Source organism: Cibotium barometz, chromosome 10 (assembly GCF_041138505.1).
Source record: "Cibotium barometz isolate CiBa-2024 chromosome 10, ASM4113850v1, whole genome shotgun sequence".
NCBI classification, from domain to species: domain Eukaryota; kingdom Viridiplantae; phylum Streptophyta; class Polypodiopsida; order Cyatheales; family Cibotiaceae; genus Cibotium; species Cibotium barometz.
This window is the reverse complement of record NC_141055.1, coordinates 43707480-43849380: the sequence shown is the minus strand read 5'-3', so window position 1 is coordinate 43849380 and position 141901 is coordinate 43707480. Positions and strand designations below refer to the sequence as shown.

The window sequence follows — 141901 nt, the reverse complement described above, 5'->3', positions numbered from 1 at the left end:
TGGTGATTTTTTTCGTCGCCTGCAAGCGAATCCCCCATCCCCCCCCCTCCACCCCTGGTATGCGCAAAAAATTGAGAGAGGGAGAGAGTGAGAAGACTCCCTCTCTCTTCTCCCCTCTTTCCTCTCCTTCTTCTCCCTTCCATTCTCTCTATTCACCATCTTCTCTTCTCTGTTAATATTAATCAAAGAGAAGGATTCACTTTTAATTAATCTTTTTTAATCATAATTATGATTAATATTAATAAAAATATGTTTTTTAAAGAGAGGTTTATACATGCGAGAGGAAAATTCGGAATTGAGAGACAAAGAGCATCCCACGCACACGGGAGAGCATTCCATGCATCAACATGCTGCCCCCTACTGCATTTTAGCAGAAAATCGACAAAAATTTGATCGCATACCCACGGAAAAACCCTCGAAAATGTATAAAAAAATACATTTTAACCATAAAAATGCTCTTAAAAATTCAAGAAAAAAGTAGAAAAAAATTCCTAAAAATTTTAGAAAATTAGGGAATCCATTCTACCAAAAATATCCACAGTAAAATATATGGTATTTTTATAAAATTTACATTAATGCTTATTTTAAACTCACAACAAATAGGAAAAAAATAGCATTAAACTCACGGAATTCCCCTGCAATGTCGATTCATCCATTGAATAGTAGTAGCACGCGTTCCAATCGCCATATAGATGATCCATGTTTAAATCATCAACACAAATCAACAAAATAACATTTTTATTAGTAAATATTAAATTTTACTTCAAAAAAATACCAAAAATTACAATAAGAAAGAAAAAATAACAACAAATAATTAGAGATTGCTCTAATACTACTGTTAAAACCCTTAGATCTCTCTACATAATTGTTATGCATAAACATGCATAAATCAAGTATAAACTCATCAACCTGACCACCCCCGAGCCCAAGGGATGCACACATGAAATATAATGAAATACATCATACCTTTACCTTGATGTCCCATACCATCAAGAGGTATAACTCCAATCCAATAGCATGTAGCTATAGTGTGAAATGGTAGGTGAGTAGTTATGATCCTCTACACAAGAGAGCATAACATAACCTAGCCTCAAGCTAACATCAAAAGACCATAGCCTAAGCCTCAAGATAACATAGCCTTGGCCTCCAAGCCCCCAATTATCTTGAGTGTGCCCATACCCCTATTATATAGGAGGGCCCTCAAGTGACTCTTGACTCTCCATTTCCCATGTGTAACCCTTGGATACCTGACCCTAACCTTAACCCTTAAGGTTAGTCCTAACCCATGCTCCACTAGAGCTTGTTCCCATGCTCCAATGCTCACAAGCCTAATGTGGGTTAGCCTCCTAATATATGCATACATAATGTGCATACAACATAGCACACATAATGTACATAGTGTCAATTTGTAAAAGTGATGGTGAAGAGGTTACCTCCCTGGAAAAAGGGTCCTTCTTTGTGCTTTTCAGGTGGAGAGTGACCTCCTTGAAAAAGGGTCCTTCATAGTGTCAATTTGTAAAAGTGATGGTGAAGAGGTTGTCTCGTGATGATAGATGACATTAAGAGATCATGGTCTTCCATTTGGAGGGAGGTAGATGTGGAATTTGAAAACAAATGATTAGCTCACTAAGACCTTAAATTCATGTTAAGAAAAATGTTTTTTGTTTGGGAAGGTAATCACACAGGACCACATCTTGGATGAGCGTGATAAAGGATATCTTCCCTTCAAATAAGAGGAGACATATCAAGGTGGTATATGCACCATTATAGACCTAAAGAAAATAAGTGAGATAGCTATGTTGGCTAGCTTAAAACAAATGAATTAGTAAGTAGACAAATTGTAAATGTCTTTGAATTTTTAATCTTGGTCATTCAAAGGAATGAATCTTGTTTTGCATCTTGTAACATGAATGAGCACGCTATTATCAAACCTAGTCTTAGGGACACACTAATAAATGTCCATAATATTTATGAGTGTGATCCCAAGGTCTTCATTACTTCTTTGTCTCTTAGTGAAGTTAATTCCTTTGAGACTTGGAGGGTTCAAAAGAACAAGGGAAAGAAGCCATGTTTCCATTGGCATGTGGTTATCTTGCTCGCCTTGAGAATTTGAGGTATCAGAATTTGTTATTTTTTAATTACGTAAAAGTATTTCTCTTCTCTTTATTATTTTGTCGATATAAGAATGTATTCTCTAGGTTGAGTATAATGCAGAGCTCAAAAAAGCAATGGAGAATATATCTACCAAAGTTCTAGATGATCAAAGAGTTGAAGCAAAAGCAAAGTAACGGCCAAAAAGAGAATTACCGATCGGGTGCGAAAGGTGAGATTTTTTACCATGTAAAGTTGAGTACAAGTTTCATACTTTCATGGAGGGACTTATGTACAATATTCGCGTGGGGAAATGAGAATTCCGATGGTCACCTCCATGGACACACCATTGGAGACACCAAGGGCGTACACCATCCAACATTATATGAAGGACATTAAACTTGAAGTTAGAAAGCACATATTCTTGGCTCTAAGATCAAAGGAAGCAAAACTTGAGGGCAAGGGTGGCAAGAAAGGCAAGGGATCTCAACACAAGGGCTTATCTGAGTTGGAAATGGCTACACATAGGCTTATCCAAAGGTGTGTATTTTACAAACTTCTAATTTTCTTTGGATTCCATGTGGTGTGTACATCTTGTGTGGTGCATAAAGGGCTTACCATTGCTTAAACATGTGTACACACATGTACCTTGCTCATTTGGTGAAAGAGATTAAAATCTTGGAGATTCCTAACATATGTAAAAGTTGGGTGAAGATTGGCCATGCAGCATACATGTGCCCTCTAACAATGCATAGTCTCTCACAATGGGAATTGGTTCACGCACAATTATGGGTTTTTTCTACTATTTATACCCCTCGTTTGATCCACACTCTACACCCCATCATCATTATTGATTTCACCATGTTACCATCTCAGATCTTGATCTTAGGAGCAATGCTCATGCATTATTTTCGTGGCTCTACAACCACGAGCTACCATTTCATGTCACGTATCATATTTCTTTTGCAGCATTCACACATACTTTTGGCACTTCGAGGTTTAGGCCTTCAGATCCTCATTCATTGACTTCATGTTATGATGAGGCAGCCTATTCATGCCATGGGTGGTTTCTCAAGCTTGAGTGATTGATGCCTAGTCACTCGAGACATTTGTTTGATGAGGTCGATCTTTGTGCCAAATGGTCCAGATGGTCTGCACATGGGGATTTCATTGTGTCATTGCTTGTTATTGCTCACATGGTATGATTCTTTCTTTGGCATCTTACATGATTGTCCTACACTCTTGAGCCATTATTACGATTACACTCTTTATACCAAGGAAGATTACTTCCTTAAACTAATGGCACCACTTGGCCTCAACCTCCCCATCCTTGAAGATTTACTTCACTCTGCCATGCTAGCCATGAAGACCCTTGTTCATCAAGTAATGAAGTTCACCTACCACTAGCTTTGTCACATGCCCAACAACCATTCCAACCCTAAGGGTAGTCTCCAACTATACCGCATAGTCTACACTTACCTCAAGCAAGCCCTCCCCACCACTGGAGATGCCACCATTCATACCATCCATGTGGTTTACCCATAGGACATCTCCATCGACCTATGCCTTTTTCCAAAGCCACAAGCCTGTAAGAGGATGAGTTAAAGTAAAGATTCCTTAGAAGGAAAATAGGGTGGCCCACTAGCCTTCGAGAGAAGAAGCTTTGCAAGGCAATGAGGCATACTCTCCTGACAGTTTGGGCAACAAATCAAATACCTAGTAGCCAAACCTAACCCTAGCCCATGAGCAATCTGAATCCACCCCACTCTCACCACTCTAAGAAGGAATTGGCCCAACTCTACATCCCACCCATAACCCTCTCATCAATCCATCCACATCATCTGCCAACGAAAGCACCTACTTTGTCCAAAGTTCAATGCCTAAGCCTATAGCTTATCCCCACTTAACCACCTCATCAACCACATCCATGAGCCCCCCATCATTGAAGCATTCCATAAGGGACCAAATCTCAATGAGGCACCACTGCCAACATTCAGAAAGACGCTAGTGAAGATGATGTGAAGGACCATAGGTGTCCCTGCCTATCTATGAACATTAACTCACCTACGTGCTCAATGTGTAAGAACTTGACATTGCAACGCAACTTCCATAACCACCTTGATACACCCTTTGACATGGTGGAAATCCATTTGGTGAATATCAACACATGGATCACTTGTTTTCCTAGTGGAAGATAGACCACCACGCGTTTAGTGAATATCAACACATGGATCAATTGTTTCCCTAGACCACAACACACTTGTTTGCCTAGTGGAAGATATACCACCACTTTAAACATAGACCACCACACACTTGTTTGCCTAGTGAATATCAACACATGGATCAATTGTTTCCCTAGACCACCACACACTTGTTTGCCTAGTGGAAGATATACCACCACTTTAAACATAACAACACTAGAGGCTAGCACTTTGTTGATCCCAAAGGATTACTTAGCCATAGGTCACCCAACTCGAGTGGCATATGCCCTATCTCCTTTGTGACCCACAGAGAAGTTTGCATCGACCCCCCCAAGTACATTCCAATCAAACAAAGGTGGTCCTAGTGTAAGTTCTTATGCATGGAAGGAAATTCCCATGCATTAATGGCACCACACCACTCACCCATGGAGATGCAACTTTGAATGAAGAACGTTGATGACCTTTTATGCATGGAAGGCAAAGCGCCCATCTATAACTTCCCATCACAGAGATGTAGCTTTGAATGAAGAATGTTGATGACCTCTATCACACCAAGGTCCTTGGCCCCACTATAGTAGCCACATGCCATTTCTCTTCTAGCTCATCATCCTCATCCTTCAGGAAGTTTCCAAGTACCAATGGACAAGCTAAGATAGCATGGTCTTCGACCTTAATGAAGGTCCCAACTTTTGCCAATAACTAAATCTTTACGGCATGATTAAATACTTACACGGCCATAGTGCGGTCATTTTTGAAGACATGCTAGATACTGAGTTTTGGAAACCCTTTTATATCTTGCACCAATCTAATCATTAGATTTCTTGCAAGCCCTTTATCACGGCCTTCTATGGGACTGGTAGTATCTTTGGAACCAATGTAAGTTGGTAAGATTTGTCAGGGCCTCGTCTTGTCTACTACTTTTCAATACTTTATGGGCCCCGTCTTGTCTAGTACTTTTCAATACTTTATGGGCCCAAAGTTGGTGAAAATCTCATGTTGAGTAAATGTCAAAGAAAGCAATAAATATAATTTTTCTTTTCTGTGGCCGTTTCCTGTCAGGTATCCTATTTGTGTCTTGCTCATCGTTCACATTCAAATTTTCCTACAAGAAGAATTTCTTATTATGGATTGCTTTGGGCTCTCTCGGGAACTCTTACACCCTTTCCTTTTTTGTATATCCATATTGCCTTGTGGCTTCTTACCTATAGCAATTTCCTCTCTTTTCCTAGCTAGATTGGTCTTGTCTACGTTGTCCTCAACTTGATCCTCTACACTTAGGTTTTCTTGTATTGTTCTAATCACTCCTTATGAATCCTTTACAAGCTTACTGACTTGTTCATGAACCCTTTGTTGTCCCACCCATTATTCTAGATTTAGCTTATTTTCTAGATTAGATCTCTTATATCTACCACTTCCTTTGTAGGACCTCATGACTATGCTAGCACTAGTGGGGCTTCTCCTATAATCTCTCGATCCACTTTCTATCCACTTGCATCATAATTAGATCATGTCCTCCTTTAGAACTACATCTCTTTACTCTCTTGTGTCTTGCAACTCTTGTTGTCCATCTTTTCTAAACCGGCGGACAATCTATCTATCTCTGTGGTGTGTCTTGCAACTCTTGTTGTCCATCTTTTCCAGACCGGACAATCTATCTGTCTCTGTGAGACAGGTGTGTTGTAGTTATAGCAAGTCAATCCTACTCCTCTTTGACGAAATCTTCCCCCTCTTCTCCTCTTCCATATGGATGATTATTTTAAGGTATGGTGGTGGCTACTTGATTGAGAACCTAGTGGGTTATTTTGATACCTCCTCTCTACTATTTTAGGATTCTTGTCCCTAGTGTTTTAGAGTAGCATTTATATCAGTGGTATGATTGATTTTTGAAGATGGTGTAGGGAGCTAGCGCTCCTCCTTAATGCAACCCTAGTTCTTACACATTATGCTCTAGTCATCCAAACTAAGTCAAGAACCATTCTTTCCTATGTGTCCTCTGGTAATGTCCTCTCGTAATATTGGCTAGGGTGGCCTTCAAGTCTTCTTGAACACACATGGCCTACTTCTTGCCTTTCTTCTTCTAGGGGTTTTTCTCTTTGTTGGCATCCTACTTAGGGCACAAAAATCTAGGAATTAGTCCTATGATGGGGTTAGTTTATTGGGTAGCAATTGGGTCTATGATAGGGTTAGTGTATTGGATAGTAACTTTATTTTAATTCCTAAGGATAATAAATTTCCTTGGAATTTGTACCTAGTAAAGTATGACATGCAAATCTTCCAAGGACATAGTAGGTGTGTTTGTATGAGTCTTTATGGCACTAATAATTGGTTGGTACAATGTTACCTACCTCTAAACTCATGTGTCCATAGTTTACGACTCACATGTCCAAGCTCATGGCTCACATCTCCAAGCTCACATGTCCATGCTCATGCGTTTTTGCATGGGACAATAGGCTCAGTTCCGTAAATGCGAGAGCTGGTTTAGATTGTTTTTTTAGATTTTGTGGACTTTACATGGTGTGATTAATGGTCCTAGTGGCAATGATTGTTATGCAAGTAATTAAGTGTTTTTTTTTGTTTTTTAATTTAAAAATTGCATGCTTCTAAGCTATTATTTCAAGAATTCATGGAAAATTTATGGAAAATTATGAAATGCATGAACACAATTAACTATTCCACTCTAATCCACCCTAATGGAGCTTAATGCTCTTATTTTCGGAGTGGATTCCACTCCTACTCACTATTGTTAAGCTATTCCTTGGCTCATAGCAATGAAATCTAAGCCTCGAGCATTAAATTATGTATATCACCAATGAACCAAGATTGGCCCTAAACTAGAAAGCTTTAATGCAAACAAACTTTAAACCAAAATCAAGATCAACAAATGAACACATCCCCAATGACTCCAGAATCATATGTTTTTGGAAGTGTGACCTCCTAATCAACATCGGGTAATATTGGGTAATCCCAATAGGTTAGAATGAACATATAAACATAGCTAACTCCTAGGCTAGTCCCCGACATGCTCAAATCAAGACCTTACCTTAATATTGGGTAATCCCAATAGCTCGGAATGAAATCTAAGCCTCGAGCATTAATTATGTATATCACCAATGAACTAAGATTGGCCCTAAACTAGAAAGCTTTAATGCAAACAAAATTTAAACCAAAATCAAGATCAACAAATGAACACATCCCCAATGACTCCATAATCATATGTTTTTGGAAGTGTGACCTCCTAATCAACATCGGGTAATATTGGGTAATCCCAATAGCTTGGAATGAACATATACACATAGCTAAGTCCTAGGCTCTCATCCCCGACATGCTCAAGTCAAGATCTTACCCTAATATTGGGTAATCCCAATAGCTTGGAATGAACATATAAACATAGCTAAGTCCTAGGCTAGTCCCCGACACACTCAAGTCAATATCTTACCTTAAAGTTGCTAAAGCATGTGTTAGGTCTTGCCTTAAAGCCACAAACTACAACTTCCCAGTGTGGTCGCGTTAGCTCATCTGTAACGTCATCACTCTATTGTCACATTAGAATGCTATTATATGCAAAGGGGTGAAGGGAAAGCTCTCTATGCCTAGATGAAGGCAAAAAGAGGTGGTCATTTATGATGGTTTTGTCTCACAAAAGGCGAGGAAGGGGAAGCTAATGCAAGAATACAACCTACAATCAAACCTATGTAGCATGTATCCATTAAGCATGCAAGATTCAATGACATATAATCAAGCAAGAAGAGGGAAGAGGAGAGCTTACAACTAAAATATTTCTAGGGAATGATTGTCGTATTGCTTATTATAAAAAATGACATATACAAATGGCTAGTTTTCACACTAGGTTAGCCAAACTAAAAAGTGGTTCAACCTCTATTACTAGTCTTAAGCAACTATGTACATGGATTCTATAGACTTTCTCTATTTACATTAAGCACATGGTAGGGTTGCTTTATATGTTCCAACATCGTCTTATTAAAGATGAGTGCCCATTCAAGCAGGTAAGATAAATGCTTGTCCTCTTACAAAAAATGAGTGCTTGCTCGAGCGAGTAAGATGGCAAAGTGCCTTATGATAGGTTGGGTGGGTGTTAATCCCATTTTGGATTTACAAATATGCTCCTCCATTTGAGGACATTAATAAGTGTTATGTAAAGGCACTATAAAAGTTTTACATTATGAGATACTGGCTACCCAAGGCCGTAGTTAGTAACATTTTTGGTGCCGCTGTCGAGGAAACACCATTGTTTCTTCTGTCCTTTTTGAGCTTCAGTTCCCACTATGTAAGATTCATGATTGCTTTGCATTTGGGAAGTGCATTGTGAAGAGAATGTATAGATTAGGTTTGAGTGGAACAAAAGAGTTGTGAGAAATCGTGTGTTTTGGAGAGTGTGTGAGTACTTGGTTTAGCCTAGAGGAAAGCTGCACTGGTTTTTTCTTTTAATTTTGATGTTTTCATCACAAAACTTGCTACCGTGAGTGAGCAGGTGTGATACTTTTTCTATTTTTTTTATAAAAAATACAAAAACAAGGAGCCAATGGCTAATAATTGTGCTTATAACTTGCATTACATTCCTATCCCTTAGCACAACCATTCTGGAACATTTGGATAGGTAAATCAAACTCCAAACTTCATTCTGTCTCGACGCGGAGGCTAAACACGTGAAAGTGCATAAAACGGTTCACAACATGAACTGCCTTTCGCAATCAGCGTCGCAAATTTCGGGATTAGCTTGCTAGAAATGGGGTACCTTATCTTGACATCTCCGACACAACGAATCAATCTGAATGAATCTTATCCATGAATTAGAAGTGAGATAATTCATGATGTGAAACATTCCCTGTTTCACGAACCATCTACGGTTTCACGACGTGAATGGTTCCCTATTTCATGGTGTGGACCCTTGCTTACTACTTCACACCATGAACTGTCCTCTGTGGTTTCACAGCGTGAACTGTTAGTTTACGGATCTAGTTCACGAACTAAGGGCTGTTAGACTAAAGTTAGGGGAGTTACCTTAATCGTACAATTGGAGTCTATTGGACTCAGATCAAGGCAACTTAGACCTGAAAATCTGAAGTGTCTACTTAACATGTGAAAGTGTAGTAAACAGTTCACAATGTGAAAGATTTACGCTTTCTGCCACTTCACGACGTGAGTTGCATGTGCTGTTTCACGGGGTGAGCCACAGACTGCAGTTTCACGACCCAAAACTTAATTCGATAAAAACCTATGAAAATCTAATGGGGGTAGTGATTTAGCTTGTCAAATCACATTCTCATGCACTTGATGTCCGGTAAACTTAATGGAGACGATCTCTTGACAATAGTGCATCCAATCACCCAAGAGCTTCCTATCAAAAGAGTGTTGGTTCAGGCCACTCGGCAATTAAGTGTTTCAGCTCAGAGGAATCTGACCACCGTTGATACTAGTAGTAAAGAATATATGGAGGAAGGGCTATGATTTTCTGGGCTTGGAGAGGAAGAAAAACCATCTTCCCCTACAAGATCCAGTGGAATCTTTCATATAGCTAGGGGATGTTTTGGTCTCCAACAGAGCACAGAAGACGACGCACAATCTGCGGGCATGGGCCCGTCAACCAGTGCTGAACACGATCCAAGACCAGAATTACCAGCCCAACCTTTGGGTTCGAGGTTGAATAACACTCTGAGGATCAATGGAACAACCCCCAGGGTTAGGAGGGATAAGGAAAGCGCGGCCAGGATAGGTCAAGTCTTCTTCCCTATACCGTAGGAAATAGAAATAGACTTAAAGAGGGTTGAGGTGGAGCGACAACTGCGATTATTAAGCTTAAGAAAAAAAGAGCTCAATACTCGATGAACAAGGGTGGAACAGAAGTGAATGGAGAATGTAAAGCCATTTCAATCCAAGGAACCAGAAACGTCTAGAAATGCCACAAATAGCATGTGGATGGGCGTGACTGAAGGAGCAATACCAACTCTAGAACCCATCAATGAAGACTTAAGGGTGGAGGAAGACCTTGATATGCAAAATGAGGATGACAATTTACTTAGGGAATTTGGAAGGTGAGGATCGCCTCTATACAAGGGAAGACATACAAGAAATGATTAATGATCCCACATTGCTGTAGGGCATGGAGCTCTTAATCCAATAAAGGTGGGCTGAGGCCGCTTATAATGAACCAGGCCATGAGGAGTTGGCCAGACCTAGCCAAAGACTTGAATTACATAGAAGAACCAATGTAGGAAGAGGAAGATGTCTAGGTAGGGGGGGAGTGGCTCCTCAAAGACCAATTGTGGATCCAAATGCATCTTAACGCGGTCACAAGGGTGGATCTATTGAATATGGGCGTGAAAATGGGCTGAGGAATAGTTGGGGAGCTAGGCACCGCTCTAGAATCTAGACCATCCCAAATTAAGCCACATATCATTTCCAAGCTTGTACAAAAGTTCTCGGGGGATGGGGACTCGATCCAACATATTGAGATCTTTGAGTCAACCTACGAAACCTGGGCTAGTGAGTGATGTGGCCATGATCCATGCTTTCTCGTTGACCCTAGAAGGAAAGGCTCATCGATGGTATCGAACCCTAAAGCTAGAGGAGGATAAAGTCAACTTCACTAGGCTTAAGAATGTGTTCATACCAAGCTTTGCTCGAAGTGGTGACAGATGGAGTCCTATTGTTTAGCTCCATAATATTAAAAGCAAAAAGAAAATGAGTCCATGTGAGATTATGTATCTCCACTCAAGCACTTGAATTCAAGATGCAAGTTACGAGAGAGACTAACCAATGATGATCAGTTATTGCCTTGCTTTTGGAGAGGAGTTCGAGATTATAAAATGCATGATTATCTAGTATTAGCCGGACCGGCTACCTTAGATGCATGCTATAAGCTTGTAATAGAATATAAAGACAATATGCTTGAATTTAAACAACCTAAAGATGCCAAGGTAGCTTCAATAGCATCAACATTGTGAGTCTTGAGTCACCAAGACACACGAGCCCGGAGCAAGCAAGTTGGAAATATGACCGTGGATGAGCTCAGTAATGCCATACTGGATAAATTAAAAGTCAAGGATGGGAGAGAAGTATCAAGGCATGCTTATCTCTACCCCCGGCGGAGAGATCTGTTTTGGTTCTCCCTTTCACACCACTACTGAATGCCCTCAATTAAGAGTTAAGCAGTTACTATATTGTGCTCATTGTGTAAGACTAGGGAACCATGACACTTCCATGTGCAAGTATCCGAGGCTCCAACCTGTAGCATAAATGCTAGAACCCAAAGTGCCTCTAGTCTTACCAGCACCACTAGTGCAAACCACTGCGGCTGCAGGGTAGCCAAACCCATTCTACTTACCAAGAGGGATGTTCCGGATACAGGATACATTGTCTTTTCCGCCACCTGTTCTACTGCCATAACCTCCACAGGCTAAAATCAACCAGGTATTGATTGAGGAACCCTTGGACGAGGGGGAAGTCATGCGTGAGGTAGAAATCAATAATGATTACTATGAGGAGGCCATGAAGATTGCACCAGAGTTTATGTCTTATAGAATAACATGCCAGTGCCAATGTTCCAAACCATGGTACAATGGAAAGGTAAATACATAAACTCAACTATGAGAAGGGAGCCACTACAGTGTTTTGTTGTGGTGGACCTCATCGAATAGCAAACTATCCTAATAAGAATGTGGTTCATGCGAGCCAAGCTCAACCAATGGGCAGCCTAGCCTAATGACATGCCAACAGTTACTTGTGTTAAGTGTGGGGTTGATCATTTGATCAAAGACTTTCCATATCATGCTAGTGGTTTTGCTTCCACTTCTAACCATGTCACTATCAGGACCTTAAGTGTGCAACCTGGGAATATCACACCACTAAATATCTTGACACGAGCACAAGCAAAACAAGTGGACAAAGGGAAAAACCCTGCCAGTGTTACAACCTCTAAAACTGGGAGAAGGAGAAGAGAAGTGGGCAAGGGTGACACCATGGTCACAATCCAGGATGGATCCGAAGAAGATACCATTGACATCGGATCCACCCTATATTAAAGGAAGAGAGCGACTAAGCACCAAACCAGATGGGCATAACTAAGAAACACAAAGAGAGAGACCAGCAACCCCTAAGGGGATTGGTGAATATCCAAATGCTGAAGAAGAGATAAGGAAGCTTGAAGAAGCTAAGGCCTTAGTTGAGGAGTGACAACAAATTCACTAAGCCAAATTAAGGGCTAACAGGGCTAGGGATACAATGTATCCAAGAAATGAGCTGATAAAGGAAAGGAAATTAGATGTGCCTACTCCAATTCTAGAGAAGAGTCCGAGGGAAGGACTCACAATCAATTCATGACAAGAATGTTTGAGGAAGCAGAGCAAGACTTGTCCTCTCATTCATTCCCTCTAGGAGTGAGTATGCAACGAACACATGGAAGGAGCCTTCACTTGGTAGGGAACCAAGAGACATAGGCAGTCTTGCAGCCATACTGTCCACCACCGTTAAAATGGCACTACGAACATTATTACGCAATACTCCAGCATTACCTAGAGCATGCTAAGGTGAGAACTCCCATATTCGTCAAAATTCGTGTCAATCAATTGGGCCGATATTATGAGAGTGATGACACAAATGCTACAATTCCAATCCATCATAACCAGTACCAAGCACTGGTTATCCTGTGGATGGAGGAGCTGGGGTGAGCATCATTACAAAATGCTATTAGGAGAACTGGGGTAAACCTGATTTGGAAAGAGCAGATCTAATTGTTTAAAATGGTAGACAGAACATCTTCAAGACCTATGGGGCTGTTGAAAAATGTAAGACTTAAGCTCTTTTCATTCCGCTACCATCATACATTTGTTGTAATGGAGTTTTTGTAGCGCCAACCGGATTCATATGACATCATCTTGGGCAGACCTTTCATGATGAGGGAGGCCAAATTGGTGCATGATTGGGCATTAGATCATGTGTGTGTTCGAAAGGATTTAGAGATTTTAAATATTGATCTACAAACGTGGAAGGCACACCCAATGGAAGGGCAATTGTTTGGAAATGATTCAGTCACCACCACCGAATGAACTGCGTCCCTACAAGTCTCCCAACCAATGGTAGAGAATTCAGAAAGAGCTAGCCAAATAAAAAATCAAACAAGCTCAAGAAGAAGCCAAGGGAAGCCAAGGCTAAACAGAGGCTCTAGGGGAAAACGTTGCATGTGAACATGGCTTCACTCACCATTCTTGATGATGAGGATGACCTGCACATTGAGCCGGCACATCTCAGGGTAAAAGTCTGTATACGAAAGAAAGTCACAGCAAGAGCATTGCATTAATTGATACAGGATCAAGTCATACCATAATCTCTTATGAAGCATGGGTAGCTCTAGACAAACCTCACCTCGAAGCTATAAATGCACAAGTTCAAAGTGTGCATTTATCAACTACAAAAGTTGTGGGATTTTTAAACGTTAATATTTTTATCAGAAATAATCCCTCGGTGGGAAAGGTGTTTGTTATGCCTATAGGATCCATGGAAGAAGAGATGATTCTTGGAAGATCATGGATCTGTGCCAGTAATTGTCATATCCAATGGGAAGATAGAACAACACAACTCAATGATGGCAAGGATACCATCAATGTGTCATTATTATGGAGTCCCCTAAACAAATGAAAATAGGCAATGACAAGTGACATGGAACCATTGACGCCACAGAAGGCAACGGTCATACCAGAGAAAGCGTCCACATCACAACCTCATCTCCAGACAAGAAAACCACAAAAATAATAGCAAAAGTGTCTAGTACATCAATAGTGGGTTCCCAAAGTCCAACTTCAAGCACAAGGATACTCTGATACAAACAAGGTCTCGAATCAAGAAAGCTATAACCAACGATAAAAAACACTATTCCAAGAAGACCCGCAAAATACTGGAAGTATTCAAAAGCAATGGGTTTGAAAGGATTTACAAGCTGCATAAGGCTATATCAAGGCAATACAGCAGTATGGGTACCCAAGTTCAACCTAAGACCCAATACAACATGAGCCTTCAGGAGAACCAGAAAGGACCATAACCACAAACAGGACCAATTCCCAATTAAATCAAGCGATAAGAAGGCACAAAAATTGGTCTAGAGAAAGAATCTTGTTCATCCAGTGGAACAGAAAGGTGCGATATTGCCAATGTCATCCACCAAGGATTAAAAATTGAACAAAGTTGTGGAGAAGGGGAAGGAAGAAGTGCACTCACATGCATAAGAAACAAAATAGGTTCCGCAAGATTTGGTGGATGCACTCTTCAATTGGATGGAGGGAAAAATTAGAAGCTCCCACTTTGAATTAAAGCGCTTGAAACAACAAATTCCCACAAGTTCCAAAGCACCACATTGGTTTTTGTTGCAATAAACAGTGAAGAATTGCAAGAGGTATCCATTCCCTAGCGAATGGGTACGAGGTCAAAGAATATGATCTTCATGCCGAAAATCCTTCTCTTAATTTATATCATGTGGCTTTGAGCGCGTGAGCATATAGGCAACCCTAAGGTATCAAAACTTGCATGTATAAGGGGGTAGACAGTTTCATACCATGAACTGGTCTGGAGTACTTCACGCCGTGAAATGCGCAAAAACAGTTCATGTCATGAACCACCTTACCCTTTCACGCCATGAAACATTTCAAAATAGTTCATGTCGTGAACTGCCCACCACTTCACGCCGTGAAACGGTCACAAGCCTTGGACCAATCGTGCGCTGATACATGGTATGCCCATTTAAGTTAGCTGACGGGACTGGCGGTTGAAACATAAAAGCTTCTTTTTTCTATTTTTTTCCCTTTTTTGTGCATTTCTCTTTGTCGTGCTCGCCTGCCTTTGATTCTTCATCACTTTGCGTTGGTGTTTGTTGCCTGCCATCGTGCCTGCGGGATTGCATTCAGTGGTTCTTCCATTTATCATTGTTTGCAAGCTTTGATCATAGGAGCTTGTCTTCCAGCTTCGATTGTTTCTTTCCTTTAGAATAAAAGAATTATAGAATATGAAAACCATCGAATGCATTCTTATTCCATTCGTTTGCATATGTTCATCATTCTGTTTTTGAGTTACCAATTTGCATGCAAAGGTGTATCGTCACCCTCAATCGCCTCACAAGGGCAAGGGTTTTCTAAACCCATGAAATAGTAGTATGCTATTTCATGAAGTTCATAATACCAACATTTAATCACTACATTTAATCACATTCCAATGTTTGGGACATGCTATACACACACACTCACACTTATTTTCACTCAAAAATATCACATACAAAACTTTATTATTTCATGGATTTACAATCTGCACTTTCACGGCTTAAAGCTTTCACAGGCTAAGCCTTTCACAACTTAAGCCTTTCACGCGGCGCGCTAACTCTTCACAGCTTAGACCTTTTACATGCTAAGCCTTTCACACGCTAAGCCTTTCATGCGCTAACTCTTTGCAGCTTAAGCCTTTCACGCCGCTAACTCTTCACGGCCTAAGCCCCACACCTACACTTTCACAACTTAAACTCTCACATTTGCAACTTCACATCTTAACACTATTTCTCGACCAGCACTCATACACTTGTTATTGCTTACCCCACTAACATCTTCACATCTTAACACTATTTCTCGACCAGCACTCATACACTTGTTATTGCTTACCCCACTAACATACTTCTCATTAAGCACGTACACACACACACGCGCCGCACACACACACACACACACATCACGCAAAAAAAAGGAGAAGGGGAGGACCATGAGCTCCTACTAGTCATTATGACTGGCATTCTTTCTAATGTTACAGATGGACTCTTCCATTACACTAGAACCAGAAGCCGAAGAGACTTCGGTCGTGACCCAAACCAGTACCACAGGGTCACCCGTGGAACGAATGAAGAGAGCACCTCATGGCACCAAGCTCAGTTATCTGGGGCCATATACATAGAGTTTCAGGGATCTGTGAAAATCACGCTCCAATACCACAGCCTCGAATGTTTACAAATATTGGAGGATACAGAGGTTAAAGGTAAGCTGGAGAAAGTGGCTCTTGGCAGAATGGCCTAAAGCCTTCCCCGCACTATCAACATAGATTTATGTGTGGAGTATCTCAAATCATATGACAAAGCCACCAAGAGGGGAATAGTAACAAAGGAAAATGGCACACATAACAAGTCCTCCTCTCAGAGGAACTAATACGCGATGCTTTGCAGATGCCCCCACTAATCGAGACACATATTCACAATATTGAGAGGCTTCCCATGGAAGATATGCTCAAAAGGATTTCCTACAACTCCAATGGGGCAAAGTATGATAGTATCCATGATGAAGTAAATGAGAAGGCTTGTAGAGAGCAATGTCTATGATGATGCAAGTGAACAGGGTACCACTAAACCGTATAGCCAAGGTACATGAAGAAAAAGAAGAAGATTAGGCTTGGTACATCCATAGAGACATGGATAACTACCTAAAGTCACCAATCAAAGGTGTGTAATGCCTATCTACTTACCAAAGTTCTCAGTCATGCAGCTAATCTTCCAGTTCTCGTCGAAAGCATGTTGGAAGCACAGGTACAACAAGCTGCAGTGCCTCTAGAGCCACTAACCATCACTCCTGAAGAGCTGCAGGAAGGACAAGCCCTCTTAAAGGAGAGAAAGGAGATAATGCAGGAGCTGAAGAAGGGAAAGTAGAAAAAGAAAGACAAAAAGACGAGGGGCATAATCCCGAAAGTTGCTGAGGAATCCCAACGCTTGGAATTTGAAATAGCCCAGGATATTGCATCAAGTGCTAGAGCAACAAGAGGCAAGGGGAATAAACCTTTCTGATATACTCGTAAAGCACGGCTTTGGAGTGACCTCTTCACACACCCCCTCCTAGCCCGGCACAAATGGCATTCAAGAACCTCTCACCACTCCGTGTGACTGTGTTCTCTCAGATCAGTTAACTTCTACGAAGATTAGTACAGAGAAGGCCCCAGGGGACGAGGTTCCATAGAAAGATATTGGCAAAAGGAATGAAGAAGTTACATCAACACATCTAGAGGCCACAACAGAAGGCCAAGAAGCTGAGAAATGAAAGAGAGTAGAGGTACCTTCACGCCTAAGCAAGCGACAATGATTGGAAGATGAAGGCCCAATTGGTGACACTTCTTTTTTGCATAACTTAGAGACAGATTGCTTCTTGTAGGAGGGCCTAGACAACTTGCTGCAATTACTATTCCATAAAGCAGAAGGCACGGCCTCCACAAGCGCTTCTATCTAGGAACAAGAGCAGAGGGTTTGGCATTGTCACTTACTTATTACTACTCAAATGCTCCAGGATAGGAATGTCACCTTATGGAAGTAAGTACAAGAAGCCACAAACCAAGTGCAACAACTGAAGGAGCAAATGGTGGCAGCTGATGCTACACACTGAGAAGTCATCCTTAAAAGCTTAAAGGCCACGAAAGAACAAGAGGCAAGATACCAAGTGTTAGAAGGGCGCAACCAAATGCTAAGCAAAACCATAGTTCAAAGGATCAAAAAGAACACAGAGTTGAAGGCACAAGTCGAACAAGCGAAGGAGAAGCTCCAAAAAAAGGTGGCAAATGCTAAAGAAAAAGAAGGGCAACATACACAGCAGCGCATGCAACATTCCAAGTCAAAGAAGAAGGGTTTACAACGCAAATCACCATGCATAGAAGATTAAAGCTTTAAACAAGGTAATCACTGCAAGATCTTTGGAAATGGACGAAGAAGCTAGATATTGGCAGAAGAGCAACTAAAGAAGATTGAAGATGCTAATGCACTGGAAGTGTCTGCAAGAAAAGCACAAGAAGCGGCTACCAAAAGATATGAAGAGCTGGACGCTGCTAGAATGGTATGTGAGGCTACCATCTTTGATCTTTTGTTCGACAGAGACTCAAGGATTCAAGAATTGGAGCGCCAGCTGGCCATTAGGGAAAGGACAGAGAGAATAGAGCCAACCGATGAATTGCAACTACTCATTGAACGAGCCGTTGCTAATAACTCCTTGGGCCCCTCCTCAAACACTAACCTTGTTTTTATCCACACTAACCCTTTCTCTTCTTCAATATGATATTAACTTAACAAAAGACCTCAGTTTAGGAGATTGCCAAAATACAGAAAGAGATGCCGATCCCACTATTACTATGGGTATCTTTCGGGGGGATTTAGTACTAATAATTGAGATGATATCTTTTTTCTACCCCTTGCATCCCATCGTGCTTAACCTTCATAGTTTGTGTCAGGTACTATAATGTCGAAAAACTCGACCTATTTATGCTAGATGATATACCCACAACACCGGCCATCTACAAGGTGGTTGCACGCAGCTATCAATGGATCATCAGCCAAGGATGGTTAGAAGTTTATAATACACACCAACATCTAAATATTTCAGAGTCTTCTCTTTATTATCCGTTTGGTATTATTAAACTTTACCGCAATATGCATAAACATTTGGAGGCTATGATGACTAATGTAATTTGTAACTTTGATAAAACACATATTGAATATCCTAACATTACTATAGAAGATCTCATTGACCTCCAAGAGTTCATGAAAATTAACAAGCCCACCTACCCACCCCTGAGTTCCGATGGGGGTTAGGAAGAAACACAAAGTTCATCCATTCCAACTACATATCCAGTGTTCTCTTCTCTTGCAAGCAAATTACTAACCCCTTTTCGAGTGTGACTCCTACTAACAAGACTGAGGTAGACTGTATATTCTCTCGCATAAACTCTATTCCTCTCGATTTTCCCACTAACACTCTTGCCCCCGAGGAGATGCCGACAACAAATCCGTCTCCACCACGGTCATTTCATGAGGTACATCCTATTCATCTACAGGATGACATTGAACCTTTCACTGACAACAATATCCTCGAGTCCTTGTCATGTGTAGAATATGAAGGATTTATCAGGGAGGCAACCTATTATTGAAGCCAAAGCTCATGTTCAAGGTGTTGATGCAAATTACACCATTTGAACCAAACCAAAGGATCTTGCTAGACGCCTATTCTGCAGTGACATCAACACGGCAACCTTATGTGTCCTATCCTCTCCATGCAACAATGCCAGATTTTGAGGAGCTCTTACCAATTATAGGAGAAGGTACCTTATGGGCAAATGTGGCAAAGCATACAAAGCTGGCAAACCCCCACTTAGCGGACCTGCTAAAGATCAAAATTGTTACATTCATGATTAGTTACTGTTTTCGTAGGTGGCGTAAAGCAAATCCTGTTCATACAAGGGGTGGTTATTATAAGGCCATCATTACAGATGATACCAATCCCCGCATTGATAATTTCGGTATACAACCAGAGTGGCGTAAGGAGTATTTGACAATTCCTAAATATAGTTAATAGTACCAGTGCTACCCACCAACCCAAAGGGTTGATCCACTATACATGCCTATCAAGTGGAGGTTGAGACCCTTATAATTCCATGGTGCCAAATGTCGAGATTCTCATATCTGCTATAATTTTCCACAGTTTGCACTTTCATCATTTTCAAATATTGCAAGTCAAAGGCAGCAAATGCTCACTTGGATACGAGTTTGGAGCCGTATTCCAAATCCAGATATTGTGGCAACAATCAGATTTTTGAAGCTAATAGTGGTCTTGATAAATCAACCTAAAGAAAGATTTGATGGATTTGCGGTCGGCTGAACAACTCTACTTCGACATGAACACAGGTCTTAATGACAAAGGCACGATAATATACTATCATTGCCTAAGGTGTCTTCCAGGCTACATGTATATTACATTTGAAGATATGGTCGACATTGACATTAGCTTGTTTGTTGGTGCTTGATAACTCTATTTGCCATACATTCTCTTGTTTATTGAAGCACATTTGGCTTAGTTAAAGTGTCCATCCAATTTATATTGAGATTGTGGGCATTAAGAATCACACTCAATGCTATTTTGTGGTGCCCCCTTTTAGAAAAGTTAGAATTACACGGTCATATGAGGTTGATCCATAAGGGATGGAGGTCCTTCAATTTCATGAACATTACACAATATGTTACCATTGTGTTTTCTTTTAAAGCTCTTCTATGCACATGATCCCGTGCACTCTAAAGTTTATGGGCTTTATGGATTTTACATGGTGAAGGTTGTGTTCGGAGATATATGGATTGTTGATATCTTTTGCGGGTCATGTGTGTGAACTTAAACAGATTGAACGCAACGACGAGACGTTTAATTGTAGGTTCATGATGATGGTACTGTAACACCTGTTTATAGAGATTCCAAGAACACTTTTGTGGGCGTGGAAGAAGACTTTTTCACGAGGCAGAGTCAACACTAGGAACACTCCTAGGCATAGAATAATGGTCTTTGATGGTGAAGCAGAATCTAGCACTAGGAATGCTCTTAGAGATGAGGGCAACGGGCAATGTTTCTACGATGTCATCTAGAAACACTCTTAGAGATGAAGGCAATGTTTCTATGGCCTCATCTAGGTTGACTTAGATTCATGACTTTTTGAGGTTCTCTTATCTTTCATGATGTTTTGGATGGCATTCTTGTTGATCTTTAGATGGTGTCTTCTCTTTGAAGTTCACCAAATGAATATTATGTCTATTTGCATATTATGTTATACTATCTATTTAAGGTGCTATGTTGCATGTGAATTGGACTAGATTATGAAAGTGCTATTGTTGCAACTAATTTTTTGCTATAAACAAAGATTTTATAGATTAGATGTGCTTATACACGAATGGCTATGGCTGAAGAGAATTACTAAGATTAGTTACTTATTGTTTTAGCAATTTCTATCCCAAACATGTGGTGTTGTTTAATATGCTTTTAAGTATCTTAGGTATGGTATGATGGATGCAAGCTTTTGTCTAATTTTGTCTAATGTAGAATTAAACATTAGCTCTTCACATGCATGTGCAAGACTCAGGTGCGCATGCACTCACCCATCGTGTAGGTGGCACATATATGTGCATGTGTGTATGTCAGAAAGAAATCTACCCGCCTCAGTCTAGGCCAGCTTCAAATTAGAAACAAAACCTCATCCAAGCAGGGAAAGTTTTGGTCAAGGCTGTAGACATGTCTGCAATTGCAAGTATGGTGATGGTGGGCAACAGCAACAGCACAAACAGGCCGCTATCCACACTGTCAGCAGCAAACAGGCTTGATCTTCAGAAAACCTCAAAAAAGGCATTAAGGAGTGCCGCTTCTGTAGCAAGCTTGTTGGCATTCTCATCATCATTATCTTCCAAAAGCAGGAAGGGTTTGCGAGTTCTTCACTGCAAGAGGGGAGCCTCTTCAATTGTTGTGAAGTGCAGCACAGGGCAGTCTCCAAGCTCTACTCTCAGGCGCATCTTAGCTTCCCCTGGATTGCACCAAGGGCCTGCCTGCCATGATGCCCTCAGTGCCAAGCTAGTTGAAAATGCAGGCTTCACCTTCACTTTCATGAGTGGTAAGCCCAAGTTGTTTTAGCTCATGATTAGGCTAATCTTACATCATCACAAATGTGTCTGTTTTATTGATTCAGCCTATACCACAGAAGCAAATATTTCATCATCAGAAATGTCTGTTTTTGGGTTTCAGCTCTTATCACAGTAACCCTAAAATCAAGCTTAAAATCAACCCTAAACTTTCAGGTCATGAGCAGGCTGACAACATTTTAAAAAGCGCGGACATCCCACTGTAGTTGTTGGTCTAACCCATACAAAATGGCACCCAATCTATTCTCATCAGACTTCTGCAATTGAAGCTTTGATTGGGTGACCCGGTTTGCATAGGTGAGCTTGCGAAGCCTGCTGTAGGCCCTGAAACTCATCCGCAAGACATACAAGGTATTTTGGAGGCAAGAAATGAGTCTTGCGATCCTCCACAAACCTAGCCCACTCACAAGCCACCACACCAATTAAAGGATCGGTCTGTTGACTCAACCAATCATGCCACCATATATTAACATCTCCCATGAGAGGTTCATAGCATTTAACATGATCCTTTCTTGGTTGGAGCCATGGTGCTAAGATGGTTGTTCCACTCTCAGTGGAATCATCCTTCATCTGTTGCGAGAGGAGCACACAACCTTTCGGCCTCTAGGATCCATCATCCTTCGCCCTCTTGCGCTTCGGCTGTGAGTGTATCTCTCAACTCGGCTCCAGTTGCAAGGGAAGCTTGCAACTGCTCCATGTCCATGGCACATTGGTGCCATTTCTCCTCCGGATCCTCTTGGGTCTTGGGTTGCAAAGCTGGAAGACTATAGCATGAATTGCATCATAGCCATGTAGGTATTCATGGAAGGGGGAATGATCGGAGTAGAGGCTTGTTGTAGAGATAGAGGAGACTGGCTGCACCCTCTCTACCTTGGACTGAAGTCTGATCTTCTTGGTTTTTCCGTGGGAGTGTTGGTGTCTTATTGGTTACTCCGTGGGAGTGTTGGTGCAAGTATACCGGTGTGGGAGGCGTTTATAGCTGCTTCTCGGAAGGCCCACCTTTTGAGAGATGGAGCCACTCTAGTACTTGGGGTGTGCTCCCAGAGCCTAGAAAACAAACCACATAAAAAACCTTAAGAGAAAAATTTTCAGCACCTTCTCTTATCAGAGCCGACACTCTGTACCAATTTAACATGTGATTGATGCGGAAGCGTTTTAATGATAAGATAATGATGCGTAACACTTGCTGAAATCTGAATTGCAGAGTTTAGGGTTGAGAGAGGTACACGATGAACTCCAGATTGGGTCCTACTCCATCCTCTCATGGCCCCCTACCTTATAGTTGTATTTGTTGGAATGGTGGATTCTTGCCCCACGCTTCTCACGTTGCCATGTGGCAGTCAACTATACCACATAGTGGGTCGGGCTCAATTAACCCCTCTATATAGGGCAAAATGCGAATCTGCCAGTTGCACGGCCAGGACTGTGACTGTACAGCTGCTGTACAGCTGGAAGTACAGCTAGTAGGCGATCAGTTTGGAGGCGGCCAGTGAAAAAGGATTACCAACAGCTGCCGGCCCTTTGTAGACAAACGCGCAAGAGAAAAAATCCAGTCGGCCTGTAACTGTTTGGCCAGCACAGTGATGCAACCCTGCTGTCCACCAGCACTAAGGTGAGAGAGAGAGAATCACTCAGCTGCTGCCCAAAACGGAGTGAAGAGCCTGTACGGCCAGCACTGAGAGGGGAGATGTCATGTGCATGATCAATGCCATGTACTTTCTCAGGGCTAATCCAGAAGGGGCAGCCAGTAAAAGATGAGTAGAACCAGAATTTAGGAGCCTCTGTTAGAAGTCATCTCCTGTCTAGTTTTATACACTAGGGCCTTTGTAAGTTTGTTGTGGGTGTGCCCGCCCTTATCAGGTGTTTTATCATTTTTCCTCACTCCCCGCATTTTTCCCCTATTTTTTCCCATTTTTCTGTGGCTTGGGAGGCAGCAATGAGTTGGCAGGAGGATCCATTTGCTGGCCGACTACATCAGATGTGTGTATTGGAGCTGGCCGACTGTATCTGATGTAGTCGTGGACCCTCAGAGCTGGCCGACTGGCTGCATGCTGTTGGCCGACTGAACGGAGTGGCAATACTTTACAGGGAGGAGCTTCGTGACAAAATACATGTGGTACATAGAGATGCAAATGCGAGGTACATGTGTGTCCGAATATGGAGAGAGAGGCTCCGCGAGCTATATGTGGTGGTATGCTACAGGCAAGCCATATAGCTTGTAGAGATGTTCAATAAAGAGTTTTGCCAACTCTGGCGTTTTTACCGTTTTCTTGGTGGCAATAAATTTTGCCATCTTGGTTAACCTATCCACCACCACCTAGACCGAGTCATTCCCTCGACTTGTCGTGGGTAAACCGGTGATGAAATCCATGGAAATGCTTTCCCATTTCCCTTGAGGAATGCTTATTGACCTGACACTTATTGCATTGCAGCACATAAGTCTGGACGTTTTTGAACAAAATAGGCCAATAAAACTGTCTTTTTACTAGTGCATAGGTCTTCTGAATCCCAGGATGACCCTCACTTGGACTATCATGACTTTCTTTAAGAATTTGGGCCCGAAAGTCACCAATAGTTGGTACACATACTCTACCCTTGTAAAGTAAGTACCCGTCGTCAATGGAGTAATTAGCATATTTCTCCCACGTGTCGGGTCGAGCTCGACCGCCGCTACGGGCAATCCGACGTGCCATTACAGGCTACGTGACATTACCCCCCTTTCTAAAGAGTTTTCCTCCTCGAAAACAAACTGGGGAAGTCATTGGTAAGCAAATGTCTAGTAGTACTCACGCAAGCCGTGATTTGGTATTTCAACCAAAACCCCAAGGCAAATTTCATGCCTTGATTTTGCATCATGTCATTAGCACAGAAGCTAATGTACTGGAGAGCACTCTAGTAGCGCAAGTTCTTAGACTATGCTACTAGATATTTGTAGACTACGCTACCATGTTGCATCACCAACTTGTTAAAACTTCTTCTTGGAAAGCTCTACGGCCATAGGAGAAATAAACTAGAGCCAATCTAATCATGCATCACAAGGATTAGTTCCAAAGTTGAGAGATACTTTCTCTCTTAGAGTAACATCTTTGCACAAGCATATGCTCTAGAATCTTGTTGAGTTTCTAACTACCATCAATCTACGGATGGTTAAACTCCACTCTAACTCAGAGTAAATGTAAGTTTTGAAAATTTCCCTTCAAGTATAACAATCAAACTTCCTATCTCTTATGCCATACTATATCTGCGGGCAGACCATATAGTATGTGGAGATGTTTGATAAAGATTCTTGCACCACTACGGGTGTCTGGAGTTACATCCAATCACTTACAACTCTTTGTTGCTATTACCAGACACATCCCTTCAAGTATTGTCTGGACTCACACAACTATTCGAGTTTATGTGATATTTGAGGATATCCCTCCTTTCCCTCAAGAAAGGTTTTTGTCCTCAAAAACTCTACTCTCAAGCGGACTACGCGCTAGTGTCATAGGTCCAAAAACAAATCTAGACCGTGTTTAATATCATATGTTATATTCTTGAGTCCTTCCAAGAAACTTTAAACATCTTGCAGCGAAGATGTGGTATAGTGTCTACGCACATATGGTGGTACTATTGATAAACTGCTTTGCAACAGATCAGTGGTTTCACACTTGTAACAAAGTGCTTCATTGTTGCATATTATTACCCTTCATAAGCGGTTACACACTTATGAATCATTTGGGTGGGTTGTACCATCTATCAAGAAAAATTCCAAACTACTAATAACCACATTATCAATCCACAGATAATGACTGAGCTTGCTGCGAAGCCATAGGTTGCTAGATAATTGATGGTAATTACACAAGCCCAATGTCTCATTACATCATACATTCAATATAAATGCAAACATCACAGTACTTCGTGATGATGAACTTAGGAATTTCATCCTATCCCTGTTTGGTGTTGGTATGAAGTATAACTATGAGAACATTATTTGCTGCCTCCTCATTATAGCGGCAAAGCTACCTACCCATCACAGGTGGCAATTTATCAAGCTATAACCGATGACAAGCAAATAAACGAGTACTCTTGTAAGAACTTCATAACCATATCTCACACCAAGCTCATAATCACTACGGATTAAATGCCAGGGCTTGCAAAATTGAATGTTGTCTAATAGGTAGAGGGGATCATCAAACTACGGATGACCTTGACAACTCACTAGGACTAGTGATGTGTAACTTTTAAGTTACTCCACTCTTCTTGCTTATTCCATACCATCGAACAAATCGGTCCCTCGATTTGAGCAACGTCAACATATTTATGAGTACCTCGATACTCATGGATTGTGGTTCGGTAATTTAAAATGTTGATCTAGAGTATCTTTCACTCGAGGATCTTAATTTTATTAGCAGCTATGTATTAGTAGTGAGTAACTACGTACCCACTATCATCACACTAGTAGCTCCATACTAGTCTGTGAGTAACTCCGTACCCAATGGCGTACCTCCCCCGAGTGGGAGTACCATATACAACCATCTATAACAAGATGCTTAAGTCACTTGCTGCTAAGAAGTGACTACACAAATTGACCCCTCCATTGCACATTGCAGTACAATCTCTGGTATTACAACACGAATTTTTGGACGTCCTTATCATAGAGGTCAACTTAAAAACTAGTGCATAGGTCTTGTGGAGTCTCGGCTGATCTAACCACACCACTGGTGACTTCCTACAAACAACAACCAGGCTCGTCCGGAGTGAGATACTACTCACTATTGCCATGTAAAACCTTATTAAATCCTAGAAATGCTCCACTCATTCCCCAGGGGTCATACGACTTATAGGGTTTACACGCACATGAACTTGTAAGCAAAATAGCCTGTCATGCAATATTACAATTGCTTATGTAGGAAAGTAATATATTTCCCAAATTCATATGGTAGCAACTAAAATGTGCTCACAATCGCACACTTATGTTGAACATAGGCAAGACTACGCTTGCAAAATGCTATAGGGCGTCCCCCATGCATGAAACTGTCCAACCAAACTAGTCTTACTGCTAACCTCTAGATTTAGATCACTCCGAAACTAAATCACTCTGTTAGCACTAGTACACCATCATGGTCTTGCTACCTAGAGCTTCTCCGAACTCTGTAACTGGGTTTTATCCCAACTTATGGCTATATTTGGTAATTTTCAAAGTTCAAATTTTATCTTGCACACTTTATCACTACAGACAAGTGTACATACAGACCTGCCAAAGAGTCAAGTTACATGCACAATCCTTGGCGTCCCATTCCACCAAGACTACAATCGATTCCGTGAGAATTTGATGTCCCATACCATCAAATTACCACCAAACCAATTGATGTGACATATAAAAAGGCTCTTTCCCCCCTCGAAAGATCACCACAAACTCTCGAGCAGTGGGATGTCGACGCATGGCAATAAAAAGAAGAGAAAACCATGCTAGTAAGTTTAAGAACAGTTTTCTTCGTCGATCAACTTCTATAAGGGCATTGAGCATTACATCTCAAGACTATACCCCTTCAGATTTACCTTTGATTTCTACAAATCAATCCTAAATCTGCTATTATTATCTAGGCGTATGCTAATCCCTCAGATTAGTACTCCTAGATAAACCATTCAATTGAGTACTGCTAGCAGCACTGCTAGCCCCTTTATCCCAAGTAATACACACCTTAGGGATTACTTTTACAAGGCAATCTACGTGACTAAATCAAACTAGTCACTACTCTCTAGGCCCAAGTAGTGACACTATTTTGTTACTACCAACAAGGGCTAGCTTACCTCTACGGGCCAAGGCTCTCTTGTTGCTACAAACAGTAAGCAACTTGTTTGGACACAAGGCATAACCACATCAAGACTACGCTTGTACATGGTTCTCATTTGCCAAAGTTTATCACAATCTTCTAGCAACTGTTAAAAGATTGTGAAGGGTTATGAGCACTACGGCTCAATTAGGCTTACCTTGATTTCTCGTGATAAGCACTTCGTCTAATTTGGGCACAACTGACGCCATTGCCGGTCCTCTTAGCCCAAGTAAAACACACCGCAGTTTTAGATTTACACTATAGCCAAACTACGTGACTTTGATGGTCAATACTAAGTCTATTCTCAGCTTAAATTTAGTCTCTCTGAACCAAATGTGTGATCACCACATGTGCTACCCTCAATTCACTTAACTAGGACCAAGTCACTCCGGACTAGACTTGAGTGGTGACACTGCAGAGAAGGTGTGTCTACAGAAGAACACATTTGTTTGTCACTACAAAACAAACACAAATTTGTCCGAACAAAAACTGTAACTCTAGCAAGACGACGTTCGCAAAAGTGGAAATTGAAATCTGGCGAGGCTACGCTCCCAGAGTCTTCATAACAAAAATAAAAATGATCGAGAGGCTGTGCCTTGCCGGGATTATCCCTTGCGGGGATTATCCCTCCTTCCCATCCGAGAGAGAGGATTTGTTTGAATTTAGTTCATTTTTAATTTCATTAAAAATGAATAATGAAATATATATTAAAATAAATAATTTTTTTTTCTCCGCTCGTTGTTGGCCGCTGATGGCTGGTTGGCTGCTGCCCCTGGCCGCCGCCGCCTGGCTGGCCTGGTTGGCCTGGCTGGCCACGCAGGCCGGGTCTCACAGGCAAAGGGTCAGCAAGTCGCCCCCCCCCTCTACACACGTCGCATTTCAGCAACGGGCTTGGGCTGGCCTTCGCCCCCCCCCCCCCCCCCCAACACACAACGCTGGTTGGTCTGGCAAGCTAGCCTTCGCCCCCCCCCCACACACAACGCTGGTTGGTCTGGCATTTCAGCAACGAGCCTGGGCTGGCCTTCGCCCCCCCCCCCCCCACACAAGCTTCAACGAATCTCTTCCGCAGACAGTGGGGCTGGTGTCCGCCCCCCGCACACACAAGCATTAACGAAGTCTTTGGCAGACAATTTCAACGCAGAGAAAAAAAAACAAAACAAAAATTGCTTACCTGCGTTGCTGTGTGTGACGGGGGGAGAGAGAGAGAGAGAGAGAGAGAGAGAGAGAGAGAGAGAGTTCTTCCCTTCCAAATGTCTTGGCGGCCTCCCTCCACACACTCCATTGTGGAGATAAGGGTGAGAAGATGAATGGTTGAAAACCATCGAGTGGGCTCCGGTCCCCCGGTCGCGCGCGGACTCTGACGACCCCATCGAACCACGCTCTGATACCAGTGTTAGATATCCGTAACGCCACTACGGGCGTTACCACGAGAGGGGACGGCCTCTGGCTCACCACCCAGCCATAGAGGAAGAATGAGGATTGCCCCTCATCCCCCAGGCTATATAGTGTGTGGCCTGCCGTCCACACTAGCCTGGCCACCCATGACTCCGCATGGGCGTCCTCTCCCACTGAACCCCGGACATGGCCATCCGGTCTGCCGTCGGTCAGAGGCGTTACAGCCTACGTGATAGAAAGGCACAGGATCATGATGGGCTAGTTGGAGAGCACTTCTCATATGCACGAGACACTTTGGCTCCGCTCATCGTACATGTGTTTAATTGTGCCATTTGTGAGGGTTTCCCGACAAGCTGGACAGAGCATATCATTGTACCACATGGTACCTGGCAACTATAGGACGATCATGATTGGTCATTACTTGGCCAAACTATATGGCTCTATATTGGAGTCGGAGCTGAGCCGATGGGCAGAGAGGCATGGTCATCAAGCACATGGACAAGCTGGCTTCAGGAGAGGATTCACTACCTTGGATCACATACTGACACTTCGGGCACTTATTGAAGAGGGCAAGGCACAGAAGAGAAGGATATACTGCTGCTTTGTGGACTTCCGCAAAGCCTTCGATACCATACCACGTGCCAGGCTTATGCACAGATTGCATGACATTGAGGTACCCAAGGATATGCAGTGGGGGGTATATGCTTTGTATGAGTCTGTGATGACAGGCAGAGTCCGAGCTCTATCTCATAGGGTGACCAGCATGATAGGGGTGAAGCGGGGATGCCTACTATCGCCCACCCTCTTTGGACTGTACATTGATGCGGTCTCTGATTATGTACACAGATTGGGAGGCCCAGGGGCATGCCTGGCAAGGGTGTTGATACCCATCTTGTTATATGCTGACGATATTGTTCTAATCTCAGACTCTCCGGAGGGATTACAGAGACACCTGGATGCATTACAGGCTTTCTGTGCGGATAGAGATCTGACAGTGAACCTTGGGAAAACCAAGGTTATGGTGTTTAACACCACACAGGCATGGGTGACAAGATCAAAGCCTCGATTCACTTTCCAAGGGGAGCTGGTACAGTACGTCAGGTCATATGTCTACTTGGGAGTTACTTTCACAGGACCGCGTTTCTCCCTGAAGGAGGCAGCAACAGCTAGATTAGCTCGAGGGCATGCAACCTTGGGGGCACTTAAGAGGCAGTGTGCACACATACAGTTTCAGGAACCACGCACCAAATTGTGGCTATTTGATACGCTTGTCACAGGACCGCGTTTCTCCCTGAAGGAGGCAGCAACAGCTAGATTAGCTCGAGGGCATGCAACCTTGGGGGCAGTTAAGAGGCAGTGTGCACACATACAGTTTCAGGAACCACGCGCCAAATTGTGGCTATTTGATACGCTTGTCACACCGACCCTCCTGTACGGAGCTCCAATTTGGGGGCCTAGTATACATCACAGATCTCAGAGAGGGACAGATGAGGGATGGAGGCAAATAGAGAGACCACCACTGATTATGATGATTGCCCGCATGATTTGGAGCAAATCAACAGTACCACATGAGATTGTTCGGGCTGAGTTGGGTGCCCCACCAGTAGTAACCGAGGCCCTATTCCAGGCGGTTACCTTTTTACAGCGGCTATGGGAGCTCCCTCAGCAAAGGTACTCCCGATTGGCCTTGAGCAATGAGAAAGAGAGAGAGAGAGAGAGAGAGAGCCTAGAGGCCTAGACTCTAGAGGCTTGGAAGTTGGAAGACTCAAGAGGCTTGAGGGAGAGGTGAGAGAGAGAGAGAGAGAGTCTAGAATCCTAGATAGTAGAGAGTAGGGCCTTGTGTGAGAGGCTTGGAAGTTGGAAGTTACTAAGTTAGAAGAAGCTTGAGGGAGAGAGACTAGAGAGTAGAAAGACTCATAGAGTGTAGCTTGAGGCTTGAGGCTTGAAAGTTGAGAGAGAGAGTTGCTTGAACTTTGAAAACTTGAAGGGGTGTGTGTGTGCTTGTAGCCTTGTTTGTTGGGGTAAAGGCATTATGCCCACCCTTGTAGTGTGTACAAGCCCATAAGTTATAGTACATAGTACACTTAGTACTTTTAATGTACTAAGTGCACTATGTGTACTAGTGCAATATACATGTGTGATAGGGGAGTCACACAATCATCTCATTGAGTTGACTTATCCCCACAACTCTCTCTCTCTCTCTCTCTCTCTCTCTCTCTCTCTCTCTCCCTTGTTTTCTCTGTGTATGTCTCACACACATGAACTCTAACCCTAATTCTCTCCCCATTCAACTGGTATCAGAGCTAGTTATTTTTCTAGGGTTTCGTCGCTGCAGAGAACCTGCGTGTGCTGTATGGATCTGCGTGTTACATCATAGCAGGGGTTGGTCGCCTGCGAGTGCTGGTTCTCGTGTGTTGGGCGCAGCCTGTGTGTGAAGAGGCCAGAAGCGACCAGATACAAGCGCAGGCAGCGCAGCAGGCAGCCTACGCTGCCCAGCAGGCAGTAGCCACGCTGCCCAGCAGGCGCACTTCAGCACACCAACGCCAGGCACCTACAGCAGACGCTTGGTCACAAGCGGTGAACGTCTAGCGAAAACACGTGTAGCGCTACACGTCGAAGGCAGCAAGGCGAAGTCGTCGACTGGCTTTCAGGCGAAGGCGGCGGCAACTGGGCGTGCATCCATTCAGCATTTCTCCCTGAAGGAGGTAGCAGCAGCTAGAGTAGCCTTGGGGGGACTTGAGAGGTAGTGTGCACACATGCAGTTTCAGGAGCCACGCACCAAATTGTGGCTGTTTGATATGCTTGTCACATCGACCCTCCTGTACGGAGCTCCAATTTGGGGGCCTTGTATACATCACAGATCTCAGAGAGGGACAGATGAGGGATGGAGGCAAATGGAGAGACCACTGATTATGATGATTGTCTGCATGATTCGGAGCAAATCATCAGTACCACATGAGATTGTTCGGGCTGAGCTGGGTGCCCCACCAGTAGTAACCAAGGCCCTATTCCAGGCAGTTACCTTTTTACAGCGGCTATGGGAGCTCCCTCAGCAGAGGTACTCCCAATTTGCATTGACCTCATCCATACAGTTGGCAGAGGATGGAGATACTCATTGTTGGTACGCTCAGATGAGATCATGGTTTGACCTACATGGTTTGCGGATAGAGGCACTACCACCCTTTCAGTATAGTGTGGATTGTCCATTTTTGGATCTCACCCGCTCAAAGAAAACCGCGTGATCAGGATCGATATCATCAGAGTGGACACAGAGAGGACATGGACTAGCCCCCTTGATCCCTTAGGCACGAAAATGGCTCATTACAAGAGCCATTTTCTACACCTCTCAGCGGATGATTTTATCACCCGCCTGGCATACATGGATGTACACCTATCACATGGGATACGTTGTGCCATTGGACAGATCCGGACCTCATCACTGCAGCAGCTGCGGATTGAGACAGGGTGATATGTGCATCCAATCTTGGATGACCGCATTTGTCAGCTATGCTACCAGGAGGTAGAGACAGAGGAACACTACATTTGCCGATGTACAGTCTATTATGAGATCCGAGGGACATATCACTACCTCTTCCGAGAGGGTTTTGGGCCGTTATGCAGGGTCATGGAGTTTGAGGATCAGAGATGCTTGGGATTGTTTCTACTTGAGCTCAAGAGACACAGAGAGACCCTCTTGGCAGACAGGAGGCCGAGCCATGATGTACCTAGACAGAGGACCCTGACAGATTTCGTCGGCACCAGCACCAGCAACTCAGCCCACACACTTCTTGATACCTCCTCCATTGGGCCATCAAGGCACGGACCACGCTCCCAGGGAGTCACCACTGATAGAGCAGTTATCTTATGTTGTGTTCGTCGGCCACACCCGCCAAGATACCGACCACGGCATCCTCACCATCACCAGATCAGAGCCATTATTGCTCGGCATCGGAGGCGCCTACCTCGCTTCTACGACCTCTCCATTCTAGACAGCCCCGTGGCGGAGATACTTGATCTAAGGAGAGGGCAACACTTCAACTGATCAGCATACATGGATCTACGTGATATACATTTTTCAGTATTTTCTACTCAGTATCATCTCGGAGTCTTACAGTTGGGTTCTTATAACTGTAGGACAATTAGTTTATTGTACTTTTTAGTCTCATTTAGTTGTTCTCTTTGATGAGACACCAACTTCAGATGTATTCTCAATTTTGGTCTCATAGGCCACTATGGCCTCTTAGAGACGTTAATATATCATTTCATTTCTCTCTCGCGCATGAGCGCTTCTTCTTCTTCTTCTTCTCCCTCTTCTTCCTTCCCTCTTCTTCCTTCTTCTTCCTTCTTCTTCTTCCTTCTTCTCCCCTCCCTCTTCTTCCTTCTTCTTCTTCTTACTCTTCCTCTTCTTCTTCTTCTTCTTCTTCTTCTTTCTTTCTTCATCTTCTTCTGCTCCTGTTCTATTCTTCCTCTTCATCCCCATATCATTCTCAGCTGAAAATTGCTACGTGACATGTCTTTTAAGATTTCAATGTTCAATGATAGCTTGTAAGTGACACTGACAAGTTTTAGCTTCGTGCTACTTTAGTGTTTCTATAATGTTTAGGTCTAAAGCTAAAATTCTGTATGAAAATTATTTAAAACCTTTTAAAAAAATGATGTTTCTTATTTTGGCGCAAATTTTAAAAACGTTTCTTACGCGTTTCATATGTTTCCGTTTCTAACATTTCATACGTTTCTGGTTGCTATGGTTGAACATATCCATATGAAAAACTATATAAATCAGGTTTTTAGCCATTATGTTTACTTGAAACAGTTCAAGGCAAACAACACACAATTCTTCTTGTATGGGCATACAAGGGTTAAGTGTCGAAAAACACTTACAATAAATTGCCAAAAAGAAACAACTTTGCAAAACTCAAAGTATACTTAGCTTTTTCTTGCCAGGTTCGTCATGAAGCCAAAAGAAGTATCTCGTCAATCGTATCCATAAGATATATCTCCATATAGCTTGCTTATAAACTTGATTTATAATCCACAATATCTATATGGAAAGAGTGCTAAACACGGGCACATAAAACTGACTCCATACTTCGAGGATAAATTCTGTAAATCTATAAATCCTTAGTCCAAGCTGTCTATTGCTCATGCTCATGCTCATGACACATGATTGCTTCCATAAGCTCAAGAACAAAACTGTTGATTAGTGTGGTCCGCACTTCTGATCTTTTCTCTTCCTCGTTATTGGAAGGAAGCCTCTGCTTCCGAGAAAGCCTAGGCTCTCATACCATTGTTACCAATTGGAGACCTGGAAGGGAAGATAAACACTTCAAATATACTAAACAGAGTGTCACGTGCATGCCACGTGGACATGCTTCCGCCCTGATCTGGACAGGCAGTAGGACAGAGTCAGACACCTTTTTAGGGCTGAATGGGACCAAGAGGAGTGTAGCCAGTGACCAGCAACAGAGGATGAGAAGGCGTGGACCAGGTGGCAGCCTCACAAGGCTGTGAAAGGCAGCGTGGAGCTTTCATTAGTGCAGCCCCAGCAGTCGATAGGCAGCCAGCAGCAGCCCGACAGGAGGGAAAACGCCAGAATTGTGCTGGTCGGCCGTACAGTGCTTTATGTAAACGGCATACTTTACTTTCTACACCTTTTTGAACAAAGCCAGGAGGCTGAGATACATAAACTTCCTCTTGTAAATCGCCATTCAAAAAGGCAGTTTTGACATCCAGCTGATGTACATGCCATTGTTTGTGTGCAGCCAATGCAATAACATTATGTATGATGACATACGTGAAGTGGGAGCAAAGGTCTCCTCATAGTCAATGCCCTCATTCTGGGCATACCTTTTGGTGAGACTTATGGCGATCAACTGAACCATCAGGCTTACGCTTTAGCTTGAAAACCCATTTTGTGCGAATAGCACGCTTGCCAGGTTACAAGTCACATAACTCCCAAGTACCATTTTTGTCAATGGAGTCCAACTCCGAACGCATGGTTGCCACCCAATTGTCATCCTCCAATGCATCAATATGAGAAATAGGTTCCTCATTACAAGCGGTGGCAACAAGAGCCGTATCCACATAATGGGAAGATGCATGGCGAAAAGCAGCACGTGTATGACCTGGCATAAATGTAGACTGTTTGCTATCACACAAAGTCTCAACTAGCCATCTAGGAACAGTTTTTGACTTCGTAGTATCTGCATCTTCCTCTGCCAATGCATCAATCCTAATCAATTTGAGGCATTTCAGAATCAATTTGGGGCAAGTTCAGCTGCTGATTTTCAGCAGGCATAGGTGGCTGTAAATGAGCTGAAACGGGCTCTACATTATCCACATAGGAATAAAGGCAACAAAGTATCAAACACATCTTCTGGCCCAATAGATGGCTGTCTCGTACATGAGACAAGTGGTTGAGATGCATATTCATGAAAGATAACATCTCTTGACACAATGATCTTGCCTGTATTAGGCACATAGAGTCTGTATCCCTTACTCTCAATCCTATAACCAATGAAAATACATTTGATTGCCTATGCATCAAGCTTATGTCTTTGATGTGTGGGCACATGCACATATGCCAAACGCCCAAAGACTCTCATATGAGTCACCACTGGAATCCTGCCATTCCATGCCTCATAGGCAGTCATAGATTTCAAGGCTTTCATGGGGCAACGGTTAAGCACATAATTGGCACACAACCACCTCAAGCCAAAACTTACTAGGCAGATCCTTGCTCTTGAGCATGCAACGTGCCATCTCCTTGCTCTTGAGCATGCAACGTGCCTTCTCCATAAGTGTACGATTACGTCTCTCTGCAACTCCATTCTGTTGAGGAGTATAGGGAGTAGTATACCGATGAGAAAGACCATGTATGTATGTAGGATGTGAACTCATTTGATAAATATTCTCCCCCTCGATCTGTATGCAATGTGACAAGCTTGTGTCCACAAGCATTTTCAGCCATGGGACATAAGTCTTTGAAAGCTGCAAAGGCACCTGACTTCACTTTTAAACTATACACCCAACAAAACCGAGTGTAGTCATCAATGAACGTGATGAAGTACAAGTGTCCTCCAAAAGATGGAGCCCTCATGGGGCCACAAAGATCACTATGAATGAGCTGTAATGGACGGACAGCCCTCATAGCACCATATTTAGGAAAGGAATTCCTGTGCATCTTTCCAAGAATGCATCCCTCACATACATGCTTGAATGGAACCTCCATAGGAGGAAGCTCATGCACCATACCTTGCTTCTACAAGCGTACAAGAGATGGGAAATTAAGGTGACCAAACCGAGCATGCCATAACTCAGTGTCACTCTAACACACAGGAGGTGGATGCAATCATAGCATCATGAGAATGAGTATTCATGTCATACATGTCAAGCTTATACAAGCCACTGCATAATGTCCCACAAAGCATAAGAGAAGCTGAATCTTTGCTGTCATACACTGAGCAACAATGGTCAGAAAAGTGAACCTTGAACCCAGATAATGCAAGGGCTGAAACAGAAATGAGATTCTTCTTAATGCCTGGTACATATAAAGTGTCACAAAGAGTAAAACTGTCCCCATTACATGCTATTAGCTCCACATTGCCAATGCCTTTAATGGAGTAAGAGGCATCATTGGCACACAGAACTATGCCACCTGGAGGTGAATCTTGCAAAGTGGCAAATAGATCCCTGCAAGAAGTGATGTGCTTAGAAGCACCACTATCAAAGTACCAATCTTCAGCTGAGATAGACATACAAGAAGCAGGCAAACTGCATGTAACCACTAATGCATAGCCCTCATGAGCAAAGTTGACTCTTCTTTAGTGTCCACTGTAGCAGCCAAACCTTGCTGCTTCTTTTTCTTTTCACTCTCAATGCGCTTTTTGCATTCCTCAATGAGATGGCTAGGTTTTCTGCAATAGTTGCATCTCTTCTTTTTCTTGGTTTCACCCTCTTTAGACGAGGTAGAATCTGAATGGGCATGTGGTTTGCCCTTAGGCTTACCACTAGATGCAGCCCCAGATTTACCTTTGTTTCGATCAAAAGCACCAAATGTCTAAGCAGCAGAAAGCATAGTAATCCTGCTAGAATGAGACTGCTCCTCCTACAATAAGAGAGTCACCAACTCATCAAAGGTATACAAGTTTGGATTACCCTTCATGAGTAAATGAAGAGTAGTAGCAAAACCCTGATAGGATTTTGGCAAACCCTGAAGCACTGTAGATGCAAGTGAGCCATCTGGAATGACCTCATCAATGTTGATGAGTTGCTCTCGCAAATCCTTGATGCGGGTAAGGAACTTGTCCATTGAATCACCCTCATCCATATGCTTAGACTCAATCTTCTTGCGAGGATCCATTCCCATAACTTACGGTGGCGGCTCTTTAGAGGTTTAATCTGGTGTTGTCTGTGCATCTCTCTCTGTCTCTAGCTGTAACCAGGATCATTGTAACCCATGGATACTTTGTAACATATTCTTAGTCTCATAGACCCTAGTGGTCTTTGAAGACGTTAATATAATTTTCGTTCTTTCTTTCTTTCTCTTTTGCTCAGAAATTCTGGTTTATGAATGCTGAATTCTGTGCTAACCAATTTAATGATTTCATCTCCAAGTTTCCACATGTAATAGAAGTGTTTGAATTTCATTTCACTTTGGGCCCTGTAACAAAATGCTTTTTCTTGGATGCCATGTATCTGCGCAGTGTTAAACTTATGGACGTTTTTTTTGAAGGTGGTTGGTGGTCTTGCAGGCTTTGCAGTTTCAGCTGCTCGATTGGCATTGCCAGACACAGGTTTGATATCATATGGAGAGATGGTGGATCAGGGCAGACTCATCACGTCAGCTGTTTCCATTCCTGTCATTGGTGATGCAGACAATGGTTACGGGAATGCACTCAATGTGAAACGGACTGTAAAAGGGTATATACAAGCAGGGTTTGCAGGGATTCTGTTGGAAGATCAGGTAACCTAATTATTCATATAATGAAAAGTAGGACTACTTCATTGAGGATTTGGGAGTGCATGCTTCAGGTTCTGGCCAATAAATCTTTTTTTTTTTTTTTTTTGGGGGTACAAGAGAGATCGAGTTTTTCCCCATAATGGAGTTTTTCCCCATAATGCTAGAGGTAGTCCAATCTTGTTTGTTTGAGTTGATCTTGCCCAACAATATATACATTTTTAACAAAAAATTTAATTGGAAAAAACCGTAAGTACTTGTGGTTTTGGGTAACCCTACGTTTCACACGCTTCTGGTGCATCCTTGCTGGATCTGTAGACATCCATTTCATACTTTGTTTTCCAGAAAGGGGAAGACAATTGTTGTGAAGTACTGGACATCTCCACATAGTTCAACACTAATATTTTTCTTTCATTTGCTTTTTTGTGTAAACATACACTCGCATGTGGGTCTCATATGCCGTACTCAGCCTCAATATAATCTTTTTCTCTCTTGATCTGCATCTTTGCTTCAATCCAATATTTCAAATAGCAGGGTAGCCATGGTGGTCTTGCTACTGTCTCACACTTCATTTCACTGAATACCAGCTCATCAATGTTCACACTGGCCATGACGAAATAGAAAAGCCCCTTTTTCTTCGACTCCAAAGTGTGCATTGACCAGTGGGGTGGCATCTCCTCCCAAAGTTGCAGCATCCAAAGTAGGATGCTAAGGGGAGAGGAAATGGCAATTGACCATGTAGGGAGGACAAGTCATTTGGATATGCCGCATGCTGCTGTCACAATATGGCCTCAAGTGGATATGCTTTCTATTCTCTCAAGCATGGCATCCTCTCTTGTTGGGTTTCTCTCATGCATGGAAGAGGGTGGCTGCAAAACTCAAGGTACCTTGATTGGGTTTCCATAGATTTGTGCTTGTGGAAACCAGTTTGTGACCTAGTGACAAAAGCCTCTCCTTTTTTTGGGGTTGCACTTAATCGCTTAAGATTTTTGGTATTCAGTAGTGCCTTCAAAGGCTCCCTTCCTGGCTGTAGCCTGTAGGCCACCTCTTGTAAACATTAAAAAGTGGAGAAGACACTGCATAACGTATGCAGTCAATGTGCTAGTCCACCAGTTATTGTCTTTCTTATGTTAATATTACTGTGGAGTAGAAAAAGGCTCTTTGGTTTCCTAACATATGTTCAAGTTCTTTGCAGGTTTCCCCCAAGGCTTGTGGCCATACAAAGGGAAGAAAAGTTGTCCCCAGAGAAGATGCAATAATGCAGATCAAAGCAGCAGTGGATGCTCGGAATGAAAGCTCATCAGACATAGTTATTGTTGGACGGACTGATGCTCGCCAAGCAATTTCATTGGATGAGGCCTTGTGGAGAGCTCAAGCCTTTGCAGACGCTGGAGCAGATGTGCTTTTCATTGACGCTCTGAATTCAAAAGAAGAAATGCAGGTTTTCTGTAACATTGCTGTGGGAATACCTAAAATGGTATGCTTTTTCAAGTTTGTATGGCCCTAGATAACATAAGTCTTGTGCATCCCTTAGCGAGTCTGGTGAAGCATTTTAAATTTTTTTGGGCATTTTCCTGCTTTGTTCGCATCTTTGAGTTCTAATTGCTAGATGCTTTATATAATTTGGCAGGAATGATCTTACTATGTGAGGCATTTTCAGGCAAACATGTTGGAGGGAGGTGGAAAGACGCCTATCTTAACTCCGCTAGAGCTGGAGGAATTGGGATTCAAGATAGTTGCTTATCCATTGTCGCTGATTGGGGTAACCATTTCTGCAATACAGGTACAGAAGGCTTTAAAACCTTAATTGTGGATATCTAGAACTTGCATTCTGTACTTCTATCATGCATACATCTAGATTTAAGTTGATCTAGTCCTCATTGACATTACTGCCCAACCTGCTCTTATCCATGTAATTGGGTCCATGATAGCCTCCAGAAGGCGCTTCTTCTTCCTCAAAAGACTGAATGGATGGGAGACTAGGAGCAGGCATGGAGGAAAAACTATGACCGGACTCCTAAGATGAGCTTGAAGCCAGTGAACCTACATGGGAGGTCAAGAAACAAAAGATCATTGTGAAAGTGCCTGTAAACAAATTAAATCTCTACGTTGAGAGTCATGCAGCACTACTTTTTTGGTGAATATGAAGTACAGAGAACTTTAAGTAACAGCTATCTTAGATGGCAGTGCTGGAGTCACCATCATCACTAAATAGTGCTGGAAAAAACGGGACCCTGGATTGCACGAGTTCTTTAGTTAAGCTCGCTTCTTGGTGGCACCTTCTTAGATCTTGACTGAACTTCAACAATACTGCAGCTCCTAAGTTTCGTTCTCCTAGTGATGCCACAGGACTCGCGTTGGGGCCGACACCCCTTGAAGGCTGCCCATACAAACCAGCTCCAACCTATATTCCTCAAGTGGAGAAATCACTTCTTGCCACCAATACACAAGAATGCACGGCACATCTTCCAATAGCTTGGAAACTTAAGATGACAAGCTACTGCCTCCTTCTTGGGTGCTGGCTTGGCACAAACTTTACCAAACTGTTGAAGGTATCTCTGTAAAATCCGTGAAGGAATTTTGTCTCCTCTTGCAAAGTATACTTTCTGCGCTTGTCCTCAAACTGGACCTCCTGTGAATAAGGTTCCATGCCTCTACATAGAAGAATCAGGTAACACTGGCTTGCCTCACGCTATGGTGTCTTTATTCCCTTTCAACATATTCTCCTTTCTGAATTCCTTGTCTGCCAAGCAGTGACATATGGTGCACCCTTTTGGGTCGTCCTGCTTCAGCTAGAGTCGAGTTAGATAGAGAGACTACAGATTATGATGTTGGCATGTCTCATTGACAGTAAACTTTCCATCCCACATCACACTGTCTTAGTCAAGTTTTCTGTTTGTGTGATGTACATTGATGTAACATTGAAGTTAATTATTTACAGACCGTCTATTAGATGAAAGAGACAGCTTAGGACAGACAACAAGTACAGGCTTGCTATGCAATTAGTTCCCAAGGGTCACATTGATTGTTTGGTACGCAAGTTGGATGGCATCTCATGGACTATCTATGCATGCATTACTGGCTTTTTAGCATATGGTGGACTAGTGTTAGCTGTAGACCAGATAAGAGTGGAACATAAATGACTTGTGGCAGCTCTTGATCCAGTAAAAATGGGTCTAAGATGTGGTACGGCATGAGCCTAACTAGATGTGGTCCTATCCAGAATGATTTTATGTGGATAGTGCATACATGGGCTGACCAAGGAGGGGATTCTTGAGACATCTAGATACTTGGGGGTTCACTTAAAACATGCATTCAGGATACATACATGGGCCAACCAAGGAGGGGTGTCTCAAGACATCTAGATACTTGGGTGTTCACGGTGTCATGTGCACACTCTCCCAAGTGTGACGTGGACATGCTTCTACCCATTGCCAGCTCAGATGTCGATTATGTGGCCAGATTTATGTGTTTGTAAGGGCTACTGTCCTAGATCTTTGTAATATTGTCCAGGCGCCCAATGAGCAGCCTAGTGGACGTAGTTATTGGGTTATTGTTGGCACACACCTAGTTGGACATTATTACTAGGGTTGGTAGAGTTGGTATCCAACTCATCAACATTAGACACTATAAATAGGAGTCTAGGCTTTAGCCATATTCATTCATTGATTAGTCAGTCATAATTGAGTCATTGAGAACTTAGGAGTAGTGCTACCATTATCTCTATTCAACATTGTATATATTTCAAGTTAGTAATCCATGGTACATATATCATATCTCTCTACCATGCATTGAGCATGAAGAAGTAGTTGTACATGGGTTTAAGTCTTTGATTAGGTGCTAATCGCAATCAATCAATTTATAAACACGCTTTTGCAAGCATCCATGGTACTATTAGCATATTCATCCCTAGTTTCTGCCCATGATTGGAGTCCCCTTTTGATCCCTTTTATGGCCCTTGGTTGTGGGCTGGCCACCCCTATTTTCTTGGTATTTCTCCCTATTTTCCTAGCATTTTTCCCAGGTCGGGTGACTTTTTCCTAGTCGTCCAGCTCTGATTTGTCCAGTCGGCCAGTAGCTTTTCTCCATTCGGCCAGCCCTTCATTACCTATTTATAGGTAGGCTTGCCTCCGTCACTTTTCATAGTTTTGTCATCTTTTGTATTCCTCACTTATGAGACCTTTTATGTCTCTTGCTCGGGATTGCTTCATTGCAGTATATTCAGCATAGTTGCTTCAGCAGTTTGGGGCCTATGGGACAAAAACCAGGCCACTGACAGAGATACACATGGCAGTATGGAACTGTAATGGTTCACTATGGCTGCAGCCTGGACGACTGGAGCATGTTATGGTGGGGAGAGACATCATACTTCTGACAGAGACACATCAGTGCCCAGAGAGAGGGCTACCTCGAGTAGAGGGATTCTAGTGGGAGTCAGCATACAGGAGGACCACATGCCAGGGTACCTCGAGAGGATCGGGGGGAGTAGCAGTTCTATTCAGACGGGAGCTACAGGGGAGACTGAGAGTGGTAGCACAGGATCCAGAGGCTAGATACATGTGGATCAGCTTACAGCTCTCACAGGACAGGGTTATATACATCGCTCTATGTTACTTTTCTCCATCAGGATCCTCCTATGTCATTACAAAGGACATGCCACAGGAGGAGGAGACAGGAGTCTCGCCATACACTTGTCTGTCAAAGGAGATTATGCATTATTCTACACTAGGGGAAGTATTTCTTACGGGCGACTTCAATGCCCACACACAGAGCAGACAAAGTGAGGTGTATGACTATGATGACATGGAGATCCTCCACCCTGTGGATCCAGAGGAGATAGGGGCTAGTCGGGCATCAAAGGACACTGGACCAGACAGAGGACATTATGGGGGCCACTTACTAGAGTTGGGAGCCAGGCATCGTCTCGTTATTTATAACGGGATGCTACAGTGGCCGGGATCAGGAGGGCTGACATGCTTCCCACATGGGGGTCATACACGGACCGGAGGCACGGTGGTAGACTACATTATGGGGTCTTTGGAGGCATCACAGCTTGTCACCTCATTCTCCATTCCACCTCGTCCTATTGGGGCAGATCATACATACTTGGCATTTTCACTAGCCAGATCACTAGTATCACCAGCCCCCCACATACCGACGCCACACACTACCATCTACTTCACACATGACATGGCAGACATATACATTGGCAGAGTAGAGGATGGGATCCTACTCATGGATCCCCTGGCACCTATGGATACCATTACAGCCCAGCTGGCATCACTCCTACTACACACAGCTGCATTACAGAGCTTCCCACATCGTGTCCACTCAGGAGAGCCTGCGAGATCTGGGACTATGCCCCAGAACAGATGGTATGATGACGAGTGCAGAGCCCTATACTCACGGCTCCGCATACAGAGAGCCTTGGGAGCCATCACACAGCAGGAGTCGAGGAGAGAGATGAGGAGACTTACTCGCTGCAAAAGGCGGGCCTTCGCAGAGATACAGGAGCTAGAGATCTTTCATTTCTTCATGAGTAGAGATAGCCCTGTCTCATGGCGGCACTTCAGAGAGCCCCGGACACCGACACCTATTGCAGACCCACAGACAGGGCACACATATGCAAAGGGCCTATACCACGCCTCACAGCAGCCACCTATACCTCAGCCACAGGAGCCTCGACCTACCACAGCTAGCTTCTTTACCCACTCGATGGTACAAGAAGCTATCCGCCGCCTAGAGCATGGACGGGCCGCCAACCATATGGGCCTGCAGGGTGAGCATCTTATATATGCAGTAGATTCTTTGGCTCCTTTTCTTGCACACCTGTTTAACAGGGCACTAGCAGAGGGTTTGCTTGCGGAGTGGACGATGCACACCATTGTGCCGATTCACAAAACAGGGGATATGCTCGATCCGAGCAACTACAGGACGGTTATGGTTGGCCACGTGCTGGCCAAACTCTATGGTGCAGTGTTGGAGCAAGAGCTTAGCTTATATGCTGAGCGAGCAGGTTTACGCTCATCAGGGCAGGCAGGCTTCAGGAGAGCTTTCTCTACCACTGACCATGTATTCACTTTCAGATGTATGATTGATCAGGCCAGAGTGAGAAAGAGAAAGCTCTATTGTTGCTTTGTGGATTTCCGCAAGGCATTTGACACAGTACCACGAGAGAGGCTCTTTCAGCGCCTGCAGTCTCTTGGCATACCATCAGATATGACATGGGACATCTATGCATTATATGAGTAGGTTTTTGGGCGAGTCAGATGTCCAGGAGGTATGTCCGAGACTATTGCTAGCACCATTGGTGTGAAGCAAGGATGCCCACTTTCCCCCACGCTATTTGGGTTATGCATTGATGAGGTGGCTGACTTCATTACACGGGGAGGCGGAGATGGAGTTGATGTAGCAGGTACCTCAGTACATATTATGCTTTATGCTGATGATATTGTTTTAGTGTCTGAGTCTCTAGGTGGTCTACAGCAGCATCTACATGCACTCCATGATTTCTGCACACAGAGGGGTCTTACTGTGAACCTTGGGAAAACCAAGGTTATGGTCTTTCATACATCGAGACAGGGCAGGAGTCAGCTGACATTCACTCTCGCAGGATGCCAGGTGGAGGTGGTGACATCATACGTGTACCTAGAGGCTAGGTGTTACCTTCTTTGCAGCAGCCACACGTTTCACCATGGGTTCAGCAGCCAGAGCTAGATTGACACGGGGATATGCAGCATTGGCTATGCTAGAGAGACAGTGCCACCAGGCGCATTTTCAGGAGCCCCGGACGAAGGGGTGGCTATTTGACACATTAGTCACACGGGCATTGATGTATGGAGCAGCGGTATGGGCGCCAGGCCTTGCTACCCATTGGTGGACACAGATAGAGAGACCACAGGCCCTCATGATGGCATGCATGATACGTAGCAAACCGTCAGTACCTCATGACATTATCCGAGCAGAGTTTGCTGTGCCTCCTATGATGGTAGAGGCCATATTTCAGACTATATGCCTGCTAGATAGATTCAAAGAGATGCCAGAGGACAGATTGTCATACAGAGCTTTTGAGGCATCTAGACAGCTGGTTGAGGCAGGAGACAGAGGATCATGGTATGCACAGGTCACACATTGGTTCTCACAGCATGGCCTAGACATGGATCATCTACCACCATTCCAGTATGAGAGGGATGCACCACATATCCATCTCTCTCATAGTGAGAGGAACAGAGTATTGAGACAGGACCTATGGCAGCTCTATACACGAGAGACATGGATATCGCCTACATAGCCTCTTCCACCGAAGATGCTATACTACAGAGATCACTTCATGAGTATCACTGATGATGGATTTATAGAGAGGCCTAGATACATGGAGGGCTTTTTACCACACGGCTCTCGAGTGGCTATTGGTCAGCTTAGAGTTTCATCACACCGATTGGAGATTGAGATTGGCAGAGCAGCACGGATCCCCCGAGAGGAGAGGGTATGCAGATTGTGCAGAGAGGAGGTGGAGAGTGAGGAGCATTATGTATGCAGATGCAGAGCATATACAGCCATCAGAGAGAGATATCCCATTTTATTCAGAGAGCCACATTCCCTACGCCAGATCTTTGAGGCAGCAGACCAGCGCATACTGGGGAGATTCATTCTAGACATACAGCGCCACAGAGAGACATCATTACAGGCTCAGACAGCTCCAGAGGGGGGACGACAGACATAGATTACTACATTTTTTCAGAGATCCATCCCACTCCGAGCCCCTACACGGCAGGGAATTACTCTCCAGAGATCAGAGACACTCAGAGCCCGCAGGAGACAGAGGACACCTGGCTTTTCGGACACCACGCCTATACCAGAGAAAGATGACAGAGATCAGAGCTCAGTTTCACAGAGAGGGTGCGGAGCGACTGGCTCACTTCAGAGCACACCCAGGCAGCTGTGGACACCCCCTTCATTGATGTATACCATTTTATACCCCCAGTATGGTACAGGATGGAGCTAGCTAGGTTGCATATCATGATTGTATACTCCATGCATATAGCTTTGCATTCTCCTAGTAGTAGAGCTCCATCCCCTCCCCCACTCACACCCAGATTCAGCTTTTAAGTTCAGTACTTTTTCATTTTGTTGGGATGACAGAGGATACCCCATACAGGTACACCGATTTGTCTCATAGGCCGAGTTCGGTCTTTTGGAAGACGTTAATAAAATCTTTCTTTCTTTCTTTCTTTCTCTCTCTCTCTCTCTCTCTCTCTCTCTCTCTCAGCATCGGCGATGTATGATATCTTATATCCCTCTTATGGCATTGGATGGAGTTAGACATAGATCTGCATAGCATGCTTGTACTACCCCTTCAGCATATAGAGATGCATCTTGCCTTAGCACTCCATCCACATCCCCACCCCCCCTTATATTGTTTGTATATGGGCTCCACCGATCCATGATGATTCACAGTTGTATCCAGACACATGCACACTTTTTCCTTTTCTTTCTTTTCTTCCGATGACCGGAAGAACACAGTTGTATTATTTTTTGTCTCATAGGCCGACTTTGGCCTCTCGTAGACGTTAATATATCTTTCTTTCTTTCTCTCTCTCTCTCTCTTCCAATGCCTCATTCGGCGGAAGAAGAGAGCATTCTTAGCTCGGCTGGAGAGAGACATGTATCAGCTGTTTTTGAGTCGGGATTCTGGGGAGGCCTGGAGATTTCTTAGAGAGCACCCCCCGCCTCTGGCCATTACCTCTCCAGATACATGGGGCGAGTATGCAGCCTCCCTCTACACAGTACCAGAGCAGCCACCACTACCGAACCCTCCAGAGCCTTGTCCACCCACTTCTACCTTCTTCACAGTAGAGATGGTGAGGAGGGCCATCAACAGATTGCATACAAGGAGGGCACAAGATCATGAGGGCATTGTAGCCGAGCATTTCATACATGCTAGAGATATGATTGCAGACTTGCTAGCTCTCATGTTTAATAGAGCCATGTGTGAGGGGTTTCCTGGGACTTGGGGTATTTCCACGATTGTGCCGGTACTCAAGTCCCGGTACTCAAGTCTGGAGATCCGAGCCTGCCGACTAACTACCACACCATTATGATTGGTCACTCATTGGCCAAGCTATATGCCTCTATTCTTGAGCAAGAGTTGAGCAGATGGGCAGAGAGACAAGGGGTCTGAGCTCAGGGACAGGCTGGTTTCAGGAGGAGATTCTCTACTTTGGATCATATCTTTACCCTCAGGGCTATCATTGAGGAGGGCAGAGCACATGGGAGGACGATCTACTGTGGCTTTGTGGATTTCCGCAAGGCCTTTGACACAGTGCCCAGAGCTAGACTGATGCGCAGGCTGCAAGACTTGGGGGTTCCATGTGAGCTCATTTGGGGTATTATGGCACTTTATGAGACAGTAGTTGGGCAGGTGCAGACTTCAGAGGGTCTCTCCCAGCAGTACACTCCACTATAGGGGTGAAACAGGGCTGCCCGGTCTCTCCGACTCTATTTGGACCAAAGGGTATGCAGAGGCACTTGGATACTTTACATGCTTATGCATAGGACAATGGGCTCTCAGTTAACCTTGGTAAGACCAAGGTTATGGTGTTTAATACTACAGCTCAGTGGGTCTGGAGATCAGCGCCTATTTTCACATATGGGCAGGAGACAGTGGAGTATGTTGACTCATACACATATCTTGGAGTGGGGTTCACTGGACCCACATTTTCCATGAGGGGGGCAGTAGAGGCCAGATTGACTAGAGGATATGCAGCACTAGCAGGTCTAGAAAGGATGTGCTCACAGGTATAGTTTCAGGAGCCACGCACTAAGCTATGGCTTTTTGACACGCTGGTCACATCGGCTATGCTATATGGAGTACCGATCTGGGGGCCTAGCCTAGATCGTCACAGTCGATCAGGACGCACATACGATGGATGGAGATCGATGGAGAGACCACTTGTGTCCATGATCTCCAGGATGATTCAGGCTAAGGCCTCGGTACCCCATGAGATTATCAGAGCCGAGATGGGAGCACCACCGATTGTAGTCGAGGCTCTTGCCAGATCAGTGTCCTTCATTCATAGCACCTGAGAGCTTCCCCAACACCGGTATGCATGACTTGCTTTAGAGTCCTCTCATCAGCTAGCCATGGAGGGAGACACTTCATGTTGGTATGCGTAGATAGCATCCTGGTTTGAGCTCCATGGGTTCAGTTTAGACAGACTTCCACCCTTCGAGTACTCTCTGGAGGCCACTATATTCACACCCTATAAGGGTTTCTGTTTACCTTCCAGTTCCAGTTTCATTTTCTAGGTGCCAGTAGTATCATCTTTATTTTTTCATTTTCTGGTTTTTTATCCAGACATTGTATCAGATCCACCATGATGTAACTTTTTGGTCTCATAGGTCATTATGGCCTTTTGAAGACGTTAATATAACATTTCATTTCATTTTATTTCACCTTGACACATTCTGAGATCAGTAGAGTCATCAGACAGGACCTCATTTAGTTGGACACTAGGAGGACATGGCTAGAGCCCTCACAGGAGTTGGGGACGAAGATGGCTTTCTATAGAGACCATCTTCTCCGCACCACTGAGGATGGCTTTATACTTAGACCGAGCTACATGGATACCCATCTGTCTCATGGATTGAGGTGCGCCATTGGGCAGATCCGCACCTCTTCACATCAGTTAGAGATAGAGACAGGAAGATTTAGAGGAATACCTCCAAGGGACAGGATTTGTTGGATAGAGCCAGAGACGGAGGAGCACTACATCTGTCGCTGCACAGCATATTATGAGATTCGAGGGCGCTACCATTGCCTTTTCAAAGAGGGATTTGGACCACTGGCTAGAGTCATGGACTATTGTGACTAGCGATGCTTGGGCTTTTATCTCCTGGAGATCCGCAAGCTCAGAGAGTCCATTATCAGGAGCAGATGCCCGACTGGCAGGGAGTCCACATAGAGACAGATTACTGGCTTCTTTAAAGGGACTACTCGGGAGGAGGACACACAGCCGAGAGCCCAGCAGTGGGCACCCCGTGGGACTCTAGTTGAGAGAGCTATCCAGCTGGGTAGATCCAGACGCCTGAGGGCTCGCGGATCCTCACATTGGAGACGGTGCCTACACCGGAGGATTCAGAGCATCATTGCGAGGCATCGGGCTCGTCTAACTAGGCATCTCACTATGGCAGATATCCAGGCCATCCGATAGAGATCCATGCTAGAGCTCCTAGGATGATTACCACTCCAGCCATATACTGTTGTACTCACTGTCACTTTTGTACTCCCCAATATTCATGTATTTCTGTATCCATGTACTCATGTACCCCATTTTGACTAGTAGCATTAGCTTCCCACTCTCCCTAGTTGCTGCTTCCGGATGCTCCCTACTGATGTATTGTAGGGCTAGATACTTACCTTCAGTTCTTTCTTTTCTTTTCCAGACAGTGTATCAGATGCCACATGGTTGTAACTTTGGTCTCATAGGTCACTTTGGCCTTTTGAAGACGTTAATATAACATTTCATTTCATTTCATTTCTCTCTCTCTCTCTCTCTCTCTCTCTCTCTCTCTCTCTCTTGCACTTCTTAGATTAGCACACTCTAGTGCTTATCTTGCTTCTGCTCAGTGCACTCTTTCATGGTATCATCGCTCTAGGTTCAGAGTTACTCTGCTTCCGAGTTTCTCCTCAGTTTTTAGCACCTTCTCTTCTGCGTTTATCTTCTTAGTTCTGCTGCTGCTGGTCGGCTTGCCTCTTCCAGGCGCTTCTCCACTACAGTTTGTGGTCATCCTTCATCGGTTTTCGACCCCTGAGACTCCTCTACACCTGTTGGCTGCTCTTTTTAAGGGCAGCAATACTGTTTGTGTTGCATTTTTTCCTCTACAGGTGTTTTTTGCAGAAGTTGGTTTCTAATTTGAGGATTGGTGGCATCTGGTACATGTGGAGGACACTTCTTCTGAGATTGAGCCCGAGCTTTTGTGATGGCTACCCCGACTACTCTTCACATATTCTTTGAGTCTGCAAAGTTGGATGGCTCCAACTGCACTTTTTGGAAGGTGAAGGTGAAATCAGCCTTGCGTGGAGTGGATCTCTGGGATTGGCTTGTCACAATTGCCAATGCCACCCCTCACACCGTTTCTACCGTTGGTGTGACTCAGGCTTACATTGATTTTTGGCGGGTAAATGATCTACTCTTCTGTGGTGTGACAATCAGAGTTGCATCGCCATCGCCATCGCCAAGAACCTTGTGTTTCCTGCTCGTATGGAACACATTGAGATTCAGAATCACTATGTTCGTGAATGGGTCAGTTAGCAAAGAATGTAGCATATTTGTTCACCAAGCCGGTTTCTCAGGCTTCCTTGGCTCCTCATCTTCGTCTTCTCGAAGTTTGTTCAGCATCTGGTGCTGAGAGGGGGTGTTGGCATATTCATCCCTAGTTTCTACCCGTGTTTGGAGTCCCCTTTTGATCCCTTTTATGGCCCTTGGTTGTGGGCTTGCCACCCCTATTTTCCTGGTATTTTTCCCAAGTCAGGTGATTTTTTCCTAGTCGGCCAACTCTAATTTGTCCAGTCGGCCAGCCCTTCATTACTTATTTATAGGTAGGCCCTCACTTTTCATAGTTTGGTCATCTTTTATATCCCTCACTTATGAGGCCTTTTATGTTTGTTGCTTGGGATTGCTTCATTGCAGTATATTCAGCATAGTTGCTGCATAGTTTCAGTTTTCCATGGCTCAGCATATCCATAGTACCATTGTATTACTTTTGGTCTCATAGGCCCTTGGGGTCTTCCGTAGACGTTAATATAACTTTCTTTCTTTCTCACACTTCTCAAATTAGCACACTCTAGTGCTTATCTTGCTTCCGCTCTGTGCACTCTTTCAGTTACATTGGTATGAAAGCATTAGGTTTTGGATGGCAGAAAGGCTGCAATTTTTTCTCGGAAGGGTATGGAGATCCATCGCAAAGAACCTTTATCACATCTGCGTTTTCACTCAGGTTCACTTTTTTTTTTTTCATCAAGGCGGCGTTTTCAATTCTGTACCAGATATCTCTTGGTGTGCAAGGGGCACTCAGCCAAAGGGCAAGGAGGAGGGCTAGATGCACCAAGTAGAGGGCGGACAAAGCAAGCAAGCAAGGCAGACTGTTAGCGCTTCAAATGCAGCCAGACAGGAGTGGAAGAAGGCGCATTAGGGGGTCTACCGGTGTGGCACTCAAAGGCCAGATTTGGGAGAGCATAAGGGTGGCCAGATTAAAAAAAAAATGTAGCCTATGCAAGTTGCAGGACAACAAAACACAACAGAATGGTGCCTCCAAGGACCCTTCCTCCATCATGCATGGATGAAACCTTCGCCTAGTCCTTGACTACAAAGGTGTGTTTGTTTTCGTGCATGTGCGGCAGCAGGAACAAAACATGGAGTTTCTGCAGATGCAGAGAGCTCTTCTTTGGTTTCTTGGGAGAAAAGATGGTCCATCAACCTTGATCTCTACAAGAGCCTAGTGGCAACATATAAGATAGAGGGGAATGAGGAGATTATCCAGTTGTTGGAGAGCCAGTTGGCAACTTGCCGACAAGAGATCCAAGCAAGAAAGGTAGCACATACAGCAGTAAGTCCATCCATAGATGAAGCTCAAGAGGCGGGAGTGTCTTTTAGAATTTTTTGCATCTCTATGGTGTGGGAACTGAACCTTTTATTAGGGATTATGTATTTTTCCATGTTTACTAGTCGTGGGCTGTTGTTGGCCAGTTTCATGTGCACTCGTCCAGCTACATGGCTTCCTTTATCAAGGCCTCCTCCCCTCATCACTCTTGTATCCAATCCCAAGCACCTATTGTAATGCTCATCTGCTGGCTGAAAACCGGCCTGACGGGCGGTGAAACAAACACTCGCACATAAAACACTTCAACACCATTGAGGACCTAGAAAAGGAAAACAAACAGGGGGAGCTAGAGTGCTCTTGCAAACAGTACACGGACACCGATTGGCCCCAAAACGCAGTGGCGCCCCTTGCGGTATTTCTTTAATTGATTATAAGAGCTTTGATTACAATAAGGCTGGGACTCAGCCGTCATAATAGAACTCCTGAAGCCTGCAAAGAACCTGCATCATGGCTTCTTGTCCACTCGGCATCCACAAACAAATCCAGCCATTGTTCACATCGAAAGACTCTCTCACAATGAGTCTGCATACAGAAGCTTTCTCCCATGATCAGGACTGCCACAACCATCCATAGCCTCTCACACTATGAACAGCATCACACCCTGACACATCCAGTGCTTCTGCATCACAACACAGACTCCCAAACTGTCTCTCAAAAGAGAGCTCATATCACAGCACAGCATACCATACAGTCGACACACCTGTACCAACCCTCTCTACCTTCCAAGGGTATATCCATCTCTGTCATGGATTCCTTGTTCCCTGTTCAATCAGTAGCAAGGCTATACCATACATGTGTCCATTCTTGTACCTTCTGCCTGCATGTGACCTATCTCCTGGAGAAACCCAAAAACATGTTTCCTCGAGAAACCTACGACCTGTTTCCACATGAAACCCTTAGGCCTGATTCCCTTTGAAACTTCTGTCCTGTTTCCATACAGAACCATTCATGGCACCATTCAACAACAGTGCCAACAACGGCATACATCAAGTTACCTGTTCCCTCATGAAACATCTGGCAACATAGAGATGCCCATAGCTGTAGGTCCCTCTGTTCCATTCTAGTAGGAAGAGAACAATCTGCTCCATGAGCACGCAGTCATGCGAGCTTGTATCACTCCCATGCCAAGAAACATAACCAAATGACCTTGTACTTGCAGCCAATAACTCATGTACACAGTCTCAAAACAATCCTGGCTCAACGCCTCCTTCAACCCGCTCCTTCCAAGAGAGAGAAAAATAGAGAGAGACCTGCTCAGCCTGCTTGTGTTCAGCCCAACACCTCCCCTCCTGAAAACGGCCTGCAGTCCTGGCCGCCTTCTATGGGTGGGAGAAAGGGATATAAAGAAAAGTCCTGCACCTACAGTCCGGCCCCTTGTGCGTGGAGAAAAACATGCGCTGCTCTGTCCAGCGCTGCCTGCAGCCACCCGTTTGCCAAGAGAGAGAGAGAGAGCGTGGCATACTGACACCTGTACCTGCAACGCGGCTGTTCAGTCCGCTTGCAGCCAGTCCCACAGCCACTAACGCCTTCCCTTCTGCAACTTGTCAGAAGCCTGTAGAGCCTGTTGTCCTTGCAAAGGAGAACCATCCCACAAGTACTCCTCTGTCCAGCAGCCGCCTATGTGCAAAGGAGGAAACCGGCATGTAAGAGTAGTCCTCCTCCTGCGGAAAGCACACCTTCATCAAGAGATAGGCGCCTCTTTTCTGCCCGCCAGCCCCTCTTCTTCAGAAAAGCACACACGTGGCCCCAAAATAGCATAAGGGCCACGTTTTCTTTCATGAAGGGCATTATAATGATTTTTAAAGGTTTTTGAAACCTTTAAAGTTAAAATCTTTTTGCCCCCTTCACACTTGGGGTTGTCCACACATGGGCTTCCTTTTTAACTCCAATCTGATGCCATTCACACTATCCACCATGTCCCCGTGCACACCTGCATACTGTCCAGAGAAAAACACAGGGTCGTAACATACCCCCCTCTTGAAAAATGGCAAGCGTCCTCGATTGCACTCAATGGCACAGTAAGGCATCTTATGAGCAAACACTAATGGCCTTCCAATGCATCTGGGTGATAAAATAATCATCCTGCACAATAGGCCACACTGTCACGCCAAAGTGACAAACACCTCTTGCTTGTTCCTTCAGAACATACAGCAAAAGTCTAAAACCAAATGGAAACAAGTTAACTATGTTAGCCAAAAACAAAACCATGCATCATTCTACATATGACAAACATATGCAATGACACATAAATGCATTCGCAAACAATATGCTCCTCAAAATGCTCTACCTACTCCAAAGTAACAGTCTAAGGGCTGCTCGCAAGCCTTACGTCCATGGGCATCCCGTAGGACCCGCGACTGATGGTACAACATGAGCATATGAAAGCACTCAATGCATCCAAACACTACATCCACTAAGTACTTCCCACATATGTCTCATGGCCATCCCGCAAGAGTCACACCCAGTGGTGCACCCATGAACATAATAAAGCACTTGATGTATCATACCAACATACATGCAGCACACGACACAATGCAGAGTATTTCCCAATGTATTCTCAATGGTACCAGGATCCAATGGCACCAGAATACAAAAATACCTCTACCTCAAAAAGTGAATGCATACATGCACAAACACAGTTCGATCCATATATCCATGAACCAAACCAACTCTAGGACTGCTCGCAAGACTTATGCCCTCCATAGAGTTATCCATAGTTGCAGTTATAGTTCAAGGTGCGGCCGACTGTGAACCATACCCAACTGTACCATCTCATGTGTCTAGAACACAAGATCATAGAAGTCCCGTAAGCAGATGTACTGTCAGCCTCAGTACCTTCGGGTGAATACAAAGATGTCACCAAGCGACTCCTAGATGACAACTGAGCCTGTCTGTAACAAGGGAGCGGAGGTGCTACCCCCCTCTTGAGCATCAGGCAATGCTCCAGACCTATGCTCTGCTGAACCTGAATGAGCCGTAACAAGAGTCGACTCCAAAGGCATCAAGATAAAGCTGCAAACCCTGAGGTGAATCTGCTAAGTCACCCTCCTCCATCCACTTCGCATCCATCAGTGAACCTCCTCCATCCACTTCGCATCCATCAGTGAACAGCTCTTGAACTTCACAAGATAGCGACGGGAAACCCTTTCTTTCCTTATGTGCCAGTATCTGCTCGGGAATAAGAACCTCGTCAAGTTCCTCTGCTTCCGTCTGAGCCTCATCTGATACATCCTCAGGCACCCAAAACCTGCTTGCACTCCACCCAAGTGGTAAGCACAAGTCCTCGATGAAGGATAGTAGTTCACCACTGCTAAACATAGAAAGAAACTGTCTTCCGAACCCATGAAGCCTCTATGAAGATACGACCGGTGACAAACTGTCGAATGTTTTGCACCATAATACTTCAACTGCTTCTTGTTCTCCTAGCTGACTACTTCTTATCCTTGGTGTCTTTTCTCCTGACCTTCATCTTCAGCTCTTGCTCTTCACCTCATATAGGCAAAGACGCACAACCCTGCACTGTGTCCTGCACTTCCTTTTCACTTTCCTCATGTTGAAGCTTTTGATGTGACAACCACGGGCTCGCCTCCTTGAGAAAGTCGACGATGTCCCGGCAACGGAACCTTGAAAACCGGCCTGATGGGCGGTGAAACAAACACTCGCACATAAAACACTTCAACACCATTGAGGACCTAGAAAAGGAAAACAAACAGGGGGAGCTAGAGTGCTCCTGCAAACAGTACACGGACACCGATTGGCCCCAAAACGCAGTGGCGCGCGGTATTTCTTTAATTGATTATAAGAGCTTTGATTACAATAAGGCTGGGACTCAGCCGCCATAATAGAACTCCTGAAGCCTGCAAAGAACCTGCATCATGGCTTCTTGTCCACTCGGCATCCACAAACAAATCCAGCCATTGTTCACATCGAAAGACTCTCTCACATTGAGTCTGCATACAGAAGCTTTCTCCCATGATCAGGACTGCCACAACCATCCATAGCCTCTCACATTATGAACAGCATCACACCCTGACACATCCAATGCTTCTGCATCACAACATAGACTCCCAAACTGTCTCTCAAAAGAGAACTCATATCACAGCACAGCATACCATACAGTCGACACACCTGTACCAACCCTCTCTACCTTCCAAGGGTATATCCATCTCTGTCATGGATTCCTTGTCCCCTGTTCAATCAGTAGCAAGGCTGTCCATACATGTGTCCATTCCTGTACCTTCTGCCTGCATGTGACCTATCTCCTGGAGAAACCCAAAAACATGTTTCCTCGAGAAACCTACGACCTGTTTCCACATGAAACCCTTAGGCCTGATTCCCTTTGAAACTTCTGTCCTGTTTCCATACAGAACCATTCATGGCACCATTCAACAACAGTGCCAACAACGGCATACATCAAGTTACCTGTTCCCTCATGAAACATCTGGCAACATAGAGATGCGCATAGCTGTAGGTCCCTCTGTTCCATTCTAGCAGGAAGAGAACAATCTGCTCCATGAGCATGCAGCCATGCGAGCTTGTATCACTCCCATGCCAAGAAACATAACCAAATGACCTTGTACTTGCAGCCAATAACTCATGTACACAGTCTCAAAACAATCTTGGCTCAGCGCCTCCTTCAACCCGCTCCTTCCAAGAGAGAGAAAAATAGAGAGAGACCTGCTCAGCCTGCCTGTGTTCAGCCCAACACCTCCCCTCCTGAAAACGGCCTGCAGTCCTGGCCGCCTTCTATGGGTGGGAGAAAGGGATATAAAGAAAAGTCCTGAACTTACAGTCCGGCCCCTTGTGCGTGGAGAAAAACATGCGCTGCTCTGTCCAACACTGCCTGCAGCCACCCGTTTGCCAAGAGAGAGAGAGACAGCGTGGCATACTGACACCTGTACCTGCAACGCGGCTGTTCAGTCCGCCTGCAGCCAGTCCCACAGCCACTAACGCCTTCCCTTCTGCAACCTGTCCGAAGCCTGTAGAGCCTGCTGTCCTTGCAAAGGAGAACCATCCCACAAGTACTCCTCTGTCCAGCAGCCGCCTCTGTGCAAAGGAGGAAACCGGCGTGTAAGAGTAGTCCTCCTCCTGCGGAAAGCACACCTTCATCAAGAGATAGGCGCCTCTTTTCTGCCCGCCAGCCCCTCTTCTTTAGAAAAGCGCACACGTGGCCCCAAAATAGCATAAGGGCCACGTTTTCTTTCATGAAGGGCATTATAATGATTTTTAAAGGTTTTTGAAACCTTTAAAGTTAAAATCTTTTTGCCCCCTTCACACTTGGGGTTGTCCACACATGGGCTTCCTTTTTAACTCCAATCTGATGCCATTCACACTGTCCACCATGTCCCCGTGCACACCTGCATACTGTCCAGAGATAAACACAGGGTCGTAACACTGGCTATCCTGTAAGCCTCTTGCTAATCAATAAAATGATCCCAAGCACCTATTGTAATGCTCATCTGCTGGCTATCCTGTAAGCCTCTTGCTAATCAAGGCCTCCTCCCCTCATCACTCTTGTATCCAATCCCAAGCACCTATTGTAATGCTCATCTGCTGGCTATCCTGTAAGCCTCTTGCCAATCAATAAAATGATCTTGTCTACAATGTTTGTCTCTCCTTCTCTCTGTGTCTCTTTTCTTTTGTTTGTGCTTCCGCCTGTGCATATTTCAAGATGGTATCAGATGTCTACTATCTAGGTACTTGGCTGCCATCATCTGCATTTTTTTTTGATCCCCTCCTTCCTCTTGCGTTTTGGTGCTGTCGTTGCGTTCTCAGTGGGTGCGTTTTTCTCTGTGCGTCTTCACATCAGCGTTTTTCTCCTGTGGTGCTCTTGCCTCGTGCAACCCCTGCTGTAATGGCGTAGGCACCCAAAAGTACCGATCCTAAATTGAATTCACTTGCAAATGAATGAGAAATCTAATTTAAGATAAGGTAGCCTCGCTCAACGCATCACTGAGGCCAGAATGGGCCGACCCCCCCTTACGAAAAACTTTATTCCCTTAGAGTATTTCTTCAGTAAAAATATGAGGGTGCTATGCACCAGATTTCCAACACATGCGTAAAAACAATGACAAACAACAAGATATAGCTTATCCAAGCCAGTCAGCAAGGATTAGCATCACTGGTGAACTTTCCCCTCTTAAAGTGCCTTTAGAAAGAAATCTGTTCTTCCTTCTCTTGGGAAAGTCCTTCGTGGATATCCCGACCTCTCTGCTCAGCTTCAGTGTCCCTTTGTGAGAAAGTTCACCCTCAGCTTGAATCTTGGACCATTTTCACACATGGACCAGCTCCGAAAACCCTTTCAATGCTCAAAACCAGCCTGCATGTTATGCCCAGCAGTTAGGGTACCAAGAGGACCTTATAGAGCAAGTTGGCCTGCCTTGAATGACTGACCAGCAGCTGTATATGCCCTAAGAATACCTCAGCACAGAATCGTACAGCAGCTAATGCTGTCCAGGTGCTGCCGTACAGTCACCAGCCCTTATGTAGCCATGGTATGCAACCGTACAGGTGTTACAGCAGGGAGAAGCAGCCGTACAGGGTGATACGGCAGGGAGAGCAGCTGGAGAAGAACTGTACAGCAGATACAAGGACTTTGGGATCAGTCGCACAGCAGTTAGCTTGGTTTGGGAGAGCTGTACAACAAATACGATGACTGAGGGCAGCCGTACAGCAGTCGGCTGTGATCAGTCATACAGCAAGCAAAGCAGTCGGGGAAGAGCCGTGCAGCATGTAGAACGGCTGGAATCAGCTGCACAGCAGAATCTTTGAAAGAAGAATAACACACAGCAGCAGCCGTCGCCTGGGAAGAGCTGTACCAATAGCCTCTGCTTGATCATGGCGGAAGGAGAGCACATCGACTTGCTTTATGGGTTTAGGAGGGTCAGTTTTGGAAAGCCCATGTAAATGGAAGGTTTCTTTTGGAGGTGGCTGGCAACTTCTATTCCTTTCCTTCTTAACACGAATCCTTAATGCTAAATAAGTTGCCCACTTCACATGTGATTCCCAACACTAGTAATATGTCCAGCCTCATTTAAGTGAATGTGAACACACGAGTTTATAACTTAGTCACCATAAAATGTACCATCTTTGGCCTCTTTTCACATGCTTTAGACAGCCGACAAGGGCACTCCATTAGGGATAAGCGGTACTCGGCACTACCTATCCCTTCACACATCCATGCAGGTAGGACACGAACACACGCCATTCTCTAGCAAAAATCCACTAATGCATTGCCATGAACCCATGATTTATGCACATGCATGTAGGATGGAAATCCCCCGTTCTTAGTACTTGTACTATTTTGGGCACCCTAGAATCCTAGAGCCCTTTCACATAGGAGCATGGCTGTGCATGCCCAGATTTGTGACATCTCCCCCACCATCTAAACAGTTGTCCACAAATGTAAAGGCTCCCTTACTAGAGGGCAAGGTTGTTCTCATCTTGAAAGATGAGCCCAAATCTAGTCACACTAGAGTCCTCAAATGAAGGCCATCTAGCCATAAGCAGTGACGATATACTAGTTAGCTCCTAGTTGGACATCTATCACAAATTGCGGAGAAAGAGCTGGCTCAAGTCACATATAGGATTTATTGATCACATCAGTAGAGCATTTCCTTGGTTGTGGAGTCTCTTAGATCAACACCCAGTCTCACACAAACCTCACTTGAGTGGATCTCTTAGGTCTGTACCTAGTCTCACACAAGCCTCGGCTTGAGTGGATCTCTCAGGTCTGTACCCAGTCTCACAACCATATCCCTATGCTACTTAGCAAAGATCCCCAAAGGGAGGAATCTACTTCTATCCTAGTAGAATGCATAGAAGGTCCAAATCCATAGTGAACATTGTGGATAATAGAGGATAAAAACATTGTGGATAATAGAGGATAAAACTTTCTTCCAAGAAGAAAAAAACCATATATAACTGCAAATCCACATTCCATAGAATAGATTGTTTGAAAAGAGATCATGTGTTCAAAACACTACTATTGATCATAAAATTCTGGATGACATTATATTAGATAGCAACTTGGCTTTAAGCCCTTGTTAAAATATGAGTCCTGCATAGACATGCAACATGGAATATAGCCATAGTATTATTTGTTAGCAACTGGTCACACGAGTTGGCTATCAAAACCAAAAGGTTAAAATATTTTCTAGTCTACTAGACAAAGTTGAAAAATTTAAAAAGGATATAATAACTTGGGTTTATGTAAACCCAGGTTGACATGCCCTCAAGAGCTACTAAACTCTTCTTGGGGAAGGTAAGGCGGTCCTTTGGGAGTGTAATCTTCTTCACCAGCAGCTTGGAATGCTTGCATGGCAGGAGAAAAATTTCTCTTGCATGGCCTTCGAAAAGCTGATTTGTTCATGGTTTTCCTAACCTTTCCTCTGGACAAATCTATGCCCCCAAAGGTGTCCGCTTCCTGAGAGTCGCCTCTGCTCATTTGTGCAAAGCTTGGGACGATGGCTGAGAGCTATTGTGCAAACCTTTTCAATCTAAGTGAAACATGTCTTTGTAGGAGGTACCGACCAATCTCTACCTCGCGACGTCCCATACCGCCACGAAGCTACCCTCGCAGGCCACGAGATTGCTGCTGGCCTCGGTTGCGTAAAGCAGGTGCACGTCTGCACTAGATCCAGGCTCCAGATCATAGAGCTCTCACAAATCACGCGAGACTCTATATGACTAATGACTAACCTTGGCCACCCTTTTATAGGCTCTTGGCCGGTCATCGGGCGTCCACACTTAGGCGCCCGCCTGTCCATACTTGGGTGCCCGCCAGTTAGTCTATCCCTAACTCAGCTCGCCAATTAGCCTGTCTAGCTCCAAGCTTCCCCAAACCTTGAAGCTAGTCTTGCGTGCGTGTAGCACACGGTAGATACACACTGTACACATGACATACTCCCTTTCCTCTAAGAGCTCACTCCTGAGCTCACTAAGAAGCCAGGGTAATCTCTCTGAAGAGTAGTCAATGTCTCCCATGTAGCGTCCTCCTCAACACGATCCTTCCACTTGATCTTGTATTCCGTGATAAGCGTATTACGTAATCTTCTTTCACGAAATCCAAGAATCCTTTCAGGTTTGTGTGGAACAAATGTCATGTCCTCGACATCTATGATTTCTTGAGAAGTAACTAACTAGTCTGTTTCACCAAGTACTTCCTTAAGTCTACTGACATGAAATACAGGATGAACTTTCACATGAGAAGGCAAATCCAATTCATATGCAACTGAACCAATCCGTCGTGTAATACGAAATGGTCCACAGTATCTAGGGGATAATTTCGGAGATCGACCTGTCCGTAAAGTCTCGGAATCTTTCGGAACTCATAAATACACCATCGTTCCTTCAGAGTACTCTCTAGGTGAACAATGTCTTCTATAATAAAATCTGTCTCGGTCTTGAGCATTTCTAATAGATTCCTTCGCAACTTGTAACATTTCTTGCATATCTTGCAAAAAACATTACGTGTTGCATCATGCTGAAGCCCTGAGAATCCTACTGTAACAGGTGATCTAGGTATGAAAACCATACATAAGCATGAAAGGACTAAAACCTGTACTCGTATGCTTAGTACTGTTATATGCAAATTCTAACATAGGAAGATAATCTTTCCATGAACTATGTCTTTTGGATACATATGCTCGAAACATATCCTCCAAAATTTGATTCACTCTTTCTGTTTGGCCATCAGATTGAGGATGATCTGAGGAACTCAAATTCAAAGTTGCTTCCAACTTCTCAAAAACACGTTTCCAAAAATCACTCATAAACCCCTATCATTGACTTTGTCCTGCGGTAACCCGTACAGTCTAAACAATTGCTTGATAAACTGTCGTGCTAATTGCGTAGCTGTAATAGTCTTCCGGGTCGGTAAAAATCTAGCCATTTTTGTCAAGCGATCTACCACAACCCAAATAGAACCGTGGCCTTGATGTGTTCTTGGCAATCCGGTAATAAAATCCATGGAAATACTTTCCCATTTATTACTTGGGATTTGCAAAGGATGCAACAACCCAGCCTGTCTAAAGCGTTCAGTCTTATTTGCTTGACAAACTTGACATTTGAGAACATAATCTTCTACATACCCTTTCATCTTTGGCCAATAAAAAGTGTGTTTCACTAACGATAGCGTCCTGTGTACCCCAGGGTGTCCAGCAGAAGGGGCGTCGTGACACTCCTTAAGAATCTTGGACCTAATGTCCGGGATCTGTGGTACACAAATTTTGTCATTACGAAATAGTAAACCATTCCGAATCATCCACTGGCCTCCTGCAGCCTGAATGGTAGACTGCTCAGTCATTGAGTCTTGGTCAATCAATGAGCTATTCCGCCAAAATGGACCAAAATAACTATGAGTCCTGCAAAGCCCTCTCAATGACTAAAATAAGTCGGTAGAAATCTTGGTGAACGACAAAGTATTCACCTCTCTAATTCGACTAAGCGCATCCGCAACACTATTCATGGACCCTTTCCGATAACGAATCTCAAAATCAAAATCTTGCATTAACTCAGCTCAACGAGCTTTCCTTCCTCTCAAATCATCTGCATCATACACATACTTGATTGATTGATGTGATCAGTCAATACCACAAACTTGCCATATAAATAATGTCTCCAAACCTTGAGAGCGTGAATCACAGCATAAAGCTCCTTCTCAAAGGTTGGCCAACGAGATTGATTATCGTCTAGCTTTTTACTTTCAAAAGCAACAGGTCTACCATCTTGAAATAAAGCAGCCCGATGGCATAGTCATTGGCATCAGTTTCAAGAAAATAAGGCCGACTAGGATCGGGTAATGCTAAGATAGGCGCTTCCCTGACTTTATCTTTCAAAAGTCTGAAGGCCGTATCCAAATCGTTATTCCAAGTGATAGGGTGATTTGACTTACGTCCACGACCTTTCAACAAGTCGGTCATCGGTAGTGTGAGCTAAGAGTACTCCCGCACAGATTTCCGAAGAAAAACCACAAAACCGAGAAAAGAATGAAGTTGTTTCACTGTTCGCGGTATAGGCCCATCGTACACTTGCATGTGTGTGCTGTTGGACATGTCATCTCCATCCCATTTTACTCCATTTTATGCCACTTTTTACCTAGATATTTATATGATGTTATTATGGTTTTTTTCCATTATTTTCAGCTATTTTAGGCATTTTTATTGGTCGTGGACATTTGTCCTCTAGCTGTACAAGCCGACTGGCTCTATAGATATGTATATAAAGCATGGACATTGACATTGTTCATTCATAATTCATTCAATACTTTCAGTTCTTGGCTCAAGTGTTGGATCTCTCTTGGTTGTCTACTCTCTCGTGTGATCTCTATTTGCTTCCACTTCATATTCACATATTCTCACATGGTATGAGAGCTCTTGTGCCTCCACAGATCAGCAAGAAGAGTTTTCAGCCTGCGTGTTGTCTCCTTTTCTCCCTTGGTCGCTATGTTTTGGAGATCTACTTCGAGCACAAGTTAGCGTTTTTCAAGCATTGATTCGAGGCTGTTTTTGCGTCCTGGACAGCACTTCTTTGCTGCGTTTTTTCTTCTACAATAGTACCTTGCTACGTTTTCCTCTATATCAGCTTTTTTTTCTGTGTTTTTTTTCCCAACCCTCTCTCCTTGTAGGCTTTATGTAATTTGGGTTTTGTTTTTTTCCCTAGCCCTCTCTCCCTGCAGGCTTAACACAATTTGCGTTTTGTGAGACATCTGGGATGACCGAGTGCTGGCCAATTTCTTGTTCAATGGATTCCAACTCCAAGCTCTCCCATGATGATCCCTCTCCCCTCTTTGAGGACTGTACACAATACCGGAGACTCGTTGGTTCTCTTATTTTATTTGGCTTACACTAGGTCTGACATTTCTTATAGTGTCAGTGTTCTTACTTAGTTTTCTTCCGCTCCTCGACATTCTCATTGGCATGCCGCTTTGAGGGAGTTGGACCCCTGTGTTGAAGCTGAGAGGAGGTGTTGGACATGTCATCTCCAGCCCATTTTATGTCACTTTTTATCTAGATATTTATTTGATGTTATTAGGGATTTTTTCCGTATTTTTCAGCTATTTTAGGCATTTTTATCAATCGTGGGCATTTGTCCTCCATCCCTATAGGCCGACTGGCTCTACAGATATGATATAAAGCATGGACATTGTTCATTCATAATTGATTCAATACTTCCAGTTCTTGGCTCAAGTGTTGGATCTCTCTTGGCTGTTTACTCTCTCTTGTGTTATATCTATTTGCTTCCGCCTCATATTCACATATTCTCACATGCACGCCACACACACACACACACACACACACACACACACACACATGCGTGTGCAATCAATGATATGGTTCCATAATGCATCCCATGTATTATGCTTTCATAAGATTCCCTATATAAGCTGATGGTTTGTATGCTGCTCCAATTATTTGGCTGCTTCAAATAGTTTGTAGCATCTTATCGTCCATAATCCTTCTTCCTACCTAGCTTAATGACTGTGAAATGGGGTTAGCGTTAGAATATCAGTGTCTCTCCCTTGACTAGGCATATCCAACATAGCTGTTTCCAGTGTTTCCAATCACCACATTTTGCCTCTTGCAACCTTAAAATAGGGCTCACAAATTAAGCTACCTGACCCTCAACCTGCCAGCTCCTTAAGTATATCACTATATGGGATATACAGAAAAAATATCTCTATATAAATTTATGACTGTTTTTGAGATGCTTTTGCACACTATCCTCAACAATATGATCAGCTGTTTTTTTTTGGTGATTCTCTTAGGATGCTTTGCTCGCTCTCAAAAGTGGTCGCATGCCGCCTCCAAATGACCTCCCATCTTTCGAGGAGATCAAAAGGATAGTGGGGTTTGATGGCTATTATGAAGAGGAGAAAAGATATACTACATCAGGCAATTTTGAAGAGTCGTTGAATGCAGGTTTGATGATGTCTGTTTTTTTTTGTCAACAATCTTTGTAGGCTAAAACCCATGCCTGCAAGTATGCCTACTAATCTTGTGAAAGTAAGGACAGCATGAATACTATAGGGAAACCATTCATTTATTCCCAAGTGGTTTATTTACTAGATGTTCAGGAAAAACGTGCGAATGGAGATGAAGCTACCAAGCCTGTTGAGGTTTTACCCTCTAAAGAGGTTCTCTCTCCCTCAGAAACTGGGGATGAGCCAGCTTTTCAAATCCCTGAAGTTGAGTATGTTATTCCCTATGTTCTTGAAGAGTCCAAGGAAGATGACACCATGGGTTCTTCTTCGAAAATATGGTCCCGTACACTCCGAGTGAAAGTCACAGCAAACAATGGTGTCGTGAAGCTTGACGTGAGAATTCCGGTAATACACCTCTTCAATTCACTAGTTTGCATCATTTGTTGAATGTAATTCAAAATTGAATTCACTTCGTAAAAAAATGAGAACTAGTAACTACTCAAGGTGGAGCTATGAGGTGTGGGAAGCATGTCCAATGTAAAAGAGAAAACAGAGTAGGCCAAGCTTAGTCTTCATAAAGAAGCTTAGTGCCTCCTTGTACCAAGAGCATGTGCCACTGGGACATCGTCCCTCTCTCTCTCCTTCTCCTGTCTCAGCCAGGCGGTCCTCTCCTTCTGCTCCTTCCCTGCTGGCGAATATCTCCACTTTTGTTCTTTCCGCCCATCAGCTAGCAAGCCTCATTCTCCCTTTCATCTCTAGCATTCTTCACTGGTAGGGAGGAACAATAATACTTGTTTACGTCCTTTTCACACGCAAGATGATATCTCTTTGAAGGAGGTCTCCATCTGCATATGAGCAAACCAAATGTCATTGGAATGCACTTTTTACAACAGAAGATCCCGGAGCCGAGATTCAGCAAAATCAGCCACCCTTGAGCGTTGTGTGCTAATGCTGCATTCCAGGAGCTCTCTGGCCCACGGTTTTGTTTGAACAAGTCAGTTTTTTTAAAGAATAAAATCAAATAAATAGGTGATCTTTAAGGAACATCGATGTGATTCACCTGGCAATCAGCTTCTCAGCAAGGGCTCCTTCAGTCTTAAGCTTGACCTACATGCTGGTGACTTCAGAGGTACAGTCGAGCTCAGAAGAAGTGAGCTCCGAGTTGCTCAACTATAGATTTATCTGCCTGTTTGCGAGTGGATAGCAAACTGGCCCAAAATTTCATTCAAGCAGTCCTCATGCTAGTCCAATTAGCACATAGGGGGTAAATTCTGACAGTGAGTCAAGGGCTACTTCCATCTTGAGCTCAACACAAACACTAACCCTAGAGAAGAGCACGAACGGCTTACAGATCAACTGATGTACTTCACGCTACGGAAACATGACTTTGCCCTGTGGAAGAATGTGGAGCTCTTTATTCATATCCCCCCTCACACTCTATTCTGGAATCCAATGCAAGGAATACCTTGATCTCCTTGTGAGCATTTGTAGCCATCATGGGCAGGATGATAGTGACAATGGAAGACTTAAACACACAAACACAAGCATTTTCAATATCCTACTAATCTTCCGGGAAAAAGGTCCTTCTATTAGTTAATGAAAAAGAGAGCCACAAAGGGCTAGATACAACCACGAAGGGCTAAATACAAACTCGCCTCATTTAAGGGCGGGAATCAAATGATCAAAAGGGGAAGAGACACTTCTCCTCCGACTGGCCGCTCTGTGAGGAGAAGGCTATCTCATACAGGGGGAGGGGGGGGTGTAACTATTTGGTCCTCCAAGCTCTATTTCACAAAAGCACCCGTCTTGGTCAAAAAGCAGGAAAAAGAAAAAGTCAAACTTGGTTTACATGACTTTATGAATTTTACGTTTGAAAAGGCCAACAAGGGCAATACTTACCACCTGTTCACACACCACCACAACACGTCAGCAGACAGCACACCCACGGTACACTGGGGGTGTCCCCGTCCAGTGTATTGGCACGTCATAGCAAGCAAACACACGAAAACAAGTCATGCAAAAACAAGTTTATGCAAACACAAATGCATGTGCACATGTAATGGACAAAATCTCCCTTTCATGAAACTTGTACAAGGATTTCTTGTCGGGCACAAAACTAGCGCGACAGAAATGTGAATTCCTGGTTTTCGTGGGAGTCTCTAGCAAGTTTATGCCTTCCATGACCGCCTCTGCGGGGGCACTCGCGTGCTCCGCTGGTAGGTTGGGGGGTGGTGGGGCTCAGTCGCGCTCACGAATATCACTCGCATATCATATCCTACTAATCTTTGTATCAAATATGTGAGAAAAAGATCCAAACATAGAAGACTGTACCTCAACTAGGATTTAAATCTAACCAAAAGGTGACCAATGTAGAAAATGATCAAGTTGATAAAAACGCTGGTGGTTTCCCAAATGATGGCTAAATCTGCTGCTTTCCTCCTTCACACGCTTATGACCTCTAGAGGCTACCTGACTGCTATTTGAGGAAAAGCTCCAAATACAAAAAGATCATCCACAATTATGACTGTAAACCTAACCGAAAGGTGACCAATGCAGAAAACGCCGAAGTCGATGAAAACGCAGGTGGCTTCCAAATGCTGGCTGAATCTGCTGCTGGAAGCCTTCAAAGACATACTCATGAGATCCAGAGGCTGATTGAGAAGGCAAGATGATTGATGATGAAGTGGGGAGAGGGCCCTCCTATATATAGGCCCATCAACCCATCAAATTCCTGCTCGGCTTGCTGCCTGAATAGCTGCTTAATGTGCCCACTTGGTTGGGCATCCTGCCCGATTGGCTGACCGTCCCATCCAGACCCATCTGGTGCCCAAACACAGCTGTTTGTTGTCCCAAATCTGGTCCGACCCTGCCCAGCCTCTTTCTTTGGGTCTTCTGAAGGAGCTGCAAATTTCGATTGTATTCAGCACTGTTACACTTTCCCCTGTAGGTGTACTGCACCTACGTCCACTGGCCACTTGCGCTTCTCTGCTCTGCCATCATGCGCCACTAAGTTGGTGGCTGCGCCGGCTCTGAGACTAGCTTGCCCACTATCTGATATCTCTGCGGCTGCCTCGCGCACAGCTACTTCTCTAGCTCAGCCCTATTCTCAGCTCACAGCTCAGCCTTGCTGTGCCTTGTGCGTTTGAAGGACAGAGGGAAGAAGAGGATCAACTCTCACTAGCATCTTGCTCACAGAGGTACATGCATTTTGGGGCTTTCTTTTCCATACACTTTTTTTTGTCAAATTCAAAGCCTGTGTGCTGCATATTTGGGGATTCTTGTTCATAAGGGAAAGTGTTGTAAAGTGGAAGCATCCATAGGCACTCTTGTACTTGTGCATATCATCTAGGCACTCTTGTTCTTGTGCAACACTCCCGGAGTCTTGTGTAAACTTATTCCAGTATACACCTTTAATCCCGTCATATCCCAGTGTCTTGTATGCACACTCCCGTAACTCTCTCTTTCTCTTATTTTCCCAAGAGCTCACATCAAGGGGGGGCTTTCTTGTTCCTAGTTCTCTCTCTTCAGCTTTGGGAAATTCTGTACCACTGTGAGGATGTTGCAAAGAGCTGCTTCCATTGAACTTTCCGGGTTTGGTGCATTCATGACAACTAAAGGTTGGCTTGATGGTCCCAACTACTCATTGTGGTGCTTCATGGTGAAGAGTCTGCTAATTGCCAAGGGGCTATGGGAGATTGTCACAGGGCAAGAGCCTCATCCTATAGCACCAACTCTTGGCACCTCCTCGGCAGCATCAAAAGGGACTCAAACTATGACAAGTTGTGTCAGGCATTTCAGCACCGCCTCCTGGACCACTGAAGATCAAAGATGGTGGGATGTCCGTGATGCTCAAGCAATGACCATGATTGCTCTTTCAATCAAGTGATCAATTGTCCTCACATCCGATCTTACAACTCTGCAAGGGTTGCGTGGATGGTCCTCGAGACCTTGTTCCAGTCCTGTAATGAAGCACAAGTGATGTACGTGATGTGGGAGGAGCTGGACAACTTGACCATGAATGAAGGTGATTCCATTGTGCAGATCATCTTACCAAGGTAGCAGACCTTAAAAGAATAGCTGCTAAATATAGATGAGGTAGTTGATAATAGAAAATTGATTACCATCATTCTTAAATACTCACTCGAGTCCTATGAGAGTCTCCATACTTCTTTGAATCTCTCTTTGAGAGGAAGAGGCAATCCTAAATACTTTGAGGAGCTGGTTGGATTACTTCTCCATGAGGAGCAGACAAAGAAGAATAGATTGAGGGGTGATGCAAGGGGAGGAGACCAAGCCTACTTCTCTAGGGACAAAGGCAAAGTGGACTCGTACACAAAGAAGAAGAAAGAAAAGTGTCATTACTGCCACAAGCTAGGGCACTACATCGAAGAATGTTGATAGAGGCTTGCAAAAGCTGAAAGCTGATGAAGACTCTACAAATTCCGTTTCTTCTACCTCTGAAGACAAGAAGCAGCAGTCAGAAGAAAAAGTAAACTTAGTCTAGGATGACTGGGTTTTCTAGCCACATTATCTGGAACATAATCAAATAAATAAAGTCAATGATGGATAGAAGAAAAGACTGTAGCTAGTGCATTTTCAACGTCCATAACATTCAGTTCTATCAACTGACAAGTCCTAGTGTGTTGCCACACCTGTTGAAGACACCACCAATGATGTCCTCTGATGGCTTTTGAGGATTCTTCTTCACGTACATGGTGGCCATTTGGCAACCATGGTCTAGGGGTACCCCATACAAAAAATTCCCACTGGTCTTCCACTCATGCACGAGTTCAGCATAACTTGGTAGGCGGATCACGTACGTGGCTCGTGGGATCTCACAACATAGTATTCCACAGAAAACACATCTCTCAGTCAGTGATTTCCCTCAATGCTATGATCCACCCTAATCACTCCATTAGCATTAACCTTACCTCTCTCTCATTGAACCTCACATTTGAATTCCCCGTCTGTGCCACCTCGTTCCAAGGCAAGCTGATTGGTATTGATGTGGAGAGGTGGGGGGGCCCATTCATAGACTTGTCAGTGCTTCAAATTTCTGGCTGCCTGCCTGGCCTGCTGCCTGACCTGCCCAATTGGCTCTGTGTCCTGTCCAAACTGCCTGTGCTAACCAAACCAGTGCCCGCCCTGGGTAGCCTCTTTCATGTGGTCTCATGGGTGGCCCGTCTCTGTCGGAGGCTGCTAATCATGATGGCATTCTGCAGGTACTTCACATGTGGCCCCCCTCTGAGCCCAGCCAGGGGCTCGGCATGCGAAAACCAGAAGAGGTAAAACAGTGAGGGTGGTTACCGACTCTTTGTTCTTCAGCAAGTCAACCGTACGGATCTGCAGTAGGAAGGGAAGGGGCTCCCAATGTCTCATTTGGGCACAGCAAACAGTCAGCAAGTACCTCAGGGCCTTCATGGTGCAGCTGTACTTGCATCTTCAAGAGGAGGAGAACACTGAGTTCCTGGCTTGGTGTAACACTGCGAGCAGAGGGAGGGATTGTTGATTTGGAATTTAGCTTTTGCTTTGTATTTTAATTTATTTTGACGTCTCGTAAGGTTGTCTATATATTATACCACATGCTATATGGTTTAGTAGAAGCCCACTGATGAATAATACTCGTGTTCTGAATGGAAAGCAGGCAGGATTTTTGGATGGCTTGGCCAAGATCATTCCAGGTCCTCATACATTTCTTTCAGACATTGGACTCGATTTTCAGTAATTTGGTCTTGTGAGAACACTCGGTGTTGTGATGCTTTCTGTGGCGGGCATTAACCTCAGCTGCCTAACTGGCTGGTTGCTTGCACTTCTTCCAGGAGTTACGGGCATGAATCTAGCTGGGCTGTTGGATGAATCAGCATACAAATTCAAAGGGACAATGGAGAGTGGACAAGAGCTTCTTGACATTAACGATGGGCGTGGTGATCGGATCCAAATATTTCTGGAGTAACTGTTGCTAACTCCAGGTAGTATGCACTGATCGTTTTGCTTACAATATACTATCAATTTACGATCAAAAGTTGCTTACAATCTTAATCACATCTGATTAATGTGAGGTTGGTCACTAAGTGCAAAATTTTAATGTTTATAGAGCATAAGGAGGCGACATTGCACCTTGTTAGCATTACGTTACTATGTAAAAGACAGTTCGTAATATCATGTCTGAGGCGCACCTTGTTTGTAAGACATGGTAACATTTTTGTACCAGAGGGCTCAAGCATAGCTACAGCTCATGAGTTTGCAAACCCACTTTTTTTTTGAAACAAGGGCTGCTGCAAATTTTTAGGTATGCAGAACATCAAGATACTGCAATTATTGAGATACAACCCATGCTTTTTTGTTGAGTGTGTTTGTCTTCCCTTTCTGTGGTCTCTCTTTGTGCACTCTGCTTCCATCCCAGTGTTGCTTGAAAAGGATTATAGCAAATAGATGCAGCTTACACATTGTTGTGATTGTGTATACATCATCACCTGTATGTACAGGTTGGATTGCAAAGGATAAATTGCCCATTCATGCCTGTGAGGCGGGTGATGAGATTGAGCTTTTTTTTTTTTGTGATTCCTTCGAGTGAGGATGCTGTCATCACTGTTCCCATAATACTTTTAAATGTCTTCAAGCTTGGATTTAGTAAGATATGGTAATGAAGATTTCACCTTACTTATGAAAAGATTTGTAACATTTTGAGTTTGCAAATGCTTTACACTTAACTTTAGTTTGTATGCAAATGCCAAAAATAGCATAAAAACTTGAAATGTATACTTTTTGATTCACTACAAACACACAACCGAGAAAATTGGTCAATTATATTTCTATTTAAAGTTTAAAAGATGCAAATAAATTCACCGAAATTTTTTGTGGCAATAAATCAACCCAAATTTTGGCACATACTTGAGTGGTTGAACTAAATGCCAATTGCAACTTTCCTATATAGGTGCACTAGCTCGTCCGTCATGTCCTCGTTCTGTTATCACATTGGAATGCTTCTTTGCCAATAGGTGAAGGGAGAACTCTCTATGCCTAGATGGATACAACAAGAGATGGTCCTTTGTGATGGTTCTCTCTCACAAAAAGGCAGGGGAAGAAGGAGCTAATGGAAGACGGAAACCTACAATCTAACCTATTCAAACAAGCATCCATCTAGCATGTAAGAATTCAATAGCATGCAAGCAAGCAAGAAGAGGGCATAAGAAGAGCTCACAAACAAACTATTATAAGGAAATGATAGTGTATTGCTTATTGTTAAAAACGAACAACTCACTAGTTCTCACACTAGGCTGACCAAACTTAAAAATGATATGGTCTCTGTTACTACTCTTAAGCAAACATTTACACAAAGTCCTTAGACTTTCCCTATTTGACATTAAGCACAAGGTAAGGATGCTTTATACGTTTTGACGCCGTCTTACAAAAGAGAAGTGCACGTTCGAGCGGGTAAGATGGCAAAGCACCTTATGGTAGGTGAGACAAGCGAAACCACATTAACTTACGGAGTGGTTAATATAACCCCTTTCCTAATGGTGAGACTGCATCCTTACATCACCCAAGTCCTTGGTAGTGAAGTTGCTTCCAACGTGGAAAGTTGTGGATGATCCAAGATACGCCATAAAGTTTGCATACGAGGTTAAATAGTGTGATTCGAGACCGATGTGTAGCCACATGCAGGGCATATTAGTGAGAAGCTTTAGGTAGCCTTGGTCGTAGGCAATGTGTTGAGGTGATAGGTGATGTAGAGGTTCTTCAGGCTTCAGTTGGTTGTGGAAGTGGTGTGTTCTGTATCCTGATTGGCAGAATGAGTGCCAGGACCATCATGGAATGATTTATTGCATGGGGACCACCATGGCATGATTTGTTGCATGGGTAGATGGCAGTCTGGATCTTATTGATACTACATGATCCTATACCCCAATCTCCTAGTGTGATCCCTAGAGATTGGGATTCTTCGTTGGCAAATCCTTTGGCTATGACAAGGTTTTATTGGTATTGAATTGGAGTCAAAGCAGCAGAGGTTACATGCAAGGTTTTGTTTTGGTGTTGAATTAGAGTCGAAGGTTACATGCATTGAAGCTCGTTTATGGTCGTACCATGGGCTAGGCTTACGCCCCCCTTAGTTCCTCCATCTAGAGATGTACCTGGAGGGTTGACGGCGTTGATGAAATTAATTGTAGGTGCATGTGTTTGTGTGCATGTGTTTAATTGTAGGTGCATGTGTTTATGTGTGCTATGTGATGCAAGATATGGAAAAAAATGTGATGATCATAGTGAAATACGCAAGTGATGTGCATGATCAATGGGTGGAATGTGTGCCCCTGTGTGTGTACTCCTCCAACTTGAAGATTTCTCTAACTCAGCTGCTTTCTTAGAGTCTCTTTCCTGTTTTCTTTGACATTTTCTTGACATTCCTTTTCTTGGGGAGTCAAGATCTTTAGATTGTTGATGCATATGGTAGTTGGCTTTTCCATAGCTGCAATGGAGTTTGGCGGCCTTAATGGCTCGAGGCATTTTATGTTAGTGGGTACTCGAGATAGAGGCGATGTAAATCAATGGGTGGTAGGGAAGACGAAGAGGCCACGAAGGGTTCTTGCCAATTTGAGAAAGGTTTAGCAGTGGGTTGTACCATCATGGGCTATGCTTGCCTCCCCCCCCCATGGCCCCTCATCTAGAAACGTCCATGGACGGTTTAGGCTTTTCATTTAGTTTTGGGAAACAATGGTGCCTATGTGTTAATTTGAGAAAGGTGTAGCCGATGGGTTATACCATGGGTCAGGCTTGCTAGCACGTTGGCTTGAGTTTTATCTTTCCATTTCCAGCTTGGGAGTTGGTGTTGTGGCGTGGCACACACATGGGTGTTGTGCGGTTGTGGTGATCTTTTTGAGCTTTAGGGTTACTCGGCATTGCCATGTAAGTGCATGATTAGGGTTTGGCAATATGGGTGGCTCTTCTTTAATGGGAACATGGATGGGTGAGGCCACTACACATGGGCAAGATATTACCTCTTACTGCTTTTGGTATCCCCATCACGGACTCCTCTGGTGGGGCCCACTGCTCTTCATTCTTGCTTAAGCTTTGGGGTTGGGATCAGAGGCATGGCTTTTGGTCTCCCACTCCATCTTTGGTTTGGCATTTATGATGGCGTGCTTGTAGAGACTTGTGATGTAGATTTTCTTGACTTTGGATCCCAAATGTAGGGGTTCCCTTTGTAGAAGCCTTGTACTTCTAGAGCTTGGTTGGGACCCAACCACATATTTATTGCTAGGCTCAAACTGACATTTGAGGCTATCTCCGTCACCTAAATCTCTTCAGCTTTAGAGATTGGGCTGCATTCTGCTAGGACCCAAACGAAAGGTTTTCATCATAGCAGCCTTGAGCTTCGAACATCTTGACAGGGATCCAACGGGACTTGGGGTTTAGGTAGTAACACTCTATTGCATTGGGGCTCCCTCTTGGTGAATCTCCGCTCATGATAGGCGTTTGGTGAAATGGTTGCCGAGGTTTTGCATGGACATCGTACTTTCCTTAGCTAGGGTACCCTTGGCTAGACACGGTACTCTTGGGTACCCACTTTTGAAGGGTTGTTGAGGTTAAGGTTTGGAGGGTGGCGTTTATCTTTTTCGCTCTGTTAAAGTCTCCATAGTGGTTTGAGGGGGTGGTCGACATGGCAAGTGTTGAGTATTAGGGGCTCCCTAAGGTGATGGCTTATATTGGGAGGACGAGGTTTGGGATGATAAGTGTGGGGTACCCTCATCCACCAAGGGTATGATAAACCGTTCCATGGGGTGGCTCGAGTGTTATGATTATTTTTTACCAATTGACTTTAGAATCAGTGGGGGTGCAATCCATCCCCTTCTATGGATGATGCTCTCTTTCATTGTACCTACTACGGGGGCCACTTAAAACTTCCAAGATGTAGGTTTAGCTCCAACATAAATTTTAGCTTCAAAACAACCCGATAGTCATAGATTGGGAATTGTTTATCATGATAATGGTTTTTGTAGATGCTGTGAGTGGTGAGTGGCTTAATGAGGTCCATGCCTCTCAAGACATGTTGTGACTAGCCTCATTGTCAACCAAGGTAGGCAATGCAGCTAGGTGGTCTTTCGGGGGACCTTTAGCTCAAGGCAAGCGAGTTCCACTGATGGTTCTATGTCAAATACATCGAGCACAAACAAAGATGTGATTTTGGCACTATCCAATCATGCAAACCTTGTCCCAAGCTTCTATGGAAAAGTGTCCATGGTTGCTAGAATGTGAACCCAATCGTCAATCGACAATGTTGAGATATCAAGCATAACTAGTGCAGATATGGGTGACATGCGAGGATGACATCTCCACACTTACACCATTGGCATGGTTGGAAGAGTGTCCCCATGGTCGCCAGAATGTGAATCCAACCCTTAGAGTCGACAGTGTTGAGATATCAAGCTCAACTAGTGTGAATATGGTTGACATGCTAGGATGTAGTTGAGTTCACACTATAGACCGAACTTTGTTTATCATAGTAGGAGAGTAACTTCCTTTTTAGTGTGTATTGTTATCGGTATATTATGGTTGTAGAGAAGAGAAAAGAGAATAGAAGAAAATTTAGCCATACATCTCTCTTTTATGCTTATCTACTCTTGTGTGTATGTGTGTTTGCCTTGCAAGGAGGTCAATCTCACCCTCTCTGCCGAATTCTTCTCACGGTATTAAAGCATTGGTTTGTGTGAAGACCTCAAGAGGCAAGTAAAGGAAGTGATAAATGCGTCAGGCTAATTCCATGTCTTTCCCTATGATTTGGAAGCAAATCTCTACAGAGCTGCTAGGCAAGAGCAGCACGCACGGCAGTAAGGTGCACTATCACATCTTGAGCCGCCCTTTGTAGTCAAGAAAAGGGGTGTTATATTGTGTGGGAAATTTTCCACGGGACTTTAGTGATTTCAAATTCTGGATTCAAGGCCATTTTGAGCCCCGTTTTGGCTCTGTAAGATTTACACATGCACTGTGAAAGTGTCAATTTTGACTATGTATGCCCAATTTCTCGTCCAATGTAGAGTTACAACAAAACTTTGGTTGTTGGGTAGTCTATGTAGAGAATCTAAGATTTGAATATTGTTATAGAGAGGATGTATGTTTATGTGATTGGTTCACATATAATTGCAGTATAACAAGTTTATAGTATCCCTATGTGATTGTAGTATAAGTGCACAAGTTTTTGCAAGCATTATTTGGTAAGTTGCTATAGGTAATCATGTTTGGGAGTCTATCCCAAATTATGAGCAAGAAGCTGGACAAGAAAATCTTCCAAGCATGGAAGTTCAAGATGAGAAACTTCCTCATGGGAAAAGGATATTGAAAGTTTATTTCAAGGGACAAGAAGGAGCCGGAGCTTCCGAAAAAAATGTCACTCCTCAACATGTGTAAGCTTTTAAGTCATGTTATGAGAGAGCCAACAAAGTGATGTATTGGTTGCTTGTTAGTGTGTCGGATGCTATGATTAATCATATACATGATGTAATGACACCTAAGGATGCATGGGATACCTTGGTAAACTATATAGCACAAGAATCAAGGCAAGAAAGATGTCGTCAAACCAAGTGCTACATAATATATAGAGAAATAAGATGAGTATAATTGATTACTCATTGAAAGTTAAAGATCTTGCAGATGCTCTCGGCTCAATTAGAGCTCATGTTAATGACGACAACTTGGTGTCGGTCACATTGAATACTTCATCCCCTCTTGAATCAACCAAATAGATGGGAGAGATGTCTTGATCTAGTTGCCATCAGTGTGTTACAACATCATTTTAAAACCACATAAGTTATGGCTTATTATCTCCTAGTCGTAGATGATTCCTCTCCGCATAAAAGCATGGAGCGAGCACACCAATTGGAACAATTTTGAATGACTTAATTACACTTTATCCTCATTGTTCCCTAAATCTTCCAACTTAAGAATTTTATCTTATTTATCCTTTTTAATAGCCCATTTTATGTCGTTAATTGGTTGCTCTAGAACTTGTCTTCCATCAACCATGCAACCACATTGAGATGCATGTTTCTCATTGTTTCATGTTGAATTCAAACCAATAACATTTGGTTCATGCTTTGAAAAAAAGGATTGCCTTGGTCTCTCCTATCCTATTCTCAAAATTACTCTAAGAAATGATAATTGTTTCTTCCACATCAAATTTTCTAAACTGTATTATATTATAAAAGAGATTGTAGCCCTTCGATTTTGTTGGAGAAGGATGCCATTATATAATGTCGCTAATTAAATCCTTCAATTTTTGTTGGAGGAGTATGTCATCATATAATGCTGCTAATTAAGCCCTTTGATTTTTGTTGTTGGAGGATGCCATCATATAATGTCGCTAAATTAAGCGACACCCTTCAATGTGTGATGCTTGGTATTAGTCATGTGTCTATGCTTGATTAATATAAGTTCTTTAGTAGATGTATCTCATTTACAAAGCTTATCAAGGATTGTTAGTGACTCATGATCAAACAATCTATGATTGAGTCATCTAATATGTGGTAATCTTGGTGATTTTATTTTAATAAAGCCACCAATATTACCATATGTGATGCTTGGTATTAGTCATTTGTTTACACTTGATTAATACAAGTTCTTTAGTAGATGCATCTCATTTACAAAGCTTATTAGGGATTGTTAGTGAAATCTCCACTCCCACCTTCTCCACCATCACTAATCTCCACCATCCTTGCCCACATTAACACCTTACAAAAATCAACCATGGCCACCTCCTTCTTTTATGACCAATCCATCTCCTTCTTGGACAACACCACCCTCCTCTGCTCCATCAAATCTCTCCACGTTGTTTCCAACCTCACAATTTGATGCCACCTTTTTATTGACTCAACTTTTTACTGTGAGAAAAACCACTTCCTCAAACTTGTGGCACCCCTAGCCTTAACTACCCTTTCAATGACGATGTAATCCACATTCGTCAAGGAGTGAAGTTGACCTACCATACGTTTTACCACATGCCCAACAACCAATACATAAACGAGTAGTGAAGTATACCTATCGCCAATCGTGCCACATGCCCAATAACCAATAGATGCAAGAAATGAAGTCGATCTACTACCAGTTATGGATAGATGACCACCATTGAAAACATTCATGTGACATACCCCCAATACCCACAAGAGATGTGTTGAGAAAGCAATGTGTGAGGGTGCAACACAAGTAGAGAAAGGGGAGGAGCATGCACATTAGAAAATAATAAACTAAGTGTATATTGGAAAAGGTACATTGAGAAAGCAACATGAGTAGAGCAAGGGGAGGAGCATGCACATTAGAAAAGAATAGACTAAGGGTACAGTAGAAAAGGTTGATTTGTATGGTCATTTGTAAAAGGTGAAGTTAAAGGTAAAAAAGGTAGCACATGGAAAGTGCAAGGAGGCACATGTAGTGTGAGCATTTATGGACATATGGTTGGCACTAGGGTGCACACATCCTGTGAGTTGGGAGCTCCATGAGAGCTATAAAAGGATGTATCTAATGCAAGGAGATTATGTGGTTTTGTGCATAATCACTCCATAGCCTTCCATTGCTTACTCATAATTTCTTCTATTTTACTTAGCTCAGTTTAATTATGGCCTTAATCTCATTTGTCTTAATATTCCTCCTTTGTGGCTATGATTCAAGCCTTCAATTCTCCCTCATCTCCTCATCATTTGCCATCAAAATTTAGTAGCATCCTTTCCTCATCTAGGCAAATCATTCCATTGAAGGGATTTATCAATTTTGCCGACACCATCTACTACAGTCTGCGTTTGTGCACCGTTCTCTACCTACTGTGAGCTGAATTGGCCTGAGCCATTTTGTGAGCTCCTTGTGCATGACCTCAGGATCTCACAACTAAAACCTTGTCATCTTTGGTCAAGCATACGTCCCATAGCAAGCGAAATACCAATTGTGGGTTACAAATCTCTAGCGTCGATTTTTTTTACAAAAATTAAGGTATAATTTGTCAAGTGTCTATTCTCTCATCAATACCATTAAATGTATGCCAAAAGCCCCATGAAGAAGTGCCTCTACATGCTCAATTAAAGGCTCCAAGCTCATGGCTTGTTAATAAAAATTTTTGGGCACTAATCTTATCATTAATATAATTAGAGTTAATTGAAGGTAGAATTGGAAAAATGGAACTAAGTCTTGTATCAAGAAGTGGTCACTTGTACGTAAATCTCCCTTGTATTGAGATTAGACAGTGACCTTGATTAGTACTCAAGTGTTAAGACCTTCTAAAATCCTAAAATGACTACTTCATTTGTGCTTGAAAAGTTCAAAGAGGAGTCCTTCCATACATGGCAAGTTAAAATCAAATTTATGTTAATGAAGGATGGGCTATGGGGAATTGTAAATGGAAGGGAAAAATGTCTGGAGGATGAAGGTGACGAAAAGAACAAATAGTTAAGAACAGAATGAAAAAGGATTAGCTATCAATGCATTAGGATTGGGAGATGGAATTATCCATCACATTGCATCACAAGATACATCTAGGGGTGCTTGGGATGAGCTAGAGAAATTGTTTGGAGAAAAGCAAAAGAATTCAAAAATAGACTTAAAAATACAATTCTTTGGCTTGGACATTAAGATGATGACTTGCGAGCCTCTTCCTTGACCCTCTTCCTTGGCAACACTAGGTGACCAAGACCACTCCCCCATCACCACCACCTTCCAACCCACCAACTGTTTCTTCCTTGAAAAGATGCAAGGAGGAAGAGAGCTTGAGCTCTTGTAAGCACACACACACACTCACACAAACCCTAGAAGAGAACACACAAGATGAGAGGCTAAAAATTGTTCTTCTTCTTCTCCACAACCAAAGGGTTTTACAAAAAGGATAATTGAAATACAACATAAGTACTATGTACATGTGGTCCATAATGTGAACACGCTGAGTGAGTGAGCTGTCAAGATAAGTATGCCATAACTTAGTGGTGGACTAGTAGCTAATGTAGTCCAGCTGTAGAATCACTGGTGAATCATGTCAGCATCCTACCAAACACACCAATTATGTAAGTGGCAGAGACGATCACCCAGGCATATCATAAGTGTCAACTCGTGTAGAGATTGACATCTCAACACTCCCTCTCAAGCTTAACTCCGTTATGGGCTACCTCACCTCCAAGATGGAACTCTACACATTCACCTAATGGATGAGCAATAAAACACAACCGTTGTGGGGTACTTACCAATGCTTCGATCTTGAGTCCCTTAAGGCCTCCAAGCTCACTTGTAAAGCTCCAAACTCCAAGCTCCACCTCCACACTGTCACCGTGGAGTCGCTCACACCATCACATAGACCAATCACACTCTCTCTCACTCTCTCATACAAGCATAAACACACAAGCATAAAAGAGGCACAGTGCTAGAATGCTCTCACTCCTCACTCTCTCACAAAGCACAAGGGGAGAGCTCTCAATAGCACAAAGGGAATTGTGTTCTTTTCATTATGAGAAAATGCCTTATATACAATTGGCCCTTATTCACACTTGGGCGCCCAAAACTTACTAACTAGGCCTTGGGTGGCCAATATCTCATAATGTACAACCTTTATAGTACCTTTGCATGACACTTATTAATGTTCTCAATTGAGGATCATGTTGTTAATCCAAATGGGATTAACATTCCCCCCTTCGTGATGTAGGCTATGTCCTCAGAATCTGTTACCAAGGTCGGAAGACCAAATTCATGTCAATAGAAGTTCCGTCTGGACTGGAGTTTCCGGAGTGTTCGACGGAATGCTGAGTGGGACTTCCAGAATCCAGTGTCGATCATGTCTTCAAATGTAAGATGCATAAATGCTAGAGGACATCGTAAGTGGTGGTAATACAGCATCATTCCTCTGTCTGAAGGCCCTTGGTTGATGTCAAACTGCAGATGTGCTTCAAAGCCATCATAAGTTTCTTTAGGTTGATCTATGAGTACCACCAATATTTTCAAGAACCTAACACTGGCCAAAATGGCAGGATCACGTATTTTGTGCCAAGCTCTAATCCAGGTCAGCAGTTTACTGTCTGTGTTCTTGAATATGGCCAAATGTTGATGGTGTGAAGATAGGGATGTTAAAACAAGCATGAGAGTCCCTGTTTTTGGCCTCTAGGAACTCCAGTTGCGTCCACCTTCTCTTGATAGGCATGTACAATGGATCCACTCGTAGTGTTAGTGGCACGCTCATGTAGACTCTGCTGTATTCTGGAATAGTTAGAAACTCTTACCGCTGCCATGTGGGTTGAATTCCAAAATTTGTCAGTTGTGGTGCTTCCTCATTTCTGTGGATGGTGGTGTATCCACCTCTTGTGTGTACAGGATGTCGCTTTCTCCATCTTCTATAATAATAACTGATCATGAACGTGACAAGCTGAATTTCCAGCAAGTCGCTTAAGTGAGGGTTGGCGAGCCTTATGTGTTTTGCGACATTTGCCCACATTGTTCCTTCTCCTGCCAAGGGAAGTAATTCCTCTAACTCGGGACGTGGGGCACGGAGAGGGTATGGAACATAATGTTTCCTTGTGGGTGTGACTATAGAGTATGCTTCTGGCATGATTTGTCGGGTAGGATCAAATGGAGTAATCTGCATTAGTACTTGGAACATGAGCTTCGGCTTAAAAAGTGGATTGCCTGCTTGAATAAACTCCTCATACTCTGAATCCAAGACATTTCTTTCAATGAAGGGCACAATATTATCATGTGGAGTTAGATCACTTACCTCCTAAGGTTGCCATGGTGGAGATGGGATAGGTGCTAATACCTCCTCGGGGGGCGAGAGTGTTAGTGGGAAAATCTAATTCTAGCGAAGAGAAAGAAGAGTAGATATAGTCAGCATGGGAAGATGTAATAGGCGGCATGCTAGGATAAGGATTGAGAAGCCTACTGAGGATATTAGAATAGATAGGGTAAGTGTATTTGGAAACTAAAGAGGGACCTTCTTCTTCACCTTGACCAGTGCTAGGGGGTGGGTGGCTAGGCTTATGAGCTTTAAAATAGTTCTGAATTTCAGGAATTTCTTCATTATCAATATCCGGGTAATTTATGTGAGTGGCATCAAAATTATATCTAACATTGGTGAGCATAGCCTCTAAATTCTTGTGGATATTAGTATAGAGTTTAAGGATTTCGACAGGGTGATATAATGTGGACTCACAAAGATTTAAATGTTGGTGGTGAGTATTGTATACTTCTAGCCACCCATGACTAATTACCCATTGATAAGTATTTGCAACCACCTCATAGTTGGCTGGCGTCTCTGGTATGCCATCTGGAACAAACAGATCGAGTTTGTCGACACTGTTGTCCAGGATGCTAGAATTTTGTAGCACGCGACACCAACTATACGAAGGTTTAGCACTATGGGGTGCAAGGGATAGAAGAAGATGTCTTGAGGGTTAGTTAATATAAGGTCCCCCCTCAAAATGCCCATAATGATTGTTGGGTCAGCATCCCTTTTAGTATTTTGTTTAATTAGGGTTAATTCACCTAGACCTATAGCTTTAGCTAAGTTGATATCATATTGAAGTAATGAGAGTGTTAGTGTAGATAAAAACAAGGTAAGAGTGTGAGGAGGGGCCCGAGGAGTTACTGGCAGTTGTCCCAACTCCGAGGCGCGCTCAAGGAGGGTACGCAGATCATCTGTCGGCTTTGGGCGTAGACTCCTTTCTTGTGCAGCAAGTTGGCGAGCTAGATCCTGCATGCGAGCGTCAGCATTGCTGAGTTGGTTGGAGATGGTTGTTTCCCATATCATTCATTCAGCATCCATCTCCTCAAACCTTCTTATTGTAGTTTCTTGTGCTCTCCTAGCAGTGGCTTCCCTTTGTTGTGCCTCAATAATTTGATTAAGCCGTTGTGCTGCTAATCTTTGTAATTGTACCGTTAGTTGTGAGATGGTCTCTTGATTCCTTTGTGCCTCTGCTTGGTTTGGTGCTGATGGTTTTGTTGAGGGCCTTGGTCTTTTCTGCCTACGCTCTATTTGCCTGTTCTCTTTCTTGTTGCTGCATACCTTGCACTCTTTCTTGTTCTGCCTTGAGTTGGGGGCTGTTAGAAGCTCTATTTGTTGTTGAAGCATATCTTCATTGGTCTTTGCACTGTCTTGGCACTCCTTTATTTGCCTGGCATGCATAGTTGTGAGGCTCTATGTGTGGGCTATCTCTTTTTTAAGTTTCTCTTTTGCCTACTCTAACCTTGCGTTTAGGTCAGCATTTTTGTTGATCTTCTATACAATTGTCTGACTTAAAAGAAGATTATTACTTTCTAAGGCATCGTATCTGCTGCCTTTAAGCTCTTCATGATCATTTCATTGTGAGTTGCTTCTACTAACGCCAGAGTTGCTTTTACATTTTGTACTTGTGCATTAGCATCTTTCAGCTGCTTCCATAGGTTAGTGTTCCTGTCATGTAACATGTGCGTTGTCAATATAGGTGGAAACGCCACACCTTTTGCTCTTGTTCCATGTTTGTACTAGTCTCAGCATCTATTTCTGTAAGTGGATCGTGAAGTAGTACCTCTAAGCCTTCTATGGTTTCTTGGATGAAGCGTTAAGAATCCATGTCTTTGAAGGATTCGAGCTGTGGCAGTTGCTCCTCATCATAGAACCTTCGCCTTTTGCTTGGACTTGAAGGATCTGGCGAGCGTTGTCTCTTACTAGACTCTAGGGGGGCCTCCAGTTCTTGTGTTGTGAGGGTGAGCTGTTATTGTTGTTTCTGCATAGTGAGGCTTAGTAGCTTTTCCTGCAGGGCCTCTTGGTATGTTCTGAACATGAAGGACTAAGACGTGAAACATATCACGTGAATGAAGAGGTATGAAAGTGTAGACGTGAGAGTCATGACGTGAGATAAAGTCGTGAAACTGCAGATGTGAATCTACAGTCGGAGATTTTATTCATTGTGTGCACATGTTCAGGATGGAGCGTTTTTCATTTTATTGAAAAACTTCATTTATTGAAATGCATTCAATGGATTTATATGCATTCATTAGCAGGAATTCAAGCATTCAATCAATTGACTCGAAAAAGATTTTTTAGACTTACACAATCCATTGACATTATCATGAACAAAAGATAGAAACAAGGAAAGTAAAGAAAAAGAAAAAGCAAAAAGTTAAGCTCCCACCTTGATGAGCTTGGGTAGGCAATGTTGGCTAATAACCGAGGTGTCTCCAAATTCAATCCTTGGTAAAAAAGGGATAACATAGCTACGGAATGTTTCATTACAAGATGGAACTTACATATTTCCATGTCCAAAAATTACATATATCCATGTCTAAAAATTTACAAAATATTTTTTTCACTAGGCTCATATTTAAGGGGTTGGTTTAATCAGCCTTGGCTCTTTTAAGCCTTATGTTGTAAGCTTTAAAAATCTTAAGGCTTTTATAAAAAGCTTTTTTAAAGCACATGGCATTTGATTTTGTTTGCACGCACTCCTCTTGATTTTCGTTTGTAGACAGCAGGCCGTCGGTGACTCTAATTGGCCTTGTGGAAGGTGTAAGGGTGGAAATCTAGGATTCTACCTTCGCCCTCCCTAGATTTTATGGTGATTAAGCTAACCTAAGTAGAAGGGGCATACTCCCAATTGTGCTTCATGACTAGGGGGATCTAATAAGGTGTGGATTCCCCAAGAGTATGTCGCACATAATTTAAGCTCAAGGAGGGTCCTTGGGGCATGGGAGGGTGCCCATGTTATTGAAGTGTACCACAATTAGATTATCTTCATGGCCTAAAGGGAAGAAGGCGTTATCCCTCCTCCTAAAGTGGAGATGATTCTAAATACTAGACTGCTCCATGCCTAGTGGACATCGTCTTGTGCATAAGTTAAATAATGCATTAGGGAAATTCATTGCTGCATTACAAGAATGCAAAAGATGTAAGAGTTAGATGGGAGAAGGATCTAGAAGGCTCGAAGGTTCGCATGAAGGTTTGTTTACAAGTGTGACAAGTAGGTGCCTCGTGTTGGCGGCTAGGCCATACAATAAAAAATATTTTCTCAAGCGTGATAAATTATACTTTCATTTCAAATGTCAAAGTAAAAAATCTTCTCCTACCTCCTTTTGCGAAAATTTATACCTTCATTTCAAATTTCAAAAAGTCAAGAAATCTTCTAGTTTGGCCACGTGGAAGACTAAGATGTAGATAAAAAATTATCCTTTGCTACGTGAAGGAGGAGTAAGTTGCGCTTTCAAAAGAGGAGGAGGAGAAGAAGAAGAAGAGGAAGGAGATAGTTGAAGAGGTTCGAAGATGAGCTCATCGAGTCAGCCGCAGAAGTGGGACAACATCGTTGCACCTGAGGAGCCTATAGTGTATCCGAGGGTGGACACTGGGCTGGGTGCCCAAGCTTACGAGACAGGGCGATGGGGCACGTACACCATGGGATCCCCATCCAAGCCTCAAGATCATCCAGAGAATCAGAAAGCCGCGGCATGGGAGCCCCTCCATGGCAACATCATGGAACAAGACGAGCAGATCAGAGCCTTTAACCAGAACCCTAGCTCTAGCACTACCGGCCATGCTCACCCTCCCGCCACCGCATCAGCAAACCCTTACATAACCACCTCCTCTGCCCCCAGCTTTGCCGGAAAGAGTAAGTATGTTGCATTTTTTGGTATGTATGGCTTAAGTGATGCCTGTTTCTGATGCTGTCATGCACATTATCTAGTATGTAGTGCAGAATGGTCATGCAGTCAAACTTATGCCACGCCTTTCAAATGCCCTATTAGTCACAATCTTGTTGAGCTTTATACTCTACTGTAGCCATGAGGCATCCTTACGATGGCATCCTGCTGACATGTGGAAGGGTAACCGGCCTTATGTGCAGTCTCTTAGTGTATGGGCAAGATTTTGTTGAGCTTTACGCTTCATTCCAAAGTAGAGGTCCTTTGACCGGAGGAAGCCATGTGGTTTACTTTTATACAGGTTGCTTTGGGAAGGGTTGACCCGAAGTTTTTAGTGGAAAATTGCACTGCTTATGACTTATATGAAAACTATTGACATATGTCACTCAAAGAGCAAATATGGTGGCAGGACTTGTTTGGCTCGGTAGCATAATAGGTATAATCAACCTTCCAAGAACACCATTTTATGCTGTTTGCTGAAATGCTGGGGTCCCATATTCTCCCAGGGCTTTTATTAAGGAGGGGGCTGAATGTAACTGGAGGTTGCTGGTGGAGGGGGGACTAGGGCTTTCAGTACCATCAATGCGTATGAACGTTTTAAACATTGGCCACAGGCTCACAGCCACTAGCCACTTGACCGTATCCATAATGCTAAAGTGGCACATTCCACAAAGCTGAAAAATAGAGTTATGTGCAAGTCCTAGAATACAAAGGACCACACTCCTAAAATTTAGGAGAGTTGCTATTTTTGGCCCGACTCCGACGGAAATTCTGTTCGTGTCATTACATCTGGAATTGAGCAGATACTAAGAGTTGGCAAAGTGCCTATGACAGAATGTCTACCAATTGGGATATTTTTAGAGGTAAAGATTATGGAAGGACCAATCTCTTAGATTAGGACATGTGGCAAGAAAGTGGACCAAAGTGAGACAAGTGGCCCGACACTTGTTAGAAAAAGGGATCAAAGTGAGACAAGTGGCCTCACACTTGTCACTTCAGCTATTGTGTGGCTCTACACTTGTCATCGTAACCTTCTCTTGCCATTTTAGCTCATGGGAGGCCCAAATCTATAAATTGGAGCCCTCTCTCTTCATTAATAGAGGCTTTCTTGCTGCACACTAGCCTCTACCACCGTTACAGGCTGCCCTAATGATGGCTACTCTCTTTCTCTCTCACTTGAGGCTGCCCATGAAGAATACCGGCTGTTGGGGACTGTTTTGGAGGCTTCCATCGCGAAGAAATACTAAAGCTTTTGTACTTGTTGTACCACCCATTGTACCGGTTGTACCAGCTTTTGTACTTGCTGTACTTGTTGTACTAGCCACCGTACCGGCTGTACCAGTCACTATACCTATTGTACCAACCATTGTACCGGTTGTACCAACCATTGTACTTGCTGTACCGGCTGAATGGAGTGTTGCACTTACTGTACCCTTTCTATTGCATGAAGACCCGTGGTTTTTGGGGAAGAATCAGTACCCACACGGAGGTATATGGATTATATTGTTGGCTCGACATTTCTACAGTCTATGTTCGGGCTTGGTTGCCTCGTGTTGGGCTGTGTTATGGCATTTGTATATGGATAATCCGGCATCTCCCGTGGGGAGAGTAAGGCCCTCAAAGCTTGTACATGATATTATTCTCCTTGGGTAATAAAATACTCCAAGGGGGGGGGTCGGTCCATTCCGGCCTCTATGTGGTGTCACACGTGCAAGCTCCATTTTCAACATTTGTGGATGTTTTGTCCAGCTTTATGTTTTATGCAAAGTGATGATGGATATGTGTTAAGGTTGTGGCTATGTTTAAATGTTTTAATATGCATTGATGGTATCAACAAGTGTGTCAAAGGCCCTAGTCCCCCGGGCACCCGCCGCGAGTTTCAACACCCCCTCTTAGCTCCTGGATGTGGAACCAATCCCAGTGAGCTGGAGTGCCGCCGGAGCAAAGCGTGAGATAGAGACTTCGTGAAGAGGTCCATCGCATTGTCCTCCATCGAACAGAACTCTAGCAAGATGTCATCAGCAACAATCTTTTCACGAACAAAATGCCTCTGGATGACCGTGGGTTCCACTAGTGGAAACTCAATCCCGTCAAGGAACCTCTGCAGTCTCGCCACCTCACAAGTAGCACCACAAGCAACTCGGTAATTTGCCTCTGTCGACGACAAGGCAATAAGATGGCTGCCTCTTACTGCCCCATAAAACTGCTCTTGAGCCAAGGGAAAAACTATAGCGTGATGTCAAGGTCCTCATGTCCAGCTCTCCTTCCCAATCTGAGTCACTCCGACCGTGGAGTCTGACTCCATCCATCAATCCCCCTCCTGTGTAAAAGTGTCCAAGATCCTTCGCATGCTACAGAAACCACAAGATATGTAATCCTGCCTCCCAAAGAGTCCTCTGCAAACATGAGCTCAACAGCCTCATCAGAAAGCTCCCGTCCAATCTGATATCCAGCAACTAGATCAATGAACCATTCTGCTTCCGAGTCAAGGAGGCTTTATACTCCTCACAAGGATCAACAACTGTTACGATGGGATATGCCAAGTCCTGGAAACCTGTTGAAGACCACTCAAGCCCTTCGAAAACCTGTAAACCACCCCCTCTGAATCCGGAACCACAAAGCCTAGAGAATGTGTTGTCAGAATACGCAGCGGAGATGACGACCAGATCTGGGAACACGAGCAAAAACGCATGCAGAAAAAACAGCACAAGAGAGAGAGAGAGAAGTAGGCGTGTAACTCTGCTCTCATATACACAAGAAGATCTCGGTATGATACAAATGTGGTATGGGGGTTGGGGGCCTATTTATATGCTCCGAGATGGGCAGTCGGCTTGCTGAAAAAAGCCTCCACGGCTGTAGCATCAGTCGGCCAGCACTGAATGCAGCCCACGACTGTATATGCCCAGTCGGCCAGCAGTACAGAGGTCCACGACTGCTGTTGAGTAGTCGGCCAGTCACCTGTCTGTTGATGGGTCAGTCGGCCAGCTACTCAGTGCTCCTGCCAACTCAGAACTGCCTCCCAAGCCACAGAAAAAATGGGAAAAATAGGGGAAAAATACGGAGAGTGGGGAAAAATGATAAACACCTTATAAGGGCGGGCACACCCACAACAAAGGCCCTGGTGTATAAAATTGGACAGGAGATGACTTCTAACACCCCCTCTCAGCTCCTGGCTGTGAAACCAACCACATGGAGTTGGGCCTCGGGTGACGCATAAGGATCATGCCACTCGTACTCGCCAGGGTCCCACTGGAGCCGGGCCAAGGGACGCGCAGCATATGCCCATATGCACCAATCAGAGTCCACATCTGCAGGGTCTGGATCAATATGCCACTTCCGAGAAGCGGCGGCCACTACCCGTATCCGAGGTCGTGAGCGCCTTTGTTGCTGTGGTTCTCAATTCACCACCACAAGCAGAGGAGGCATTAGTGTGGCAAATCGAGGCTGCTAGATTAGATGGGGAGGAGCTCGATTACCCATCCAAATATATCGGCGACGGGGCTCTGCTAGCTCTTCTACTTATGCTGCAGATGAGGATGCATCACTTGGTTAGGACGGAGCCCTTGAGGATGTAGATGCTCGAAGCTCCGAGTATGATGATGATGGCAATCTCATCTCAGATGGGGATTTTCATTTAGAATCTAGTGAGGAGCCTTCTCCTAGTAGTGACGAGTCTGATGACTCGAGTGAGGCTGCTAGTGGTAGATCCGATAGTTCAAACTCTGGAGTCTGAGTGAATCTTTATGATGATGACGGCATGTAATATGTTTGAATCTTTTTGATGTATAAATCATGAATCTATTATCTTTTGAGTGTTCAATCATTCTTAATTTTTGTAAAATTAAATGGTGATATCGTCTACAGTCTAGACTCTACCGTCTAAGGTCTTGAAAGTTGACTCTCTCTCTCTCTCTCTCTCTCTCTCTCTCTCCGAGTGCAGAGGGCTCGCGGGGAGATCACCCGGAGGCAGGCAGGCAGGAGGATGCATACTCTCACCCGCCGTAAGCGGCGAGCTTATGAGGAGGCTCAGTACTGGGACACGTCACATGCTCATGAGCAGAGATGCTGCTGCTGCTTGGAGAAGACTCAGAGAGCCCCGTCCTCCCACACCTATTGCCGATCCTCAGACCTGGCAGACATATGCAGAGAGACTTTATGATGTGCCTGCACAGCCCCCTATACCACAGCCCACAGAGCCATGCCCCACAGTCTCCACCTTCTTCACCCCACCTATGGTTAGGAGGGCCATATGCCGACTCCAACATGGACGGGCGACAGATCATACAGGATTAGAGGGAGAGCATCTCATCTATGCTATTGATACATTGGCACCATTTCTTGCTCATCTCTTCAACAGAGCTCTGTCAGAGGGGTTTCCGGCTGAGTGGACGATGCACACTATTGTGCCGATCCATAAAGCGGGAGATGTACTAGACCTTGGGAACTACAGGACTATCATGATTGGCCATATATTGGCCAAACTATACGGGGCAGTTTTGGAGGCAGAGCTGAGCACTCATGCAGAGGTTGGGGGATTGAGAGCAGCAGGCCAGGCAGGCTTCCGTCGAGCCTTCTCGACCATCGACCACATTTTTACATTGAGGTGCCTGATTGATCAGGCCAAGGCACGGAGGCAACGGCTCTATTGTTGCTTTGTGGATTTCCGCAAGGCATTTGATACTGTGCCCAGAGAGCGTCTCTTTCGGCGACTACAGACACTAGGCATACCTTCAGACATGATGTGGAGCATATACAGGCTATATGAGCAGGTCTTTGGGAGAGTCCGATGCCCAGGAGGCTTGTCCGACATAGTTGCTAGCACCATTGGTGTGAAGCAGGGGTGCCCGCTCTCCCCCACGCTTTTTGGGCTCTATATTGATGAGGTGGTCGACTACATCACACAGGGAGGAGGCTCTGGGGTTGAGCTATCAGGTATTACTGTCCATGTTATGCTTTATGCTGATGACATCATCTTGGTATCCGACACGCAGGTTGGGCTTCAAAGACACCTTGTGGCTCTTGATGACTTCTGCGCACAGCAGGGGCTCACAGTGAACCTTGGGAAAACCAAGGTTATGATCTTCCACACTTCACCCGCAGTCAGGAGCCACACTACTCTCACATTAGCAGGAGGGCGGGTCGAGGTGGTGAGCTCTTATGTTTACCTTGGCATCACATTTACTAGCTCAGCTGGACGCTTCTCCATGGCTCAGGCAGTCCGAGACAGAGTGACCCGGGGGTATGCAGCTCTTGCTGGCCTTGAGCGTCAGTGTTATCAGGCACATTTTCAGGAACCCCGCACGAAGGGGTGGCTCTTTGATACATTAGTGACACCAGCCTTGATGTATGCAGCAGCGGTTTGGGCACCAGGGCTTGCAGCCTCCACATGGGTACAGCTGGAGAGACCACAGATCTTGATGCCCTCGAGGATGATACGCAGCAAACCATCCGTCCCGCACGACATTGTTCGAGCTGAGTTTGCTGCACCACCTATGGCAGTGGAGGCATTGTTCCAGACGATCTTCTTTGTATACAGGATGAGGGAGATGCCCATGGAGAGATTATCCCGCCGAGCTTTTGAGGCATCCAGACAGCTGGCTGAGGCTGGACACACTGGATCTTGGTATGCACAGATGCTACAGTGGTTCTCACATCATGGTATAGACATTGAGCGGTTGCCACCTTTTCAGTATGATCAGTCTGCTCCACGGGGTTACCTCTCTCTCAATGAGAGGAACAGAGCGATGAGACAGGACATATGGCAGCACTACATACAGGAGACATGGACAGCACCAGAGAGCCCACTACCACCGAAGATGCTGTACTACAGAGACCACTTTATGAGCATCTCAGGGGATGGGTTTATACATCGACCGCGGTACATGGATGTATACATGCCACACAGCTCTCGCGTTGCTATTGGATAGCTACGAGTCTCATCACATCAGCTAGAGATAGAGGCTGGGAGAGCGGCACGGGTTCCTAGAGCTGAGCGGATATGCAGATTGTGCCGCGAGGAGGTGGAGACTGAGGATCACTTTGTATGTAGATGTAGAGCCCCACGAGGGGGTCAGAGATAGATATGCAGGATTGTTTGAGGAGCACTCTTCACTACATCAGTTGATGGAGGCCTCGGACCAGCGACAGCTTGGCAGACTACTACTAGAGCTTCATAGTTCTCGAGAGCGACTCCTCCAGACACCCGCTCCCACTAGGGGTGGGAGACAGTCCCAGCTCAGATTTCTTCCAGAGAGCTATGCCAGTGCCAGCTGATGTACCACGTGGGGTGACCGCACAGAGAGCAGAGGAATTGAGAGCCAGGAGGAGACCTAGACAGACTGGACATAGAGCACCCCGACTCCGTCACCGAGAGATAGCAGCTATCCGAATGAGACACCAGATGGAGACACAGGAGAGGCTAGCTCGCTTTCATTCAGACTCAGGGTACATGTTCATGCCATTCACAGCCTCAGCATCGGCGATGTATGATATCTTATATCCCTCTTATGGCATTGGATGGAGTTAGACATAGATCTGCATAGCATGCTTGTACTACCCCTTCAGCATATAGAGATGCATCTTGCCTTAGCACTCCATCCACATCCCCACCCCCCTTATATTGTTTGTATATGGGCTCCACCGATCCATGATGATTCACAGTTGTATCCAGACACATGCACACTTTTTCTCTTGTTTCTTTTCTTCCGATGACCGGAAGAACACAGTTGTATTATTTTTTGTCTCATAGGCCGACTTTGGCCTCTCGTAGACGTTAATATATCTTTCTTTCTTTCTCTCTCTCTCTCGTGTTGGTATTGGACAGCTACGAGTCTCATCACATCAGCTAGAGACAGAGGCTGGGAGAGCGGCACGGGTTCCTAGAGCTGAGCGGATATGCAGATTGTGCCGCGAGGAGGTGGAGACTGAGGATCAATTTGTATGTAGATGTAGAGCCCACCAGGGGTCAGAATAAGATATGCAGGATTGTTTGAGGAGCACTCTTCACTACATCAGTTGATGGAGGCCTCGGACCAGCGACAACTTGGCAGACTACTACTAGAGCTTCATAGTTCTCGAGAGAGACTCCTCCAGACACCCGCTCCCACTAGGGGTGGGAGACAGTCCCAGCTCACAGATTTCTTCCAGAGAGCTATGCCAGTGCCAGTTGATGTACCACGTGGGGTGACCGCACAGAGAGCAGAGGAATTGAGAGCCAGGAGGAGACCTAGACAGACTGGACATAGAGCACCCCGACTCCGTCACCGAGAGATAGCAGCTATCCGAATGAGACACCAGATGGAGACACAGGAGAGGCTAGCTCGCTTTCATTCAGACTTAGGGTACATGTTCATGCCATTCACAGCCTCAGCATCGGCGATGTATGATATCTTATATCCCTCTTATGGCACTGGATGGAGTTAGACATAGCTCTGCATAGCATGCTTGTACTACCCCTTCAGCATATAGAGATGCATCTTGCCTTAGCACTCCATCCACATCCCCACCCCCCTTATATTGTTTGTATATGGGCTCCACCGATCCATGATTCACAGTTGCATCCAGACACATGCACACTTTTTCTTTTGTTTCTTTTCTTCCGATGACCGGAAGAACACAGTTGTATTATTTTTTGTCTCATAGGCCGACTTTGGCCTCTCATAGACGTTAATATATCTTTCTTGCTTTCTTTCTTTCTCTCTCTCTCATTATCTATCTATCTATCACTATCTATATGATATATATATATATATATATATATATCTATCATGATTCATTATATATGTATGTATGTATGTATGTATATATGTATATATATAAAAGATGCCCTAACACGCCTCTAACATCTCTAAAAAATACGAGTCTTTGGAGGCGCGTACCATACCGGCCTTGTACCAAATGCCTCTGACGCCTCTTACAACTATGGTGCTGCACACGGTAGATACACTCTGTGCACGTGACATCTCCAGATGTGCCATGCAACAATGGTGCTACAAATCTCCCATCTTTGGCACGAACCAGGAGTCTTGTGACCAATAGATGGGGCTGGGAATGGCATTGTCGAAATGCAAAGGTGAGAGACCTGAAGGGCTAGCCTCCCACCTTCCTTCTCATAAGCCATGACAACCTCAACTTCAGTGACCCAAGCGACAATGTCCCATGTAATAGCACAGGAAGAGGCCCTGTCCATAGGGAAGATGTAGAGAATCCGTTGCCAAACTTGTTGAGCCTTCGGGCAATCCCAAAGACAATGTTGCTGAGACTCTTGGGGATGGCCACATCTCGGACATGCTGTTGGTCTACCGCCACGTGCCAACCGCCAAATTCCTATGCGCTAGCAACCACAAAAAGAGGGTGATCTTTCGAGGTCGAAAACTGTCCCAGAGCTTCTTCCAAAAATCAGAGAGAGCGTAGTGAGAGGCCCTAAGATTGCTAGTGTCCTACTGCTGTTGGATTGCCCTCGACCTCGAGCATTTGGATCCTATGGCCAAGCCGTGCGGTGTATGCGAAAAAAGGGGTACCTGTAGTCTCCTCCGTGTCTGCAGGATCACACCAAGTCCACTTCCCCGGGTCCCACTGGAGGCGTGTGATAGGCCGGCTCTCCGAGATCGATAAAAATGCCTGAGTCTCTCCTTGGCCTCCTTGGCTGGAGGTGGGTCAATGTGCCACTCATGTGCATGGAATCCGATCACCCTCACCCTCACCCTCACCTCACCCTCTGTAAGGTGCATCCACTGAAGTCATCCAAGGGGGGCTCTGATCTCTCTAATCTGCCATGAGGTCCAATCGAAGAGCTCTCATCTGTGCCATAAACTGCCAGGAGAATATCATGCCTAGTAAACACACCCAGCCACTGCGAGGGAATAGCGTCAACGATTGGAGAGGTGGAGGGGGGGGGGGGCGTGCTTTGCAGGAGATAAGGCAGAGGGAGCTATTGTGGGGAGCGTCGGAGATGAAGGTTGGGGAGGGCGGGCGGGCAGGGGTGGAGGGGGGCGGGGAAGCTGCGGGGAGGGAGAGGGAAGTGGAAGGGAGGAATCCCCCAAAGAGGAAGGGTTTGTCGAAGGCTCGGTGGGGCCAGCAAGCCGCACTAGAATCTGGGAACCTAGAGGGGAATCTCAACGGGGTAATGATCTCCAAACTGCACCGCCGGGGGGGGGGATCGCCATCGGGTGGCTACTGCAACAAATGATTGAAACGGCTTTTTGACAAAACCGTACCCTCTTGTGCTCTGCCAGCTTTGCGTGCTTGGCAGTACCACTCAGCTCTAGAGGTCGGTTGGTGGCTCCGTCGTGGGCCAACGGTCTACCAGGGGGAGGCCACTTTGCTTGGATATGAAGCATTGGCCTGGGAGGCCATAGTACTCCACTCTTTGCAGAATAGGGTCTCCCCGGAGACAAGGAAGAGATATGACGTGCGGTACTATCTCTGGAGAGGCTTTGGAGATGTGAAGGGATGGAATCTCGGCCACCCAAGCAAGAACCGAAGTGGTGGTGAGGGGGATTCCATCACTCTCCCGATAGCACCACCTATCACCAGGAGAAGAGGAATGTATTCCTTCCTAAGGCTTGGGAAGCAGACTGTCACGGGAAAGCCTGAAACGCTAGCCAGAGGGTTGGAGCTGGATCGAAGCTGTGTTGCCACCTCGCGAAGAAGGCCTGGGCCGTGCGCAGTGCGACAGGGCTCAGTTGCATGATTCTATCCGAACTCAACTTGGGAGTAGCCATCCAGGTGCATCACGGAGGCTAGCTTGTAAAAGATCCTTGAGCTGTCTGTGTGTTGGGTGGCTATCATTAATCTTGTATAACAGAGTAGAGGCCTCTAAGGATGCAATAGTCGAAACGAGGAGCTGAAGATCTGCTTTTGAAAATGACAGGCAAGGGACGGCGACCTCGGTCGGGGATGACGGAACGGTTGCCATGGAGGATGAAGACCAGAAGAGGCCGAAGCTTGCCGAAATAAAAAGCTGTTTGGAATTGTGAACCTGCCTTTGAAGTTTGAAGCAGCGAAGGGAGAGGTGAGAAAATGGGAGTCCAGGAGGGGGAATGAAAAAACAAAAAAGGGGGGGGGGGTAAATGAAAGAAAAATGGGGCGGGGGGCGAGAAGGCGGAAGGCGGTAGGAGACGGGGGGAGGGGGCACAGGCAAGAAGTGAGGGAGAGGGACAAAAAGCGGGGAAGAAGGCGGAGGGTGAAGGGGTTGGGCATTGGCCGAGGGGAGGAGAGGGGGGGCAGTGCTTGCGGGGGGGGGTGGGGACGAAGGAGGGCGGGCTGGGGGGAAGGGGCGAAAGCGAATTTGAAGAAGAAGGGAGCGACAACGAGCAGCGAGAGGAGGGGCTAATGTGAGTTGGGAAGAGGGGGGGCGAGGTGAAGTGGGGAAGGAGGGCGTAGGCGCGCTGGGGAGGGAGGGGTAAAGTGAATAGGGGGGAAGCACAGGCGGGCAGGCACAAGCGGAGGGAGCTCAGCTCGACGTATCGACGTACGCGATCACAAGAAACAACGTGTCATTCACAGACTCCAAGATCTTCTCGTAAGACTCGGTCAACTTGTGAGCTTTAGGCATTGAGGAAGACGTCCTGGTCAAAAAAGACTGGAACAGTCTTCCAAATGCTGTCTTGTATCGAGTTCTGCCAATAGGTGAAGAATAAGAGTCATTCAACACAACTTGAACTAAAGGCAAAAATTGTTCCCACTTATCTTGTCGGTTGTGAACATAACACTTCAACACGTTGAATGCCAATTGATTGTAAATCTCTATTTGGCTATTCGTCTGTGGGTGGAATGCACTGAAAAAATTCAACTTAGTTCCAAAATTATCAAATAATGCCCTCCCGAAACGACTGGTAACCTTGGCATCTTGATTTGACACAATGGTCCTAGGTATGCTACCTATGGGATACCAATGCTTGATAAACAACCTGGCAATTTCTTCAGCAATAACGTTAGTCCTACAAAGAATAAGCATAACAAATTTGCTAAAACTATCAACAATCGTCAAACACTGCATATTATGCTTACCTGTACTAGGAGGTAGATTCGTCACAAAATCCATTGAGATATCTTGAAAAGGTTCTTTGGGAATAGGTAATGGTTGTAACAAACCTATCTTTTTTCCACAAGGAGCTTTCACTATTTGACAAACCAAACAGTGCTGCACATGAGTGAACATGTCTCGCCTCATTTTGGGTCATTAAAACTGCTGTTCTAACTTCTCCAAAGTTGAGTTCATGTTCCTATGACCACCGGTAAAATGACGTTGTGGGCATTGTGGAGAAGAGTTGCCTGGAATTGTTTCAACACGCAAAGTCGATCTTTATAGAAAAGCTAACCATCACGTATCAAGAAATGGCATGCTCATGTGGCGTCCAATGCTTGTTCCTATTGAGTATCGAATTCCACGGAATCCTCATGCTTGTGATGTATTAGGAAATTCCATTTGTGTGGATTGGATGTGGGACACGGTTCCTTTCTTGCTCAAGGCGTCGGCCATTGATTTGGTGTTGCTTGGAAGATACTTGATCATTCCACCAAACTGCTGGAAAATTTGGCTCCAGTGGTGTTGAGGGTCACTCCAATTCGCACTTGACATCGTTTGAAGCCAATGCAAAGCCCGGTGATCTGTGCGAACCTCAAAGTCACGTCCATAAAGAAATGTTTCCAATGCTTCAAAGCCTGTATCACCGCGAGGAGTTCCCAATCATAGATCGAGTAGTTCTTCTTCGCAGGGATCAGCTTATGAGACATGTAAGCAATTGGATATTTATTTATTTTTTCTCGGAAAAAGGATCCTTCTATTAGTTAACAAAAAACCAGCCTTGAAGGGCTAAATACAACCACGAAAGGCTAGATACAGGCTCGCCTCCATGTACGGGGCGGAAATCAAAGAATCAAAAAGGTGGAGAAAGATGCACTTCTCCTCCTGCTCCTCCTGCTGGCCGCTCTATGAGGAGAAGGCTATCTCATACAGGGGGAGGGGGAGGGAATAACCACACAGGTGGTCTGTAGTGCCAAGTGGGATCACCACCTCTATCTGTGAGAAAAGGGCCAGGTTGTCGGAGCTTAAAGAAAGCTTCCCTCCGCTTCCGCATGCGGTCAGAGCCACCTTGTAGCTTCCCCCACTGACCGTGGAGGGTAGAAATGTTATCGAGCCAAATGCTCCTGATGGACTCTGTAGGCGGAGTGTGGGAGCCCTCAATGGCTTCGTTGCATCGAGCTCTCGAGATGTGCTAGGGTGCAATGCTGCTACAAATATCCCATCTCTGGCATGAGCCCGTAGTCCAATGATCAGTAGATGGGGTTGGGATTGGAATTGTTGAAATGCGAAGGTGAGAGACCTGAAGGGATAGCCCCCCTCCTGCCTCCTTATAAGCCATGACAGCCACAACCTCTATGGTCCAAGCGACAGTGCCCCATGAAATGATACGGGTCGAGGTCCTGCCCATCGTGAAAATGCGGAGAATTGGCTCAATGCAAAGCCCGATGATCTGTGCGAACCTCAAAGTCACGTCCATAAAGAAATGTTTCCAATGCTTCAAAGCCTGTATCACCGCAAGGAGTTCCCAATCATAGATCGAGTAGTTCTTCTTCGCAGGGATCAGCTTATGAGACATGTAAGCAATTGGATATTTATTTATTTTTTCTCGGAAAAAGGATCCTTCTATTAGTTAACAAAAAACCAGCCTTGAAGGGCTAAATAAAGGCTAGATACAGGCTCGCCTCCATGTACGGGGCGGAAATCAAAGAATCAAAAAGGTGGAGAAAGATGCACTTCTCCTCCTGCTGGCCGCTTCATGAGGAGAAGGCTATCTCATACAGGGGGAGGGAATAACCACACAGGTGGTCTGTAGTGCCAAGTGGGATCACCACCTCTATCTGTGAGAAAAGGGCCAGGTTGTCGGAGCTTAAAGAAAGCTTCCCTCCGCTTCCGCATGCGGTCAGAGCCACCTTGTAGCTTCCCCCACTGACCGTGGAGGGTAGAAATGTTATCGAGCCAAATGCTCCTGATGGACTCTGTAGGCGGAGTGTGGGAGCCCTCAATGGCTTCGTTGCATCGAGCTCTCGAGATGTGCTAGGGTGCAATGCTGCTACAAATATCCCATCTCTGGCATGAGCCCGTAGTCCAATGATCAATAGATGGGGTTGGGATTGGAACTGCGGAAATGCGAAGGTGAGAGACCTGAAGGGATAGCCCCCCTCCTTCCTCCTTATGAGCCATGACAGCCACAACCTCTATGGTCCAAGCGACAGTGCCCCATGAAATGATACGGGTCGAGGTCCTGCCCATCGTGAAAATGCGGAGAATTGGCTCAATGCAAAGCCCGATGATCTGTGCGAACCTCAAAGTCACGTCCATAAAGAAATGTTTCCAATGCTTCAAAGCCTGTATCACCGCAAGGAGTTCCCAATCATAGATCGAGTAGTTCTTCTTCGCAGGGATCAGCTTATGAGACATGTAAGCAATTGGATATTTATTTATTTTTTCTCGGAAAAAGGATCCTTCTATTAGTTAACAAAAAACCAGCCTTGAAGGGCTAAATAAAGGCTAGATACAGGCTCGCCTCCATGTACGGGGCGGAAATCAAAGAATCAAAAAGGTGGAGAAAGATGCACTTCTCCTCCTGCTGGCCGCTTCATGAGGAGAAGGCTATCTCATACAGGGGGAGGGAATAACCACACAGGTGGTCTGTAGTGCCAAGTGGGATCACCACCTCTATCTGTGAGAAAAGGGCCAGGTTGTCGGAGCTTAAAGAAAGCTTCCCTCCGCTTCCGCATGCGGTCAGAGCCACCTTGTAGCTTCCCCCACTGACCGTGGAGGGTAGAAATGTTATCGAGCCAAATGCTCCTGATGGACTCTGTAGGCGGAGTGTGGGAGCCCTCAATGGCTTCGTTGCATCGAGCTCTCGAGATGTGCTAGGGTGCAATGCTGCTACAAATATCCCATCTCTGGCATGAGCCCGTAGTCCAATGATCAATAGATGGGGTTGGGATTGGAACTGCGGAAATGCGAAGGTGAGAGACCTGAAGGGATAGCCCCCCTCCTTCCTCCTTATAAGCCATGACAACCACAACCTCTATGGTCCAAGCGACAGTGCCCCATGAAATGATACGGGTCGAGGTCCTGCCCATCGTGAAAATGCGGAGAATTGGCTGCCAAACCTGTTGAGCCTTCGGGCGATCCCAACGATAATGTTGTTGAGACTATTGAGGGTGGCCTTACCTCAGACAAGTTACTGGTCGACCGCCAATGGCCAACTACGTGCTAGCCACCAAACCCCTGTGTGCAAAGCATAGCTCTCATCCGCACCATTGGCCGCCAAGAGAATATCATGCCTAGTAAACACGCCCAACCACTACGGGGGGTTGGTGGGTATGGGATAGGGGTGAGCCACTCCTGGGGAATAGCAGAGTTGATGTTGAGCTTGAGTTTGTCTCTACCCCGGATCCCAACCATGCCTCTCTCCTGAGCCTCTGAGGGAAGCTGTTTGAATGCAAGCCAGTCTCCATAGAGGCGTGAAACACCACGGATCCACTCCATTGGGAACCCCATCTGGTACATCATGTCCTCTAGAAAGCTCTAATCAACTCTATCATAAACTTTCTCAAAGTCTAGGAGGAGCACAATGAGGTCCTGCAGTTGCCGCATCTCGGCGAGAGCTGTCGCCTCCCAAAAAGTGAAGATGTTGTCCAGAATGCTCCGATCCTGAACAAAACCTATTTGAGTGTCATGGATCAAGTTAGGGATGAAAGGCTAAAGTCTTTGGTGATGGCCTGGGCCAAAATCTTATAGACGGTCCCAGGGAGGATGATGGGTCTCCATTGCCGTATCTCCAATCTGTCACCACCCTCCTTAGGAATCAAGTGAATCAAACCCTCTGAAAGCTTCTCTGGCATGGCACTTGTTGTCGTAATCTCATTGAAGGCTCTGCTCGAAGGCCACCTTTCATGAGATCCCAGTGGCGAAGAAAGAAGGAAATGGGAAGCCCGTCCGTCCCCGGGCATTTGCCTTTAGAGAGAGCCGTCAATACCCTGCCAACTCCTCTGATGTGAAGGGAGTCAATAAGAAGGTCCATAGAGTGGGGGGAACCACCTCTCGTGTGCCGCCAGACTCTCTCTCGCGTTTCCACCACTTGTGGGGATTATGGAGCACCTGTGAGGAGGGGTTTGAAAAAATCCGTGGCAATGGCTCTCACATGGGGGGGGGGGGGTGGTTGTCAAAAACAATAGCTCCATCTTGAGAACGCAACTTGCGAGTACCATCTCTTTGCCTATGAGGGCCTGCAATCGCAAAGAAGTCCCCCGTGACTCTATCTCCGGCCTGGGTCGGGTCCAGAGGAGGCATTGGCATGGTATCTGTACCACTTTCCTCTCCTCGATAGATCTGATCTCTGTACAGGTGGCAGCAAGCTCACTCTCAATCCACGGGCTATCGGGGGAACTCTCCTGAAGATGTTGGAGAGAAGCAAGACCGTTCCGAAGTCTCCTTTTTGCTCACGAAATCCCTCCAATTTGCTTTGTGTTGCCTCCTGCAAAAAAGCTGCCAATCATGTTGAGGCCTTGAATGTAAAATCCAGCCCCGTCGATATTTGCTCTATCGTATTGCAGATCTTAGGGTCCTATATGAGGCTGTCCGGAATGCTAGTGCTCACATGCGTGTCCTGCCTCTAGGGTCCTCCAAGGACAGAATAAGTGGAGTATGATGGGGGAAAGTGTCAGAATATGCAGCGGAGATGATGACCAAATCTGGGAACACAAGAGCAAAAACGCAGGCAGAAAAAACAGCACAAAAAGAGAGAGATGTAGGCGTGTAACTCTGCTCTGATATACACAAGAAGATCCCGAGATATGATACAAATGAGGTATGGGGGCTGAGGAGCTATATATACTCCCCTAGAGGGCAGTCGGCCAGCACTGGAAGAGGCCCACGACTGGACAAAACCCACGACTGCTGAAAAACAGCAGTCGGCCAGCATCTGGTGCCCCATGTCTGCACAGAACAAGTCGGCCAGCACTCAGACAGCCCACGACTGCTACAGATGCAGTCGGCCAGCTTCAGAGTGCTCCTGGCATCACCTGGCAGCCCTCCCAAGCCTCAGAAAAATGGGAAAAAATAGGGGAAAAATACGGAGAGTGGGGAAAAATGATAAAACACCTCATAAGGGCGGGCACACCCACAACAAAGGCCCTGGTGTATAAATCTAGACAGGAGATGACTTCTAACACCCCCTCGCAGCTCCTGGCTGTGTGACCAACCACTGGGAGCTGGGGTGCCGCCTGAGCAAATCCTGAGAGCGACTTCGTGAAGAGGTCCACCGTACTGTCCTCCGTCGAACAGAACTCCAGCAAGATGTCATCTGCAACAATCTGTTCACGAACAAAGTGCCTCTGGATGACCATGGGTTCCTCCAGTGGAAGCCCAAACCTGCAATGTAACCTCCTCCTGCTCCATAAAACTGCTCCTGGGCCATAAGTAGATCCCCTCGTGTCCGAATCTCCTCCCCAAACTGAGTCACTCCAACCGCGGAGTCGGACTCCATCCAACAATCCCCCTCCTGTGTACAAGAGTCTATGATCCTTCGCATGCCGCAGAAACCACAGGAAACGCAATCCTGCCTCACAAAGAGACATCTGCAACCAAGAGCTCAACTGCCTCATCAAGAAGCTCCCGTCCAATCCGGTGTCCATCAACCAGATCAATGAACCATACAGCTTCTGAGTCACAGAGACATCACACTGCTCACAAGGATCAACACCTGTTACGGTGCACAAACAAGTCCTGGAAACCTCCTGAAGACCACGCAAGGCCTTCTGAAACCTGTCAACCACCCCCTCTGAATCCGGAACCACAAAGCCTGGAGAAACCACCTCCTTCTGCAAGTAATCACCTGTCACCTGCCTGGCTTTCCGAAAGGTCCCCGTGGAAAGAACATCCTCATCTACTGGAGGTTCTATGTCCCGAACACGACGAGACATCAGAGCATAAGTGACCTGTTCAGCTTCCTCTGACTCACGAACACAAGAACTACCAACCTCAGTACTGGAAAGTTCCTGCCAACTGCTGCCATCTACTGGTAAGCTATCCACCACCTGGTCTCGGAAAGCCCGCACCTGCAGCGTATCCACACCTGAGTAGCTATTGCCACACTGCCACTCATCACAATCTTGAGGACCTGGGAGAGAGAGTGCTGAAAGCCTGTAGACTCCATTCTCCACTCCACCTTCCCAAACCACTTGGCCTGTTGCTTTGTCCCGGAGAGCAACAAAATGCTCATCAAACTCCACCCGTACGCCAGTCTTGCAAACCTGATGCACTGACAACAGATGAAAACCAAGTGCCGGAACATACAACACCTGGGAGGAATGCTTCCCCCCTCTGCCATCGGGAACTATCTCCATCCTGCCCTCACTGTGAACTGGGATAGTGGACGTATCCCCAGTAAGAATATGACTAGAACACCTGCAGAGATCCTGTAAACCGGAACGGGAAGGAGTCATGTGCCTGGAAGCACCACTATCGAGAATCCACTCCCGAGTATCCGTTGCGGAGAGTCCTCCAATCTCCTCCCTGCCTGAAGAAAATGAAGCATCGGTGTCCATCACCTCCAGGTGCACAAAAGCCGGAGTCTTCATGATTGCTGAGGAGTCTTCACCCTTCTCGGTCGTCCGCTTGGGACACTGCCTCCAGTAGTGGCCTTTCTCGCCACAATTATTACAGGTCCTCTCTGCCTTTAGCTTCTCGCGGTCACTAACGGACATCTTCTCAGAAGACTTCTCCGACGAAGCCTTCCCCTTGCCCGTGTTACGGCCTTTCGACCGTTGGCCAGTAAAGGCCTCCGAACCTCCACCCTGAGGAGGGTTCGTAAATCGTTCCTCCTGGTCCAGGACCATGGGCACAAGCTCCTCCCACGTGATGGTGCTGAGCCTGCCACTGGTAATCAACGACGAGTAAAATGCTGAGTACGAAGAGGGCAAATGTGACAGCAACGTTATGGCCATGTCCTCTGACGATATCTCCTTCCCAGCCTGGAGAACTTCCTGCTGAAGAGCCTGCAGCTTGTTAATATGCTCCCGCATCGTCGCCGACTTTGCAGGGCTCATAACCCGCATCTGTACTTCCAAAGAAATCCTCTTCATGGGTGATACCCTGTTGTACAGAGAAGCCAAATGCTGCCATATACCTCTGGCCAGCGTCATGTGCTTGACATGATTGATTACCTGTGGTGTGCAGTTGAGGAAAATAAACGAACGGACCCTGGCGTTGACGCGATCCCACATCTGCGTCTGGGCCTCCCGGTCCTTTCGGGTTGACGGTAACTCCCCTTCCTCTACTTCCGGCCGTGGAACACCAACAACGACAAAATCGGCGAGGTCGTAAGACTCCAGAACGGATTCCATCATCACCTTCCATATGCCGTAGTTGCTCCCGTCTAACTGACGGTCCACCGGGAACGTGGGGAGTGTCGGGATCTTCACATGTCTCTCGGCCATCTCATACAGATCTGCCATAGCGGGGATGTACTCTGAAAAGGGTGGGTGGGTGGGAACAAAGAAGAACTGATACCTGCAAGTGGCTGTCCAGCAAATCAGCCCGCCTTCCTCTTGCTTCTCCTCTTCCCGATCAGCCCAAAACAGTCCACCAATCAGCCACAGAACAGCCCCCTCTTGCTCACACAAATCCCAAGACCTATCTAGAGCCTAGGCTCTGATACCATGTCAGAATATGCAGCGGAGATGATGACCAAATCTGGGAACACAAGAGCAAAAACGCAGGCAGAAAAAACAGCACAAAAAGAGAGAGATGTAGGTGTGTAACTCTGCTCTGATATACACAAGAAGATCCCGAGATATGATACAAATGAGGTATGGGGGCTGAGGAGCTATATATACTCCCCTAGAGGGCAGTCGGCCAGCACTGGAAGAGGCCCACGACTGGACAAAACCCACGACTGCTGAAAAACAGTAGTCGGCCAGCATCTGGTGCCCCATGTCTGCACAGAACAAGTCGGCCAGCACTCAGACATACAGATGCAGTCGGCCAGCTTCAGAGTGCTCCTGGCATCACCTGGCAGCCCTCCCAAGCCTCAGAAAAATGGGAAAAAATAGGGGAAAAATACGGAGAGTGGGGAAAAATGATAAAACACCTCATAAGGGCGGGCACACCCACAACAAAGGCCCTGGTGTATAAATCTAGACAGGAGATGACTTCTAACAAAAGTGGTGCCCGCCAAGATGCCAATCATGCCCCTGTGACCGCAAGCCCACTCATCCACATAAAATCTATCAAGTCGAGAGAGGTTGGGGCTTGTGCTCCTTCTATCGGACCGCGAGAAGTACAAGCTTCCGGGGCTATGCCCAAACTTTGGTAGATGCCAAGGGTCTTGTCCATTGAGTGCTTGGATCAACTCCTCCCAAGCAGAGTACTCTGCGCTTGAAATTATAGCCGTGCCTCCTCCTCCAAGTCGGTCCTCTATTGACTTGATCATGTTAAAGTCTCCACCCATGCACCAAAAGTCAGCATGAGGAAGGGCCTGATGTATTGAACTCCATAAGGACGTTCGGGGCATAAACATTGAGGAAGCCCACACAGTCCTCTCCAATCCTAATGGTGACCCATTGTGCTCGCCCAATGATTATTACACCTGAGCCAGCCCCCACTGCTTGCTCCTTCTATCGGACCGCGAGAAGTACAAGCTTCCAGGGCTATGCCCAAACTCTGGTAGATGCCAAGGGTCTTGTCCCCTGAGTGCCAGGATCAACTGCTCCCAAGCAGAGTACTCTGCGCTTGAAACTATAGCCGTGCCGCCTCCTTCGAGTTGGTCCTCTATTGACTTGATCATGTTAAAGTCTCCACCCATGCACCAAAAGTCAGCATGAGGAAGGGCCTGATGTACTGAACTCCATAAGGATGTTCGGGGCATAAACATTGAGGAAGCCCACACAGTCCTCTCCAATCCTAATGGTGAACCATTGTGCTCAGCCACTGCTAGCAAGAGCTGCTCACTGATAGAAATACAAACTCCTCCCTGCGTCCCGGAGGGGCCGAAAGAGGGAGACCAAAAGGTGTGACTCCTGCTTGGTAAAATCTTCCCACATGGATGGTAGAAAGAATGTTGTTTCCTAAGGTGGTGCACTTACGAGCGTGATGTACCGCTCATAAGTGTGAGGCATGCTTATAAGATGGTGATGTTGCCTAAATTCTGCTCATGAGAGCCATCACCACCAGTTGCTTAGGCTTAAAGAGAATGTGTTACTGGCCCGTTTCTGCTGCGCGCAAGTTGCTTGTTTTGTAGAGATGACAGTGGTGCATAGACAACGATGCAAGAGCTTTTACATTGCAATCAAAGTCTCTGGGTGTCCCCTTGAGCCTTTATGGAGCTTTCCCGAGAGGAATCCTGTGAGTATGGGGCAATGTAGCATGAATACTAGAAAGTCCAAGGCTTGTGTTTAGATTAGGTTTTGGGTTTTGTTTAGACTAGGGCATAGGCTCAAACTCAAAGGCTTTTGTTTTGCAATCTTGACAGTGTACGGAGCTCTAGGCTTATATCCATACATAGCGTGATGAGCGCATCTTGGTGGCTGCATGCTTTGTGCTACTATATGCAAACTCAGCTTGTATCCTTTGAGAGACAAAATCAGGAAGCTTCTCTCTTAGTGTGTGACACTCTAGTTGACTCTCATTCTTGATGTTGGGATAAACTCATGTTTAGTTGCATATTTAACTTTAATGAATACCTTGAGTCAAAAGTGATTGGAAACCTTTCATCCTGTCAGTAACATTATTTGTGATAAAGTAAATTTTCCACAAATGATTGAGCTAACTGTAGAGCAGTTATAATAGTCTTGGTTAAAGTGAACATGCAAGTAAACAATAGCATAAAATGCTTTTTCGTCCGCCAGATATTGAATGTGTGTATTAGCTACCTGCAGATCATGCATTGTGGCACATACCACCACCACTAGCATAATTAGTGATACAAAGTACTATGTTACTGGATTTCTTGTTTGACATCTGTTCATAAATTTCCTCTTTGACATACTTCTTTTTGGACATTGGTCCAGGCCCTATGGATATCACATCTAACTATGCCAATAAGTGGAAGCAAAAGGTCGAGGAAGTTGCAAAGAAAGCAGAAGAGGCTGCTGGGAATGTCTGGCAACATCGTAATAGCCTTCACTTTTTCTAGGTTTTTTCTGGTTTGATGTCGTTATTGTGAGGGATATACTTAGTAGTTATGTCAGGTGCTATTTTGGTATGGGTTTTGCGGATGCAGTTCATCATTGATTTATTGCATTTGGCAGTTAAAACTGGTCCAAACATGGCAGACACAGCTTGGGGAAGGTTAAGTCAAGCAACCAAGTTGCTAACAGAAGGCGGGGTTGATAAGATTTTCAGACAGACATTTGAGACCCTTCCCGATGAGCAGCTTCGCAAGTCTTATGCATGCTATCTCTCTACATCATCTGGCCCAGTTGCTGGTACTTTGTACATATCTACGAAGAAGATTGCGTTTTGCAGTGACCGGCCACTATCTTACCAACCTAGTCCTGGACAAACATCTTGGATTTACTATAAGGTAGGATTTAATTTCATCTTTTGTGAAAAGGAAGTTTGTTGAATGAGGGATCTATGTGATTGATGCAAGCCTTGGGTATGTGTGGGGATCTGTGTGATTGATGCGATGGACATATGTGACTGTCTGGAAGAGTGCATCCACTACCATTGGGGCTGCAGCAAACTTTGCGTGGATAATCTGGTGTGATGGTTGCTGCAGATCATATGGGAGAACCAATCTGCCCCCCAGAAGGCTGCTCGATACATCAAGGCTGGTGTGACGAGGGTGTCAAAAAGCCAACCCTTCGTCTTGGGCTCTTGGAAATGTGTGTGGAAGCACTTATGCTCAAGGCTGCATATCCCTGTGTCACTCTGGAATGTGCTGCGGGAACCATGCTGAAGCTTGGCCCACTGGAAGTGACACCAAGGTAGACATAGGATGAGACAATATCCACTCTGTATGTGAAGCTCAATCTGGATGGAAGGGACGGGAGGTATTGAAGACCATTACCTTTGTTTTACCAAGGTTAATAGTGAGGTCCCGGTGAGTGCAAAAAGCTTGCAAGACATCCAAATGTCTATGAAGCCCCTTGGCTGAATCTGAAAGGAGGACGATGTCATCTGCATAAAGTAGTAGGGGGATCAATATGCTTGCCAGTGTGGTACCAGCCCCCGCCTAATTTGTCAATGAAGCTCGAGATCTCATCAATGTGGAGGCCAAAAAGAGTGGGTGATAGAGTTCTCGGAAAAAGAGTGGGTGATAGAGGGCAGCCTTGTTTCACCCCAATAGTGGTTGAAATCTCCTGTGATGTACTTCTTGGGGCTCTCACTCGTCTGGTGATCGACTTATAGAGGGCGATGATGCTTCAAACCATGTCACATGGGATTCCTATCTCCTAGAGCGAGTGTAGGAGGCGGGCTTGGGGTACAATATCAAAAGCTTTGCAGAAATCCACAAAGCAACAGTAAATCCGCTGATGTCCTCCTCTACCCTCCTCGATGATGGAACGAATATGTGGTCAAGGGTAGAGTAGCTCCTTCGAAAGTCTGTTTGTCCTTAGGCCCTCCATCCTTGTCTCTATGCGAATGAACTGAGCTTTGCCTCTAGACTCTAGTGCTGATCGAGATAGAGAGAGAGAAAGAAAGAAAGAAAGCTGTATTAACGTCTACTAGAGGCCGAACTCGACCTATGAGACAAATGTCCTCTGCATGTCCAGAAAAAAAGGACAAAATAAACAGGAAATAAACTATGAAAGTATTGAGCTAGTGGGGGGGGGGGGGGGTGATGGATGGAGCACTACTGCTAAAGGCTCAGTATGCAACCTATATGCGTAGGGTATACAAGAATGCAATGCAGATCTATCTAGCTCCAACCAGTACCATAATGGGGGTGTAAAATGTGATACATAGGCAATGGCGAGGCAAAAATCCCTTGGAGCATGATCTCCGAGTGTGAGTGTAAGTGAGCTAGCCGCTCTTGGATATGATGCTGATGTCGAGCCCATATCTTTGTAATTTCCCTCTGATGTAGTCTGGGAGTCTGATAGCCTGGTGCTCTCGGTCTCCGTCTGGCTCAGAGGTCCGCAGCGCGCTGAAGTGTAACCCCCTCCTGTGTCAGGGTAGGCACTGGGATAGATCTTTGGAAGAAATCAGTGAGCTGGATCTGTCGCCCACCTCTTCCTGTGGTATGAGTTCGTAGCAGTGCCTCTCTGTGGCGCTGTCTCTAGCAAGAACTGGCCAAATCTGCGCTGGTCTGCGGATTCCATGATCTGGCGGAGTGAGGGATGTCCACTGAAGATGGTGGTGTATTTCTCTCTAATGTCACTATATGCTTTGCATGTGCATACATAATGCTCCTCGCTCTCAACCTCCTCTTGGCATAGTCTGCATATCCTCTTTGCTCTGGGGATCCGTGCTGCCCTACCTGCCTCAATCTCAAGCTGGTGTGTTGACACTCTGAGTTGGCCAATCGCCACTTGGGCACTGTGAGGCATGTACACATCCATATACCCGGGTCGCTGAATAAATCCATCCTCTGAGATGCTCATAAAACAATCTCTGTAGTATAGCATCTTGGTAGGCAGGGGTTGGTGGGGTGTGATCCATGTCCGCCTCATATAGCGCTGCAATAAGTCCTATCGCATAACTCTGTTCCTCACTGTGTGAGAGTTGCATATGTGGAGCATTAAGATCATACTGAAGAGGTGGTAAGTGATCTATGTCCCACCCACACTGGGTCAATAGCTGTATCATTTGTGCATACCATGATCCTGTGTCACCAGCCTCAGCTAACTGGCTGGATGCCTCAAAAGCTCTACGTGACAATTTGTCCGGAGCCATGGCTTGCACTGGATGAATAAAGCAAACCACCTAGAAGAGAGCCTCTACTAGCATGGGTGGTGCAGCAAACTCTGCTCTGACAATGTCGTGGTACAGATGGTTTGCTGCGAATCATCCCTGAGAGCATCAGAACTTGGGGTCTCTCGATTTGTGTCCAAGAGGAGGCCGAGAGTCCGGGTGTCCATACTGCCGTTGCGTACATCAGTGCGGGTGTGACCAGAGTGTCGAATAGCCGCCCCTTCGTGCGGGGCTCCTGAAAGTGTGCTTGGTGGCACTGTCGCTCAAGCATGCCCAGGGCAGCATATCCTCATGTCAATCTGTCTTTGGTTGCTCGTGCCATAGAGAAGCGCCTTGCTGTACTAGCAAATGTAATCCCCAGGTATACATACGAGTCCACCACCTCAACCTGGCCTCTTGCAAGAGTGAAGATCGCCTGTCGTCGGATCTGCCATGACGTATGGAATATCATAACCTTGGTTTTCCCAAGGTTCACTGTCAGCCCTCTTTGTGTACAGAAATCATCTAAAGCCTGTAGATGTAGCTGTAGTCCCTCTTGTGACTCAGACACTAGAATGATGTCATCAGCATATAGCATAATGTGGATGGTGTACCTGAGATGTCGATCCCGCCGCCTTCTCCGCGTAGAATGAAATCAGCCACCTCATCGATGTAGAGCCCAAAGAGAGTAGGGGAGAGTGGGCATCCTTGCTTCACACCAATGGTGCTAGCAATGGTCTCAGATAAGCCTCCTGGGCATCGTATGCTCCTTTTATTGCTTGCTTGTTTAGCAGGGCACTAGCAAAGGGTCTCCCAGCTGAGTGGAACATGCACACTTCAGTGCCTATCCACAAAGCTGGGGACATGACAGATCCCAGCAACTATAGGACGATCATGATTGGCCACACACTGGCCAAACTATATGGAGCAGTGCTAGAGGCAGAGCTGAGTACATATGCGGAGAGCGAGGGGCTACGCGCTCCTGGCCAGGCAGGCTTTAGACGGGCCTTCTCTACTATCGACCACATCTTCACTCTACGTTGCTTGATTGATCAGACGAAGGCGCGGAAGAGGAGGCTTTACAGCTGCTTTGTGGATTTCCGCAAAGCCTTTGATACAGTGCCACGAGAGCGACTCTTCAGCGACTTCAGTCATTGGGGATACCCACAGAGATGACATGGGGCATCTATGCATTATATGAGCAGGTACTGGGACGGGAGTGTGTCAATTGCATATATAAGGTGCTCACTCTGTATACCTGTATGATTTGACGATCTCCCATGCTGTAGACGTCGAATGACTCTCTCTACCATGGAGTTAGTAAAGAAGGTTGATGTAGTGGGACGTGATACTGATGGCTGGGGTATTGGTGGCTGGTGAGGTACATGGTAGAGACTGTCGGCATAAGTGTGCCATATATGCGGGTCCTCTATGGAGGTAGAGGGGGGCGGCTCCCTAATCCTACGCCAAGCTGTGGTGGCATCTCAGCTCATAAGTAGATGATAGAGATCCCAGTACTCCGTTTATGGCGTGTAAGGGATCGCATCTGTCGTCTGGCCTCTCTCTGAGTGATCTCTCCCAATGCCTGTTGTGTGCCGAGGCGCCTATAAAGCTCCCTGCACTCATCGTCATACCATCGGTTCTGGGGCATAGTCCCAGATCTCGCTGTGTGGCCCGTATATGTGTAGTGGGGGATATTGCTAATGACTGCTGTGTGTAGCAATGAGGAGAGCTGTGTAGGAGGGAGGGAGAGAGAGAGAGAGAAAGAAAGAAAGAAAAAAAGAAAGATATATTAAGCGTCTACTAAAGACCTAATGGGCTTATGAGACCAAAGTGGTACAATAATGTCCATGGCATATCTCATCATGGAATGGAAAATAAAATAGAATGAAAACATAAACATAGCTATCTCATTGGGGTGATACAAAACTGTCCATGGAAACTCGTCATGGAAAACTAAGAACATAAAAACATGGGAGCAACATTAGCTCCGAGTCGATGGTATACCACTCTCCAAAATGTCAAGCATGGGGTTGGCGAGTATGGCCGAGAGGTCTCCCTCAGCTATGTCACGTGGAAAGGTAGCTCGATGGTGGTGGAGCATGTCCTGGATCTGGAGCTGATGAGGTGATCGTGGCCGACGGGGGGTCGAGGGCGTCGGGCACGCTGGAGTGCAGAGGCTCGGTTCGAGGTAACTCCTCTTGGGCGAGGTAGGTCCAGAGCAGCTCGTGGAGGGTCCACAAGATCCACCATATCGGTTTCCTCCACCTCCTGGGTCCAGAGAAACAAGTGATGTTTGGCTGCCGAGGAAAGGGCGGGGTGGCCGGGGCTTGTGTCTCAAGAAGGTGTCCCTGTGTTTGCGGAGCTCAAGCAAGAAGAGGCCAGGCGCAACGCTGGTCCTGGAAGTTAATGATCCTGGAGAGTGGACCGAATCCCTCACGAAATAGACAGTGAAACCTCTCGCGGATCTCATAGTATACTGGGCAGCGGCATATGTAATACTCCTTCGTCTCAACCTCTGTGTGGCATAGACGCAGATCCTCTCCTCTCTAGGTGTCCGTATGAGCTTCCTGGCTCTGAAGATGCGCTCAGCTCTACTTGTCTCCACTCTGAGGCAGTGGGAAGGAACCCGTATCTAGCCAATCGCAAACATGGCATGGGACATGTGAACACCCAAGTAGCCCTGCTGTTGGATGAATCCATCCTTAGTGAGCGTGAGGAAGTGGTCTCTGTAAAAGTGCATCTCTGTGGGGAGCTTTGGGGGTGTGATCCATGTGCAATGTGTGTAGAGGCTGAGAAGATCTGACCGGATAACTCGGTTGGTATCCTCGTGAGACAGCCGAAAAAAGGGGAGTCCAAATTGTATTGAAGGGGGGGTAGGCGGTCTATGCAGAGCCCATATACTGAGAACCAAGTGGAAACCAGTGCATACCATACTCTAGAATGCCCCTCAAGTGCTAGTTGTCTGGAGGACTCCAGGGCAAGCCTCGGGTACCTGTGGGGATCCATGTGATTGATGCGATGAAGGTACGTGTCTGCCTGGAAGAGTGCCTCCACTACCATCGTGGCTGCAGTAAACTCTACCTGGATAATCTAGTGTGGGACTGATGGTTTGCTGCGGATCATACGGGAGAACATCATGACCTGGGGCCTCTCACCTCGATGCCAATCCTTATCGGATAAATCTGGCCCCCAAAAAGCTGCTCCATACATCAAGGCTGGTGTGATGAGGGTGTCAAAAAGCCAGCCCTTCGTTCTGGGCTCCTGGAAATGCGCCTGGAAGCACTGCTGCTCAAGTAAGCTCAAGGCTGCATATCCCTGCGTCACTCTGGCACGTGCTGCGGGAAGCATGGTAAAGCATGGGCCACTGAAAGTGACACCAAGGTAGACATAGGATGAGACTCTCTCCACAGGATTCCCTCTATATGTGAAGCTCAATTTGGATGTGACGGGGCGGGAGGTATTGAAGACCATTACCTTGGTTTTACCAAGGTTAACAGAGAGGTCCCGCTGAGTGCAAAAGTCATGTAAGGCATCCAAATGTCTCTGAAGCCCTTCGGCTAAGTTTGAAGAGGAGGACGATGTCATCTGCATAAAGTAGTATGGTGATCAATATGCCTGCCAGTGTGGGACCAGCCCCGCCTAATCCATCAATGAAGCTCGAGGTCTCGTAAATGTAGAGGCCGAAAAGAGTGGGTGATAGAGGGCACCCCTGTTTCACCCCAATGGTGCTGGAAATCTCATGTGATGTACCTCCTGGGGCTCTCACTCGTCTGGTGATGGACTCATAGAGGGCGATGATGCTCCAAACCATGTCAGATGGGACTCTGATCTCTTGTAGACGGTGTAAGAGGCGGGCTCGGGGTACAGTATCAAATGCTTTGCGGAAATCCACAAAGCAGCAGTAAATCCTCTGGTGTCGTGCTCTACCCTCCTTGATGATGGCACGGAGGGTGAAGATGCGGTCAAGGGTAGAGTAGCTCCTCCGAAAGCCAGCCTGTCTTGAGGCTCTGCATCGGCTCTCCGCAAATGAACTGAGCTCCGCGTCTAGCGTTGATCCATAGAGCTTGGTCAATGTGTGGCCATCATGATTGTCCTGTAGTTATTAGGATCAAGTGGATCTCCGGCTTTGAGGATGGGGGTGATGGTGTTGGTGGACCAAGAGGGTGGAAATCCTTCACAAAGGGCTCTATTGAACATGTAGGCTAGTAGGGGCGCTAGGGTATCGTCGGCATGCGAGATGTACTCGGCAGTGAGTCCCTCATGATCTTGGGCTCACCCCTTGCGTAGTCTACGAATGGCCTTGAGAACCATGCCCTTTGTGAAGAAGGTGGTGGTGGTGTGGTGGTGGGGGTAGGGGTGGCTGATGAGAGAGATGATATTAGAGGGAGCGTGCATAGGAGTGCCATGTGTCTGGGCAGGTGATAGGTGTGGGCGAGCGATGTTCTCGGAGTTTCCTCCAAGCGTCTTTGGAGTTCCGCCCTAAGAAAAGTTAGTATAACTCATCCTCTTTCCGAGCATAGAACTCCCGTTTCTTGTGTCGGGTGAGCCGTTGTGAAATTTGTTGCGTTTGGCGCTCAGTGATAATGACTCTACCAGCCTTGTAGATAGCCCACTTGCCTGCTCTACGGGCCTCATGAACAGTCACCTTCGCCTGTGTGCCACCTGTGTTGGAGTGAGATCATCTCCCATGTACACCTGAGTGCCCTTGAGGGCAGACCGCCTGTCTAACAACGCCTGTCTACTGGTGGCATCAGGGAATCTAATGATGAGGGGTCGCTCTCGTGTCATATCCTTTCTTGCCCTCCATGTGTCTGCAAAAGGGGGGGAGGGGGGGGGGGGGGCGCGATCCTGTCCACTCCTAGCATGTGGCAAAGTGTCATGGCATCCTCCTTTGGGGAAGCCCCCGCCTGTAGCCCCCGTACTCGCACACGGAGGGCCCTATCCTTCCTGTGTTTGTCCTCCTCAAGAGTCTCATGTATAATGCTCTGCGGGGGTTTGTGCTTCTTCACCACCTCCACCCAATCTTTCTTCGTGGTCTGCAGTTCTTCCCGCAGCTTATCATGCCTCGGGTACCTGTGGGGATCCATGTGACTGATGTGATGGAGGTATGTGACTGTCTGGAAGAGTGCATCCACTACCATGGGGGCTATAGCAAACTCTGCCTCGATAATCTGGTGTGGGACTGATGGTTTGCTACGGATCATACGGGGGAACATCATGACCTTGGGCCTCTCAACTCGTTGCCAATCCTCATCGGATAAATCTTGCTCCCAGAAGACTGCTCCATACATCAAGGCTGGTGTGACGAGGGTGTCAAAAAGCCAACCCTTCATCCTGGGCTCCTGAAAATGTGCTTGGAAGCACTGCCGTCGAAGTAAGCTCAAGGCTGCATATCCCTGCGTCACTCTGGCATGTGCTGCGGGAACCATGGTAAAGCGTGGGCCACTGAAAGTGACACCAAGGTAGACATAGGATGAGACAATCTCCACAGGATCCCCTCTATATGTGAAGCTTAATCTGGATGTGAAGGGGTGAGAGGTATTGAAGACCATTACCTTGGTTTTACCAAGGTTAACAGAGTTCCCGCTGAGTGCAAAAGTCATGTAAGGCATCTAACTGTTTTTGAAGCCTTTTGGCTGAGTCTCAGAGGTGGACCATGTCATCAGCTGCATAAAGTAGTATGGGGATCAATATGCTTGCCAGTCTAGGACTAGCCCTGCCTAATCCATCAATGAAGCTCGAGATCTCATCAATGTAGAGGCCGAAAAGAGCGTGTGATAGAGGGCAGCCCTTTCACCCCATTAGTGTTGGAAATCTCTTGTGATGTACCTCCTGGGGCTCTCACTTGTCCGGTGACGGACTAATAGAGGGCAATGATGCTCCAAATCATATCAGATGGGACTCCGATCTCGTGTAGACAGGAGGCGGAAGGCTCTGGGTACAGGATCAAAAGCTTTGCGGAAATCCACAAAGCAGCAGTAAATCGTCTGATGTCGTGCTCTACCCTCCTCGATGATGGCACGGAGGGAGAAGATGTGGTTAAGGGTAGAGTAGATCCTCCGAAAGCCAGCGTGTCTCGTGAGGCTTTGCATCCCTGGCTCTTTGCAAATGAACTGAGCTCCGCCTCTAGCGTTGATCCATAGAGTTTGGCCAATGTGTGGCCAATCATGATCGTCGTGTAGTTATTAGGATCAAGTGGATCTCCGGCTTTGAGGATGGGGATTATGGTGTTGGTGGACCAAGAGGGTGGAAATCCTTCATAAAGTGCTCTATAGAACATGTAGGCTAGTAGGGGCGCCAATGTATCATCGGCATGCGAGATGTACTTGGAAGTGAGTCCCTCATGATCTTGGGCTCACCCATTGTGTAGGCTACGAATGGCCTTGAGGGCCATGCCCTTTGTGAAGAAGGTGGAGGTGCTGGGACGGGGATCTGGTGATCTTATGTGAGTATTTACTCATTTTCGGGAGATTTTTCTTTTATTATTCAATTTATCTCTTCCCTACATTTGGATTAATCTTATTGGTCCAAAGGAACCTTAATCCAAAATTTTCAGAAAATCTGGACCCTCCGCTAAGGTCCTTTTTACCTATTTTTAATTTATTCCAATTGCACACTAGAAAGTTCTTTTTGAGTTTCTATTTCAAGGGAATTCATTTTAATAAGAAGGGATATTTTTTTATCCAAAGATATCTAAAAACTGAATTATCTCTCTCTAGAATATTTTCTCTCTCTAGGCCAAAACAGATATAGAAACAAGATCTGTTATTATTCTTAAAAGGGGATTGATTTTAGGGAGAAAAACTGGACATCTTGAGGGACGGGGGGAGGAATCTTACATCCTACCCCACTTTAAAAAACGCGAGATGTTCTCATCTCACAGGTGGAGTATGATCTCTTTCATCTTACACGTAGATCTTGTGCATTATGCTTATGCGCATAAGCTTAATACATAAGCCTATGGATTAATCATAAGCCTATGTATAAGCCATAGGCCTATGCATAAGATCTATGCATTAAGCCTGTGCATAATCTCAATGCATATAGCTTATACATAAGCTTATGCATAGAGCTTAATTCATAAGCTCTATGCATTATATTGAGCTTATACATCGGCTTGTGCATAAGAAAATGCACAAGATCTCTACGTAAAATATTTATTCGTACATGCTTATGCCTTGAGCTTATGCACAATCCTATGCATAGAGCTTCTGCATAAGACTATGCAAAAGCTCTATACATAGGCTTGTGCATAAGAATAATGCACAAGATCTCGGTAGGGGTGGCTGATGGGGGATATGATAGAGGAAGCGTGCATAGGAGTGCCATGTGTCTGGGCTGGTGATAAGTGTGGGAGGGCGATGTTCTCGCAGTTTCCTCCAAGCCTCTTTGCCTTTCAGCCCTAAGAAAAGTCGGTATAGCTCATCGTCTTTCCGAGTAGAGAAGTCCTGTTTCTTGCATTGGGTGAGCCGTTGAGAAATCCATTGCGCTTGGTGCTTCGTGATTTGCCCAATCCATACCTGATGCTTAAGACGGGAGCGTGTGGCCCGGCAGTCGTCATCATATCTATAGTTCTCGAGCATGCAACCGCACGGTGGCTTGGCGGTAAACCACCGCGTGCAGATGAAAGAAGCGGTGGTGGATGCATGGAGTATGGTGGTGAGCTGTGCTGTGAGGGTGGATGGGGGGACAATAGGTTCCACATCCTAGAGTTAGCGGTAGATGTGGTTGGAGTAAACAAGGTCAAGCTTGTGATAAAAAAGGACTAAGAGTGTAATGTGAGATGGGAGGTGGTGGTGGAGGGACGGGTGGTGTGCTGGTAAGAGTGAAAGAGAGGTAGGCATGGTCAGCTTCAAAAGGGGGTGGCGGGATGGAGAAGTCGGGGGGAAGGTGTGCCAAAGCTGGAGATCACATAAGGTAGTCCAGGGTGCGAGTACCTCCTGAGTGAGGGAAGGAGGTGATGGCGCCAGAGGAGGGCCATCAGGACATCTCGTTATAGATAACAAGACCATGTGCAGCTCCCAACTCTAAGAAATATCTCCCATACACTGTGACCTCCTCACGGTCCTGTGATGATCGCTGCAGCCCTGTGTCAGTGATGTCCAGGTCTTGTTGTTTGATAGGGTCGTCTAGATTGAGTAGTGGGACTTGCTTACTTCTTGTCCTGGCGTTGAAGTCCCTGAGCAGGAGGACTTCCCCCTGCTGTGAGAACTCCATGATATCCCCATATAATGGTAAGTACAGTGACTGGGCATGCTGTGCGGCGCAAGGGGGCGGCGTAAGGGGAGTGGCAAGTTGCAAAATAACACACAACAATGTGGATGGCTTTGTCATCGCTAAACTGTAGCCGCACCCAAAGAGAGACAGAAAGAAAGAAAGAAAGAAAGATATATTAAGCATTAAAACAGAATGAAAACATAAATATAGCTATCTCACCTCCTGGGTCTGAAAGAAACTGGTGATAGTTGGCTGCCGAGGGACGCGGCGGGGTGGCTGGGGCCTGTCTCAAGAAGGTGTCCCTGTGTCTGTGGAGCTCAAGTAGGAAGAGGTCCAATGCTCGTCCTGGAAGTTAATGATCCTGGAGAGTGGACCGAATCCCTCACGAAATAGACAGTGAAACCTCCCGCGGATCTCATAGTATACTGGGCAGCGGCATATGTAATGCTCCTTCGTCTCAACCTCTGTGTGTGTGTGTGTGTGTGAGAGAGAGAGAGAGAGAGAGAGAGAGAGAGAGAGAGGGAGGGAGGGAGGGAGGGTTGGTTGTATTAATGTCTTCAAAAGGCCAAAATGACCTATGAGACCAAAAGGTTACCTCATATCCATGAGGTACATCATCCTGGGTACAAAATAGTAATAAAGAAAGATAACAAAAATCTAGAACTATAAAATCTGATGTAGCTACATGAGCAGAGAGCTCCTAGATCACCCTAATACATCCCTCATGGCTGCTGTGACATGGTGCTCAAGGTGGTAAAACTGAGCTGGCGTGAGAAGGTCTTGCGTTGATGGGAGATGATGGCCCGGATCCTCTTGTGGTGGCATGGCCTTTGGCGAGGGCCATGGGGTTTCGGGCATCGAGCTCTGCATAACTCAGTGGCTCTGTCGAGTGTCACACCTCTCGACCGAGCTCTTGCACTAGCTTGTGGTCTGGGTATGATGGGTGGATCGGCCCTTGGTGTGCTGGTATGGAAGAAGTCGGTGAGAGCTCTTTGTGCTGGTCGTAGAGCAAGTACAGTTGATATGGATCTCACTAAGGACTCCTTTTGTCTACGGGGCTCTAGAAGAAAAAGTCCCAAGCATCTCTGATCTGGGAAGTCCATGATCCTGGAAAGTGGGCCGAACCCAGCTCACAAGAGGCAGTGGAACCTCCCCCGAATCTCATAGTGTACAGGGCATCGGCATATGTAATGATCCTCTGTCTCGAGCTCTGTGTGACATTGCTGGCATATCCTGTTCTCTGGTGTGATCGCCCTAGGCCCATATCTGGCAGTCTCCACTCTCAGCTGGTGGGACGAGGTGCGGATCTGGGCCGATCGCACATTTCACCCCAAAGGATAGGTGTGTGTCCATGTAGCGTGGGCGGATGATGAACCCATGCTCTGTTAGACATAGGAGGTGATCTCTGTAGAAGGCCGTCTTTTGAGTATCCAGTCTGACAATGTCCTTCCTGATAACCTTGTTCCGCTCTGTGCCGCTGAGAGCAAATGACGGGGCCTCTATGCTGTACTAGAACGGGGGGAGTGCCTCCATCTGCATACCGTGCATGCCAAACCAAGTGCGTAACTGTGCATACCAGGAGTCTGTATCTCCCTCAAGTGTCAACTGTCTCGAGGACTCCAGGGCTAGCCGGGGTACCTATCAAGTGGAAGCTTCCATAGGCTGTGCCAGTTTGTCACTGTCTGGAGTAGAGCCTATGTCACTATTGGTGTGGCACTAATGGCTTCCTCCTAATCGTGCGCGAGATCATCGACACTAGGGGTCTCTGCATCGGCGTCCACCCATCATATACCTCGTTTGTATCTGTCTCAGCCAGCTCTCTCCTCTATTTCCTCCTGTGGTATAACCTAGGACCCCAGATGGGGGCACCATACAGTAGTGCAGGTGTAACTAGAGTATCAAATAGCCAAAGCTTCGTCCTTCGCTCCTGAAACTGTATGTGTAAGCATTGCCTCTCTAGCGAGCCAAGGGCTGCATATCCCCTCATCAATCTAGCTTTGGCTACCTTCCGCACCGAGAACTGAGGTCCAGCAAAAGTGATCCCAAGGTATACATACGAGGTAACATACTCCAGAGGCTCTCCACTGTATGTAAACTGTAATGCAGATCTACTTATCTACTGTGAGGAGGTGTTAAAGAGCATGACCTTGGTCTTTCCAAGGTTCACAGTGAGGTCCCGGTCCTCACAAAAGGCCTGTAATGCATCCAAATGCCTCTGCAGTCCCTCTGGTGAATCAGAAATAAGAACAATATCATTTGCATACAAGAGGATCGGTATCAGGACTCTTGCCAAATGTGCTCCTGGTCCTCCCTGTCTGTCTATGTAATCCGAGATCTCGTCAATGTATAGACCAAATAGAGTAGGAGACAAGGAGCAGCCCGGCTTCACCCCAATAGTGCTGTGTATGATCTTTGAGTCACCTTCTGGAGCCCGTACTTTGCCTGTGAACTGACTCTATAGTGTAATGATCTCCCAAAGCATCTCTGCTGGCATTCCCATATCTTGCAGTCTCTTCATTAGTCTGGCTCGTGGTATCAAAAGCTTTGCGGAAATCCACAAAGTAGCAGTATATCCGATGCTCGTGAGCTCTCCCCTCCCCTCCTCAATGATCCCCCGTAGTGTAAAGATATGGTCTAGTGTGGAGTGCCCTCTCCTGAAGCCTGCCTGCCCCGGTGCTCTGAGTCTTTGCTCCTCGGACCATCTACTAAGCTCATGCTCCAAAATCGAACCATAAATCTTGGCCAAGGTGTGACCAATCATGAGTCCTGTAGTTGTTGGGGTCCATGGGGTCACTTGCTTTCAAGATCGGTACAATAGTATTCGATGACCAGCTGACGGGGAAGCCCTCACATAAAGCCTTGTTAAACATGTGAACCAGTGAAGGGGCTAGCATGTCCTTAGCATGGGTGAAATGCTCGCTAAGGAGGCCATCATGATCTTGTGCTGGGGGAGAGGTGGCTACTCGGGGGCATGGTAGAGAGAGGTGGCATAGGTGTGCCAGGTGCTGGGTGAAGTAATCGGAGTCGGAGGGCAATGATCCTAGAAGATCCTCCAAGCCTATCATTTCATTTCATTTCTCTCTCTACCATCCGTCCCGCACGACATTGTTCGAGCTGACTTTGCTGCACCACCTATGGCAGTGGAGGCATTGTTCCAGACGATCTCCTTTATATACAGGATGAGGGAGATGCCCACGGAGAGCTTTTGAGGCATCCAGACAGCTGGCCGAGGCTGGACACACTGGATCTTGGTATGCACAGATGCTACAGTTCTCACATCATGGGATAGACATTGAGCGGTTGCCACCTTTTCAGTATGATCAGTCTGCTCCACGGGGTTACCTCTCTCTCAATGAGAGGAACAGAGTGATGAGACATGACACATGGCAGCACTTCATACAGGAGACATAGACAGCACCAGAGAGCCCACTACCACCGAAGATGCTGTATAACAGAGACCACTTTATGAGCATCTCAGGGGATGGGTTTATACATCGACCACGGTACATGGATGTATACATGCCCCACAGCTCTCGCGTTGCTATTGGACAGCTACGAGTCTCATCACATCAGCTAGAGATAGAGGTTGGGAGAGCAGCACGGGTTCCCAGAGCTGAGCGGATATGCAGATTGTGCCACGAGGAGTGAAGACTGAGGATCACTTTGTATGTAGATGTAGAGCCCACCAAGGGATCAGAGATAGATATGCAGGATTGTTTGAGGAGCACTCTTCACTACATCAGTTGATGGAGGCCTCGGACCAGCGACAGCTTGGCAGACTACTACTAGAGCTTCATAGTTCTCGAGAGAGACTCCTCCAGACACCCGCTCCCACTAGGGGTGGGAGACAGTCCCAACTCACAGATTTCTTCCAGAGAGCTATGCCAGTGCCAGCTGATGTACCACGTGGGGTGACCGCACAGAGAGCAGAGGAATTGAGAGCCAGGAGGAGACCTAGACAGACTGGACATAGAGCACCCCAACTCCGTCACCGAGAGATAGCAGCTATCCGAATGAGACACCAGATGGAGACACAGGAGAGGCTAGCTCACTTTCATTCAGACTCAGGGTACATGTTCACGCCATTCACAGCCTCAGCATCGGCGATGTATGATATCTTATATCCCTCTTATGGCACTGGATGGAGTTAGACATGGATCTGCATAGCATGCTTGTACTACCCCTTCAGCATATAGAGATGCATCTTGCCTTAGCACTCCATCCACATCCCCACCCCCCTTATATTGTTTGTACATCGGCTCCACCGATCCATGATGATTCACAGTTGTATCCAAACACATGCACACTTTTTCTTTTCTTTCTTTTCTTCCGATGACCGAAAGAACACAGTTGTATTATTTTTTGTCTCATAGGCCGACTTTGGCCTATCGTAGACGTTAATATATCTTTCTTTCTTTCTTTCTTCTTTCTTTCTCTCCGTCCCCCCTTTAACCGGCCCGCGCTTGATCAGGCCCCCAAGGCAGCAACATAATCCTATCTGCTGCTACTTGCCTCCCCACTTGCAGCTGGCCATCTATGGGGGCCACCAGCTGAGGACCAAAATCAATACTAGAAGGGGGACCCCTTCAGTCCAAAATGGACAGCTCGCCTGCAACAAGGACTAGAGGTGATAAGTAGAGGAAATACAGCTCGATTAGGGCGAGCACACAAAAGATCGGCGACCCCCATATCAAAACACGCCTGACCACAATGAGAAAAGTATGCAAAATGCAAGATACGGACATTGAGCACCTACAAAAGAAGCTCGAGGAGAACAAGGATAGTGATGCACCTTAGGCGTGGGTTGCGTGCCTCCATGCAAGAGGAGATGGATAGGTGGAAGGCAGACATGCAGGCATACATGGCAACTCAGCTAAGCAAAATGCAGTAGGAAATGGTCCAAATGTTGGACGCAAAAACCAGCCACCACACCTGACTAATCACGGAGCTGGAGGCCCAAGTCGTCACCCTTAATGTGGAAAATGACACCTTGAGGGCACGTACTCAATTCAAAGAAGGAGAAATTCAACTATCCCTCAATGATGAGCTGAATACACTTAGAAAGCAAATGAAGACCCTCCAAGAACAAGAGCAGAAGAAGGCAAACGAGGTAACCACATGGGCCGAGGTGATTAAGAAGACACAGAAACAAGTGGAAGAAGCGGGCAGCTGAATTGAGGTTGCCAAGAAGCAATGAAACCCACCATCATCCCCAAACATCATCAATGACACACTCGAAGAGGAGAAAAGAAGGAAGATTAGGGCATTGAATGTGAGTGTGGTGGGATGGAAGGGAGGAGCCTCGTCGAGAGAGGACACCATAGCACTATGCAGAAAGCTCGAAATCGTTGATACCCCCTTCATCGAGGCATGGAGGGTGGGCAAAGACACCACCACAAAACGTGTACTCATCCTCAAGTTTGCGGGGTTAGAGGTGAGGCAAGCATTCCTTACCAAAAGGTGGGCACTAAAAGGAGAAAAGACTTACCTCAAAGACAATCTCACACTAGCACAAGTGGCACACAGGAGGGAGTGCATGCCACGAATCTTTGATGCACGGAAGGCACGGAAATGGGCAGTGTACAGAGATGGGAGGGTGATCATAACCGAGCGACGTGCCCAATGACGGTGGGAAACCTATGAGACCAAGCTAGAGATTGCAGTTTGGAACTGCAATGGCGCCTTGAGGACAGATGCACGTCTGTTCGAGGAGACATTTAGATGGAGAGACTTGGTCTTATACACAATGACACATCAGTGCCAGGGGAGTCGGCTTCCAAAGGTGAGAGGATCCAGAGGAAGTCTGTTCACCGCCCACACCCACGCGCAGTAGGGGGTACCCAGGGGTCGGGAGGGGTGGCTTTACTATACAAGGAGGAGCTTCAACATGTGATACAGGTGGTCAGATTGAGGCCACAGGGTTTTTGTGGGTGAGGATCCAGACAGAGAGGGCCCGAGACATCTACCTTGCAATGTGCTACTTTGCACCCTCGAATTCTAAATATGCCACCCATAAAGAGTCCCCGTACCTGCCCCTTTATGATGACATTATGAAGTTTTCCAATCTAGGGGACATCCTCCTGGCTAGAGACTTTAATGCCCACACCGCAAGTGCAGAGGTACCCTTCTTTGAGACAGATGATCCCATATACCAGGATATTGACACAGTGGGTACCGATTTGGAGCGGACGTCACAGGATACAACAGCCTGCACAGACTATGGAGAGTATCTCTTAGCACTCGGCGGGGCTCATAGGCTAGCCATTTATAATGCCCTGGCTAGATGACCTAGATCCAACTCCTTCACCTCCTACCCCTTCGGACATGGAGCCAGTACAGTGGACTATCTAATGGGATCCCTCTCTCTGATCCCACTCATTCCGGAGTTTACCATCTCACCTTACCCCATCGGTGTTGCAACCTACCATGCATACCTGGCCTTCTCCCTCACATGCCGACACACCATCTAACGACCTACTTTTCCCCATCACCGTCCAAGATACCACTTCACCAGAGAGACCTCTTCCATCTATTCTGATCACCTCTACCGCATCCTCTCTGACCTCGACCCCCACATCCCACTTGATAAGCTTACCATAAACCTCTCAACCACCCTCCATACGTCCGCTGCAACCGCCTTACCGCACTAAAGAACCACCCCTACATCACCACAACGGATTGTCCCACAGAATAGCTGGTACGACGAGGAATGTCATGATACCCGAGCCCGTCTACATCGGGAGATGGCGCTAGGATCCACCACTCACCAGCAGGCACGAGTGATCTTTCGACGTCTCACAAGGAGAAAGAAGAGGACCTACCTAGCCAGGCTTGAGCAGGAGCTATTCCAACTTTTTCTTGGAAGGGACTGTAAGGATATTAACGTCTTCAAAAGGCCAAAATGACCTATGAGACCAAAAAGGTTACAACAATTGGTGGATCTTATACAATGTCTGTGTAAGGAAGAGAGAGAGAGAGAGAGAGAGAGAGAGAGAGAGAGAGAGAGAGAGAGAGATGAATGAAATGAAATGTTATGTTAATGTCTTCAAAAGGCCAAAGTGACCTATGAGACCAAGGTTACAACCATGTGACATCTGATACACTGTCTGGAAAAGAAAAGACAGAACCGAAGGTAAGTATCTAGCCCTACAATACATCAGTAGGGAGCATCCGGAAGCAGCAAATAGGGAGAGTGGGGACCCTCAGTGGATCACCACAACCGAGCTGGTAGCACTGATGGATGGAGACCTATGGAGAGGCCCTTGGTTTCTATGATTTCTCGGATGATTAGGGCCAAGGCCTCCGTACTACATGATATTATCCGTGCAGAGATGGCTGCCCCCCCATTGGTAGTAGAGCCACTCACTCGATCAGTCTTCTTTATACATAGCACTTGGGCTCTCCCTAGAGACAGATATGCTCGCTTAGCCCTGGACTCTTCACGACAGTTGGCATCACAGGGGGACGGATCATGTTGGTATGCACAGATGACAACTTGGTTCCAGCTGCATGGCTTTAGTATGGACAGGCTACCTCCATTTCAGTACTCCCTGGATGCACCCTCCCTCTCTCTCACACGGGCAGAGATTACGAGACTTATCAGGCAGGACTTGATTCAGCTGGACACTAGGAGGACATGGATACAGCCGACACACGAGCTTGGTACGAAGATGGCTTTCTATAGAGATCATCTTCTCCAGCTCACGCAGGATGGGTTTGTGATTAGACCCAACTACATGGATACTCATCTTTCTCATGGAGTACGGTGTGCTATTGGTCAGATGCGCACATCCTCACACCAGCTAGAGATTGAGACTGGCAGATTCAGAGGAGTACCAGTTGAGCCAGGATTTGTCAGCTGTGCCAGATGGAGCCAGAGACAGTTACATTACATATGTCACTGTCCAGTATATTATGAGATACAAGGCCGTTTTCACTGCCTGTTTAGAGAGGGTTTCGGACCACTTTCTAGAGTCATGAGATAGCAGGATCAGAGATGCCTCGGATTATACTTGCTGGAGCTTCGTAGACATAGAGAGGGTCTCTTGAGAGGGAGGGGATCAGAGAGGGAGAGACACCTACAGAGACAGATTACAGACTTCTTTCGACCAGAGATTGAGCAGTCAGGCCAGCAAGCAGTGCAGCTAGCCCCAGAGTATAGCTGCACCAGAGGTACACTGATTGATCTGGCTATAGAGCTGGGGCGGTCGAGGCGCCCCAAGATGAGAGGCCCATCTCGACACCGGCGGAGACTACAACAAAGGATCAGGACCATACTAGCACGGCATGGGAGACGTCAGGACATTGAGGATATCTGCCATCGACCGATGAGAGACATCTTTGGATAGTGATGTGTATGATGCTTACCTTTGTTTCTGGAGTTTTCCTCCCAGATGTTATCCATTAGGAGCTCCTAGTACCGTACTTTTCCTCATAGTTGTTTCAGTTTCAGTTAGTTGTTTAGTTGTTTTTAGCTTTTCTTACACAGACATTGTATCAGATCCACCAATTGTTGTAATCTTTTTGGTCTCATAGGTCATTTTGGCCTTCTGAAGACGTTAATATATCATTTCATTTCTCTCTCTCTCTCTCTCTCTCTCTCTCTCTCTCTCTCTCTCTCAATTAAACTAATTTTAGCCTTAATTATGTATTTTAAGAAATTCTCTCTATTAATTATATATTTTCAATCATTCCCTCTATTTTCAAAAATTCAATCCCTTGAATAATCTCTAATATAATCCCTCATCTATTTTCGGAAATTCAGCCGCTAATGTGGCTTCTAATATTGATTTTTGTAAATTTCAGCATGTCCAAGATGCCAAAGGCACCGAATCCTTATCGGGCTGCACACACCATCATCCTTAATAGCACATCATTAGCAGATCCAAGCACTCATCATTAGAAGTGTCGTTATTGTTCCTTTCAGCAGGCTAGCTCGATGACGCGGATCATCCGCCACATGTCAAAGATGGGGGGCAAGGGAATTGGTGGGTGCCCAAGTATTTCACAGGAGATGGATGATGCTATTATAAGGGAGAATCCCATGGAGTTTCCACATTGCAGAGAGATTCGTAGCACTATCATTGATGACGATGTGTTGTGAGATCCTTTGCCTACAGATGCAACACCTAGGAGGAAGAGAGCTAGGATTTGTGAGGATGAGAAAGTGTTTGCTTCTGTAGTACCTATTGGGCAGCCTTCTATGCAACGTAACTTTGATTCCTCCTTGCACTCCATGTCAATATCTCTTTCAATGTGCTACGCACAGACCAGTAAAAGAGGATGATTGCCGTTGTTGCAGCTGTAGGCAATGTGGATGGATGGACAGGTTTAGATTACAACAAGATGAGGACCACCATGTTGGAGGAAGAGAAGAAGAGGATTGAGACTTCTCTCCAACCTATCAAAGGAGGTTGGAAGAAGTTTGGGTGCACCATCATTTCGGATGGTTGGAGTGACACGAGGTGCCGCCACATAATAAATATCTTGGTCTCTTTATTTCTTGGCATCTATTTTTTGTTTGTAGTTGATGCAGGCAAGGTAGGGGAGTGGATCACAACTAATTTTATCTACCACCATATTCGTCAGGCTATTGTGGAGGTGGGGGTAGAGAATGTGGTGCAAGTGGTAACAGACAATGCCTCTGACTGCAGGAGGATGGGTGAGCTGATTTAGGAAGAGTTTCCAAGCATTGTGTGGATTTCTTGTGCTGCACACTCCTTACTCCTTGGATCTTCTTATGGAGGATATTGGGAGCTTGAGTTTGGTGAAGCCTATCATCGAGGATGTGATACGCATAGTTTCTTTCTTTAGAAAGAAGCACTAAGCATTGGCTATTTTTCGCTCCCATACTGTGAAAGGTATCATACGATCCTCGAAGACTAGATTCGCTTATATGTATTTGGTCTTGGAGCGTTTGTATGATGTTCGAGATGCTCTTCGTCGGTCAGTGGTTGATGCACCTTGGAGGCAAATGCATAATGCAAATCATGAAGCCACAAGGCCCATCCAAAGAAAGGTGCTAGATGAGGAGTTCTGGACAAAAGCACACAGCGTCACCATAGTCTTGAAACCCCTCTTTATCCTCTTGCGTGTCACAGAGATGGAGAGATCTACCATGGAAATACTCTATCATCTTTTTTACAAGATGAAGAGAGAGCTTGCAGCATGAACACTCATCTCCAGAGCTAGGTGAACACTAAATATTGAATTGTAAATTGCAATGTCTATTCAATATTTAGTATTTATAAATTACTATTCGTAGTATGTACTTATGGTTGTTGGCATTCATAGGGTGGATGAGATTATGCGCTTGTAGAGAGGAGATAGAATTGGATGCGTCGTCCAATTCATGGTATGGCAGCACTATTGCATCCTCTCTCAAGAGTGCAGATTCTTTCATGGACACCGTACTTCTATCCATGAGAGATCAGTTCATGAGTCATGTATTGACGGATGAGCAACATATACACATTGATTGAGAGATGACAGGATACTCCAATAACCTTGGAGAATTCTATAGTCGTGGTGTTTCTATGCTGCCAGAGGTGTGTAAGATGCCTCTTGATTGATGGGAGACACATGAATACCATCAACCTCAACTAAAAGTCCTTGCACTTCGACTATTATCCTAGGTAATAATCAAAAATACATATTGATAAAAATTTCGGCTCTGGAGTGTAGGGTGCAGGCTTTAAGATTTGTTATAACTAAGACTTGAATTTTCATGGATTTTAGGATTGTTTCTTTGGTTCCTGTGAGAGGAACTGGAGTTTTTACTCTCTTATCCACACGAAGATCCAAAACCGCTTGAGAACGACGCAACTAGAGAGATTGGTGTTTTGCAGAGCCAATCTTCGATTAATTCGGAATCTTCGAAAGATGGATAAACTAAAACATGTAAAAAAAATTACGACATACACTTCAAAGTTCATAGTAAGTTTAAAGTGATTAGTCACTTATAACTGCTAGTGAATACATGCTTTGTAGGTTGATGTTGAGGAGTTCGAGCGTCGAAGTCAGTAACATGCCAAGGAGAGCGACATAGTACTTAATGAGCAGGAGGAGATATATAGACATCTTCACAGAGAGCTCGAGGTCATTGATAGACGAGTCACTCGAGCTTGGTCTCGAGCTCTCACGACCAGCTCCCTTACTTCTTCAGCTTACCAGAGTTGTCCTTCTACCTCTAGAGGCACCAGGGTGTATACTCGTGGTACACATTCCAGAGGAAGAGCCGCCAGAGCGATCTATAGAGGTGGTCCAGAGCATGAGATGTAGACTCTTCCAGAGGAGATACCTGGGATCTCTACCATTGTTTAGGAGATATTGGGTACTGATGTACCAGGTGATGCGAGCCACTATATGATTCCGATGGGAATCTCCTCACAGAAGGGAACTACTCATCATCCTCATCTTCAAGCTTGGATGATGGTGAGTGAGAACCGGCCATATGGCTATTTGCATTTATACTTTGTAGTATGTAATAGGATTTCAGCTTGAGCAGGACTCCATGTTGTATGTAATGTTGTATGTAGTGCAGCTCATTTGATATTTATATAGTATACATGTTTGCATTTCAATTGTTTTTTGTGCATCTTTGTGTACCATTGTTGCTGAATTATGAATGATTTATAATATGTGTTTTTTTTATATACATATTATTTTTTAAAAGTGAACGTACTTCAAGTACTCATCCCAATGCGTGCTCGTACGCATATTGCACCGTATCTAACGTACTCAACCACTATGTGGCTGTCAAACTTCACTTTTTGGCAAACCATACATTCGCACACAAATGTCTATGTCTTTGCACATGTTTGGCCAGAAAAAGTACCTCTCCAAAGCTTGTGTAGTGGCAAGAATTCCCCTATGTCCTGCATACGGTGGTGCATGGCATTTATCCATCACCTTAACTCGTAAATCCTTATGGACACATGAGCGATTTTGCATCATCAAATATCCATCCTGTATGCAATAGTTCGGAGATGCAATGCCCTGCTATAAATCAACCCGTATAAGCTGAAAATCATCATCAGTATCATATGAATTCCGCGTGTCGGAAAGATCTTGGTGATAGGCAACAGTGATAGCATGCACCTGAGGCCTTCTAGAAAGAGCATCTGCCACTACATTCTTCATACCAGGTGTATGCAAAATTTGAAAATGAAACATAGAGAGAAAATTGGCCCATCTCATATGCTTCTCTGATAACTTAGTTTATGTCAAGAAGTACCGCAAAATCTAGTGATCCGTTTTGACAACAAATTCAGTCCCAAGAAGATAATGGTTCCACACAGTAAGGGTATGAATCTTTGCCAATAACTCTTTCGCATAAACTTGCAAGTGAAGCTTTGCATGTTGAAGACGCATGCTTTCAAAAGCTATGGTGTGACCACCTTGATTCAGAACAACTCCAATGCTGTCTCCACATGCATCACACTCAACCAAAAAGGGTTTATGTAAATCCGGAATAATCAATACTGGTCCTAATATACGATACAAGCTTTCAGCTTATGGAAAGATTCCTTTTCTTCATCACTCCTCTTAAAGACACCTTTCTTCTTAGTGAGATCATGGAAGGGTGAGGCAATCTCAGAGAAGTGTCTGATACACCTCCTGTAATATGCACATAATCGAAGAAAACTTCTGACTTGATCAACAGATTTCAACTCTGGCCAATCCTACCATCTTATGGACATCCTGAGGTGCCACTATGATCTGATGATACCCACTTTTAAGATCAACAAGCAACTCCTCCCAATTTATCCAAAATATCATCTATGCGTGGAATAGGAAACCTGTTCTTAATCGCTGTTCTTAATCGTGATCTTATTCAGGGCACGATAATCCACACATGCGATACGAACCATCCTTCTTCTTGACCAATAAAATTGGCAAACTAAGCCTTTCTCAAGCAAGTCGTTAACTTACGTCATAATCTCCTCTTGGTGGTTGGCACTTACCCGGTAAGGTGGCCTATAAGGAGGAGAACTAACCGGAACTAGACCAATGTGATGATCTTCGGGTCTCTCTAGTGGTAATTCACCAAGCAAAGCATCACCAAAACAATCACTAAAACCATGTAAGAAGTTTAACCTTTCTTGCGTCAAATGATCTTCATTCACATTAGTTTTAGTATGTTTAACTTTAGCTCTGACTAAAACCAAGTGAGAACAAGTAGACTTTTTCATTACTTTGCAAATTTGTACATGACTGACAATAGCTATGGTGCTTCTTGGAGCACCAACGTCTATGACCACTTTCCTATCTCTATGCAAAAAGGTAATTTTCTTGGACTTTCATATGAGCATGCCAAGGCATTCCTAACAATACATCAAATCCCCTGAGTGGAGCAACCAAAAAGCTCTCATGATCTAGATAGCCTTGGATATGAATGCGAATTTTCCAATAATAGGAATTACATTAACCCCTTTACTAGCAAAAGCGGCATCGGCATTCATTTGCATACCATAATCTGATACATTTAACCCAATAGCTGCGGCCATCTCTTCAGAGATAAAATTATGTATAGATGCATCATCAAAAAGAAAGAGAGCGGGCTGATCCTTCAATTGCCCCCAAGCCTTGCATAGCTCTCAGCAAGTTGTCATGTATTACCCTGCACATCGGAAATCACATTCACATTAGGCTTCTTTGCCTTGTCCCATGCATTCTTGGGATTCTTCGGACACTTAGGTGTTCCTTATTGCCACATACAAAGCATTTTTCATCTCGTATGTAATCAAGTCTCTACTGTTTGGACAGCCCATGATCAAAGAATTTCTCCCCGGCTTCTTAAACGAGCCTTCTTTTGTGTTTGAGGGACCTTTTTGGTCACTTTTATGGGGCTATCCCTCCTTTTTCTAGTCATAACCAGTCCTCTTTTTGCCTTTGTATGGATCTGAAAATGACATGTTTTTGGGCAAAACGTGCAACTGTTCCGCCACACAGTAGCTGAATGAATGAGTTTCTGAAGTGTCTGATTCGGATACACCTCAAGGCTGTCATGTATGGTAGACCGTAAACCTGCTTCAAACTTTCTTTTCTCCTCTTCTTCGTTGAGAGACATGAAAGGAGTTACTTTCAGCAGCACCGTCCAAAATTTAGCCACATAAGTCGGCACGGACTCACCCTTTTCCTACTAAAGCCAATCCATTCCTTCTTCACATTCTTGGCAAAGTTTGGTGGCAAAAACTATGCATAAAACTGCCTCTTAAAATCAGTCCATGAAAGAGCTACAGTGGCATCCAACAATTTGGCCTTCCACCAATCACTGGCCATATCTTTTAAGTGCATGCCTACATGTTTCAACTTAGACTTCTCTTTGAAGTCTTCATCACCAAAGGCTATCTCAAATTGCCTGACAAATGAAAGAGCCTTTGTAGTATCCATCTTTCCATGGAAATTTTCAAACTTAATATCCTTATCTCCTGATTTGAATTCTCGGGTCTTCTTCCTGTTGCATGATCTGTCAGGAGAATCAAATCTCTCTCTCTTACTCCTAGAATGAGAAGAGTCTTCATGCTTGGAGTATTCTTGTTTCTGAGAAGGATGACGAGAATGAGAGGAGGCATCACCAGACTAAGAGTTTGCATTAGTGGCATGACAGGAAACATTCTTCTTCACTTTTCTCTGTCCTGCAAATAAAACATAGCTAATTCCTTGGGATTTTGGTATCCTAGCTGAACTGCTATGGCCTCAAAAACCTCGCCATCTGCAGTACTCTTTTTCTTAGACTGCAAGACCCTCTGTACATCGGGATCTTCCTTTATGGCCCACAGCGTTGCAGTCTCATCACGATAACGCCTAACCTGGCGTCTGAGAGTTTCCAACTGAGACAATACATCGGCAAGTGGTGTGTTATGTACATCCCTAGGCAACTTATCATGCATCTGCGTGTTTGGTGTATTCATCACATGCTCATCACCACTCACATGTTCAGCCATAATTGCAGACCACAAATTTCTGCCAACAGAAAATTTTAATCCATACATAACATCATGGCATAATACATATGCATTTGACAATACATAAACATGCTTTGAAATCCACTGAAACAATAATATGAAAGCCTGCACAAGACACAACACTAGGGGCTAACATTGGGCCAGCGCGCCCCCCCCTCCCCCCCCCACCCCCCTACCCCCCTGGCGGTATATTTATTACCAACAGAGTGTTCGAGTACAAGAGAATGGGTGCCAGAGAGTAAGCACTCTATAGCATGGCACCAGATACATCCAGAATATAATGAAAACAAGTAAAACAATTCCATGAGGCCTCAATCTCAGCCTTCCAAGAGTTCTTCGGGCACAGCCATACTCTAGTACGTGATCACACCCTCTAGCAATAGTGCTGTCCTGAATAACCAGCCATGAAAAACCTTAGCTCTCTTCTCTACACTTGGGGTGACCTATCCGGTATGATTGTGGGCTGAAAAATTCAGCAAGGTTCTTCGCGACGAAATCAAAGGCAAGCATTATCTAAACGTGCCGCCTGTGTGAGGCTTGTGGCTCTAAGGGTGGAACCTTCGGGTGGCCAAGAGCAGCCGCTATGAGATAAGTGGAAATAGAAGAGCCTGGTGCTGAATTAGCCTTGATGCCAGGCATATATTTTACACGTGCAAACTCCAAAGCTAGCGTACACAAAAAGTTCCCACAATAGTTTTCTTGGGATGACTTCGAATGTATTTGAGAGGTCCAAGCGCGATGATTGATGTGTGTGCGCTACAAAAAGGAAGAGAACCCCCCCTCTCCAAGCTCCACTCAACTGTTGTTTGCCTTGAGGGCCTTTTGAGCATCAGAAAACAGCCCTGATATCTGCTGTCCAGCAGTCGACCAAGCCTAAAGATAAGCCAGAAGCAGTTTCCTGCATCAGAAGAGAGAGAGAGAGAGAGAGAGAGAGAGAGAGAGAGAGAGAGAGATTTTTAATGCATATTTGTTTGCCTTCAGGTAGTGGTACCATTGGATAAGTTACAAGCTGTGAATGCATCCTCAAATACCAACAATTCTGCTGAGAAGTATATCCAAGTTCTGACTGTTGACAACCATGAATTCTGGTTCATGGGATTCGTGAATTATGACAAGGCAGTGAGAAACTTGCAGGAAGCCCAGGTTCATGGGAGCTGAAGGGTTGATTTGATTCCAGGCTAAACTTTGTAACCTGAAGACAGACTGTGGGCTACAGGTGAATTAGATTGAGTTTGTTCTATGCTTTGTAAAATTGCCGTGTGTAGAAGAGTCAAGGGTTCTCGTACAAAGAAGGCGTCACATGGTCCCTATGATAAGCATGTGCTGTCCTTGTGTACTTGGGTGACAAAAACATTTGGTTTGACGTTATTATAAATTTTGTAGAGACCCTCATTGTGTAGCTTGATTGGTAGAGCTCTCGAATGCTCAGGCAGATGTGCCAGGTTCGATTCTCCATTGCTGCGTGAACTTGGGCTGCCATATATTTCTGCTACTTGTGTGCATAATATATATTCTGCATTATGGGTATGTCATATTCAGGTGTTTATGAGTGTGTCATTGATTAAATGGCCCCTCAGGGTCAATCAGGTTGGATCATCAATCCAACCCAGCAAGATTTGCCTGCAGACAGGAGTTAGCTTTTGCAAGTAGAACCGCCTGGGGCACAATGCAATTGTTCCATCCCCCCACCATTTCTTTACGCTCTCTCTCTGTCTCTCTCTCTCTCGCTCTCTGTCTCACACACACACACACACACATGGGCATACGCACGAACAATATTGTTTTTTTAATATAAAAACAGTTTGTCTTTAGAAAAGAATTTGCTGGCGAAGATGTGGTGGCGGATGATAATCACGATCATGGTGGCCTAAAACCAGGACGGGCTTGATTAACGGTCCTTAAGCAGTTACACGACCGCCACCTCCTTCCTCCCAGCAGGCACAACTGCCATCAGGGTCTCTGACAGCAGGGATGGCCCCCAAAACCCAATTTGTATTACAAGAAAGAAAGTGACCAGTGTACATAGCAGGGATTAGGGAACAACAGCAGGGGCGGACAAAGTTCAGCCAAGGGGATGAGGATAGTAGGTGAGGGAACTCGTGGGCATTCGAGCTATGGAGGAGGAAGGGAAGGTTGCATATGAGGTTGCCATTGAAGTCTTGATTCTTTCTTTTGTATCGAGTTTGTCTTTACATGCCTCGATGCGTTGCTTTTTGTGTGAATGTAAGCTTCACTATACACTCGTCTTCTGAAGGGTTCGACTTCTATCACATTGAGGAGAGCATCTAAAATCAAGCATACAGGATGTTGGTAATCTAGTTCTTCTCAAATTTCGATGTCAAAAGAAAGATGAACTGATCGCATAAGGGCTTGATTAAAGTGTTCTAACACAGAGTTTGCATTCAATTACGACATTAGTTGGCTAATTGACCATCTAATAGTGGACTGATTGGTTGAACTGATCGCATGAGGGCTTTGATTGGATCAGATATAGAAGTGGAATGCCTAGTTCGTTTGGAGTTTGGACTCTAGTTGATTGTGATGAGTGTCTGATCTGTTTTATCTTGATGGGTTTGATATTTTCCCCGCACGTCCCTTCTACGCTCCCTAACAATCCAAAATCAAGAGGACTGAAATAGCATGATCCTCAGTGGGAGGGTGTGAAATTTGGTTAAAAATGATAAAACTCCTGTGTAGTTGTGGTTCCATGTTTTAAATATTTTTGCGCAAGAGAGAGAGAGAGAGAGAGTTTTAAAGTTCTACCTATATGGAAGCCAAAGGCACCCGTGAACCTCTTATGTATTTTCTTGGAACGGGGCGGTAGAGGTACCTACAATGGTTCCAACTCACAGATCTTTTACAAGCATGGGGTTTCCAACTAAGAGTTTGCTTAAGCAACCTCCTGTCTTTTTTTTGTTCCTTGTAAGTGGCTCTTATGGTACCACGTGCTTTGAAACCACGTTTGGAGAGACTATATCATTGAATTTATAAAAACTAGTGAAATGTCTTCTCATCACTATAGCCTATAGCCTACATGAAGTGTATTCTACCACACCATGCTTTGGAATGGGAACTCGTCTTAATACTTCATCTGCATAAAGGTGGTGTCATCCAAGAGATTTTTATTGGATTCTTTTTCGGCAATCTTACCATGTCTTTTAAGGTTGAATTCTAGTACCATATATCAATTCTCCAACATGGTTATTATAATTGCTTTGGTATTGGCTAACTTTTTTTTTTTTTTTTTTTTTTGGTGAGGTCCCCTTTTTGAGAAGCAGCCATTGTGTGTTTGAGTAGTATGCATGCTTGATAGGTCTTGGTTTGAAACTAAATGGTGGTTGAGTGTGGCTATATAGCTAAAGGTGGTAGCAATAGTCTTGCCATTCAGTCAAATAAGATACATATAAGAGCAGGCTGATATTTGGCCAAACTAAAGATCAAGGGAGATTTACTTGACTGTATTTAGATTATGGGGCTTAGATGGGCATCCAAATGATACTAGATGATTTTGAAAGCTTTACCAAGATCGATGTTGTTTAACATTATTCCACTTGGATGATGTGATCGGTTAGGTTTACTTGTATCCAACATAGGGTGGCGAACACCTAGCTTAAGACTCTTATGGATGGATAATGTAGTGTCTCATTCATCAATAGATGGTTTGTCTTCGTATGTGTCTCCTTGGATTCACAATGAATATAATCTCCATATCAATAGTTTTCAGTCTTCCATTAAAAGCTTCCATCAATTGGTGCATGCAGATGGAAAGCACTGGTCAACCTAGGTTAACATGTTTTAACCCGGCCAACCTATTGTACGATGCTTTTTCATCTTACTCGTTCGAATGGGTGCCTATCTTTTATAAGATGATGGATGTTGGAACATATAAAGTGACCTTGCCTTGTGCTTATCGTTAAATAGAGAAAGTCTAAGAACTAGTATACATTCTTACTTGAGACTAGTAATAGAGGCTTGTCCATTTTCAAGTTTGGTCAGCCTAGTGTGAAAACTAGTCGTTTGTATATAAGTCCTTTTTAATAATAAGCAATACAAAATCATTCCCTGGCAATGGTTTATAGATGAAAAGCAGTTGCTATTTGTTAACTACTCCGTAGGTTAACATGGTTTCACCTACCCAACCTACTGTATGACGCTTTGCCATGTTACTCGCTCGAATGGGTGCTTATCTTTTATAAGACGGCATTAGAACATATAAAACAACCTTATCTTGTGCCACTGTTAAATAGAGAAAGTTTGAGGACTTGGTATTCATACTTGCGTAGTAATAGAGAGTAGTCAATTTTTAAGCTTGGTTGACTTAGTGTGAAAACTAGTCATTTGTATATGTCTTTTTTAATAATAGGCAATACACAATCATTCCTTGGCAATAGTTTTTTGTTGAGCTTTTCTTTCCTTTTCTTGCTTGCTTGCTTGCATGCTATTGTATTCTTACATGTTAGATGGATACTTGATTGAATAGGTTTGATTGTAGGTTCTCCTCTTCCATTAGCTTCTTCTTTCCTCACCTTTTGTGACAGAACCATCTTGAAGAATCATCTCTTCTTGTCTCTATTTGGGTACTAAGAGCTCTACCTTCACTCCATTAACAAAGGAACATTTTAGTGTAACAACGAAGTCAAGATCCAAAGTTGCATTTGTAGCTTGAAGGCAAGACACAAAACATGCTTTGGTAAGGCTAAGGTGAGCTCTTGACTTGGAACATATTTAGTGGCGACGTCGAAGCTAGCTTAGGGCTTAGTTCCATTTCATCTGTTCATTCCAAGCTATTGGGATCGTCCAATATTGCTCGCTGTTGATGAAAAGGGAACACTTTAAAAAACATATGGTTTTCGGACCTTGGATGTGTTTCTTTATTGCTTTTGATTTCAATTTGAAGTTTATTTGCATCAAGGTATTCTATTTTCATATCTTGGAAGTGAAAAATCTTAGTTTCTTGGTGACGCATGATTTTGGAATCCAAGAGGAATAGCTTAGTAATTGTGATTAAGAATCCACTCCAAAAATAGGAGCATTAAGCTTTATTAGGTGTTGATTAGTGTGGGATAGTTAATTTTTGTTCATGCATTATTTGAATTGGTGTTATAATCTGGTTTGGGTCACTCTAAAAAACACATTTACCATAGATTATCTTCTTGAGCTACAATTGTAGTGGGGATTTTTTCAATGGCCGAGCTTGAGCACACTGCTTCAAGAGCTCCACACTTCCATGGGTAGTAGTTTTTACCAGCATCTCCTACGAGTGTTGTCACATGGTCCCGTTGGACTATGTGTCCTCGTCTCTTCTCATCTTAAATCACTCATATATACTGATATGCATTAGAAAGTAAGTATTAGCAAGAGCAAGACTCTATTGCACAATGTGAGTATAATGCATTATGAGAGAGTGACTTACATACAAGGTCATAAGTATTCATATACTTAAATTGTGGCTGACCAGGCATCCAAGGCTTATAAGTGGTCTATTGCTTACACAATGCTTAATCTCACAATACATGTGTGAAGTACATTCACATGAATCAATGCCAGACGCTCTTGGAGAGATTATTATAAGTATTTTGTCGCACCATTTTCAGGCATCCGTAGAAGTTGTAGGTTTGGACATTGTTGCTTCGTAGATTGATCATACATTCTTTTGGTGTCTCTACCTTTGCTATTTGATGTAAAAGTAAAGTGGAAACTCTTGTTAACCTCAAAATAGCATTCTTCTCTTATTGATATAAATATTTGCGTCCTCGAGATCAAGTACAAGAATTTGTTGCGAAAAAATTTGAGAAGCTGGTTTATTGATGCTTATGAATGCATCAATGTCTAATGGTCATTGTTCCCTCGTATAGAATGGGAAAGGCTAGTTAGTAAATGATGAAGTTAGTAAACGGGGTGGGGGTTTCTACGAGCGATTGCATTTTTCTTATCTTTATGTGAGCTACTTTTTTTTTAACTCACATCCTTCTTCTTCTTTTGTTTGCGATCCTAAGCATGTTCACATTGTCTATTCAAGCTAGCAGTGATCCAAATGGTGGAGGAGAAGAGATGGTGGGAGATTTGGAGGAATGTCGACGCAGTCATCATAATGAGAGTGATTTTATACATTAAAGCAATGCAAATGTAGCTTCTTTATTGTTACGTTCTCTGTCATTGTAGAACTTTGTCAAATGATCTTAAAGTGAGCTATCCTTGTATTCTTCATCCAATGTGTTTTTTATTTTTTTCTGTATAGATATATTTTGTGCTCCTACTAGTAGATATACAACAATGTGCAGTAAAGTGAGTTTAGCATACTCTTGATGTAGTTGCCTCGTTGAATTTTAAATCATTGGAGAGGTATGAAAGAATACTTTGACTTTCAAGGTTAATAGAGGCCCTTTGAATGGTTGCATTAACACTCCATAGCTGGGGTTTGTGTAAGAGAGATGAAGGCAAGCAAGAAGGAGCTTGAATCTTTGCAAGATCTTATGGCCAACACTTTAAATGCTTGATATTTCTTTTCCATAGCTAGGGTTTGCAAGAAATAGGAGAAAAACTTTAGAAACATTCAAGGATGCTTCTAAAAGCTTCAAAACACTCACAAATGGCTTATACAAGCCCTATAGAAGCTCCACAATACTCCTTTAAGTAGCACGACCACGAAAATGACATTTCCTTGTTGATTTTTATTGCTTCCCTATTGTAATTTTTCCGCAAGAAGTAAGTATGATTTATAGATGTCCATCAGATTTATCTCCCTTTAATGATGATTTTCACGAGCATTAAAAAACAATAGTTTTTCACGACTTGAAAAACTCTAGATTTTTATGGTGGTGAAAATGTTTTTTGCAAAGGTTATTCTTACATGTGTTTTAAACATTTATTTGGATCTACCTTTGATAAATATGCCAATGGTGAATGTATTTATTGGATTGAATAGAAGAAGTTGGGGTAGAGTCTCGAATTTAGCTTATAAGGTTTGCACGTTCCTTCCATCCACTCTATCAAAGTAGCATAGACACTTTTGATAAATTCTTTGCACACCTGAGTTGTATTCTTGTGGCTCTCATTTTTGAGAGAGTGGATACTTCTTTCTATTACTAAGATTTTGCAGAGCAGTAGAGCAATAGTTGGCTCAAAGAATGGGTCTATGTGTTACAGTGGTGCCCATGGACATGAGAAATGGTCATGTACAAATTAATATATCGAGACTGTGGACTATGGCCTATATACTTGTAAACTTCAGGATGGACCTATTTGGCCAAGTATATAAGATAATTATCGAGCTTGATACACACTAATTAGATAATTATTGGATAATTATCGAGCTTGATACACACTAATTAGATAATTATTGGATAATTATTTGGCCAAGTATATAAGATAATTATCGAGCTTGATACACACTAATTAGATAATTATTGGCCAAGTATATAAGATAATTATTAGGCCTAATACTACACTATATCTTGTGGCCATTCAAGCTCTAATGGGACCCCCTCTCTCTTTGCTTTGGTATGAGAGCTCCACCTTTGATCCATTTCTTGCTCAAATTAACCCAACCCTGACTAAATGGACCACAATTTTTGTGTGAACACTTATGGCCTTGTATCTAAGTCAAATTTCTCTCAAAATGCAGGTACAACTAAGTCTTTCTCTTCCTTCTCTACTCTATCCTAATGCTTGTGTATCTACAATAGGTGTGAGAGAGAGGAGTGTGTGGCTACTTAGACGATAACCATGCTAGTGTTGTGTGATAACGGATTGGTAAGAATATGACTACGTAGAGCTCTATGAAAGAAGAGATTTGTGAAATAAGAAAGGGTTGCATCCATTGCGGCACATTGGTAAGTTCTTGACATGTGTAATACATATGTACACACACACACACACACACACACACACACACACACACACACACACACACACACACACACACACACACACACACACACACACACACACACGTATTTTTTAGGGTTAAATTTTTTTGGCACATACTTTTTTTTGTGTGAAAAGTGTGCTTTAGGATTTTTTTTGAGAAAAGCTATTTGCTTTTGTGAACGTTGTATATAAAGGGCTTAGATCCAAACATAATAAATAAGTTCAAGTTTTTGGGCTTCAAGGTTTTATCAACAATAATGTTCTAAGGATAATGGTCTACACAATCATGGTGCCAAAACTCTAAGTCATCTCTACACCAAGTAGCCTCCTACATTATTATCCTATAAGGATATAGGGATGTAAGCCTCATGGCGAGCTCCTCGTAATACAATCTTCCTCATAATAGAGTCCATAAATACATGAATGAATAGTGTGCAATCATGAAAAGCATTTGTATCTGACAAGTATGTATAACATCCTTGTGTACGAGATCAACCTTAGCCCATCACCAAACACACACATACACATAGATAGAAATTATAAGAGAAGTAGATGATAAACTTACCAACCTAGCCGTTGACACAAGGACTTGGACCACCCTCATGAATAGGATAAATAAGAAGGGGTGAATACTACATGAGTCCTCTAAATAATAACCTACCTTGCACATGGATGATCAATTCTCATATCCCATACCATGCCCAACAACCACCATGGGGATTTGGCAATCCTATATATGTCTCACAAGTTAGACTAAATCTAGACTCACACGCATTGTGATACCCAATTATATGCACACCTACTAGTTTAAATAGGCCCTATTCCTTGTTAATAGCCCTACTTTTATGGGATTATGAAGGTATGGGATCATCACCACCTTGGATGATTCCTTTCCTACACATCCCCAAATTGTGGAAGATCCATTGTAACGCACCCTAATCCTACAAGATAAGTACCACATTTCCCAATAGAACTTGGACAACGTTTAGGGAAATAAATACCATTGTTATTACAACATCCTCACAACTTCCATTGTAATGCACTCTAGTCTTATAATTCTAAGATAAGTACCACATAATTCTCTATCTCTCCTAATAGAACGTGGACAACGTTTAGGGAGATAAATTATAACATCCTCACAAATTCCATTGTAATGGACCCTAATCCTACATTAGGAAAAATTCGGGCCCCAAATGAACCCTTTTAGAGCCTATTAAAATAATATAAGGCCAGCCAATGAGAGTGCTTAGATTCTAGATCCATGTAACATGGATCTTTTTTGTCAGAGTGGTCCCCAAAATTTTGAGCTCAAAAAAGAGGAATAAAATATATTGGCATAAAACTCAAAAATAGAAGAATGTCAGGCTTGAATACCACCTACCAAAACATATGTCAAAAGGAATATCAGGAAAAGAGGCCAGACTGATTAAACGCTAGTGTGATTGAAGTCTTTCTCCAAAATTTGAACTTAGTTCTCTTCATTTCTCACCTCTCTTATAGCATCACTTATTTTCGCCATATCTGCTTCATCTCTTCTTCTTCTTCTCTCAGCCTCTTTTTTTATTCCATCTTAATAGTCAGGTAAACTTCATTAAGCTATGTTTGTTAATCATGATTTCTATTTTGTTTATTATGTTCGTTAATCTTCCTGACCATGATGTATGTCATTTGTGAAAACTTACAGGGTTTTTTATCAACTTGACTAGAAGGAAAATGGAGTACAAGGTTCACAACATTTCTTTTAAGTTTTATTTTCATTATTTAGATTATTGAGCTCAACGAAATGGTAATAATGTTCTCTTTTCTCTCTGTAGATGAGCTCTAGGAGAAAACACATCTATGGCATTG

General features: G+C 44.8%; 2 protein-coding genes and 1 pseudogene across 3 annotated transcripts; 2 read left to right on the top strand and 1 right to left on the bottom strand.

Moving 5' to 3' along the window:
- The first annotated feature begins 21119 nt into the window (after positions 1–21119).
- LOC147634945 (Phosphoenolpyruvate carboxylase family protein) lies at positions 21120–71171 on the top strand. Of its 2 annotated transcripts, XM_086804208.1 has the most exons (9): positions 21127–21719; positions 37712–37923; positions 39113–39394; positions 39578–39700; positions 64346–64499; positions 64647–64906; positions 70146–70182; positions 70321–70470; positions 70596–71171. In XM_086804208.1, the coding sequence occupies exons 1-8, from the start codon at positions 21347–21349 to the stop codon at positions 70452–70454; spliced, it is 1575 nt and encodes a 524-aa protein (XP_086660334.1). In that variant the 5' UTR covers positions 21127–21346; the 3' UTR covers positions 70455–70470; positions 70596–71171. The 2 variants fall into 2 exon arrangements, with proteins under 2 accessions (XP_086660336.1, XP_086660334.1); XM_086804210.1 differs by lacking the exons at positions 70146–70182; positions 70321–70470; positions 70596–71171 and adding an exon at positions 69724–70125 and having other exon boundaries at positions 21120–21719.
- Positions 71172–84665: 13494 nt separating this feature from the next.
- Positions 84666–133715, top strand: LOC147634943 (GEM-like protein 1). The gene is made up of 4 exons (XM_086804207.1): positions 84666–85086; positions 106166–106267; positions 106406–106680; positions 133166–133715. Exons 1-4 carry the CDS (start codon positions 84744–84746, stop codon positions 133340–133342), a joined length of 897 nt encoding a protein of 298 aa, XP_086660333.1. The 5' UTR covers positions 84666–84743; the 3' UTR covers positions 133343–133715.
- LOC147634944 (uncharacterized) lies at positions 108308–110214 on the bottom strand (annotated as a pseudogene).
- Positions 133716–141901: the final 8186 nt, after the last annotated feature.

Coding starts and splice junctions, on each gene's coding strand:
- LOC147634945 (XM_086804208.1), top strand. CDS start 21,347: ATGTCTGCAATTGCAAGTATGGTGATGGTGGGCAACAGCAACAGCACA. Junction 21,720..37,711: donor CACCTTCACTTTCATGAGTG/GTAAGCCCAAGT, acceptor GTGGTCTTGCAG/GCTTTGCAGTTTCAGCTGCT. Junction 70,183..70,320: donor CTTGGCCAAGATCATTCCAG/GTCCTCATACAT, acceptor CACTTCTTCCAG/GAGTTACGGGCATGAATCTA.
- LOC147634943 (XM_086804207.1), top strand. CDS start 84,744: ATGAGCTCATCGAGTCAGCCGCAGAAGTGGGACAACATCGTTGCACCT. Junction 106,268..106,405: donor TGGGAATGTCTGGCAACATC/GTAATAGCCTTC, acceptor TGCATTTGGCAG/TTAAAACTGGTCCAAACATG. Junction 106,681..133,165: donor CATCTTGGATTTACTATAAG/GTAGGATTTAAT, acceptor GTTTGCCTTCAG/GTAGTGGTACCATTGGATAA.